General features: G+C 37.1%; 9 protein-coding genes across 12 annotated transcripts; 4 read left to right on the top strand and 5 right to left on the bottom strand.

Annotated features, from left to right (window-relative positions):
- Positions 1-47,580: 47,580 nt before the first annotated feature.
- On the top strand, positions 47,581-49,988 carry LOC134801219 (uncharacterized). Its single transcript, XM_063773755.1, has 2 exons — positions 47,581-48,493; positions 49,960-49,988. The coding sequence occupies exons 1-2, from the start codon at positions 47,581-47,583 to the stop codon at positions 49,986-49,988; spliced, it is 942 nt and encodes a 313-aa protein (XP_063629825.1).
- Positions 49,989-61,181: 11,193 nt separating this feature from the next.
- Positions 61,182-66,962, bottom strand: LOC134804765 (WD repeat-containing protein 36). Its single transcript, XM_063777988.1, has 8 exons — positions 65,910-66,962; positions 65,492-65,661; positions 64,591-64,827; positions 64,051-64,239; positions 63,477-63,672; positions 62,774-62,852; positions 62,452-62,614; positions 61,182-61,885 (listed from the first exon to the last, which is right to left on the bottom strand). Exons 1-8 carry the CDS (start codon positions 66,848-66,850, stop codon positions 61,185-61,187), a joined length of 2,676 nt encoding a protein of 891 aa, XP_063634058.1. The 5' UTR covers positions 66,851-66,962; the 3' UTR covers positions 61,182-61,184.
- A 323-nt stretch (positions 66,963-67,285) lies between these two features.
- LOC134805029 (probable ATP-dependent RNA helicase pitchoune) lies at positions 67,286-74,956 on the top strand. Its single transcript, XM_063778323.1, has 11 exons — positions 67,286-67,469; positions 68,394-68,474; positions 68,558-68,710; positions 70,071-70,331; positions 71,014-71,163; positions 71,304-71,468; positions 71,893-72,034; positions 72,720-72,879; positions 73,471-73,623; positions 73,747-73,917; positions 74,589-74,956. The coding sequence occupies exons 1-11, from the start codon at positions 67,379-67,381 to the stop codon at positions 74,916-74,918; spliced, it is 1,857 nt and encodes a 618-aa protein (XP_063634393.1). The 5' UTR covers positions 67,286-67,378; the 3' UTR covers positions 74,919-74,956.
- LOC134805118 (ATP-dependent RNA helicase DDX18-like) lies at positions 74,952-86,481 on the bottom strand. Of its 2 annotated transcripts, XM_063778421.1 has the most exons (9): positions 86,150-86,479; positions 85,678-85,827; positions 85,184-85,348; positions 84,828-84,966; positions 80,786-80,948; positions 79,070-79,222; positions 77,585-77,752; positions 76,235-76,412; positions 74,952-75,766 (listed from the first exon to the last, which is right to left on the bottom strand). In XM_063778421.1, exons 1-9 carry the CDS (start codon positions 86,397-86,399, stop codon positions 75,723-75,725), a joined length of 1,410 nt encoding a protein of 469 aa, XP_063634491.1. In that variant the 5' UTR covers positions 86,400-86,479; the 3' UTR covers positions 74,952-75,722. The 2 variants fall into 2 exon arrangements, with proteins under 2 accessions (XP_063634491.1, XP_063634496.1); XM_063778426.1 differs by lacking the exon at positions 77,585-77,752 and having other exon boundaries at positions 86,150-86,481.
- A 1,298-nt stretch (positions 86,482-87,779) lies between these two features.
- On the bottom strand, positions 87,780-89,857 carry LOC134805075 (glucosidase 2 subunit beta). Its single transcript, XM_063778363.1, has one exon. The coding sequence runs from the start codon at positions 89,761-89,763 to the stop codon at positions 88,189-88,191; it is 1,575 nt and encodes a 524-aa protein (XP_063634433.1). The 5' UTR covers positions 89,764-89,857; the 3' UTR covers positions 87,780-88,188.
- A 295-nt stretch (positions 89,858-90,152) lies between these two features.
- Positions 90,153-104,362, top strand: LOC134805093 (splicing factor 3A subunit 3). Its single transcript, XM_063778387.1, has 11 exons — positions 90,153-90,346; positions 91,122-91,169; positions 91,949-92,107; positions 93,265-93,337; positions 94,776-94,867; positions 95,074-95,295; positions 95,686-95,846; positions 96,515-96,643; positions 102,763-102,955; positions 103,476-103,677; positions 104,181-104,362. The coding sequence occupies exons 1-11, from the start codon at positions 90,251-90,253 to the stop codon at positions 104,312-104,314; spliced, it is 1,509 nt and encodes a 502-aa protein (XP_063634457.1). The 5' UTR covers positions 90,153-90,250; the 3' UTR covers positions 104,315-104,362.
- A 4,801-nt stretch (positions 104,363-109,163) lies between these two features.
- Positions 109,164-126,122, bottom strand: LOC134804933 (gamma-tubulin complex component 3 homolog). The gene is made up of 18 exons (XM_063778246.1): positions 125,934-126,122; positions 125,427-125,593; positions 124,716-124,829; positions 124,346-124,487; positions 122,118-122,303; positions 121,556-121,638; positions 117,861-117,978; positions 117,650-117,781; positions 116,308-116,398; positions 114,226-114,383; positions 113,275-113,470; positions 112,800-112,939; positions 112,454-112,660; positions 112,137-112,354; positions 111,703-111,844; positions 111,252-111,366; positions 110,854-111,028; positions 109,164-110,369 (listed from the first exon to the last, which is right to left on the bottom strand). The coding sequence occupies exons 1-18, from the start codon at positions 125,998-126,000 to the stop codon at positions 110,334-110,336; spliced, it is 2,487 nt and encodes an 828-aa protein (XP_063634316.1). The 5' UTR covers positions 126,001-126,122; the 3' UTR covers positions 109,164-110,333.
- Positions 126,123-126,459: 337 nt separating this feature from the next.
- LOC134804739 (probable ATP-dependent RNA helicase pitchoune) lies at positions 126,460-136,049 on the top strand. Of its 2 annotated transcripts, XM_063777944.1 has the most exons (9): positions 126,462-126,853; positions 127,033-127,185; positions 127,428-127,589; positions 128,195-128,336; positions 128,444-128,606; positions 129,103-129,255; positions 129,661-129,828; positions 130,044-130,218; positions 135,900-136,049. In XM_063777944.1, the coding sequence occupies exons 1-9, from the start codon at positions 126,607-126,609 to the stop codon at positions 135,995-135,997; spliced, it is 1,461 nt and encodes a 486-aa protein (XP_063634014.1). In that variant the 5' UTR covers positions 126,462-126,606; the 3' UTR covers positions 135,998-136,049. The 2 variants fall into 2 exon arrangements, with proteins under 2 accessions (XP_063634023.1, XP_063634014.1); XM_063777953.1 differs by lacking the exon at positions 127,033-127,185 and having other exon boundaries at positions 126,460-126,853.
- A 283-nt stretch (positions 136,050-136,332) lies between these two features.
- LOC134804752 (transcription activator GAGA-like) lies at positions 136,333-140,340 on the bottom strand. Of its 2 annotated transcripts, none has more exons than XM_063777975.1 (5): positions 140,259-140,340; positions 139,956-140,183; positions 139,691-139,836; positions 138,507-139,074; positions 136,333-136,743 (listed from the first exon to the last, which is right to left on the bottom strand). In XM_063777975.1, exons 2-5 carry the CDS (start codon positions 140,158-140,160, stop codon positions 136,436-136,438), a joined length of 1,227 nt encoding a protein of 408 aa, XP_063634045.1. In that variant the 5' UTR covers positions 140,161-140,183; positions 140,259-140,340; the 3' UTR covers positions 136,333-136,435. The 2 variants fall into 2 exon arrangements, with proteins under 2 accessions (XP_063634045.1, XP_063634037.1); XM_063777967.1 differs by lacking the exon at positions 136,333-136,743 and adding an exon at positions 136,866-138,106.
- Positions 140,341-144,179: the final 3,839 nt, after the last annotated feature.

Here is a 144,179-nt window from a genome sequence, read left to right as displayed (position 1 = left end):
CTCTCTCTCCAGAAAGTCGGCCAGCCTCTGACCCCTAGGGTTCCGTTGCCCATACCCAAATTGCCCCACTCTCAACTCATCCCCGCTTCTCTTGCCCAACTTTGCGTTGAAGTCCCCCATAACAACAGTAAAGTAGGTTTTAGAAGTATGTATGGCCCTACTTACGTCCTCATACATAGCTTCTACTTCATCATCGGAGTGTGACGAGGTCGGTGCGTATACCTGAATGACCTTCAGCGAATATCTTTTGGATATTCTGAGTATTAGGTATACCACCCTGCTCGACACACTGTCGATGGTTATTATGTTGTTTACGAGGGACTTGTGAACGAGAAACCCGACACCACCTTGGGACTGTTGGTCGCCCTCCCGGTGGTAGAGCAAGTTACCAGACTTCAGGGTTGTCGTGTCCTCCCCCTCTCTACGGACTTCGCATAACCCTACAATGTCCCAGTGTAACCTGCTCAGTTCCTCTTCCAGCTCGCAGATCTTTTCGTCAGTCCTCATAGTGCGTATGTTGTGTGTTACCAGGGCCAGTCGTCGTCGGGGCGGGTAGCCGGATCTTTGCCGGAGATTCTTAGCACCCCTGACCCCGCTAATGCCCTGACCGCTACCATAGCCAGAGCACCGGGGGTCGCCGGAACCTCGGGGCCGTGGTTCTATTGTGCTCATCATGATGGGGGGTGAATGCCATAATCGCCACGCTTGGCAGGCGGGTTGGCGATCGCAGTCGAGTACACCGAATTTGAGGGACGCTGCTGCCCGTCCACCGGTGGTCTTGGACGTAGTTTAAGGACATACCCGGGTCCCGGGTTTTACATGATACTTTATATTAATTGTTTGTTAACTGTTTGTGAAAGAGGGTCTTGTCAGCACTAAGTCATGCCAAACTCAAAATCTAAATGTGAAAATCTCGTTAATTCATAGCATTTAAAAATTTTTTTATTGTTTGATTGCATTCTGTTTAAATGATTATTGACTAATTTCGTAATCATATTTTAATTTGGTATTAATTAAATAGCCTTGATCTGGCTAAAATTCACGGCATTGAGTGAACCAAACTTTATTGATGGACCTACATGTAGGTACACGTACAGGTCGGTTTAGTAATATTACCCGCCAGTTCCGCCACTAGTACATCGTAAACCTCCTCACTGCTCAGTTAACCCACCTATTTACAGGCTAAATTATATAAACGCGAACCCGTAAAAATACCTCAGCATGTTTGTTGTTGCTCTTTAGTAACTTTTTGGTTTGTTTATCGTGAACAGACTATAATTATCTACTTAATCAATAAACATATTAAAAATATATATTGAATAACATGTGTCTGCAAACAATGAGATCAAGTGATATGATGATGTGAAGCGGACAAAAATTAGAACACGGGCGAAATATAAATAAAATTCAATTATCATAGAGATTTGTATTAATCTTAAACCAATACTAAACTTAAAGTATATTTGCACATTAAACCCTAGCGCAATTCCCGTATGGATATATTTTAATTGAAACGACATCAAAATAAGTCCTATGGCTGTATTGTAATTGTATTTTACTTTTACACATCAACTTTTTTTAAATGTTTTTGTAGTTGTTGTATTTTTTGCCCACCTGATACAGATACCATAACCAGATAGACAACACTTCATGTTTATCCAAATCGGTCCGGTAGGTACTTCTTAAGTTTAGTCTTGAAAATTTGATGCCAAAAATCGTCATTTTAGTGACGTCATAACTAGCCCCTTCAAACTTAGAAAACAATAAGCAGTTATTCCGTACTTTATTTACTTCTCTTTTCTAAACACGACGAAACCACTTGTTGGTAGCAAGTATACCGTTCAGTCATATTAAACTTCGTTATTTGAAGACCATTATAACTTCAACTATCTTCAATTAAAAATTCAACAAACAAATAGCAGATCAATCGCATCTCTATTGACTAAATATGCTAATGGAATATTAAATGCAGTCTCTGCCTTCTCCAATGCATTGCGCGATCACTGCGCCGCGACGGGCAAAGCTGTTTTAAACCGGGTGTCAATGTACAAGTGCATTGCGAACTTCGCCGGGAATATCCGGCGCGGAAATTCGAGTAGCTCGTCAAACTGCCGTACACAACAAAGCCATTACGCGCTGATGCGAGACCCAATCTTATTTCCCAAGTTTAGGACTCAACTCAAAGTTTTTCGGACAAACTGGAGGTAACACTTTAGGGATACTGTGTTTGTTTCTTGTAAATAAATCGTTGTGTTGTGAAACAAAACTATTTAGGGAATCACTAGTTTAGTTTATCAAGCTTCATGTTTAGTTATATTTAGTTTGTTCGTGTAGGTAGCGCCGTTTCAGAAGTCTGCTCATGCGTGAATCACAAACAGTTTCTACATTATTCTACACTTTGCAACTTAGGTACGAGTATAACTAATTCGTGTAATTAGGTAACAAATTTTGATATCTATGTAGATATAACCACATACAACTAATAAATCTCAACCAATCTCCAGGGTTGTGCCGCACGGATGGCAAGAGGGCCGATGGTCTGAGATTGGTTCCATGGCAGAAGGGTCGGTGCCTCTTGTGGGATGAAAAGTGCGTGAGTACATTTGCACCGTTCAAAATTAAGCATGCCAAGTACTCTACCCTGGAGCCAATGTACGACTTTGTGCCAGTTGCAGGAGAGACAGCAGGACCTTGGGCGTTGGAGTATAAGAAATTTGTGAGGGATTTAGGTCGCTGGCTGAGGGGGTGCGACCCTCGGTCCGGATCGTACCTAGTCTAAGTAACAGATCTCATTGGACATTAAATTTAGCGCGTTAACACTGCCAGTGTGATGGGGACATTTGAGCCAGGACCAAAATGACGAAGCCTGTTGCGATTTGTTGTACTCGCTGACAAGTTAAATACATACAATTTTAATTAATTAATTATTACTATTGTATATTACACGGGTATTTTTTTAATTACTAAGTCTAGAACCACATGACCAATATTGCATTCATTTTCGTGTCTACCCATGAACAATCGGAATTACTGCGATCACAAACACTGTAACTGCCGAATGGTGGACAAAATTTGATTTAGCGTAGATTTGCGGTGACTGCCTGTACGGGGCACACACCCCTAACTTCTATCAACTCGTATTCGAGATTTTAAGTAGCACAATACTTAACACTGATTTAAACTTTCACGATTATTAAACATTATCAAACTGCACAACGGGACTTAATCGCGTATTTAAGTTTTAAGATTTACCTCCGACGTTTCGAGGACGGCGTTGTCCCCGTGGTCTCGAAACGTCGGAGGTAAATCTTAAAACTTAAATACGCGATTAAGTCCCGTTGTGCAGTTTGATAATAGCACAATACTTAGTTTTGAAATACTAACAACATTTAAATTATTTATTTTATTCAGTTGGAGATCCAACAGCTATGACATTAACATAATAAAAAATTATAAATTATGTATGAATAAATTAATTATGATAAAATCTCTCGCTCTCGCTGGGCGTTTAAATGGGCGAAATATATGTTTTAGTTCATAACACACAGCAAAAAATTTTTTTTATCTATAACTTTAAAAATATTCAGGAGGAGGTATGGAAACAAAAGCTTTATAAATACCTACTGCTTTATAAACATAAACTTTAGGTATCTCGCTTATAATTTGGTGCTTAGGTATTTCATGCACAATCTCGCATATTTTTTCCTGATAGTAGGTAGGTATGTAACGCAAGTAACGCAACCATAAATATTTACTGAGTTCATCACCTTAGCACTCGCGGTAAATTTTTAGCAAACTGTCTCGCCCTATGGTGTCTGGAGAAGAAATTACTTTGAACAAAGGCCGAGGCAAAGTTTATCACGCTCACTTAGTGTTTGCTCTTACTGACCTGCTTTCAATTTCAACTAGCTACGCCTTATATGTACTTGTTAAATATGCAAATGAACCTGCAACTATATTTTTTTAAGTTGCTTTGGTAATACTGCACTAGAGGTAGATACTACTAAGCTTAAAATTAAACTACCTACACGCATATTCAAATTAACTATTGCAAATTTGGATTCGTTTTCACTGGTTAAATAATTATTTAATTATTCGTTTTGTAAATATTATGGTGCCCGTATATAATATATAATATGTACATAATAATAATAAAAAACGGACAAGGGCATCCGTTCGGTGTAGACTGCAGGTACCCCAAACATCTCATTAAAGTGTCAAAAGGGTCTCTAAACAGTGTTCCGGCTGTACACCTCCGAAATGTCCGGAACACAAGGATGGGAAAAAACATAAAAAAAAACGGAAAACGTACCTAAATATCGGAAGTATATCCGCATTAGGTATTAACATAAGAATTAGTTTTCACACTATTCTGTCAGAGTAAAAAAAATAGGTGCGACGACGAGCAAAGCGAGGAGGTATGTGTTAAGTTAAGCAGTAATCGTACAATCTTACACAGTAGTCCTGCAAGAACGAGACACACAACACTGGCTAAACAGTGGTAACATTTAGTGCATATTAGCTTGCCAATCTAGTCCGCGGAATTATGGAGTCATCTTTACGCTAATTATTCTCGGCGTAATATTAAATTTGATGTTTTTGAATTAAGATATAGGTAAGTAGTAACTAAGTGTTTTAATGTCACTTAGCGTTTAAATTAAATTACGAAGCAGTATAACAAAGAAATATATAGGTACCTACAATTACTTTTCTCCCACTATTAAATAAAATGGCCTTTGTAATGTACATTGAGCGAGTACGCTATCTCTATCGTACAATCATAAGTTGATCATACAAGTCCAAAATTGGTGCCGGAATCAATGTACTGTTATCAATTCAACACGTAACGAGTAATACAAAAATCGCAGCAGCAACGTGAAAAGCGGCGGAAACATTTTCGCTCGTAAATCCAGAGGAGTGCTCTTCCGCTACCGGCCCTGATTAAATTCACCAGCATTAGCGTTCATGGTAACAGATATATTCAATCGACTTCAGTCTTTATTCAATTCGCTGATTTATTGCTGTTATGGGCTGTTCTGTACCGGTTTTAATGATTGACGAGAGTAACGTGCCTAAGCGCTAACATGATTGGTGACGACGACGCACAATTTGATGCCAGTTTTGTGAGTTTTGTCGTGGTCCTAAGTGTAAATATTTGTACCAACTTAAATAATCTTGTAGGTGTATGTGTATATATCATTTGAGTATGGTTTATGAACAAATTAATAGAATGTAAGTGGCGATAATAGTTAGATAGATAGGTGGGTTAGGTGGATAGTTTTTGGGCGATAATTAAATATAATTCCCGTTTATATATTTTACGTATTTTCGTTATAAAGCAAGTGATATATCATTAAATTAGGACAATTAATATTTAATTGATAATTTTGTGCTAATAAATATATCTTATTTTTATTCTTAGATAATAATGTCAATTATCTGCTTATACTTAACAGCATAAAATCTTGAAGGTTAAAATTAAAGTAGCTCAATTGGACACTGAGTAGTAGGTACGAATATTCAATTGAACTGATATTTGAGCTCAGATTTAGACACGAGCAAAGTGAGCAAACGCCCGTGACCCACATGATCACCCCATGACCAACCCTATGACCAACCCCATGAGCATCACCATGACCACACACCAACCCCATATCCACACCCGTGACGACCCCATGACCAACCCACGACCCTGACCATTTGACCAACTCCATGACTACCCCTAATTTTTCAATTTCTATCACTCGTATTCCAAAAATACTTTTCTTCGGCTTTTATAGATTTATATCGAGTGAAAGAGTCGAGTGGTCGGAAGACAAAATCGCCCTCCAGTTCCAGTCCCGGTCCAAACTTTTATATTTATAGTTACCTTTTTATTATACAATTTTGACAACTGCCCGGGGTTAAACGTACCCTGTAACTTAATAAGGCCCACTTGCACCATTCCGCTAACCCGGGATTAAGCGGTTAAACCATTAACCTAGTGTCAAAATGTATTGGTAACCATGGTAACGCCAGGTTTAACCGGTTAACCCCGGGTTAGTGGAAAGGTGCAAGTGGGTCTAAAGGTATTTAAGTTTTGTGTCTAAGAGGATGAAAAAATTAAAGCTCCGAAATCTTGATATTTTTCTAATAAAAGTTCCAAGTACAACATTTACATTGCTTTCGTAGTTAGACATTTTCAAGAAGGAAATGATTTTTTCTTGTTCTTTTCTTTGATTTTCGAGTAAATTCTATCTTTAAGTTCGAATTCCTATAAAAAATACGTCTGAAGTGGACAGGTTAAATTTTGGAATATAGACCTCCGATAGCAACGATCGCACTTTCCCTACGAAAAAAATGTCAAACGCTGACTCTGAGTGCTTATAAAGTAATAACGGCATCTTGTATGATGCAATAAAAATATACACGTGATAATAATATAATTAAGTTGGCTCATTAATTCATAAGTAATTTTTATACTTATTAATAATATAATAATACTTTTCGAAAAATCCTCACAAGACAGAAGTAAATAAAATTAAATAATGGCTTCCTAACTTGTCGATAAATAGACCGCATCACCGCACTTATCCCAACATACCTTAGATCAGGTTTTATTACTAATTTAGTTAGCACTTTTTTGATCTAATTACGTCAGATAATTTAGATTTTAGCTTAGCGTCCAATCCTGTAAAATGACTAAGGCCCACTTGCACCATTCCACTAACCTGGGGTTAACCGGTTAAACCTGGAGTTACCATGATTACCAGTACAATTTGACACTGGGTTAACGGTTTAACCACTTAACCCCGGGTTATTGAGATGGTGCAAGTGGGCCTAAGCAATTTACCTCCGCTCAGCAAACATTTTAGAACTTTTTGTTAGTGTCATGAAAGCTCAGCTCAGAACGCATGTTGCCCTCACTGCGCGGCTAAATGTAAGCGGATGACGTCGCACAGTTTAGTTTGCTCCTGCTGAATAAGTTAGCAAACAATTTGTACAAACTACTCGCGTGGACGAACGGTAATTAGCCTTCATTAGTCATTGCTGGCGATATTTAACTCAACTAGAACTCCTCGTACCACCCTCATGTTTGTCTATTAGGGTTAGGGGATACCCCTTCAATTTATTTTTAGGTAGACAAATAAGTAGTATATTAGGTTAGACTTGAAGCACTTGTATTGTATCGATCAGATTAAAGATAAGGATTAACACCATTTCTCGATACATTTCGCTAAAATTTCATTCAGACAAGAAAGTGCGCTATGAGGTCGGGCCGGCAAACGAACCGTGGAAAGTAACGATGGCATGAAATCCCAGATCAAGAATTAAGAACACTTTTGTTTTAGTAAACCGACCGGAATAATAGCTGAAGTTTCGCGTCGCTATGCCGACAAATGTTTTGATGGGCTTCATCAGAACCCTCCGGGTAGGATAATGTTTTATGTTGCGCTTAGCATAAAAAGTTGAATGTACATAATTGCGAATAGACATCATCGGGTGACTATAAGAATTGATATTGAGATCCGGTCTGTAAATGTGCCTACGGCCTGCTTGAACAGCTTTGCAATCCTCTAGTAGCCATTATGAGCTACATTTGTCGGGTGCGGCCCTGAATAGGCGGCCAGTCGCTTTGATGGTATTGAAAGAGGAAATGCTTATCGCACCATCGCCCGTAAATAGCAGAGCGGGTGTCGAATTTCTCTACACATGCTACGAAAACACACTTATCCTTTCTACTTAAACTGTTTTCACATCCCTTCCCAATACGTTGGAGCTATTGAGCCTTGCCCTTTTGAGCACCTTCCTATGTGTGTACGTTTCACGACAAACACTTGCCAGAGAAGTTAAGCTTAGCTAATACATACCCCGTATTAATAATCATTAAGGGTGCCGTTTAAAACCAATATTACTCGAGTAAGTGCAAGGGCAGTCGAGTTTCAAAAGATCAAAATGAATATTCTGAAGGCAATCACACTCTGGTGATATCATTACCACTTTATACCCTCCTCGGATTGAGAAAGCTAATGGTTTGGAACAATCCAGGGTGGTTTAAATAAATCGACGACATTCCATTTCCTGCTGAAAACGCGCCCTCATGAATCCGTTTTAAAAATTGAATTCGCTTTATCTAGTTTATCAAAGTCTTCATTAGGACAAGACTGAATGAGTGGGTTTGTTATTGGAAAGGTATAACGGGGCAGGAACGGCCGAGGTACTTGTTTCGGAAAGTATGAATAATAAATACAAATAATTTAAGTTGACCTACCAAGCGGACCCCAGGCTCCCATGAGCCGTGGTAAAATGCCGGGATAACGTGAGGAAGATGATGAATTTAAGTTAATGTGCCTCATTTATAGAGTTATGAGAAAAATTTAATGAATAGTGGTACCTGAGTAATTCAGCAGGTAAATGAATCAAAAATCATAGTTAAAGAAGGCGTGATTCTATCCCGTCGACAGAATTGCATTGACCCGTGATGTCTCACATTCGCCCTTTCATTAGATTTAGTTGTTACTATAAATGACTTTTAATTTAAAGCTTTATAGACTTAATAAAACGATACATAATATTTGGGTGGATAGACTATGTTTTGTAGTTATTCTGTACTTTCAGCCAGGCGGCAATAGTAGCATACTTAGATTGTTAGAAGATATGTTGTGTATTGTGTATTACGTTCTACTAAATGTACTAAGTAGACCCATTGTGGGAAGGGCTTACCTATAATTATACATAAAATTGTAACTGCCATAAAAACTTATGTGTGTTTTACGCTATTTAAATTATTAAATAGCGTAAAACAAGGGTTTTAAGAGTGACCTTTTTTTATTGAGTTTTCATGTTTATAAATTCTGCCCCGAAAGAGGAGCTCTTCAACCTCACCAAATATTATCAAAAACTAACGAAAGAAAAATAAAAATCGGCCCAGAAATATTTTTTTTTACTCCGTATTGAAAATTACCTTTGAAATGGACACAAGATCGTATTCTGACTCTTTCAAAGGTAAGTTCCAGTCCGCCTGAATTCCGAATATTAAAGAAAAGTACGAAGAGTGTAGACCGGTGTAGGTACATTTTCTTGAATTCATTAATACATAAGTAAATAACATAATTCTGGTTATTTGTAGGCCAGTAACTCAGTAAAATAGATACTTAAATCGGTATGATAAGTTATTCCAATTTTTGTCAATGTACTTAAATAATGTTCCTTTAGTGCTTTTATTTTGTTAACAATATACCTATCAATTTTTTCGTAGTTTTTGATTTAGCAATATTTATATTGCTTACTTTCCAGTAGTAGGTGCCTCATACATTTGAAACGCTAACATATTATAAATTAAAATTTCAATCCTAATCAGTTGTATTATACGTGAGACAGTCATCAATATTCTCGTCCCGAGTAAATGGATTGTAAATTCCGTTTGATAACAATTAACATTTAACAAGCAAAGTTGGGTGGCAAGTTAAAATCTCGTGTTTCGACGTTATTTGGCAAATTAATTCGGGAACTTTATCTTCCAGCACGCGAGAGAAATATGTTTGCACAGAGTTTGGTACTTTGATAATTTGTTAACTGTGGCTTCAATTCGTCACATTGTAAACCTCTTAAAAGTTTTTAAGCGTTTACTTTAAGACCATTATTATCAATACGTAAAGGTCCTTCCAATATAGCTTTCACTTTATATTGTAAATCTAACAGGGGCTTTAGGGGCTTTTGTAGGGGGTTTGTGGTGCGCGTGCCGCGGCCGCTGCTGGAAGCCATCGCGAACACGGACTTCTGGCCGAAGGGTGTGATATTTCCGCGGTTCCGTGGCAATCTGCCGAATCCTACACCAGAGCAAGTGACGCCGCAACAGAAAACTACGTCACGAAAATGATTTTTTCTACTCGTGTACTTTTATCTGTCATTTACATAGTCACGAACGAACGTATAAGGGCATAGAGTCTGGCTACTGAAATATTACCCAAAGTTTTGGCGGGAAATTAAAAAAATCTTGGGCTGGTCACACTGTGTGTAGTAGGAATTATAGTTTTGATACTGGAAAATATTTTTGATTTTCTGTGCACACGTTAGGTACCAAAGGAAATAAGTTAAATATACCTTGACTGCACTCAAAGTCAGCTCACATTAATTTCTACCACTATGTAAAGTAGAGTCAACGACAAACACATATGATTACGTTGCAATGTTTTATTTTATTGATATTTTCCAGAACTTCTAGTTTATCCGTTTTGTTACACACTTGTTCTGTTTATGAGATTCGGGTATTAATAAATTCACATACTTAATCAAAGTTATAGGGAAATGTTAGAAGTTTAGAACTAGTACTTAAAGTATCAAAATATTAATAGAGCACCAACCTACTAAATTGTTTCCGACTTGTAAACATTGCAGTTTTTCGTTATAAAACGCTTCACGTCGACTTCGCACATTGTCGTAATTATTTACGAGCTTAAATAATAGGTTGCGGACCTCACTCGGTATAGTCATTATTAATATTATTTAAGTATTCTTTAAAATAAACGCCTTATAAACCGCGAACAATTTGAATGAATGACATAAATTGACAACAGAGTTTTAACTTTTTTTAAAAGCATAGACAATTGGTGATGCAACAAGGAAATATCTGTCAACAAAATTTGGCTAGCCAGACTCTACATTATTAATACTCCTTAAGTCTATAGTCTATTGCCCAAAAAAGCACTTGTGTCGTTTTAGAGACATTACGACTCGGTAAGCTAGTGCGGAGTAGCAGGTGCCACATACCGATACATTGCTACCAACGTGACAAACGATTGAAAGCATACGGTTTTTATTTAAAAAAAAAAACAAATTTGTACTAAGTTCATTGCTACCAACATAATAAAAAATACTTTCTTTGGTATCATCACTATTGCAAGGTGGATTACTAAGGCCCGTAACACACTTATACCCTACAGCACCACGACGTCCACGACCCTGGTGCGGTGGGTAGTGTGTAACGGCTTTAAAAAAAACATAACCATAACATAGACATTACTCGTTTGTTTTAACGTTTCCCGCCTTTCCCGGTAATTTCTTGTTTTTTGAGTATTCTGCGTTACTATTTGCTTTACGTTCATAAAAAATGTTGAAAATGGACGAAGAGGACAACATTGTTTCTACACCTGAAGAAATATCCGCTGCAGCACAAGCAGCGACCGAAAATTTGTTGCCTAAGTACATACAAGTAAATCGCAGCACCTATACGACAAATCTTATGAGAAGTTCATGGCGTGGAGATTGAAGCACAAAACTTCGTCATTCTCTGAAAACGTCTTATTGGCGTATTTTCAAAGACTAATTGGAAGCACCGGATCAGATCTATCTTTTAAGCAAGGTTGGTATATGTTATTAAAATGTTTGATTTTAGAGTACACAGTACAACGAGCTATATTTATATAAGTACCTACATTTTATATTTTTGCATTGAAACTGAATATTATTTAATTCTCCTTTTTCTTGTTACAGGTTGCAGTAATATTTGGTATTATCTGAGGGTACCTATTATGGGTGTTTGTCGCAGACAAGAGCTACATACATTATAGTAATTAATACTACTATCCAAAATTTACATTGACATTTTCATAAATAAAATTTTGTTTATAAATTTTTGTATTTTATTTAATATTGCCTACTCATAGAAAAAGCATTGTACGAGTATGCAACGTTGTATAAGTACCTAGTCAAAAAATGCTCATGGCGTATTTATTAACAATGTTCGCCTTCGGCTCACATTGTTATCCACGCGACTCACATTTTTTGACCCCTCATATAAAACTGTTGCATAAAATACTATTTTAGTATTTAAGTTTTTTATAATTGTATATATAATTATGTTAGTTTGTAAGGTATGTATCTATGGGCCTTAGTAGCCTGAAAATAAATGCTTTGATTTGATTTGATTTGATTTGATTGTGTTGTTTTAATGGCAGTTCCTGATAGCCAAATGATATAAATCAATAATAACAATAGTGATAATGATGAAGTCAATCGACGCGTTAGCTCGTTTTGGGACTTGCCACATTTTACACGAGCTCTTACCGGCGTTTTAGCTGAAACCGATAAACGGCGATAATCGCGACTAGCGCTAATACGAGCTTATAAGAGTATCAAGGCTCGTTAACTCCGCTCTGTTTTCATATCCCTGTTATGCGACTGCTACATAATGATTCTTTTATCAAACTCACTTCGTTCGTTTCATAAACCAACACTCGTATTTTGATGCCTAATTCTGTACAGTTGTGTACACTATTTTTATCTACACACATACCTATTATAAGCTCTCTATGATGTGTTCAGGAACCGCATGTTACGGCCGGCATTGCAGGAAACTCGCGGATATGGGGTCTCCGAAATATCTTGATTGGTAATTTTACAAGAAAGTTTTGCTATACATATATAGTTAGTATAAACAACAAAACAAATTTATTTATTTAAATAGAAGATTAACTGAATGTTAATTAGCAGTAAATAGGTAAATGAAATAATATTATTTCATTTACCAATTTATTTTTATTCTGACCGTAATTTGCGGTTTTTGAACGCGTCATAGAGAGTAATTTATGATCCGTGTGTAGATAAAATATTGTAATATGTTTCAGATATAATTCATGATTGGACCGAAACCCTTACCGGTTGGGCAAAACATATAAAAAAGTTGAAATATAGAACCTACTTCAATTATTTTTTTACCAATTTCTAGAATCCTTGTCTGTATAAGGGCCACTTGGCCCAGCCAGGATCAGCCACTAACTCGGGGTTAACCGGTTAAACAAGTACCCCGGTTAAACAAGTACCTACCTACAATTTAACCCTGTGTTAACGGTTAACTCCCGAGTTAGTGGCTAACCCTGGATGGTGCAAGTGGCCCTGAGTGTACTTCAAAGCTGTTTTTAATTTTCAATTTTTGCGATAAACCTAGTACCTAGTTAGATACGGCTTATTACTGTCGCTAGGGTAAGACAGGACTAATTTAAAATACTCAATTACTCAGGTCAATTCGAACCTGCACCTGATATTTATTATCAGTGTCATTCGCGCGGGCGTCTTGCTTGCACTAATACATGTACGAACAAGTCAGAGCGAAGTGAACGCTCGAATGACAGCTTACTGAATGATTCCAATATCATTCAAATATCGGTTTGATGTCACTGTCAGATACACCTTCGAATTGGCCTGACTATTTCGTTTAATATCTATGGTTTTTTTGTTTAAGTTATCAACGGGCAAATTAGTAAAAGGCATGCCACCGCGGTCACACCGGAACCAGTAAAGCGCAGAGATTGATCGCAGAGTTCCGTGCTGCCGACGCCGCTTAGACTTAAAACATTTAACCGTCTCTGCGGCATAATTCTGGTAGGTAATTAATTATACCAATAACTATTGGTGCGGTCTGTAACTCATCCGTTGCTTTTAGTTATGAGAAACACCTAACTTAAGTGCTGATACAAGGAACATTAATGTTCTTATTGATACTGTTGGCCCACCATAACATAAGTAGGTACCTGATAAGTATTACTCATACAAAGACCGGTTGACGACACATGACGTCACACACATACGTCACGGCTCCCCGTTCCGCGTAAATACCTACATTAGATTGCACCTTACAGCCGAAGCGGCTACACATATTTTATATAGATTTTCCAAAAACCTAAACGTTACTTGTATCTAGTTATTAAGTTAATAAAATGAAGATAGTACTATCCTGGAGTTTCTTCATTATTCACCACAAGAGCTTTAAATTGAGGAGTAGGTACATCGAACAGATATTGATATTTCATTATAATCAAAACCAACAGGATTAAAATTTATTTCATCAACACGTACGTACGATATTACGTACTGAATGTTGTACGTAATACCGAGCAAGCAATATTGTGATTTAAGTAGGTATAATTAAATATTTTCCTCCGATCTTTAAATACGAAATACGTACCCTGTTGCTTTAAATTCCGTCGTTAGCTTCCGATCATAATCGAAATTATTGGTAGGTGCGTAGGCACCGTAAGAAAAAAACCCTTGATTAAAAAAACAGCTTAAAAGGCAAAGGTTTTTTTGCCTAAAGATTCGTGCTCGGTAATAAAATTAAGAAAGCTCTCAATAATTACTGGAGATTTTATAAGATGCTCGTTTTCCATCGCTGGAAGCTACGCATTGATTTTGTTTGATGAACTTTATTGATTTAATTGTCGTTAACGAAGGTAATAAAGGAATGTAATTACTTTGCAATGTGTTGCATTGCATTACTATTTACGTTAATATAAAATAAGCTTAATAATAACTTAAATATTTTGTTACTGTTTGGTTACGTAAATATAATTTAATGTTGCACTAAAATGTACCTATAACTTATGTACCTATGTAAAATGTTTTGAACAGTGGTCCCTCATAGATTCAAAGAACCGATTGTTCGATTTTGTATTTATTCCCTAAATACTTTATGAATGATCTTAATTAATTATACATTAATTTCACTTAAGAACTAAGAAATAAATTATCAGTAACGTAAAACTATAAATACAACTAAACCTAAACTAACCCATAAAAACTAATCAAGTAACCCACCCCGCATCGCCCCCGACGCAAAGGTGCCCATCACGCTTGCTGCGTTACCGCGTTGAACCGCGATGGACAATCTCTGCGCTAGGAACGACCCGGAGCGGAGGTCAAGACCCCTCTGCTGCAGGCGACGCCCCAGCTCCCCGAGAAAAGTTTTTTATTTGTATCAATAACGCAAATTTTGGGACTGAAACCAAGAAACTGTTCTACATTTGAATACCAGACAAACAAGCGGATTGGACAGGATTTGTCTGTTTGTCGAGTTTGACCTAATGTCGTAGATGCGGTGACGAAAGGCGCGGAAATCGCCGGTCCCCCGGGATTCCTCCCAGATAAGGGCGGGTCGTCGGAGAGCGAGGCTTTTCGCAACGCAGAACCCTCGCCCGTTAAAGACATTTCATAGATATTACTAGTAAACTAGTAAGTAGCTGAATGGTTGTTTTTAGCGGCTGAAAGGGCGGGTTGTTATGTTTATATGATACTTGGTACTGTAAGTTTTTTTTTTGCAGAGATTACTCAAACGCCATAATGAATGATGAGCTATTTAAGATGAATTCAGTTAGATATTTATCATGTACCCATTATTGCATACCTATTTGTTTAATGTGTGACATCAAATGTGTGAAATTGACGCCAAGCAAAACCTAGATCGAATCAAATTGTCGCAAAACCTTGTTACCAATGAATGAAACATAATATACTGACTACAAGTTCCAGACGATATACCTAGGCATGCCTAGTAGAACTATGTAGTAGTTGGGTCCTTAATATAATTCTCATCTTAGCGCTGTTCCGGTTACTTCCCAAGGGAACCCGCTTTTGGCAACCTAATCCCAAGATGGTTTAAGTACGAAAGCAACTACCATCCTGACCTTTCAACCCAGAGGGGAAACTTATTTTAGATCGCATTGGGATTAAGTCTCAATTCGTCACGATGAGTTTTTCGCTGAAGGTCGAGCAATTAATAAATACCTATAGGTACATATACGTTTCAAAAAGCTTTTTGGTAGGAGCCCGTGTTCAAAAAAGGGTGATAAGTATACAAATAATATACCGGCCAAGTACGAGTCGAACTCTATTATTTTTTGCTTTGAGTGACTAGAGGGTCTTTATTAAATATCACATAAAGTTTATTTAGAATAAAAACGTTTTAATCGTTAATTTTATTTCACAATCCACAGTATGTATAAGAAAATAAGGCTGTGAGATACAGCCTGCTCACTGACGAGATAGATAGGGTTACGTTTGTCACCCTTCTCGTACAGTCGAGACTACAAAACTAGAATAAGTTGACAATTATGAAGAATACAAGAAATCAATACATCCCGAATCCTCATGATAATCGGTTCCCGAGATACAGGCTGCGCGCTGCGCCTAGTTTGGGGCCGATGGATATTAGTTTCATTGTAAAATCTAATTTTCTGCTAAGTTCAATCTGTGATGTGAATTGTAAAAATATTTGGTCAATAAACGATTTGTATTTGTAATAAAATATACCTAAACCATACTCAACCTAATAGAATTCCAAATCTTTCCTATAAAGTCAAATTAATTATATCGTATTGACCCGAGATTGTAGTTAATTAGGCACCACGGATCATTCGCATTACATCACTGAGTTTGTCAATAATATGTGGCCTGCCACCAGACATAAGCACTCTATTTCATGTGGTTACCTCTCTAATTACTTAGATTACAATTAGCAAACATTAACACAATACTACATTGCAATTACGTGTATGTTCTAAGATTCATAAATTTTGTGATATTAACTTTTGCAACTAAAATTACGAAAGTGTTGTTGTCTGCGCGCACAGGTGTTTTTAGGCACCTAAATAAGCAGATGAGATTGGTTAATTTTGTCGCGATTACAACATAGTAGGTACCTACGCAATAACATTTAAAGTTTTAAACCGAGTATGTACTTATTGGCATGTACTTTTGTTTAAATACTAAAATGGCGGTGGGAAAGGTAGCCGAACATTTTGTATGAAAATCATTTTTTTTGCAACTCCATTAAATAATGCAGGTTCTCTTATCTCCAAAATCAGCCTCGTGGTTTATAAATCAAATGAAATCATTTCTTCACCTAAATCAGCGGTCGGCAACCTTTTTTTGCGTAGTTTTAGTAGCGTAGTTAACGATGAGTAAGTTGACGCGGGCCGCACTTTGTTAATATTTATGACTTTATCAGACATTGTCGTTTCTCAATATTACATAGCCAGAGAGGCTCGCAGGCCGCAAGTGACAGTTTCACGAGCCGCATGCGGCCCGCGGGCCGCAGGTTGCCGACCGCCGACCTAAATAATAATATGATTCCGCGTAAACTAAGTTTACACTAATTACACGGAATCATTTACCAACATGCTAAACTGGCATAAACAAATAATATATCATCATTAAATTATGAAACAAAAACATACTTATTCTAAAACGAAATATAAAATATGGATTAAGGTAGTCTACGACTATTTTGTGAACGTTGGAAATTTTGTACAAATTGTTTGCGCGGATTGCAGCAAGCTCCACTCGCACCCACCACAGCCTTGTCCGCTCGTGGTACCTGCAGCCCCGTTCGCTCCATTAGGTACTGAATAGACGCGTTGTCCACTTTGTTATATTTAGCATAATGCATGCAGTGGTTCTTGCCGAGTTTTCAGTGTGCATTGTGCAAGGCTCGATCTTCCCCCTAAGAACATTCTAATTTAGTCTCATTTTAATATTTGTGTTTTTAATATTTAAACAATAAATAATTCCATCAGACTTTTAAAAGTCAGTCAGCAAAGAAATTTCGTAAGCACACCAGGCGAGGCGGTCTAGCATGAGTTGCGTTCTCGCGCACGAGTCCATACCTACTTGAAGTTGCGCTAGATGTATAGAGTCGCGCGCGAGAACGCAACTCATGCTAGCAGGTCAGGAGGCCGATATTGACTAAACAAATTGTTAAGGTTTTAATTTTGTTTTGATACGCCGTTGACGATCGCTCACGCTGATTAGTGTGCGCGTATGCAATCACTGCAGTCATCTCATTGTCATTAGGCATCTCATCTCGTACGCACTTAAGTTATTAGTGCTAAATGAGACATACTGCCCCTGCATGCTAAACTACTAGGTACCTACCTATTTTATTATCAAATTTGCATTAGAGACTCAACTACAATATAAAAAGTTTTTTATTATGAAGCATAAAAACCAGCTCCTTTTTACAGCAACGTTTTAATAATTTTGCGACACCACCTCGTCTTCCATGTTCGCGACATCGCTGGAACTCAAAATGTGAATATTTTAGAGTTTTTATATTTTACGGTTTCTAATTTAGTTTACTGAATACCTGGTTAAGTTAAACTACTTGGTATTAAAGTTTATAAGCATTATAAGAAAACCTTTTTCATTTTAAAGAACAGTTTTATAATGTTTATAAAGTTTTAAAGGGGCAGGGATACATTAGTGACGAAATAATCAGCTATAACTGCTGTTACGCTGAAAACGTTTGGACTACTGAATTATTGGTAGGTAGAGGTACTATGAGAGTGGTAGCCTAGCGGTAAGTCCTGCTACTTTCCTGGCTAGTACCAACGAAAGTGCTTATACGAAATATCATATCATCTGATATGTACCTACCACACGCTTTTCGTTGAAGAAAATAGATAGAAATACAAAATACTTACATAGATATAGTGATTCTAGTGTGATAAGGGACGCTTCGAAAATATGCCAAATCAGCTATTTCTAAATGCAGTAAAGGTTTCGCCTCTATTGGAAGTCGAGCGCTGCCCAAATGGTTCTCGAGCATCCCGACTAACTACAAAACATAATCTGAACAGCGTAACAAACTACGTAGCTGAACCGTTATCATCAATTTGTCGCGTCTCTGGGAGACAAGTGACAGATAAAATGCAGTCCCTGTTTGAGGCCCCGATGTGATTTATTGCGGGAGCGGAGCGACGTCGAGCAAACTTCCCCGGGCTCATTCCCCCGAATAGTTATCACTTAACTTTATATTTCAATCCGTTGTGCATGATTTAAGCCGCTTATCTTACTTGAGCGAGATTTAATTTAAACGTACGAAGTTAGTGGGGAGCTGAATTTAACGTCAGTTGAAACAACTTAAATTCAGCTGAATTATTACTTTTTTATGGTGTTTTTATTTTAGTCTGCGCTCGCTGGTAATATTAATGCCAGTGCTTTCGTAATTCTTCTTTGGAAGAATATTTAATAGTTATCTTAATATGTATACCAATACCTTGACTATAAATATTTTAGTTGATTATATAGTAGCTTTTGCCAGCGACTTTGTCTGCGTGGAATTTGTAATTTGTTCCAATCTGCTTTTTATTGATTTCTCATACTAACTTCTACCCCCTTTTCACCCTCTAAAAGGATAGGCAATTGATCAAAAATGCATAAACATTATTTATTTCTAACGAAAATTTTATGGTAAACGACGTATACTAGACCTTTTTAAACAAATTATTTATTCCCACTTTAATGATATTGACGATGTACAACTTACTCAGCTATTTCACCGACCCAAAATCGTTAAATCAAACCATTGTAGTACATAACACTGTACTTAATGTCATCATTAAGTGCCGTTTAATGCGTGCACACTCGCTGTACAAATTAATTCGATGACAAGTGTGAATGCCGACGACAGTAGTTGCTACTCAACACCCAGCAGACTATGTAAGTAGATGTATGTAATTATAACAAGCGGAGTACAATTATTTATATAACAATCATAATAACATGCTTAAGAACATAAATTAATTGACATACATCTGCCTCCGCCTGCACCTTCGTCCCCGGTAGAAGTCGTTAACTTTCAGCCCCATATTGACCTCATAGGGCCACTTACACCATCCAGGGTTAGCCTCTAACTCGGAGTTAACCGTTTCAACCCATAACCGGGTTAAATTCTATTGGTAACTCCGGGTTTAACCGGTTAACTCCGAGTTAGTGGCTAACCCTGGAAGGCGCTAGTGGCACTTAGTGGTTAAAATTTAAAAATCCTTTCTTGGTGGAGGTCTACAACATTTGAAGAGCATGTGTTTCAGATTTCAAGATCCTACCTACCTTTAGTGACTTAAATTGTAGTCTCAATAATAGATCGATTAAAAATAGACTTAAGGGGCTACCCGAGGTTTTCATCGATTTTTGACAAGTTTTGAATCGTATCTCCTTTTTTTGCACTACAGATAGAATTATAAGACAAACGGTTATCGGTTTTTCAATCTTTTATCTCCGGTTTTGTCCACCGGATTTTGAAAGAAATGAATACTTATTTTTTTATGAATTTTTAAACATTGTCTAAACAAACACTTTTTTCGTATCTAGTTTGCAGTGAAGGATCTTACATGTACGAAATCTACTTATTTGGGTTCGTCTTTGACGTCTCGAAAAACCTGTCCAGGGTTTTAATTTTAAACTAATTAACACAAAAGTTATGGCCAGAAAACCAGTTTTTTAGCCTAAAATTGTTCAACTTTGATGCCAAATATCTCGAAGACAATGAACTTTGAAGTAAATATGGGATACTATATTGCTTAAAGCCGTTGCTGTTAATATAATAAGCTACAAAAAACATTCGAAAACTAAGGGATTCAGATCGAAGGTCATTGGCGTGGGGTAGGCCCTTAAAAAAAAACTCCGGTTTACAATAATGGACAAAATGGACATACCCTCATAGACGCTTGTATGTTGTTTAAGTAAATGTTTGACGTCATTCAATGATTGTAAAATCCTATTATGAAAATTAATGATATGATATGAAGATGTAATAGTACCTACTTACTGGCAACTACAGACCAATAGTATTACTGTGTAACCCTTATGTTTTTTGAAATATGGTGTGAGAATTGTCAGTTAACTTTGTGGACGTAAACTGTTAAAATAATTAAACCTTTCCCGTAGTCCCGTAAAAATCTACAAGGCACCTAAGAGTTCCGGGACCTTCTAATTTCACTGTTTTGTTGGTAACCATCATTATTTAGTACAAAACACATTTACTAAATTTCGACGTAAAAGAAAAACAACCATATCAATTTTAATAAACTATACATAAACTATACAAAAACTATTTATTATAACATTAAGTAACAGTAAGTATTTATTATAACATTAAGTAAGAGTTGTTGAAACTCGAAACCTGGGTCTTGTGATGGATGAATGTCTAAGGTTCGAAAAACATATTTCTGAAACGATGCGTAACTGTTTCTACAGGCTTAAAGTGCTGTACAGTATTCGCGAGTGTTTATCTGTTGATGTGCGCATTAAGTTATGTGATACCCTTATTTTGTCAAAACTAAATTATGCTGATGTAGTGTTCGGCGAGTGTTTACTAGCTAAGACAAAGAAAGTACTGCAGCGAGTACAAAATGCATGCGCACGGTTTTGTTTCCCTGTCCAACGACGAGCACATGTTTCGCCGTTTCTAAACCAGCACGATCTCCTAAACATGAATTCACGTAGACGTCTGCATTTTGCCACATTGCTGTTTGGAGTCATAAAAAATAAAGAACCCTCATACCTATATGAAAAACTTAACTTCTCTCGACGCGCCATAAGACACGCATCACGACTCACAATTCCTCCACATCGCACGACTGCCTTCCGTGGCAGCTTTCGCTTCGCTGCCACCAAGTGTTGGAATGATTTGCCACCACCAGTACGTAATTCTAAAACCGTGTCCACCTTTAAAATACACCTCCGTAAATTCATACTGGCTAAGCAAAAATGCAACACTTAGGCAACCGTGCACACTCACACACACCAATCACATAGACACTTTACATACATACACACAAACATCCAGAAGATTTAAGTATAGACTAATTTTATTTAAGAGTTCCTTCATTTTTGTACATTGTCCTTTACTGAGTGCCACCTAGTCCATCCACTGGGCCTTACTGAAAATCAGCGTTGCGGTATGTACCATATGGCTCATACCGTGACACCTAGCTGAGTGAGGACCATTTAGCGCAACATTTCATTTTGTGTAATTATTTTTAGTTTTAAGGTTGTATAACATTGTGCTAATAAATGCTTTCTTCTTCTTCTTCTTCTTCTACCCATTGCGTAAGTTGTTAATATTGATTGAAACTATTCGTAATATTAATCTGTCCATTTCCAGTAGTCGAATCATCAATCATGAGGTTTCATGCGTCATTCATTTAAACCCTGCGCAGGTCCGAAGCGTAATCAAAGTGAAACCAATTTTTCAGTGGGCCATAACAAGTTTAAATTCTCAATCACTGATAATTGTGTATTCGCTCGGTTTTCCGTGTTTACATGCAGACCGGCAAAGTATTGTACGTCCGCATTCAGGCAGAATTTAGGCCGGACGCTGCTCGTAGTTTGCAACCGGGCACATTTTATTGCCTCATTTACTTAAAATGGCAATGTTTTTCAAGCGTGTTTGTACAATTATTTCAAAATTCGTCATCTTAATAACAAAACTTCTGTGAGACACAGACTTATTAAATATATTGTCATTATATATAGTATAATTGTGTAAAAGTCTAAACTGCTAATTGACAATCGTTAAACTATTACAAAGACATACTCGTAACATTAGCTTCGTCAATGAGCTGTTAACAGTGAAATTACTGTTAGTAAGCTTACTTTCGGTCGTGGCAAACCACTCATAAACTGCGAGCCAGCAATGATAGACTTCCTCACAGCGGATAATTCGTAAAGTTTTATTTATTAGTATCACGAAGCCTTGTAAACGTCGGCTGCTACTCCGTTGGTTGCCCGGCTCGGGGGTCCTATCAATTTCAACGGTAAAAATAAGAAAAAGTAGGTATAGTTAGCGTTTGTAAATTGTTCAATCAATAGGTACCTATTTACTTCAAAATATTAAAGAAAACAAAATAAAACAATTTAGTTCTTAAATATTTCTCCCATATTTAGTTTTCTTTACAATTAATATAATACAGCCCACAATACGTGAGAGTACCTACCTATTTGAAAAGATATTATGGGCATGGGCAATTAATTTTAACAGCGATTACGTTGGCGGTTTCTTCAAAATTATGGAGTGTGTGAAATATGAGGGTTGAAATGGGCTTGAACATTGTTTAAAACGAAAAATCATTCAACTTGGATAAGGAATTAATCTCAGATTGGAAGTAGGTACATACCTACTGTAGCCGTACGTACGTAGCCGTTAGTAAGCCAATTTTTTTTTTTAGCTTTTCGTAATTAATTTTTGAAATTTTACCGAGCAGCAATGTACTACGCAAACATTACAAGACATACTTAGGTAGTTTGCGAGACATGTACGCTGTGTCAACTCATCTTGTTAAACTACCTCTCGGTAAAAAGAAACATTTATCTAACCTAAAGTATTGATTATAAATCAGCCTTTTTGAAGAGTAAACTCGAAATTTTACATGTAACGCTTTATGTAGAGGCAATCTTTTTATTACTATGATATGTTCCGCAAATTGCGCAGTGATTCCGGTATTATTATTTATATTATCGTGGCACGGCCGGTAGACATTTACATGTTGTGGCATGGCGTTATCGAGTGCGTAATCAGTTTATAACGTCTAAATAAGCAGCACAGCACCGACAGACCTGTTATTTACTACTATGCAAATTACCGCGTAGAATGTTCTCGTAAATTTACGGGAACCACAGCACGGAGACAACTATGCCATTATCACCCGATTTGGTATACGCAATGCTTTGATATGAGAATAAATGAGTTAATCAAATCTAATAATGTTATGGAAGCGCCAATTTGTATCTGCGGGGATTATTATACAAAAGTGACATTGTATAATATTATAAACCATGCCGAAAAAGTGCACAATTTTAAAAATGGCAAGGTAATAAATATTAAGAGTGACTCTCAAGTAGGTGCGTTGAGATAAGATGGAACGGTTTGATGAGATGATCAGTGTTGCATTGGAACCACCGTAAAACAAAATACACAAGTTTGTGTTGAAGAATTACAAATTAGGGGGCAAATGATACACTTTCCTATTCCATCGATAACACTTCGGTAATACGGTACCAATAAGTAAAAAACCGGCCAGTAGCATGTCGGGCCATTTAAAATGAAGGGAGGACTTTTTGCGATAACTTAAAACCGGCATAACTGGTCATATTTGCTATAGTTTTCATTGAATGTTCTATATAGAGCTCTATTTTCACGTTTTTAGGGTTCCGTACCCAAAAGGTAAAACGGGACCCTATTACTAAGACTTCGCTGTCCGTCCGTCCGTCCGTCCGTCCGTCCGTCTGTCTGTCACCAGGCTGTATCTCACGAACCGTGATAGCTAGACAGTTGAAATTTTCACAGATGATGTATTTCTGTTGCCGCTATAACAACAAATACTAAAAACAGAATAAAATAAAGATTTAAATGGGGCTCCCATACAACAAACGTGATTTTTGACCAAAGTTAAGCAACGTCGGGCGTGGTCAGTACTTGGATGGGTGACCGTTTTTTTTTTGCATTTTTTTCCGTTTTTTTTTTTCATTATGGTACGGAACCCTTCGTGCGCGAGTCCGACTTGCACTTGCCCAATTTTTTTTACATTTTTTGGACCCATGGTTCAAAAGTCTAGGGAGAGAGGACATTTTTTTTCTGTTGGAGCGATTATAAATCATCCCCTCTTTACGTGTAGGGGAGATACGGATTGAACATTTTTTTTAGGCTTTATTTTACCACTTTGTCGGATTGATTATATCCATATTCATATTCATATTAATTTATTTATAATATAATTCATATTACATGTCAATTTACATACTATTAGGTACAGTATCATATTATATTTATCCACGTACCTAGTACGTGATTTATTCAACATATTATGATATACTATGTATAGGTAGTATATTATATCTATATCTTTACATTTAAAAATTCATTAAAACTGTAAAATGTGTGCCCGAGAAGCCATGCTTTTAGTTTGGTTTTAAAACATTGCAAGGATGGGGCGACGATGTCCTCTGCAGGTAATTTATTGTATACGGTCGGACCCATCACGTGAGTGACCTTCCCGGACTTCGCCAGTCGTCGCTTCACAGGGAGAAGCATATTTGGGTGCCGCAAACAGCGCGCCGAGTCTGAGCGTTTTTTATATTCGCTTAAATTGACATATGTATAGATTGCTATCTGATAGATACTATCGACGGCAGAGTTAATATTCCCAGCTCTTTAAAATATGGTCTTACTGTTTCCTGTGCTACCTGGACCACAGATCTTACGGCTCTTTTTTGTAATCGGAATGCGCGCTCCCATTCTGCGGCGCGTCCCCACATTTCACACCGTATTGCAACAGGGAGTGGACGGTCGCGAAGTAGCCTGTCCGCACGGTATGCTGCGGCACGACTCGAGCCAGGCGGCGCAGAGCGAAGCAGGCACCACCTAGCTTACCATACAGCTGGTCAATATGGGTTGCCCAAGTCAGTTTCTGGTCTATTTTGAAACCTAAAAAGGTGGTGGCCTCCACTTGTTCCAAGCTAACTTCGTCGGCCTTAATTGTCAGCGGTCTGGGTTCGCGGCCACCGAGGTGGAAATTGCAAGCAATTTTGCAAGCAAGCAATGTACCAAATTGCAAGCAATTTTGATAGCAATGAAAAATTGCAAGCAATCTAGCATTATAGATACTCATTAACCAGAAGCGTCATTTTTGATACTAACAGATCATATCCATAACAAATCCAGATCAAATAAATTCATCACCTGTCTAGGACCTGTCACAATCACTCTAGGACAGCGGTCGGCAACCTTTTTTTGCGTAGTTTTAGTGGCGTAGTTAACGATGAGTAAGTTGACGCGGGCCGCACTTTGTTAATATTTATGACTTTATCAGACATTGTCGTTTCTCAATATTACATAGCCAGAGAGGCTCGCAGGCCGCAAGTGACAGTTTCACGAGCCGCATGCGGCCCGCGGGCCGCAGCACTCTAGGATAATCTTCGAAATACTCATTCCGTTTTTTTTATTATTGTGGTCGATTAAAAAGCTTTAGTCTGTAGCAAACTTCACTTATTTGTTTCGTCAAAATTTTTGAGTAAATACCGGCCCAATGAATATTAATTAAATCAATCGATTTTACCCTTCCTACAAAGGAGAGAGGCTGTCAAGTATCAATAAATAAGATGATTATCGTTTTTAGTGAACAAAGAAAATGTTAAGGATTATTCGTTACGAATTCTCTTGAGAGGGGCCTTCTCGTGCCGAGCGTAACCTTAATAATTATTATTATAATAACGTTTATTATCTTATTTCAGCTTGGCCTTTTCTTTGACATCAACCATATACTAGACATCTATAAATAAACCTAGTCTTCAATATAGTGTTCATAACTTGTAAAGGTATTAATTATGTAGGTACAGTCAATATCAGAGAGATAGTGAAGGCCAAAGTGGCCAAATATATCGTAGCACACCTTTGTTACGTAGAAACAAGAACCACTTTGGCCCTCACTCTCTATTTGATGCTGGATGCTGCCATATTTGGGCTTATTTTAGTTATACTTAGTAAATATCTGTTGTACAGGACGCTTGGAAAGAAACTGAAAGATTTTACAGCCTTAGGAATATGTGGTTTCTCCCAAGCATCTTGTATGTGGGTACTTGTGTAGTTGCAGGAGTATTTCTAGACCCACACCAATATAGGATAATATTGTAATTGTACACAACGATCAAATAGTTAGCCTTTTTCATTTTCTTGCAGAAATAGTACTCTGGAGAATGACTCCGCATGATTAATTAATGTAAATTTAGGGATATATTTTACTGCGCAGACTACTGTTATGCTTATTCATTATTTGCTGTTACGTATTATGTAGAAAGCCCATATTTCCTGGATGCTGGCTGCAGCCTGTGCCCAAATGAAAGAGAGCTTTGATACATGTATTTCTGTAACTGCACTGCGGCATCGGCGCGATGTTAAAGCAAAAAATCCAAGCGAGAGCCACTGTTTTCCATTACCGTAATGGAGTTACTATTCGGTAACATTTTAGAGACTAAATTTTAGGTAGCGTTCCTGTGTGACCTTTTGGTAACGCAAAAAGCATAGCGCTTTTTGGAATCACATTCCGGTTTAGCTACACTTGTGTAGACAAACATAAAACATACAAAGAGCGTCTAAGTTACAAATGTGGCTTAAATTTTTTGTTAAGTACCTAGTAGCAAGTATCTATAGTTATCGTAGAACACATTACATTCCACGCGATTTACGGGATGCACGCGCGGCGTCAAAAGCGAGTACGTCACATTCAATATTTTTAAAGGTATTAAGTACGAGTATTGATTTAAAAAACATTTTAAACGATTCAAAAAGTTTATTCCCGTTAGAAATTTATCTTAAAATTTAATTTTAATGAGTTAGGCAATTGTTAACTACCTGTATATACTACTGTATACTACCTGTATAAATTTATTCAAACCATCTGTATAATTATATTATGTTACCGTAATAACCCCTTTTTAGTGAAAAAGCGTTCGCCCTATCTAAAACTATTTAGTTTTCCGTATCGCCTCAATGAAAACGAGTTTTCACTAGTTCAATCTAGTAGGTATTCCATAAGGGATTGGTGAAAACTAGTTATAACTAGGATTTTTAGTAAAAACTAGTTTTCTCACTTCTTCTTTAGTGAAAACGAATTTTGACTAATTGTTCAAATATCTATTTCAGTGAAAACTAGTTTTGACTAGACAGTATACATTGCACAAAAGAAAGCTATTTTTCTAAGTTAAGTAACATTATAAAATATTTAAAAATCCTAGTTAGTTTTCACCCCGGTACTATCTAATTCTCGAAACTAGTTTTAACTAGTGAAACACGTTTTCACCAAGCACCAAGCCGATACGGAAAACCAATTTTAACTAGGGAAAACGCGTTTTCACTTAAGACGGTTATTACGGTAACATATAGGTAGGTACAGATGGTTTGAGTTTCCTCTGCACGAGCCCCAGGATGCCATGAGTAGGTACCTACAATAATAAAATAAAAATATTACATTATTAAGTAACGTAATGATTCAGCTAACCAGCTTAATAAAGCAAGCGTGATTTAACCGAAGTGACGATGAAAACAGGTAAAGGGCGATAAATTTAAAGTTAATTACCTCCAGGTGTCAGAGCAACCGCTCCAACAACTTTACTTCATAAGTCAGCGGCACGTCGACGAGCCGTTCCGAACATCCTCACATAACTTTATCCGGTTTTGATTCTATTTACCAGATATTCTGTTCCTTTACAGAGTCAAAACCTTTAGAAATTAGTCAAGTTTAGTAGTATCATTTTTGAAGCAAAGAGTATTCAAATGCCACCCAATATGGCGACAGATAACCTCAATTATCTTAACTACATTAAACGTTTCGCTTGCTTGCTTCAATTAAATGGGTACTTTACATCATAACGAAAGCGATTTTAAAATTTTATGGGGGCAGATTCAATACAATTACCAATAATAATTTTCTTAGTTCACAATAAGGTTATCGTGAACGAGTGTTCGTTTTTTTTTGTTGTGGGTAAGTTGAAAAATTCACGCCCCGCACTTCCATGCTCAATTATTTTTGTTTTACTGAGATTAACATCAAATTGTAAATATTTGATCAATAAATCGCTTATTAAAGCTAAAAATGCAAAGGCAGTATTGGTAAAAGACAAATATACAACCGTTGTTGGGCATCTATGTAATGAAATAAGTTCTTGACAGATTTTAACAGTGAAATAAAACTAATAAAACTGAAATATTATTACGTAACTATGAGTAAGTATCGCGGTAACCGAAGACAATATTAGATTTTAACAATGTCACATCGGAGAAACACCAACTGGCAACCCTTTATGTAGTGACACTTAATTCACTGGGTATTTTGCTGGTATTTTGCCAGCATACTACCTACACAGCAAATACAAAATCACTCCTGAACTAACAGACCTGCCATAAAATAAAATAATAATAATAAGCTGCAGAGTATTTAAGCTGCTATTTGTAGTAAATAAATATTATAAATAAAATATTATAATATATGTCACAATAAATTGCATTTGCGTTTTAGCAACATACTAATAGAGTTGGAAATCAAACTCGCTCATTGATAGTTGCTCCAAAGCAAAAGGTAACGTTAATCTTGCTGTCAGACTTGATTAAATCTAAAATACGAGCCGTCGCGGCAGCTATTGAGACAAGTAAATAAATAGCCGGCTTCAAAGTTGTCGCAATGTGCTAACGGGCCAAATATATCTTTAAGCGAGACCAAAAGCCTCCCCACCTTTAAAACAAAAGAAATACAAATGACCGCCCTGGCGTGAAATTAATTCAAAGCAATGGGTCGACGAAATTGTATACAAAGCTAAGCGCGGAATAAAGCGAGCGCTTGAAAAAACCCAAGGTTCTTGTTAGATAAAGACCGTGGCGAGCCTTAATTGTCAATTCATGTAGCGAACCCAACTGCGATCTATTTGTGGGGTCACTTCGTGTTTCCTTCGGCTTTCGAGCAAGTGTTCAGACATTAAGTAGAGAATTTATTCAGTACCACAACGACTCTATATATAGGTTATAGGTTATCGCGGGCTTGATTTCCGCAACTCGACGTCTATTATTGCGCCTATTTTGCGTGATGGGATGGCGGCACTATTCCTGCCAACCCAACTCCACCAAGAAGCCTAGCAGACCCTTTATGTTGCCGACGACTTCTGGGAGAGACCCCGGTGAGCCGAGGTGTTGTGCCCGGTATTTTGCCACCCCTGGGCATTCGAGAATGACGTGGGCGGCTGTCTCCTCTGCCTCCATGCATGCTCTGCAGAGGGGGCTATCTGTAACACGTAGGGTTAATAGGTGTTTGTTAAATGAGAGAGAGAATGAGACAACGACTCTAATAATTAAATTCACTCAAACGTTCGTCTTATATACCTACCTACCTAATACCTAAGCATTTCAGGTACCTATATTTAGCTTATTAATCAGCTTCCGAAACTGTAGGGTTTCAAATGAGAAAACATATTTCTTTCCACGACTAGCAGGTAACATGTAATTTTATATAAGTAAATGTTGATAAACTAGATATGAAGGCCCGAAATACGAGCAGTTAAAAGGTCTCCGCTCATTAGATTATTCTCCGCCGGAGCGCGCGGACAGCATCTTGTTTTTCCCACAATTTTACTTTTACTCCCCTTCTAAAGAGGGACGACATGAATGAAGAATATTCTGTAGACACCTTTTAAGTCAGAACCGAAATTTGTGTTAATTTGTGTCCAGACCGGATGATCGTCTGTTGTATCGTTGATGTTAAAGGCCGAAATAGTGTCTGCAACTTAGGTATTATTCCGATATTCGAGTTCTTAAGTTATTTTTACGTTACCGCGCTAATTATTCATGAAATAACTATGAAAACGGATTATTCTCGATTGTTATCTTGGTTAGGCCCCCTGTTATTATAAAAACTTATTTATCATCTCTCATATTCTTAAAGTTGGGTCATATTATTATATGAAAAGCGTGTTGAATGTGATACGTCATACCCTAGGGATGAAAAGTTATATAAGTATCACCAACGACCTATCAGCACCAATATTAAATGGAAAAATATGTGCTCTGCACAGACCGGGGCAGTTGAAAATAGTTTCATTTTTACCTGTTTGTGTTATTTCTGCCACCGTTACGATTCTGTGTATCGACTTTTTCTCATCACTCGTTGCCGTGTGCAGCAAAAGTAAATAAACAACTAAATATATAGATAGAGCATAAAAAACGAATACCTACACAAATAGCAAAACCTACCTATAAACTACATACACTACGATACATTACTAAATATCATATCAACACTTTCACGAACATATCTAATTCACGAAAATGCGGCCAACAGTAATAAAATAAACGAACAAAAATACTTTACTGAAATGCAAAATAAATTATTTTACTTGCATTTTAATAATATGAAGTGATTTGGCACGCTTTAAGTAAGGATAATACGTTCTACAACTACTGGAAAGTAAAGAATTTATAAGAAGATGACGGGAAGAAGAAATTTTTGAGAAGATCTAATAGACTGAGGAAAACTAAATCGTTCTTTGATAGCGAGGAGTTCCAGGATTAGAAAGTATGCTATAAAGATCTTGTAGAGAATTTCATCTAATTACTTTCGTATACGTGGGCCATACTGAAAGTTTCTGGATTCTGATATATGAGACGACTTATTTTTTTCTAAGTGGCCAGTCCAGGAATTTGCAGTATGCCCTAAGTAAATATTGATAATAAGTATCGGTCCCCACGCTTACCCAAAGCGTTTGAATAAACTTATTACTACAACCCAACTAACCCGATCCCGAACTATAGCCCAATCCCCAATCCTCGCGTATGGGTGGTTGTCTGTGAGGAACCAAAGTTTTAAAAACTTATTCATTAATATTAAATTTGTTCAACCATCATTAATAAACCCCGCCTATATATCTAAATCTTATTTTTGTCATAAGACTGCATGATTCTGCCGATAATTATGTGGGTTATTCGGTACCGCCAGTAGCTTAATGATGTGGAAATAATAAAGACGGCTACAGGCATTTGTTTAAAATGAACATTAAAAACGTTAAAGCTTAGCAATCTTCTTCCAAATATTGCCAAGTGCTTAATCAATTAACCAACATGGGGTGGTTTGCTGGGATACTTGGGATAAGTGCGGACTATTTTTCGACTACGTAGTTCATTCCTTTACGGAACCTTGACGGTTTGTTTTTTACTTCACTCCTGTAAGAATTGCGGGCAGAAGGGGAAGGGGGTACCTTGCCGTAATACAGTGTAAACTAGTACGGAGGGTAGCTTGCTTTCGCTATACCTTGCACATCCATAAAAGTAAAAATATATCTATATGTATAGCAATGTACCACACCGCATTTTGTACCTAAGTTAAGTTCTTATGTAAAAGTAAGCAATAAATATATATATATATATATATATATATATATATATAATTAAAAAAAAATCGGGTAAGAGCTTGTCGGGCCATTCTCAGTGTAGGGTTCCGTAGTTTATGTTTAGTTCCGTAGGGTTATTAACTTATTAGTACCTAAGGGCCACTTGCACCATCCTACTAACCCGAGGTTAAGCGGTTAAACCGTTAACTTAGTGTCAAATTGTATTGGTAACCATGGTAACTCCAGGTTTAACGGTTAACTCGGGGTTAATGGAATGGTGCAAGTGGCGCTAAGTATCATCTACATTACAAGCATAAGGGAGTACCTTCGCAGCCTTTTGTGCGTCTTTTTATTAAGAAATGAAGATTTTATGCCATATCTCAAAAAAGGCCTGACCGATCGATCATGTTCGCTATAGTTTTCATTTAAAGTGTTTGTTAATCTTTTGTATTACAAATTTTCCACTAACCTGGGGTTAACCGGTTAAACCTGGAGTTATCATGGTTACCAGTACAATTTGACACTGGGTTATCAGTTTAACCGCTTAACCACGGGTTAGCGGGATAGCAAGTGGCCCTGTGTGATATGAAAACCAAGAAAATGGTTTTGAAAGGCTGTCAAAGATAATGCTTAATTTTAAGATACATAAGTAACTAAATTATTACCACTTATCCCAACAAGCCAAGATTAAAACTTTATTTTATTAACGATGCCAAACACGTACTTTACTCGTAATCCAAAAAAATATACTTCGCATTTAAGTAGGTACTACATTCCTTGGCTGGTAAAATGGACGGTGTAATCGGACCACTGAACGCGGATTGTATGAACGTGTCTCTCTTATTAAATTTTTCAACGCTATACAATATTGCGATAGTCACGTTGTATTGTGAGTTCTGACATCGCTCGCTCTTTGTTCAGTGACACCAATAAATGTAACAAATGTCTTGTAATACATTTAACTCCTCCTCGACTGCTATCAGCCGAGCGGCATGCCTTAATAATTCAAATCTCTTGCGCAATTAGTATTATTGTCACACAACGTGACTCGGCGATGTCGTTGTATCATAATATTGTGGGGATTCTCGTTTGGTGAGTGCCTAATTTCGTACTCTCCTAAATCACGGTTTTGTTTGTGTGTGGCAGGCCTTTTGTTCGCAATGGCCGGGAGCGGCTATGTGTCTCGTTCCACCTTCATGTACTTCTGAATAATCAGAGCCAAGGTGAACGAGCCAATGTCAAATACTATAATATTTAATTTAAATCCAGTAACTTTAATGCCATACGATAAATTAAATAAATGCGTCAAATTCATACAAGGTCATTATTATTATTATTTTTGTATTTTATATTTCTACCTGTGATTAGTAGAGTCTGATTAGTGTATTTTACATTCATCTCTGTTTTATTTTTATTTGTTTTATTTTTTGTGTATTATACAAATATACATATATACCTACCATGACCTCACCAAATGGCCTCAATAGAACATCAGCGCTAGACCATAAGCCGTCACCATACTGAATTGGAGACCGTGTTGTGGAATTTATTGTATGTTGTCAGAAATGAAGCAATTGAAATAGAAAAAATATATATCTGTTTTAAATATGGAAATGTATTTAAGAATAGCCTCTGCCCGCTATTGAGTCCGCGTAGAAGTCAGCTTTATCAGTACTCCCGTCTTTCTTTTAAACACTGTTAGTAGGTACGAGTACTAAGATACCTATACAAAATATTGTAGAAACTAAAGTAAGTGGGTACAATATTTTATTGTCTTTAAATTTTTCCATTTATTTTCTTTCATAGACTGCCGAAGTTAAAACGAAGCGAGAAAAATCACAAGCCACAATACAACTCCCCGCAAAAGTTTGTTTAGCGGCACATGGGTTATTAATCAAGTTGATACCGGAATTGAAATTTAATCCGCAAATTCCAGTTTATCTGGCACAGCTGTCGCATCATAATCCTGAATTACGCAAGTCTCCAAGTAAATTTATTTTTAATGCAAATAAATACAGATTCGTCACACCTGCCTGTCTTGATGTAGCGTATAATTAAAGCAGAACATGGAGAGAAATAATATAAATTACTTTGCAACTCAACTCGACTTTGTTTGACGCTATAATTTTGGGTAAATCGCTTGACATATCGTTTGTAGGTACCTAATGTTGTCGAATATTTCACTGGTTGGTAAGGGATTACCGTCATGTAATATATATTAATGTGAAACGACCAAACCATTAAATGTTACGAATTTGTTTAAAATTGTACTAGTATCTGGTATCGTTTCAAAATTAATAGCAAGCAGTCAAATCAGCTGCTAGGATTTCGTTACCAATTAACATTGTAATTTAATATGTTGTAAGTTGTAACTATTACCTACCTTATTACCTACTACTATTAAATTAATTTTAGATTTTTAATTAACGATTACAATTTTAAAATGTTAGTGCTAAGTTGAGCTAAATATTAATGTACGTGTATAATAAATCTTAACAGCACTATTACTTAGTCCTTTTTTCACGAAATATTTCATAAAAAAGTGTATAGTGCCGTTAACTCGAATGAATTAAGCTGACCACACATCTAAGAACGTATTGACCCTCGACAAACAGTCCGTTGTAGACAAAAACTGGCCACAATAATGTTGTGACGGAATAATGTCCTAAATCCGGCCATTGGCATGGAACTGTTGTTTTCTCGGAAATATCTCTTCGTGATTGCAGACGAGACGAGCCCGTAATTGCTTCTTCCGCCTCTTGACATCATTATCTTTGCCATTATGCACCAAGCTAAGCCGCGACTCTCTCAACAGACACTTCCATAAAGTTATTGTATAAATAGAAGCCGTGTCGTTTTATCAATGCCGAGCTTCCGTTCAATCTTCTCAAAGAAATATTGTTCTGCAATAGAAATTAGCAAAATCTGAATAATCGGTAATAGGTAGTCGGTAAACTGGAGAAACAAGTTACTTAATTATAATATACTCATTTTCCGTTTTAAATTATTGCCTTTAAAAGGGGGATAACCCAAAATTGTAGTTTAATATATTGAATTAATGAATCCAAGTTGTAATCAAGGACAAATGCCATAAAAAATCACATGGAAAACTAGATTATATTTGCGAGCCAGCAGAGGCATATAAAATCACGAAGACATGACTAATTTTCATTTAGTTTCAGTTTTATATGTAGGTATGTACTTTATTTTACTTTTATATCAATTCATGACGCACTTGCTAAATGCTACGAGTAGCGGCACTTTTGTATACCTACTACGCTCTACGGCGCGCGGCGCGCGGCGCGCGGCGTAGCAAATCTTACCGGTAATGATGTTTACAATCGCCCCTGGAGGCTACACAAAGTTTAAAAATATGAACTATGAGCTTTTTAAACCTGTTATGGTTTTGATATTGGCAATAAAATAAATATATAAAATAGCTTTTATTTCTATCTTCGCATTGCATTACAATAAAAATCAATATTAATTATAATTTAAAGTATTTTCATCACACTTGCTCGAAAAAGACCTTATTTCATGCAGATGTACGGAGGGACAAAGACCTATATTGTTCCCGCGGGAGTTATAGATTCTGAAAAAAAAAGCTATAACTCACGAGTGAGTTCCTTCTGTGCCCTCGAATCCTAACCTGCCTAAACAAGACAATATGGCGGACTAATGTTTGAAATGTCACCGTATAGAATTATTTCGCTTAAAATTTGTTTTTTTTTCTTCGCAGGTGTGATGAAAAACATTGTATGTAACTCCGGGGTAAGCATATTGTAAACTCGGGTCTTTAACTCCCTCCAGCCTGCGGCTGTCGGGAGTTATATACCTCGTTTACAAAATCTCGCTTACCCCTCTCGTTGCACAGTAAGCAAGTTTGTCAAGGTCGCGATACAAATTTTTACCAAATGTAAAACCTGACTATCACTCGTGTCATGTTCGTATCGTTTCAAATAAAAAAAGTTGAAAATCTCAATCTTTGAGTGAAAACTCTTAGAGAAGTATTTAGGCTTAGTTTGATCATAAATTATAATAAAAGCAGTCAAATAGTGTTAAAAAGTAACGAATGCAATGAATTCCGCGATTTAAAGTCCGGCGATCGATGACCGGGAAGCATACGGGTATGTAGGATAATTTTAAACCTTGGACTAATAATTTCAAACCACGTTTGGCTTGACAAACACTTAAAAGAAGCTTGAAGAAAATGACTTTGAGTTTCTAATAGAGTTAATTTTAATGAATTAATTCTTCAACAGTCCTTTTAGAGAGAATCTAAAGTTGTTGAAGAAGTTCCGATAGTAAATTTTGAGTGTCGATTATGCAACAGAGTGTAGGTAAGTATTCATTGATGATCCGCCGTCTGTATGCCACAGGATTTTGCTAGAGAAAATATGCTGCATTCATTCTCCGTACATTATCGATTGCATTGATGCATTTGACATATCAATACGATATTTTTAAATAATATATTTAATTACTTAATAATAATTTCTGGAACCGTTTGAGTTTTGTATTTTTAACCTTATGGCGATACAAAATCATTACCTACTGTGTAAACTAAGTACCTGTTGAACGTCCCAGTGAGATTTCCAATTTGTACAATATATGGTCCTTGCTAATATTAAAACTAAATAATAATTTGGTCCTTGCCAATATTAAAACTTGTCAAATTATCTCAAACAGACGGAAATATTGTCATTATGTTTCTAATAATAAGCCCATTGATTTTTCCGAAACCATAGGTATATTTTCACTGGACATATATGGGGGTCAAATCGAAAGCTTTTAAGCTCTATCATTTGCCTTCGTTTTGGCTTCGTACTTGGCCGGCAATCCCTTGACCTATATTATTTAACTTTATGTCTTTCCCATCACGGAACAATGGTGTTCCGGACCTTTGGGAGGCATGCGCGGAGCCGAAGCCAACACGTAGAGGCCCTTTTGACACTTTAATGAAATGTAAGGGGTACACCAAGCGGATGCTGCCCTTGCCCGTGTCATGGGACGCACGCAGAGGCAGCACCCGCCAGGGTGTAAGGGCTATTGAGAGTTGATGGAATCTAAAATGAACTAGGTTATTGGGTGAAAGCGATGGACTAAGTACTGAGCTATGGGGTAAAAAAACCGGACGCCTGCCTAATTAAACGGTATGCAATTTTATTTCCGGCAGACGGTGACTCGCCCTCACAAGATGGGCCCCCACAAAAAGCGACATCTAGGATGGCTCAAGGGCAACACCGGTGTGAGCGGCTCAGGGGTGTCGAGAGGTGTGCGCCGCTTTCTACCCAGTGGCTGTTAACAGCCACTGTGCCAACTCGCGTCTTATGCATATTTCACTTCCACCCCTGGAGCTTATATCTCTAACGACTCCACTCTGGCCGGCCGGCTAAGGCAAGCCAGAGGCAGAGAATCCTGTCCCACCCACCCTCCTTGCGGGTAACAGAACTCCCCAGGAGCACTCGGGTACGTGAGGTCGCTAATCCCCAACAGCTCGCCACAAGCTGCCCTGCGTTGACTGATTGCACTGGTAAAACCAGCGGGCGATGGGGTCGTCACATCCCTACGCCATCACTTTATATTATTAACAAAATTACTATTACATACTATTAACACAATTACTATTACCCACTATTAACACAGTTATTAGATATTAGACGGCCTCCTAGCCTAGTCGGTAGCGAACCCGGGACCTCTTGCTTCGTAGGCAGGGGCCTACGAAGCAAGAGGTCCCGGGTTCAAATCCTGGTAAGGGCATTTATTTGTGTGTTTATCACAAATATTTGTTCCTGAGTTATGGATGTTTTCTATATATATAAGTATTTATATATAATTATATATTATGTATATCGTCGTCTAGTACCCACAACACAAGCCTTATTGAGCTTACCGTGGGACTAGATTGGTCTGTGTAAAATTGTCCTATAATATTTATATAATTACTATTACATTTAATTATTTTTTATAGTAATCTAAGCCTCGGCTAGATATTAATAAATTTCTACGTCATAAAGTCGTGGATTAATTTGGACTTTGAAGCTAATGTGACAACGATAATAAAGTCAGCTTCGACGCATCACGGACAAAGTTTCTTATTGTATAACGGTCCACAAACGAAACGACATCGTATTTACTCGAAGGAGCACTTTTGTTTCAAAGGCGCTTTTGACTTCAATTTTCAACGAAGGTGTTTTCTACTTTTAGAGTATTTTTCACATAGCTTGAATATATACGTAATATTATCATCTCAATACAATTTTGCGTTTTAAGGATATAAATTGTATGGAGATGACAGCTGTCACCTTTCGCAGTATTCGCAGGCTATGTGACAAATATTATAGCAATAACAGATACAATTACCATCTTTATGGATGTAGGTACATACAATATTATAATGAAATTTACTTGTAATATGAACATAAGTCTAAAATGCCCATATTTTTTTATGTAATTAGGTTCATCTCTCTCTCTATAAATGATCGGCTCATTCTTGTCCTTAGCTAAATTAAACGAGGAAGTTAATAGAAGCGTTACATATAGATTTAGAAATCTTACATTAGCACGTCCTACTAATGAAGGCATTAACAATTAAAGGGTTTTCAGCGCCAGCATTAACGTAGCTGGAGTCAGACTGAGTGACGTGCTGTACAGCTAAAACCACGTTTTATATTCAGACAAACTCCACAAAGCGGAACTCGCGAGACAAGGCAAACTTGTGCCAGTAATTAAGACATTTGGAACTTGATTCACTAGAATCCTCATGTTCCTTCCCTAATTATGAATGATGTTTACCTATTCATTTTTGCCAAGGCTAATTATGTTTCCACATTTGTGAGAAAATTTGTTAACAAAAGTATTCATCAACTTTAATTACACTAGGTACAATTTCCTCATTAATACACGTGTGTTAAAATGTTAAACTTGTACCTGACCTGTAATAAGTGCATTTTCTGGAACAGCATAAGGTAAGGTAGGTATATAAGGTTAGGAAGGTAGTTAGAAGGTTGTCCATAAATTAATATAATTCTAAACAATGACCCAATTTCAGTATAAATTGAGAATAAATAATAAAAATCCGAATTTGAATTCAGCTAAGCAAATTAATACCATTTCCTTAACTCGGAGGCCAGCCACTGCATATATCCAAAAGAGTAAGTACCTATATTGTAATTTGTACAAATATTTTCACGAGTAAAATTATAAACACTCATATTATAAATCTAACCAAATCCATTACTAGGGTCTCTATTGTTTCCCAAATAGTTTTAAGTTATAATGTATTGTTTGTCCGAATTTTCGTTAGTCATAATTGGTTTTTCTCAGAAACGTGTAACTTTTCAGGATTGCCATAAAACAAACCTAACCTAACCTAACCTATCTATAGAATAACGTTACGAAAATCCTGAAAAGTTAACGGTTTCAGTTTTATGACTAACGATAATATGACAAACAATACATTATGACTTAAAAACTTTATGGGAAACAAAGCGACCCCCCATTACTAATATGTACCTACAATTTATATTCAATACCATTGACCGGGGTGACTTTCAAATGCAGGGGCGACTTTAAAATTCTAGGTTAAGCCATAATATATATTTATGCGATATTTTTTACAGTAGGTGAATATGAATATATAGTAATCTAACTAGTCACAGGAACATTTTCAGTAAATAATGAATAATGGTAATTCTATGGCCGTTTTAAATCTATCAAAGTAACCCCAAATTTTCTAAAGTCTACGGTACTTACGTATTTTTTATGCTAATGCTTTTTTTTGCAAACTGTTCACAACTACTCGCAAGCAGGGCTTTAGTAAAGATTTTTTCTCAAAAATGGACGGCAAAGTCGACTTTGCCGTTTAAAAAATAGGTTGCGAAGCGCGTAGTTTATGGTCAGTCAAAAATTAAAAAGTTAAAAACATTGCAGTCTCGATTTTGGGACTGCAATGTTGCATACAAATTCCATTATTTGTCGAGTTCCAAACTTTTTAAAAGTTGAAATGGCCATATCAAATGAAGGCACAGGCCCATTAAACAGCCAAACAGATGATTAGTACCGCGACTATTTAGCTGTCTCAAATAGGTTGGCGTATTTTCGGCAGAAAAATACACTTCTATTTTTTTATTAAAAAAATAAAAAGGCGTCAAAGCTAATTTTTTCAATTGTTTCTACTTTTTTCTGTGAAAATATATACGTAAGAAAGTTGCTTTTGTAAAATATTTCTATGATATTTATATTTCTTGCACCATTTTTGAGAAAAGCACTATATATGACTCGGCTGGAAGGCTACTTGCTGGCTTCGGATTCAATTAAACGGACTCCCAAGGTCGTCCGTTTAAAACGAATCCTCAGCCTGCAAGTAGCTACTTCCGAGCCTCGACAATAATGTACTATTACCTACATATAACTATGCTAGGTCGAGAACTATGGTGGCGAAGAAATCAATTTTCCAAGTAAAAAATATGTATTCCTAGATGCTAACTTTTAAAAGCTTTTAGCGATAGGTGCCTTATAATATTTGTTGCGTTAAATCGGAGTTTCTCCGTCGAGCCTTAGTAGTGTCATAATTGCAACCATTTAAAATCGTTTTAAATCGCATCAGGATCTGGGCATTTTCTATCCTTCAACACCTTTATTGTATAGAAAATAAAGTCTCGTATCGTACAAATAAGCCCGCAAAATAGAAACCTAACTACAGGAAGCTTTCGAAACACGGTTATTGCTTTCGCTGTATTATGAGATCTCAACGTGTTTGCACTCAGTGTAAAGGCCTCTTCCTAGAGCATATTTTAAATGTTATAGTTATATAATTCGAGGATAATAACATTAATATAAACTTATAATATAATTCTTGAATTGTAAAGAACACTGTTTTCAGTATAAGTGTCACATAGACATGCGTATCGAAGTTACTGCAGTAACTCCGAATGTCTATGTGACACTTATTAACATTATTTTGTTTAAATACGAACATTATTATACCAAAAATAATTGGACGTACTAATTAATTTCCCATGTCATTCATAAAATAAACAATATCGGTTTATACCGTAAGAGCAATATTTGTCTAAAGTTCTACATAATAATCTGCTAAAAGACGTTTTCAAATAACAATAAACAACCACACAAAACATCTTAAACCCATGCATATTCATCAAGCGGCCTATTTAAAATTATCGGAGAAAGCCTTACATCAACACACACAGCAAACTTTTTAAATATGTACAAGCAACATTATGCCATGGTTACATAAATTTACATTTTTGATAGGTAAGTGTACTTCCTAAGAAAAACGACGAAATCACGAGTTCCGAGGTTCCGACAGATATTATGTTGATATTTTTTCCGCAGAAACATTGTGAACTTTCAACAAGGTAATTTCCCTTTAAATATTTATGTAAAGCATTGATTTACAGCGTTATGGTTCAACGAAGCCGACCCCTGTCATTACACCGCGGCCTTCTTAAAGTTCAACTATTGACATTTGCTACGACACCATTACATCAGCGTTTCTAAGCTCTATCATTTTAACGATCGTGATCGTAACGCACTACTAACAACCACTTGGATATTGATAATACACAGGCCTATTCGGATTTCGAGATAATCACAAAATCTTGAGACGATTTAGAGATCAACTAGATCTACATTAGATATCGACTAGATGTGACTTGGATATCTAAGTCATAACTTGTCGAAATCATTCAAGAGGACCTCCAGAATCGCGGAAACGTCAAATTTGACATATCTATCTTACAAATATCTTTAAGTTATCTGTATCGTAACTTGTTGAAGTCTAGTAGAAATCTAATTCATTTTCCGAATCGAATAAAATTCAGACTGCTAGTCACGTCAAAGAATTTTTGTGGTAAATAAGGGCATGCTGCAAACATGCTTATTTACAGGAAATGGATTTAAAAGGAAGTGCTCATAGGCATTTTGCACGTATCCATATTTTCCTTCGTGCGATGTATTCTCATGGTTACATACTGGCATTGTTTTTCGTAGGCTGAATACAACGAAAGTGCCCGCGGCCGGCGCGGCGGGCGGAAAGGGTAGCGGGCGCGAAGGCGGCGTTCGTGATTGCTGACATTTATCTTGTGGCTGGCTAATTAGCCAGCGTACGGCAGTGACTGCGGCCGCACAGAGGTCTAACCGAACTCGATGGGTGGGAAAAACATAGAATATTTATATTAGTACATATTTGCACAATTACTTCGTTGTTTAACCCATCCAAGCTGCATTTCAAATGCGACTACTATGTATTTTATTTGATTATGTAAGTGAATCGAGAACCATTCATAAAAATATAAACTCAGTGCCATGGCCGTTTAATAAAACTAGTCATTGGGTTATTATTGAGGTCATAGAACAGTGAACAAATTTATATTATTAATTATATTTGCTTCTAAATGTTGTCAAAAATAACGCCGTAGGTGCCTCATCTTCTTGATATTTACAATTATTGTGTAATAAATAATAATTAAATAATTATTGTATAGGCATCTACTCGCATAGGACAAAATAAAGATAAAGTTTTCACACTTAAATATTTAGCACATTAGGTAAATATGTAATTCTACATTATTAATTATAGGTAATTTTTCTTTCATGCATTTTTAAAGAAATGGCGTAGCGTAATTATACGTTCTAACATGAATAAAAAACTAGTTACCTACTTATAGAAATAACATTACAAAACGAATATCTAGCAAGTGCACTTTTTGTATTTAAAGAACAGCCAATCTATACCCTGTATCTTTAGGTATTTAAATAAAAATGAGGGTAGATGAAACATTACATGATCATCAAATAATGTAGGTTACAGTCAAGTCGTTCAGTGACTGATCCAGGCGGTTTTGTTGGTTAACCAATAAATATTATAACTACCCGAAAATTTACAAATTGTTTGTTTACTTTTATTTAAATACGTACAGACTATAAGTAGGTAACGCTGCATTGTATAAATGTTGAAAGCCTGCAAATTATGAAAGGTTGAATTTGTTCAAGCCATGGGCATGGGTAGAAGAGCCCAGTAGGCGGATGTACAGCTCGTAAATACTAGTCCGTTTCGTTTTTCCGCTTCCGCTCCAGTGTTGCCATTATTCTACACTACATGTCTTACTTAAACTGTATAAGTATTCACTTAATTTGAAGTCGGTAAGGTGTTTAAATCACTGTTTGGACTAATCATGGACACAAATGGAAGCACACGTTGCTATCGGCTGCTTTATCTATTTTTATTACCAACGGCTTATAAAAATACAGCTTATGTGCCAATATTTTATAAAACAGACTATATAAAGGTGGTAGAGGATTAAAAGAGTTAAACGGAGAATTTCTAATTTTACTTTTTGATTAATTGCAGTATGTTTTTTACTTTAAACGAGAATGCGTTCCGTTCCAAGAATATGTAGTGATTCATTTTATTTATTTTTTATTTCTTTCTTTGTAGGTTGCTTAATTAATGATATTGCTTTATTTCAAGTATGTCATTTATTTATAATTTATAATAAAACTTACATTATATCTATTCTTGGGGCCCGATTCGGATATTGAAATAGACATCTATTAGACATCTTTTAGACATCACAAAGATACGATACGATATATTTAAGATCTAACCTGTCAAATTTGACATTTGCACGATTCTGGAGATACTATTAAACGATTTCCACGGGATATGACTTAGAGATCCAATTCACATCTAATAGATATCTTACTCTATCTAACGTAAAAGTGACATTGGTTGCCCGAATTGCGCTGCAAAAGAGAACTAGTTGATGTTTAAACTATAACGTATCTAGAATGAATCTAGTACGTGTCGTCTCTTGTGAATATCTTGAAGTTCGAATACGGCAGTTGGTCTATCGTCTAGATACACCTATCTGCACCTATTTAAAAAAAATGGCTTTTTAAGAGTATTTAACTTAATTTCTTACAAAAAAATTTGATAACCTAAAAAATACTTCTATTAAAAATTATTTCGAACACTAAGCCGTTTTCAAGGCTCCAATTTCAACTAGTAACCCGTATAATTTCGCTACGTGCATCTTTGCCTCCGCGACTTAGCTCAGTGATAGTTATAGTTTGGCAAGCCACGTCCGTCAATAGAAAAAGGCGACACATTTAAAAAATGTAGGCCCGGAGGGTTGTCCCGTCCTGCCATAGAAAATTTGAATTTCGCGCCTTTTTCTACTGACAAAATGGGTTTGCTGAGATTCTATATCAACTATGCCGAAGTGTGCCGAAGTGGTACACAATTATATACTGTCTTCTACTTATGCCTTTATGTACCTACTTATGCTGTGTATTAAATTTAATGAAATGTGAAAAGTAATTTATAACCTATTCGAACGACACTTTGACATTGAAATAATATCTAAATGATGTGATGTCATTTTGGTTGCATTCGCCCCCGCGTCTCGCTCGGACCAATAGAACTCAGCGATTACTTTTTTATTATGAACAAAAAATTAGAATTCAAAAACATCATATTCGCGATCCCGAGCTCGCACATTCATGTCGCGCACGCTTACGCTCAGTGAGAGTGAGAGAAGAACACGAACGTACGGGGTCTTAATAGACTAGCCGTAGGACCCGGTCTTTTTATAGCCGTCGTTGCCACGTCGGGTTCTGAAAGTCGCTTGCCTTGTTCTTGGTTTAGTTAGACTTCACGTGTCTGCAAAGGGTAATACCTCACGTTAAGACACCTCGCGTATAGCTCCGTTACCTCGGGTAGACGCTGATAATACCTAACCTCCACATATAAATCACATATAGGTACACTTGAACATAGGTACCTATTGTCATAAATTTGGCGTTTATTTGCCTCTGAAAATGTTATACTCGTACCGTAAAGGTCGACTCACGTTAGACCGGGCCGTGGCCGGGCCGGCTTCCTGAGCTTCGTTTTCTATGGAAAGCACCATGTGATTCTGATTACCGATCAGCCATCATAGAAAATGACATGTCGGACGCCTCAGCCCGGGCACGGCCCGGTCTAGCGTTAGTCATCCAAAGTTTAATATTATAAACGTTTATTGGAAACCATGGTTCAAATAGGTCATAGAATATGTAATTGTAATAATTAACCTTCGAGCAACACGGAAGGGAGGCGGCATTCGCACTATTTCCCCTCTGCCGAGGTACAAGATTAGCGCGTCAATCTAATCTAGCGCGGGTAATAAAACTAGTTGCACTTGGATTTTTCACTAGACCGATTCCAGACGCGCGCGTGAACACTGCTGCACAAAAATGCCTGCTTGCTCGGTTTTTTGTTATAAAGAGAGGTCGGGGACATCAAATTTACAAAAAGAAAGTGTTACATTTCACATGTAATATTTTTTTTTACATATCATACGTTTAATTACATTCAAACACAATTATTATACTTTAGTCTCATGTAATTGTTGGATTTATCGATTTTGCTCGCTCAGTACAAATTGCGGATCGGTCGAGCGACAAATCCGACTTCTCATCTCTCAGAATACAATAACATACTTCAACGAAAATGTGTTAGTGTGCGTGTTGTGACACTTGTCACTCGTCCGTACACAAAAAGAGATCGAGGTTTGCAAGATTTTGTCTTTGACGTGTGTCATTTTCTATGTATTTGTGTTGTCATTACAGATTGGATTTTGTATGTAACTGTGTGAGAAGTGCGACTGTGTGCACCTTTCCCCCCGCGAAAAATGGCAGAAAGATTTGTACGGTAAGATATCGCTTGGGCCCCTCCCTTCCGATGTGTCGGAAGCCGGTGTTGCTCGAAGTAATTAACAATAATATATTTTGTTCATTTCTAATTTCCTAGCTTTGCGCCCCCTCTTAAGTAGGATTTTCTCGAGGAAATGCAGCAAACCAGGAACTTATACAGCGAAATAAAAAGACGCTTCAGTGCAGTCGTCGCATGTAACTAATGATACCACGTCTGACTGCGGCAGGTACTAGTGGTACTAGGCTAGGAGAAAACCTATGCCTCTGGTTTTATATGTACACTAGCGACCCGCCCCGGCTTCGCCCGGGTAGGCCAATTTGCACAAAACCTTAACAAATAATAGCTACACCTAAACCTTCCTCAAGAATCACTCTATTGATAAGTAGGTGAAAACCGCATGAAAATCTGTTCCGAAGTTTTTGAGTTTATCGCGAACATACAGTCATACATATAAACATAAGCGGCGATGGCGCCCGGTTGATATGTGTGCTGTGCGATACCTTTAAAATATACCAACAAAGGTGCTTAATCACAATTGACAGAATACAGTTTATGATTAAAATCCGATTTATTGATGCGCGCGGAATTTGTTAATATTACGAACGCATGCATCGAGGACATCATCCGCTTAAGGTAATTAATTTTACTTCCGTATCTGCTTTGAAATTGTTTTAAAGAAATAATTATTTTGAGGAGTTTTAATGAAAACGATGTACTTAGTTAGGTAAATATTTTCATTTTCACCTACTAAACTAAGGCTTGCATTTTTTTTTTATTTATTAACGTGTGGCACTTTGTGTCTCTCAGATATAATCATTCAAAAGTCATAAAAAATGTAAAATTAAGAACATGAAAATAATGGTTAAATAAAGTACTTAATTCACTCGTACCTACAGTAAATTTTCACACGAATGAACGAAAGAAAAACTTTAAAGTAAAAGAAAAGTACCTAAAAGCTGAAAAAATACACTCAATATATTTTACGGTTTACAAACGAATGGGCCAAAAACGTTTCCCAAAGTATCACATCCCAAACTATGTTTCCCAAATTATCATTTCCCAAAAAAATGTGTGGCAAAACAACTTATCGCAATTTTTCAGTTAGCAATAGTCTTTTTTGGCAAGTTATTGTTTAGCAAATAATTACTTGGACAAGTTTCATTTTGCCAAGTATTATTTAGTCAAATGTATCATTAAGCATAACATATTGCATGGCATAATTGGCATACAATTTACATACCAATGGATATTTATTTTTGCTTTTATTTGATATACTTAATCCCGACCTTGGTTTTTTTATCATTTTGGTTATGTTTTACGCATACGGATGTGATTAGTTGAACATTATAATTTGTAAGAAAAAAACCGATTTCTATGGGGGCCGGTGAAAGATTATTGTAGAATGTAGATGGTGCACTACCCACTTTTCAAGTAGCATTTCGTTTCTGTGAGGGTCGTAATAGTTCTAGCCTAACCTAACCCACTTCTCTGATAGCAGTTCGGTTCTGTGAGGATCGCAGTTCTAACCTAATCAAACCCTCTTAACGGCTTTTTTGGATATTAGCCAATAAAAAACGTTTGCTAAATAATTTTTTGTCCTAACAACATTTGACAAGTTGCCAAGTGATAATTTGACCAAATAAATTATATGCGAAGTGTAACTTTGCTAAAGGTTCCTTTGGGAAATGAAACTATTGCGATAAGTTTATTGGGAAGTGAAATTTGGCGAAAGGTATTTGGCCCAAACGAAAGTACACCATATTTTACACTTCTCTCTAAGTCTAAGACTAGTTGTTTCTGAACGCAACCATAATTGACCGAATGTTTTCTATTAGTTTATCCATTTACTAACTCAATCACTCTCTTCTTTCTCAACAACTCCCACTGTTCACATCGCTCTGTAAATTAATTTTGTTTTCATGGAAAATACATAATTTTCTTTAATATAAAGTGACTTTTAATCATCCACCAACATAAATGGTGCCGAAACAAGTGAAGTTCGAGTAAAAGTTACGATATTTCAAGAAAGTTGTCACCGCGTGTGAAGTGCCGGTCGGACTTAAAATCTCTCATCGAACGAAAATATCACCGAAATATTATCGCCAAGTCGCGCCTCAAAGCAAACGAGAAGGTTTTCAGTGATATTTCGAAGCAGCAGCATCAGTTTGAGCAAATTCAAGTTTCGACGCGACCAAGCCCATTTCTCAGAATTCAACTTCCATCGTTAGCCATTTTGATGAATTCAAGGACAAACCGAAAAGGAGCGGAATGACAATTTTGGAGCCAAGTTCGGACCGTTCATTCAAACTTCGTGAAACGTCATTCGGATCTGACATCCGCTGTCAATGTCATAATTGACATTAGACTTCATTCTTCAACTTCGTTTGCAATTGAACATCAAAATGAGAAGCAAGGAAATAAATAAACTAAATGCGCAAATCGCGTGGTGTAAAGGATTTACAACTAAAATAGAGAAACTTTTAAACGAACCGGACAATCCTTTGGATCAAGAATCAGCAATAATCAGATTAGAACAAACTGAAGCAAACTTTAAAAAATACAATGACTTGACTCTGGAGCTAGCCATATTAACAGAAAAGGATTCATCTGAAGACTTTGAAGACCACGATGAACACGAGGAGAGAACCATAAAAATCATCTCACGATTACGGAGGATAACCTCAAAAGCGCCCACAACCAATACGTCGTCGGCATCGTCGAAAACAAAAGTAGAAGATACGGACGTAACCAGTCATCATGGTGGAGTGCGGTTGCTGGAGATCGACATCCCCACGTACGACGGGAAGGATTACACAAAATACGTCGCGTTCATCGAGCTCTTCGACGCGATAATAGACTCCAGTGAAAAGTTAAAACAAGTGCAAAAACTATACTACTTGAAAAAATACCTGAAAGGTGAAGCATTAGCGTTAATTGAAGGTCTTCCATTAACCTGCGAATCATATGTTAAAGCCAGAGAGCTAATTAAATTGCGGTATGACAATAAATTTCTGGTAATAAACAATCATATCCAAGCTATAATAGATAGCACACCCATTGTAAAAGGTTCTGCAAGCAACCTGCGGGACGTGGTAGCCAATACTCGTCAGCATCTAGGCGCCCTTAAGGCCCTAGGTCAGCCAACAGAGCAATGGGACTTAATTGTACTAACTATTATCTTAAAAAAGGTGGATCAGTTTTCATGCAGAGCCTATCATCAAGAAAGGGACAGTGACAAGATGCCAAATCTCGAAGACTTCTTGTCATTTCTGGAGAGGAGAGCCAGCAGCTTTGAAGAAAGCCAACAAAGCGAAGGTAAGTCGCATACATATCAAACTAAAAGTGCTAAAGTGTGTAATGTGGCCAATATATCAGTACCTTCATGCTTATGTTGCAAAGCAACATCACACAAACTGTTTTGTTGCCCAATATTTGCAGCACAATCACCCAATGAAAGACGGGAGCTTGCTGCCAAACACAAATTATGTACCATATGTTTAGGTATGCACAAAAATAAATGTAAATTTCATTTCAAATGCTCCACATGTCAAATTAAAGCTCACAACACATTGTTGCATAATGAACCTGAGCCAAAAGTTACCAGTTGCCATGTTAACTCAACAAATGCTGTCGTTACTGATCTATTGCCCACCGTTAAGGTCAAAGTATTAGGGCCAGACGGTAAATCCTATATTACAGCTAGAGGTTTGATTGATTGTGGCAGCCAAGTTTCTTTCATGACAAATAGTCTTGCCAAAGCCTTGAATTTGCAGCCAATAAGTAAAAACCTCAACATTTCAGCTCTACAGTGTCAATCTAATCAAACATCAAAAGCTGTAAATGCCAAATTTGAGTCGCTGCATTCAAATTACAGCTTGCAAGTAACATGTTCACTGGTGGACAAAATCACAACACAATTGCCAGAAAACAAAATAGATACAAGTAAATTCACTATACCAAATTCTGTTGTACTAGCAGACAATGAATGGTCAATTGGTGATATTTCATTCTTGTTTTCTGCCAGCATATTTTGCAAAATATTATTGCCCAGCAAAACCAAAATCTCAAATACTGAACTTTACCTCGTCGGTACAGAATTTGGTACAGTCATATCTGGCGATACTCCATGTTATAATGGAGCAACAACCTGCCATCATGTTTCATTGCATGTGGCCACCCATGAGGCCAATAATAATATTGAGCACCTCCTAACAAAATTTTGGGAAACAGAAATTGTTCCTGAAATGAAATCGGAGGTTACAGCAAAGCAGGACTCCTGTGAGGCCGAGTTTCAACGCTCGGTACAATTAATTGATAACAAGTTTCAGGTGTCTCTCCCCCTTGCTCAGCCCATGGTTCAACTTAATCTAGGCAATACCTTTCCAATTGCATTCAAAACCCTTAATTGTATAGAAAAACGATTCAAAAAGAACCAAATTTTGCACGAAAGGTACAAAGAATTTATAAATAAATATATAGAGCTTGGTCATGCTAAGGTGCTGCCCCTAACACTAGTAAAGCCAAACACAGTAGATAAAGTACAAAAAATATCTAAAAAAAAGTATTTTCAAACATAATTAATACGTTAATATACCTACTTACTTTTTATTCCATGTGTGCGATATAGGCACGCTTACAATCAGGTAACCATGCCAAGGCGGAACATTAGCTCGGTTAACTTTGCATGTTACCGCGCAAGTTTAACTCAGGAATGAGCTCCGGCAGGAATCACTGCACTCCGATCTGAAACAATTTGAATAATTCTTTAACCAATTCCACAGCACTTGAAAACTCCGACAAAGTCGCTTAGTTACATACCTACCTCCACCTACTTACTTGTTTCTCTGTTCTTGTTTAAGTAGATGAAAGTTATCTCCAAACATTATTGTCTACTTATTTTGGCATTGTTGGTCTCCGTTTAACGCCATAGGAGACCAAGGCCTACACCTACATTATTCATTGTAGTACGTTACGTACACTGAGGTCAAGTGGGCCCTTAATAAATTAATAATAGATCATGGTAGAAGGGCCTCTAACACTCCTTTACTGCTGTTGTTATGCAGGTACCCCTTCAGGCAATGTTGCCCCAACTGACCTTAATTAAATAATTTACCTATGGGTGAATTGCAAAAAAAAATAGTTCAAGAGCTGTTAGTAGTCTTAAGTTAATTGATTCCATTGTGTTACGTCAATTAAGCAGTTTCTATTTAAATTACATACGTGAAAATGTGTTGGCGGATGCTACAAACTCAGGTGTGCATGAATTAAGTAAGTAGGTACCATGAATACAATACAAATTACATGGTTAATTTTTGTAATATGTACAATGGAATCAATGCAGCTCCTTAACTATGCTTAGGTAACTACGTCGTGTAGGTACATTTTTTTGCAATTTACGCGTATTACAATCACAGAAAATCCAAATTATAATTTCAAGCTTTCTATGATTTCGTAATTTTATTTTATTTTATAAAGATAATTATAATATCAAACAGATACCTCAGCGCGACGACCTCCCGTTTGTTATAATACACCGGCAATGCCGGTTTAATACCGGGACACGTGGAGGAAAATGAGAGAGGTCCCCTTACCTAGATAGCAATAATGACTTACGTCAGTACTAGTAAGTACTTACCTTAAATAAAATGCCCATAAACTGGGCTATAACCGCGAAAATCGAAGTTCGCAAATTGCGGGGATTTTTCTCTGTCACTCTAATTACGCCTTCACTGGAGTAAAGGAGAAAGATCCCCGCAATTTGCGTATTTCGATTTTCGCGGTAGCCGCTCTGGCTCTGACTATTACTTCGTTAATATTATGTACTTAGCAAGCAAAAGCAAGTATCATCATATCACTTGTATTGTACCTATGTATTTATACTAAGATCATGTTCGCTTAGTTTTTGGTTTACCTACATATATATTTTTTGGACCCATGGTTAAAAAATTAAAGGGAACCTTTCGGAGAGATTATTTCTAAAAACATTCACTTTATCAATAAACAGTTTTCAACCCTTTTTTTTTAATTAGGTACTTATCCAACGACACCCCACAGGCGGGAAAAAATCACCCCCACTACTTACGTGTAGGGGAAGTACCTACCTACCTACCCAAACATTTTGTTTCTAATTTTTATTTTACGAATTTGTCGGTGTGATTGATTTATAGACCAATGCCAAATTGCAATTCTCTTATTTAAACTTTAACTACACTAACAGCGAATTCTATTCATCTTTAACTAGAAATTACCTACATACAGGTAAGTACATTATATAGTTGATATAATGCCCGAATCAACACCTGTATTTAATCCGCACAGGCGCACCTAATGCTACCATGATTGAATGGATTGGTTGAGTCAATAAAGAAGGATAAGTTGTAATTAGCGTGCACATAGTAGATGGAGTCGAGAGCCTGATGATTAACACCTTATACCTCAATAGATACCCACTTACAAGTGTACAATGCAACATGCCAGTTCTTTTCTCATTTAGCGGCTGAAAGAAAAATCTTTAATGGAGCATTTCCATCTTCCTTAAGTAATTTTTAGGGTTCCGTACCTCAAATGGAAAAAACGGAACCCTTATAGGATCACTCGTGCGTCTGTCTGTCTGTCTGTCTGTCTGTCTGTCCGTCTGTCACAGCCGATTTTCTCCGGAACTACTGGACCAATCAAGTTGAAATTTGGTACACATATGTAAGTTTGTGACCCAAATACGGACATGTAACGTAAACAAATGAATTTTAAACATGGGGGCCACTTTTGGGGGGTAAATGAAAAAATGAAAAAAAAAAAATTCAAATGTGTTACATATCAAATAAAAGAGCTTATTGTAAGGATCTCAAATATATTTTTTTTATAATTTTCGAATAAACAGTTTAGAAGTTATTCAAGAAAATAGGCAAAAAATGACCATTCCCCCCCCCTTATCTCCGAAACTACTAAGTCTTAATTTTTTTTTTAAATACATAAAATAGGTCTATACCTATAGATCACAGGAAAACCTATTAGAAATGTACAGTCAAGCGTGAGTCGGACTTAATTACAGTTTTTGATCCGACCCCTACGGATTTTTTAAAGAGATTTCACTCACGTTTCACATAAAAAATACATTGTTAACAGTGCCGGATTACTTAGAGTAGTAGTTTTCTTAGAGTAATTGGTGATAATTTTCTGATAAAATAATCATTTTAAATATTTAACGGTCTTACCTACTTACGAGTAATTGTAAGGTCAAATTAAAAATAATGTTTAAAAAAATATGTTAAATTGAGAGCTAGCTCAAAGTTTTTTGTACTCGTCGACTTTAATGGTTGAATTAATAAAGACTTTGTAACCAATAAGCAAAACCAGCACGTGCTTACGGCACCACGTTCAGGGAGGGCACCAAAATGCCAGGTTGAAAAAGGTGAAAAATTTTAAAATTAGGGACAGACACATCGTTTTTACCACACGATTTTTTTAGCTGTCCAAAAGCTAGTTTGCAAAAATAATGGCGCGTAATTCTTTGGGAAACAATCGGTAGCAGTAGAAGAGTCGTGATTACATGCATAGATTCGATTTCAACCCACTCTTTTGCGGTTCGGCGTTAGGTCTTATGCGAGGCCTTCTGCCTTACGGCAAAGTTGATCTTCTGCCTTAATTACACTTGGGCGTGGATCCAAATCCAAGCTTTCCTCTTTCGCAGCTGGGCCTACTGCCTTTCTCACGCTTCGCCAATTCAATGCCAAGCTCTCTGCTTTCTTGCATATTTTATGCATGAAAACAACCTCGCTGAGACCCTTAAATATCGAGCCCTATGCGAAGCTAGGCTGATAGAAAACTGTCCCATCCCTTCTCTGTATGAAATCCTGGATTCGCGCCTGGTTGGGACTAAAACTAAAATTGCGTTTTTATATCGAAAAATTTTCGCGCTCGCTTCGCTCGCGTTTTGAATTACTTTATAAGGTATGATAAAGGTGACATTCGGGTGGCGACTGCAGCAACATTACTCTGTTGCAACGTTACTGCTGCAGTACTGTCAACTTCCGTGATAAAATGATGTGACTGATTTCCATACTAAAAGTAAAAATGTACAACTGTCTATCATATTGCGTTTTTATATCGAAAAATTTCCGCGCTCGCTTCGCTCGCGTTTCTATTACTTTCTACGCTATGATAAAGGTGACATTCGGGTGGCGACTGCAACAGCATTAGGTACTCTTTTGCAACATTACTGCTGCGGCACTGTCAATTTTCGTGATGCGGCAATGAACTTCTCTCAATTTACCAAAAAATCAATGTAATCTTGATGACCCTAGGGAGAGGGGGCACCTAGAAATGCTTAGGGCATCAAAATATCTTAATCCGGCACTGATTGTTAAAAATTGTGTAATATACGGAACCCTTGGAACGCGAGTCCGACTCGCACTTGGCCGGTTTTTTATGTATATATTTTACTTTAGCTAAATCTGATTTCCTTAAAGCTTATACTTTTCTGTCGTTAATAATAATTGCACAGAAATTGTTCTGTTGTGCAAAACTGTTGTGGTAATACAAAAATCTATTAGGGTCGGACATAGCGATGTTTAGCCCTACTACGGGCCCGGGCGGTGTAGACCGAAGTTGCCACTAGCAAAACCATTCCTTAGTATGGATAGGATAAGTTATTGTCAGTTTGGGAATGGGTATATTACGTTTTTTTTAACTAATGTGGACCTTCTGTCTTTGGTCTTAGTTATCATAGTCTGATAGAATATCGCTCCTTGAAGATAGTGTCAAAGTGTGAGAAAAACGTGTTTGTTTGGGTAAGAAAGTACAGAGTTTTAAAGTTTTGAAATGTCTCAAACTTCATATTATGAATTAATAGAGTAAAATATACCAAATATATTACAATCCATGTTATTAGTAATTTTTCCCAGACCCACAGGGAATAAACCTGAAAAAATGTACCGACTTTTTACCAATTAAGTATTTTTTTAAATCCTTTTTGTTTAAACAATCTCCAAATTTACAAGTGAATTCCGATAGTCGGCAGGAATATTATAAAACTGTACCCAGAAGGTGGAAGTGTCTTAACGCCAGCGTATTCCCGATAATATTTTTGGAACTCCGACATTATCGACAAAACCTGTTTAATAAAAATGTTAATTAATTTGTGACATAATTAATTAAGTAGGTACTTATTGGAATAGAGATTTGATAAGCTAAATTTATATTACAAAAAATCGTTTATTACTTTTATTAGGTAGAACGCAACGCAGCCCCTTCATCTTAGTTAATTTATTTATTTATTTTTATTTATTTATTTAATAATCAACTATACAATACCACTTTACAGAGTAATCCAATACGTGATATGTATGTATTACATAAAGGAAAACAAATAATTAACAGTTAACAACACAATTAAAAATATTACAGTTAAACAGACTATAACTAAATATTTGGCCGATAGCATAATTGCCGGCTTGTTATCTTTGTGAATTCACTCAGAGTGCAGTTAAATATATCTATTTTGGCGGAGACTTCGTTCAATAGTACTATTGCCCTGACAATAGGCGCTGTGGCAAGTAAATTAGTGCGCGCAGTCGGGCGCGCAAACAGGCGCGGCGCGCGGCGCACGCCGTCGAGGCCCTCGAGGCACCAACAGTCCCAGTTAGGGTTGCCAGATGGTCGGGATTTGGCGGGATTCTCCCGATTTTTAGCAGGTGTTCCCGATTCCCGACAAAGTGTAAACTGTCCCGAAAAACAGCTTCTCGTTATAAAACAATAATTTCAAGTTCCGAACTGTCGTCGAGCGAGCGAGCTGACGTAGTGCCAATAATGTTCGTAATCGTTGTTTTTAATACAATTACTTTAATTTTAATGTATTTTTTTTAGAGATGCCCCGAATAGTGAATTTGGCCGAATACCGAATACCGAATATTCGGCCCCTCTCTCGGCCGAATACCGAATATTCGGCGACCGAATATTCGGCATGACATGCGAACAGTTTGAGTCACAATTATTATGCAAACTGTTAGCCATCAAATAAAGCACTACGTTTGCTAAGATATATTTTTATGTTGAACAGAATTAATGAATGTATATTAGAGTCAATCAAATCAGACCCATGATAAAAATAAAATATTTTGTAATCGATAAATGCTCAAAAACGTGCCTTCGTATTTAACTACTTTCCAAGAATACATTTTAAATATTAAATATACTTACCTAGTTTCTGGTATTTTTTTTTGTAATTTTTCTTTTTAGGTAGATGCAACAGATATTCGGTATTCGGCCGAATAGTAGGCAACATTCGGCCGAATACCGAATATTGGGCAAAGAGTCCGAATAGGCCGAATACCGAATAGTTGCCGAATCATGGCATCGTGGCAATCGTGGCATTTCTAATTTTTTTTTCCCGACTTAAGTCCCAAAATCCCGAAAAATTGATATTGTTTCCCGATAATAGCGCCTTTCGATCTGGCAACCCTAGTCCCAGTGAACCTAGTACTTCCTGGTTGTGAATTATCCCCCTTAATACCTTAAAAACATACGTGGCCAGTGCTAAATTTCTTCTCACCTCTAACTTGATGTACCCAACCATACCTAGGACAAAAAGTGTTGGGTATGTCACATCAACGGGTAAAATGGATATACCCCATAGTTCTTGAGATAAAGGTGTCTAAGAAATTTATTCTGTAGTTTATCAATTAGCGTAATATATTTATTTTCGTATGGATTCCATATAAGTGCGCCACTTTCCAATCTACTCCTAACTAGGGCGTTGTATAGTCTTTATTGCTGTGGTGTTACGGAAATTCTTAGTCTGACGCAATATGTGACGTTCCACGAAAAAAGGTACCTTATGAGGGTTTCTAGTTTCGGAGATATGAAATGTTTTGTAAAGAGGTGAAAAAATGCTCAATTTTTTTTTATTGTGTGATCTGAAACCTTAATGCGTAACGTTTGTTTACCTGTTTTTATTTTTGTTATAAGTTAGTTATAAGCCTAGTAATGTCGTCTCAGAGTTTAGTAGAAAAGGTACCTTATGGAAAAAAGATTGAAAATTCCCAAAAAACTAGTCAATACGGGAAAAGAAGTTTGGTAGAGAACTGTATTAGCATTCTGCAAAACTAATTTGATAATTTCAGTTCTGGTTGGGGCGCCTTGCAAATATTATAACCGTACATCGACCGACATTACAAATCCAAGTAGCCTGCTATTATACCAAAGTTACTCTCGTCAAGTCTTTCTTAACTAGAATAATCTTCATTTGGTTTGGTCGCATGCAGTAAATCAGCCATTGGTTTGCTGAAAAATGCCAATACCCGACGCATTACCTTATGGAATATCTGAGGTCATTGAACCTCAATGCCGCTTATCTTCAATAGCAACCGAAATATATTATTGATAAGAAATAGACGATTTATACCATCTTAACCCCAAAATATTATTAGTTTATCCAACTGTTCCATCATCATCATGCCTCATCATGTAACTTAATCACAAGGTACCTTTTCATTACATACAAATTATTGGTCTTTTTTAAGATTATTATGACGAAGAACTAATTAAATTTGGGGCAGTTTAATGTAAATTAATATTTTCTATTCATAAAAGATAAACTGTAATATGATTGATATTTTGTAGTGATGTATTATTAGATTTATTTCCATAAGGTACCTTTTCGTAAATGTATGGAGCAAATACTGTTATTGTTATGTAAGTTTAAAGTGGCATAAGGGGTTAAATATAGTATTTAGTTGGGGTTTTAGGATTTATTTCATTTGAATGACAGAATTTCTTTCATATGTGCTCAGAAAAATTGATTGTGTGTCACATTAAAAGTAAAAATATTCAATTTTGTGATTTTATATGAAAAAGTCAGAAAATACATTTTCACCTCTAAATCGGTATTGTTTTTTGCTTAAACTGTCTGTCAGTGTCGTTTTCTAATAGATAAAATTTAAATCTTGAGAGCTCATTGCAATCAATCGTGAAAATGAAATAAAACTTTATTTTCAAGAGATTGGCTAGTATACACATAAATCAGTCGATATCAAAAGTTTCTATTTGCATTACAGAACAAGTCGCAATATTTTTTTAATCTCACATATATAAGGTATTATTATTTGTAGTCAACTATGTTACTTACTTCAGGAACATAGTTTTTTAGGCGGCTAAACTTAAAACTTCTCTATCGTAAAGTTGCTAATTTCACAACATTATTTTCAAAAAATCATATCTCTGTAACTACGCAACCTAGAAGGTTGATCTTTTGTGTTATCGATAGCTTATTTATTGTAGATTACTGGGGTATGCATAACTCCATACCCGCCATAAGGTACCTTTGACCGTGGGACGTCACATATGAACCCTAAGTTTCTGTAGGCTTTCTTACAAATGCCTATAAGGTGAGTCCTGAAGGACAAGTCAGGTTCAACGAGTACTCCTAGGTCTCGGACCGATGATACTCGCGTAGCCAGTTGCCCCCCTACGTTATAATCATAATACAGGGGAGAGATCGTTCTACTGCATGTCATGACGCTGCATTTGGACAAATTGAAATACAATTTATTTTTATTGCTCCAGTTAACTACTCTCTGTATGTCATTTTGTAATTTGTTACAATCAGCCGAATTACTTATTTTTAGGAACAGTTTAATGTCATCAGCAAATAATAGACAATTAGCCTGTTGTACTACGTCTGGAAGATCGTTGATCATAATAGTAAACCCTAATGGCTCCAAGTTGCTGCCCTGACTAACTCCTGAAAGTGTGCGATAACGATAACTGTTTGAAATAAAGCCTTTATAATCAACATATTGATTTGGTAGGAAGACTAATTAATAACGGCCTCCTAGCCTAGTCGGTAGTGACCCTGCCTACGAAGCAGGAGGTCCCGGGTTCGAATCCTGGTAAGGGCATTTATTTGTGTGTTCATCACAAATATTTGTTCCTGAGTTATGGATGTTTTCAATGTATATAAGTATTTATACATATATATACATATGTGTATATCATATATATCGTCGTCTAGTACCCACAACACAAGCCTTATTGAGCTTACTGGGGGACTAGGTCGATCTGTGTAAAATTGTCCTATAAAAAATTAATAATTAGGTAGGTTGGTAGGAATGGTAGAAGGTAGAAAGAGTAGTCAACATGTAAAATGGGGTTGGTTGGGTGGGAAGTATTGTAATTGTAAATTATGTACGCCTGTGGTTCAATTCTGGAGATTTCCGCTTGTTCAGGTCTCAATATAAACACAAGAGGTAAAACAATATAAACACAAATGTTGGTGTCAAATTCGAACAAATGTAGGTATTTTGTTTTTGATGAATTGTAGTTATTTCCGATATGTAAGTACAGAGAGGAGAGAGTTAGTGTGTGAAGGTTCTGAAAATGTGGTTTGCAGCTGTCAGTTTGGGTAATATTAGTTAAAATACGGATGCATTTTTTTGTCATTTGTATGTTCACTGTATGTTTTGTATGTTCGTGATAAACTCACCTATCAATAGAGTGATTAGTGATTATAAGTTAAAGTTTACCCGTAGTAAGCCGGGGCTGGTCGCTAGTAACAACTACATGCCTATAACAAGTTAGGCAGCCAATTCTAGTAGGTTTTGTTATTTATGCCGTAATTTGCGGTTTTTGAATGCATCATACAGTGTTTATGATATGTGTATAAAATAAAAGATTTCTGAAGTTTTAGTGACGGCGCGAAGGCCACAGAAAACCGCCCGGGTTGGTCTGTGTAAACAACATTCTGAAGTAGGCTTCTGACATTTCTAATAGCCGTAACAGACTACTACCTACCGCACCGCACCGCGACCTTGGTGCAACGCACTCACAAGTGAGAGCGAGAAAGAGATATCATTTCGCGACAAAAAGTAACTTTAAAAAGTAACTACCGTGGAATGGGGTTACTTTGAATCCTGGGTTTACTTTGATAAAAACTTTACTTCGTGTTCAAACTCGAATATTACGCTTTCTGAACGCACCCTGTGGATTGTTTTTTTTACGGTTGGCAAGATTGAACGTCACTGTCAGTTAGTGATTTGTGTCCGTGGGATCAAGCATGTCGATCGATGGGAAAAAAAATAAAATATGCAAGTATCAGTTTTGTGTACTTTTAATAGCCTGTATAACTTCTAATGTACAATGTTCTATATAGCAAATACATAAATTTGGTGTAATCCATTGAATCAGTCATGTATCGGCCTATAACATAGATTCTTGTTGCAAATCATAATCATGGCGGCCATTTAGTATCTCGGTTTTTGTGGCATGGGGTGTCATTGATCGCCTATAAGGGTTTACTTTGATCACGGATCAATGACAACGGACGACATATAGTTTTTTTAGATTATTTAGATATTGAAGGTTTTTAAACTGATTTTTGTATTATTGTTTCAGAATAATGCCTGAGCATATAGGAACTACTCTGAAAAAGTTTTAAACCGGGCTGTGACAGAAGTGGTCGAAGGCAGGCCGTCGATACGCCAAGCATCCGTACATCATCGTATTGTTATTACATATTGTTAATAAATTTTGATAGGTTTTTATTGTTCAATTATGCTTCTTACCTTAAATAAGTAAAATATGAGACTGTTTTGCAATAAAGTTGATTTTTTCTAAGCCAACCTTTTTTCTCTTTGTCAAAGTAACCCCAAAGGCAATAAAATCCTTATAAATCCTATACCTGCGAACGGATTTTTTTGTAATGTTTTGAAGTTTTAGTCCCTATAGGGGTTACTATCGAATTCCGTCGAAAAAAGGGGGGTATCAAAGTAACCCCAAATTAAGTTTAAAGTTGATCACTACTTTAGAATTTTTTTTCAAAGGACACATTAGTATTTTAAAAAATGTTATTGGTGAAATCGATAGAGGAGCAAAAACCGATATTGTAATTTTTTAAAATTATTTTTAAATTCCATATTCGGGGAGATAAATAAATATTAATTTTGAAATTGATCAAAGTAACCCCATTCCACGGTACTTGTCAATCCTATACCCTATTAGGACAACGGGACAGCCCTAGCCGTCGGACGTGACGTCCGGTTTATTGAACGCCCTACTGGTTGCACGCCTTCGCGAACGGCTTGAAGCATGATTGAGCACAAAAGGAATATTTAGAAGCGTCCGGCGTGCCGTGCTGCCTGCTATGCTGCCAAAGGAAAGGCAGGACGTACAATGACACTCCTTTACACAAGAGTCAAAAGGCGCGCAGCAGGGAAACGAGTGGACGTAGGTCGATGTTCAATTGTTAATTACAACTAACGGTTTAGGGTGGTATTCCATCTGTCCAATTTCTTTTTCCACGGTGTATTTAGTCTCACATATTGCTTAATGAGAGAGTGAGACGCAATGACATTGGACCAAGATATTGGACAGATCAGATGGAATACCACCCTTAAATAACAAGCTACCTGCTTAAAAATGGGACCAATTAAAACTTATATTGTGGTATCAAAATGATATCTAAAGATAGTCGTGCGGGCCTTACACTCGTACTTGTCCGTACATGGATTAGCGCGAGTAAGATGCACGATTACATAATGACGTCATTTAGATATCATTCTGATATCAGTGTACGTACAAATTGGCCTGGTGTAAGCTACGCGCGTAGCGCTACGTCGTAGCTGATAGCATGTTTTTTGCGACATACCTACACTACACTATAGCGCAAATACAGCGCAGGTAAGGAGTGGTTCTGATTTTAAAATTTATTAAGAGATATCTTTTATGAGATTTCTCAACAGCTTGTAACTTGTAATACAAGCGAATGCCACTTTTTGACAGCTTTTGTTAGAAAGGGACCTCCACTTGTATTGCAAGTTGTAAGCTTTTGAGAAACGGGCCCCAGGTCAATACTAACAGAGGCATAGAGACCTATGTTAGTATTGACCCGCTGTAATCTCATAACTAATTGTTTTAGCAACTAATTACCTACTAGAACTACTAATGGGTACTTATTGGTAGAGATGTTGGATGACGAATAAAAAATGTGCACGAAGTTTTATCAATTTATTAATTACTACATATCTTTTAAGGCCTTTACTACACAAATATTGTAGAGCAAATTGTTTTGCAGCCGTGCCCACGCTTGAGTCGCCGCTTCCTCCACTTCGTGCAATGCAACACGTAGCTCCTCATTTTGCGCAATCATTTTCGTGTGCGATTTCAAGAACAAACTTAAATAAGACTGCGCTAGCTCGAAGTCTCTGTTACTTCTCAACATAACATTCAACATGGCCAGAAACTGTTTCAAAACCTCGACAGTACCTCCCGCGTCCGGCGACATACACGAAACTTCGGAATCGATAGCGGCCGGCGAAAGCGACTTCAACTTCTCTATGCACTTCTCGAAGTTCTCTTCACTTTTGCACTCCACTAACTTCTTAGCAAACACGCTCAGTGTCGAGAGAGACTCGGGTATTAATAGCTTGGTTTCTTTATTGTCTTTTTCACTTTCTAAGTCGAATTGTAAATCGAGACTAGCGACTGTGGGTAGGAAGAACGGCGCTGATTTAGGGACCGTCAAAGGCGTCTTAGGTTTGTTTCTTTTCTTGACAACGTCCAAATGTAGCAGATTGAGCCATTTGGAAGTGGGCTGGCTAGACAGCGTGATAAGCTCGCTGCTGATTTGCGAAGGTGACATGTATTCTGCCTCATCTCCGATATCGATTGTGCCTATATCCTCTATGCTAGGTTTCTCAGGTACTGTAGAGGGTAGCTCTGTAATACAAGTTTTACTTTAATAACTACGAACTTCTGGTTAACAAACAAGCATATATCGTCAAGTTATCCTAAGATCTAAGAAGTATCTTTTGATATCAATTCACGGTTTTAATGTGAAACCAGTTTCATGCTCTATTGACAAGGGTAAAGCGAGATACGACAATAGCGAGATAGCGAGTTATGTATAGGTAATACATTTTAATTTCGCTTGGTCTATACCATGGGTTGACAAACTACAGATTGCGAGCCTCATGTGGTTATTGTGAAGTACCTACAATTTCGGCTCTTCTAGCTCTTTAAACTTTTTCCTTAACATAAAACTGTTAGAGTTAGACCTAGAAAAGTCTACAGCGATTTTGACAGCCCACGCAGTGCAAGTGTTATTAAATTTATATGTCATAATTTCATAGAAGTTTCACGTTTAAAATAACACTAGCACTGCGTGGGCTATCAAAATCGCTGGAAACTTTTCTTGGTCTAACTCTATTGTAAATCAGAAGATCGCTTCAATTTCTACAACAAACATCATCTCACCAAGAACAACAGTAACAAAAAACACTCACTGATCTTAGGCACTTCCATGTTTGCCCGGTCGATGGGCTTGAGGAAGACCTTCTCGTACAGCAGCCTATTCGCCCACAGGAACACGCCCAGCTGACCTACGTGTGTAGTCGCCAAGTAGTCGCCGGTTGGCGACATGCTCAGGCATGTGACCGGCTGCTCCAACTACGAGGACAACATCGTCTATGTTAGTAACGTAATGTTACGACACGGAATAGGCTACAAACGTTGGACATCATAATGATGACTGAAAATTTATATATTATTGACTTATCGCCACATGTGGTGAAGTGATAACAATTAATAGAGATAGAATATACTTACTGAAAATATGTCCACTAAATGACCACTGGGTATGTCCCAAGTACACAGCGTGCAGTCCATTGACGCACTGAACAGCCATCTACGAAAAGAAGACAAATAGTACGTAAATCAAGTGAATCTTTGAGTTAAATACTAGTTCTGACTGACAGTACAGTTCTTTTAAGTTATGCATCCCAGAAATCGTTCTGTTAACACTTAAAAGCAATGAAAACGGATACCTTTTCACGGACCATACTTTATAAGGATAATTCCATACAATTTTTGTATTTAAAAAGGCATTTAAAAGGGCATATTTTATAGGGTATTTTAAAGGGCATTTATTTGTGTGATGAACACTAATATTTGTTCCTGAGTCATGGTTGTTTTCTATGTATATAAGTATGTATTTATCTATACAAGTATGTATATCGTCGCCTAGTACCCATAGTACAAGCTTTGCTTAGTTTGGGGCTAGGTTTGATCTGTGTAAGATGTCCCCTAATATTTATTTATTTTAATAATCCAATTATTATTGCCTTCATGCTCTTGAAAATGGCTGATTCTTCATACTTTCTAGTTGATACTAGAAAGTATGAAGAACAACCAAATCTATAAAAATAATAATATGCTTGTAAATCAAATTATTAATATACTTGTTTTTATAAGGTTACAAATTTCACACTATACTATCACTTGATATCAAGTTGATACTTGGTTTGCTTACCTGCTCTGAGAATCAAATCCGATGTCATTAATTTTACCCTTGTGTCCCTCAAATCGCCTCACAATATTCATAGTATCTATATCCACAAGGGTGATTGTGAAGTCCTCATTGGCCAGAGCCAGCAGAGCACTTTCTCTGTGGCACTTTGTGAAACTGACGGATTCTTCCAGCTGCATTACATGGTATGGTGTATTTGCTAAAAATGAAAGACTTTTTAGTATAGATTTGAGTATGTGTTTAAAATGAACACCTATTTAATTTGCTTAAATAAATAATAACATTACTCCCACAACACAAACTACAAACGATTTTAATCCACATCTAAATGTCTCAGGTTACCTGTTTTAGTTATTACTATATGAGGAATATTTTTTTGATTATGGTCTATTTATTACTTCCTTAAACAACAGTTTTGATCATGTAGATAATATGTGGTTTGTTTGTATTCTCAAAAATGGAGACCAAAATCTAAATTTAATATTCTATCCCAGTTGTTTTTCTTAGAATCCTCTTTTTTTTCGATTGTTCCTTTGCTATCCCGAGTTTACGCCTGTAAATAGTTAAGATGACTCACTTGATTTAAAATACCAGAACTTGAGTTTCTCATCCGCGCCTGCAGTGATTACCCTCTGGTTGCACAGGTCTGTCTCCACTCCCCTAAGGGCACCGTTGTGTGCTATTTTTTTGTCTAAAACCTCGCCATAATGTCCTCGGTGAATACCAGATTGCATGTTAAACTTGTGAACCTGACCATTGTCATATCCTGAAAATTAATAAATTTATTAGAAATGCATACATTTTAAAATAGAATAAAATCATTCGAATGTCTCTACATAGTTTAGAAACATTTGTGCTTGAGGTATCTCAATGAAAGTTTAAGGTTAAGTAATGAAAGGTTAAGTAGTTACAATAACTAAGAGAGAGAATTTCGGTATCTTGGTTGTTATGTGTATTTTTGCACTTAATTTAGCTAATCTGATCAATCATTATCCTTACCTAAATGCTATTCTATAATATCAAAGATATAATGTGAAAGCTATGAGATATTTTGATTTAGTTATACCAGTAACGGTCCCTGAACCAAGTACAGATTCAAAATAAAAAATATTCTTACCAATGATGACAAAATTACCACACTGTGTCACAGTGAGACAAGTTGCTACCACTCCTCTTTGTCTATCTGGAAGCCATAGTTTGTATTCACCCATTCTAATCTTATTGTATGACCAGGTGGTGACCACACTTTTGCCACGGTGGAGGGTTGCTATACTGTCCCATTGCTTGTCTCTTTGCATACATGAGCTGAGTTTTACTACGGGTGGCATGATCTTGGTATCTATCTGTAGTCTTTCTAAAATTAAAACAAACAAAAACTTAACTTTTTTAGGTTTAAAAGTATGGATTGTGCATTGTGCAATGAGTAGAGCTTTCCATTTAGAAGAAAAAAATGTGTGTATATTAACATTTTCTGTGAAATTCTGGTGTATTCTCATTTGTCTTAACCCTATAGTTCGTTTTTTTTAGCATTAGAAAGAAGGTAAGCGATCTTGACAAGTCTTTTAATTGAAAAACGCTTTTTAAAAATCAGTAACTATTACTTATGAAAGCAGAAGGATATAAATGATCGTATTAGATTCATAATTGTCACATATTTGCCATGACTTATTTTTAAAACGTGTTTTTCAATAAAAAGACACATCAAGATTGTTTACCTTATTTCTAATGCTAAAAAAACGAACTATACGTGACCACCATCATACATGAGGTGGGGACAGATGGGAATAATTCATATGAATGCACCTATTCCCATATGTGTACAAATGGAAACACACGAAATACTTTCCTATATAGAGTATGTGGTCTGTCAAGGTGTCTGCAAGATTTGTAAATTTTTGTGTTACCTATTAAATCTTATATTACTTTATTAGTAATTTTCCTTATGGAAGTGGTGCAGGAAATCATTTAAACAACAAAAACTATTCACACCAGAAAACTACTTTGTCTTATTTACTTACTCTTATTCTTGGTTGACTTTCTATTAAATGTGGCCTTGCCCATGTTCTTATTGAAGGTCTCTGTGACTGTGTTCATGATGTGGAGCGTGCTGTCATTGCCGGCCGCTAGCAAGTTCTCACCAGTGGGCTCACAGTGCCAAACCAGGTTAGGTGGGTGTGAATGGCCGGCTCTGTAAGATTCAATATAATGAAGATTGAAATTATATTTAAAGAAATATTTACCTTATGAAACCATAAGACAAACTGTCTATTTTGTTAGATAGTGATATTACACAGCATTAATGTTTCTTATTGCTTCTTAAATATAAATAACCTATTTTTTCTATACAATAATTATCAACTGACAGACTTTAAGCCATTAAAAACCAGGTTTATAAGCCATGTTGTGATTTGATGATATATTGAGTTAACAACATACCTTACTCTTAGGAGCCTAGCTCCACCATCAGGCATGTCAAAGATCCACAACTTCAGTGAATTATCAGCAGAGTTTGTTACCATCAATGGTTCAGACATTAAGCACTGCATGCCAGCCACCATCTTCGAATGGGCAGATGTTACTGTTGACATTACCCTCCTCTCCTCAAGATCCCATACAACAATATGACCTAGTGTACTTCCTGTCACCATGACAGGCACTCCATCCATTCTGAAGGATAGAGTTGCAATGTCTCCCCAGTCATGAACAAAATCCATAACTGTCTGGTCAAGACGTAAGTTATGCAGGATGATTTTCCTGTTTGTCAGTCCGATTGCCACAACATCAACGGCCGGCGCGGGCTCTAACACCAGCACGCGCGCCTTCCATCCTTTGAATGTGTAGACAAGCTTTGAAGTATGCAGGTTCCACAATTGCAAAGGCCCTTGCTTACTGCCAAGCAAGATCTTGTTCAAATATGTGGGTGGATGGCAAATGGTGGATACTGTAAAACCGTCTTGAAATTTCAATTCTAGATAAATAGATTCTTCTTTTATATCAAACACTTTCAGGTGATTCTGTTTGTCAATTGTTATTAGATGTATACCGAACGGGAGCATTAAATGAATCGGCGCATTGTGGCCCTTGTACACATGTTTGAGTTCACAGCCTCGTCTCCAAGCATAAACATTGTTGTTACTCGCAGAATAAACATGAAAATTGTCCCCGCTCATACAAGTGATTGGGCCCGGGTGTTGGCCGCTGATACTTAGTAAACGGAATTTATTACATCCATATGTATGGAACCACTTTCCAACACTTGTGCAAAGCAGCGTTTCACCGCGCTTCTTGATAAATCTAGCAACGAAGGGCACATGTGTACTAACATAACCTAGGACTTTCGAACCGGTAAATATTCGACTACTGGATAGTTCTGCCATATTTTAGGTTGTATCTATTGGTAATTAATAACACATCGTCTATTATCGTAGTCACTTGGCTCACTTAATATCACAAGTTTTAAAATAAACAACCTGGAAATACATGCTCAACATGCTGCTATTCCTAATGACACTAATGACATGACAGTCTCAGTCGAGTCAGTCGGTGACAGTCAGACTAGTGTTGCCACAATAGATCAAGCTGCAGCAAACGGGGTACCGGACCTTGGTCCGATTTGATCGTGTGGAAGATGGTCCGCCGTACGTCCGTTAAAGACACCGCTATAAGTGAGAGCGAGAAAGAGATATGCTGACCGGACCAAGGTCGTGGTTATGTAGAGCCCATGTCATAGACAAAAACATGAATGTCAGTAGACTCATCACTTGTCAGACATTTTGTCTGTCACTGTCAACAAGCCGAGAGTAGGTACGGGGAGCTACGGAGAGTATCGAAGAAACCACGTGTGGTTATTAATTCCCACGGTTTGAGTCGTTATAAAATTACTCTTATGGTTTAATTAGTTCAAAATGCCGACACCCGACAAAATTCTTTTAAGGAAAATTAAGAAACGTGAAAAAAATAAATTAAAGTTAGCCGAGAAAAAATCAAGCGTGCCAGGTATGTAACCTTAATTTTACGTTAGTACATTAGAAAAATATTACATACAGAATAATTCTATATTTGTAAACTACAAAGCATATTAGTAATCTTGTAAAAAGTAGAAAAATATATTTTACTTGCATTACATACTTACATCTTTCTGAGCCAGAAACCATAATGAATGTTATAGTTTTCTACCTGTGTTTAGTATTTAAAATGTATAAATAAGTAAGAGTAGGTATAAAATAGGAACAATACCTAAATAACTAAATAGGTGCAGCTGTTCATAACAGTTGCACAAATTGAGCCAATGGTTGTTATGCTCATCATAATAATGTTTGGAATCATGACATATATGATATGGTGGTAGAAGTATAATATCTAAACATACTTAGCACCTTGAAACTGATGCTTCCGCAAATTACCATTCATAATCCTAATGTACGGCTGTGAGGCCTGGTCCCTAACACTAAAATAAGAAAATCAGCTCCTGGTAGCAGAGAGAAAAGTTTTTCGCAAGATCCTGGGACCTATTCAGAGAGATGACGGCACCTGGAGGATCCGAAAAAATGCTGAGATGGAGGAGTTACTGGTCGAACCCAATATCGTAGGCGAAACGAAAGCTCACAGACTTTGCTGGTTCGGTCACCTACTCAGAGTGGGAGAGGATCGGGCTGTCAGGAGGGCGTTCTTGGGACGACCGACTGGTAGCCGTCGGACAGTATGGCGGCAGATCTACTTCAGCTTCGGGTCAGTAACTGGCAGGAAGTTGTGCAGGATCGGGACAGGTGGCACACTCTCATTTCGGAGGCCAAGATTCTCTTTGGATCGCTGAGCCAAAATAGTTAGTCAGTTAATTTTCTGGGTGTAGATGGTTAACAGTGCAATTAAACTTCTGCTGCTACATTATCACTTAATTTGTATTACCTTTCATTGTTTCAGAGACCACATCTGAGCCAGGGCCAATTAAAGATGTAAAGAAAAGGCCACATGAAAACAATGTGCCTGAAAACATACCGAAAAGTAAGTGCTTCATTGCCTTTTTTTTGTTTTTCTAGTTCATGTTTTTTATTGAAATGTGGCATATACTGATATATATTTTATAGAAAAAAAGAAGAAGAAGAAGGTCAAACAAGAACCTGTGGAAGTAAAAGAAGAAAGCACAGAGAATGATTCAGACAATGAGGATGGAAATGAGAGTGATAACAATGATGAGAAGGAACTGATTGAGGACAAGCCAAATCCAGATTCAAGCCAGTGTAAGAATAAGAATATCAATTGCATTGCCCTAGCCTATATTCATAATTTTGTTGCCATAGATCAGTGGTGGGCAAAGTACGGCCCGCGGGCCATCTGCGGCCCGCGAATGTCCTATGCAATAATTAGTATATGGCATTGGCCCATGATTATCACAAATCAAAATAAATTTTGGCTACAATTCTGGCCCTCCACTTACACTTCCTAAAGTTTCTGGCCCCCCATGAATAAAGTTTGCCCACCACTGCCATAGATAGAGAAATGTAACATTAAGTAGAGTATTATCTTAAAAGGAGTTGTAATTCGCAAGCATTCATTCTTTTAGCCATTTACAAAAGAAAAATATTCTTGGTAAAAAAAAAAAGAAATACCTACAAGAATAGTGACTGTCCATTTTTAGGGTTCCGTACCCAAAGGGTAAAACGGGACCCTATTACTAAGACTTCGCTGTCCGTCCGTCCGTCCGTCCGTCCGTCTGTCACCAGGCTGTATCTCACGAACCGTGATAGCTAGACAGTTGAAATTTTCACAGATGATGTATTTCTGTTGCCGCTATAACAAAAATACTAAAAACAGAATAAAATAAAGATTTAAATGGGGCTCCCATACAACAAACGTGATTTTTGACCAAAGTTAAGCAACGTCGGGAGTGGTCAGTACTTGGATGGGTGACCGTTTTTTTTTTGCTTTTTTTTAGTTTTTTTTTTTGCATTATGGTACGGAACCCTTCGTGCGCGAGTCCGACTCGCACTTGCCCGGTTTTTTTTGAAAACAAAAAAACACACACAGTGTCAACTCTATATAGTGACACTCAAGGGAATGGACGTTTTTTGACGCACAGACGTTTTTTGACGTTAGCACAGAATAAATAATAGTACTACCGTACAGAAAGGAAACTTCCTACAAAACCGAAGTTTGACAGCGGTTCAGGGTCGAATCATGCTATCCCTTTCTATTGTATGGCACTATCCCTTTCGGCTATTTAGGGTTGTCAAAATTCAAGTGATTATCTTATCTGCGGTCGTGCACGTAAAAGGAAGTCAAGTGGTGCCAACCCTAATAATTGCTCGGAGCAATGCTGAGTCGAGCGGAGCCGAGCTTGGCGGAGTTTCGCACCCCTGGCTATAGAGAGAGAAATTAATATGAAAGTAAGCAACTATAGCCAATAATTGTCGTTGTTATAGGGAGTGAATCATTATATCGAGTGATGTTATACGGAGTTTACACTGTAGTAAACTAATAAGTTGTAAGATTATTAACTCTAACTTATCAAATATTCACTTTGGCTCAAAATAAACTAGAATTTTCATTCCTAAGCGTTAAGGAACTTCGTTACATCTAGTTAATTGTTTTGGTTAACAGTACCAGGATCCAGCTTATGCCTTGGCATTCTATCAAGTCAAAAATTCTCTGCACTTGAGGACAAAGTCTGTGAGGCAACACTCATGGGAGTAAAAGATATGGGTTTCACAACCATGACAGAGATTCAAGCTAAGGCCATACCGCCTTTGCTTGAAGGCAGAGACCTTGTAGGAGCAGCCAGGACAGGCTCTGGAAAGACTTTGGCGTTTCTAATACCGGCTATTGACCTTATTTACAAGTTGAAGTTCAAGCCAAGAAATGGTGAGTTTATTAAACTTTGACAACTTTGTAGTGTAATAAGTAATGGCAAAGAGAATTTGAAATAGAGGCGGAATGTCAAAGTAAATCATGTTGTCACAGTGAATTTACTGCGCCATCGCATGGATGGAACCTATACCTTCTTGAGTAGATGGTGATACTTTTTGATATTTAACACATATCTGTAAAAGACTAAATGGCGTTTTAAAAGTTTTAAACATGTCGAAAAATGGCAGTAAATTCACTGTGACTACATTACAATGATAATAACTCTCTATGCACTCTATTCTCTTTGGTGATGGTAAGGCAGAGAAACACACAATAATGCCAGCAATGCTACTTGTTAAGTCTCTACATGTTTCAAATCTTTATTCCACACTGGTAGTCAAATGCACAATTTGCAACATGTTTTGTTAAAGATGTAGAAGTTTTATCGTATGATGACAAAAAGGCGAATATGAAAACTGATTCCATACCTCCAAAACCAATGTTTGTTTTAAAGCTAGACCAAAGAGTCTCCAGTGAAAACTGTTGAGGCACAGAGGACTAGTTTTAATGCAAACACTGGAGGAGTATGTTTAGAGTGGTTATATGAACACAGAATGGATATCTGATTTTGTTTAACAACAATAAAATCTATGGTTAATGTAACAATGTTATTGAACCTGAACATAATATGTTACAGGTACAGGAGTCATAATTCTATCACCAACAAGAGAGTTATCTATGCAAACTTTTGGGGTATTGATGGAGTTAATGAAATATCATCACCACACCTATGGGCTGGTCATGGGTGGTGCTAACAGAAGTACAGAAGCCCAGAAATTATCTAAAGGTATGACATTAGGTACATTATGTATTTATTTTGCTATAGCCCTTCATGCCCATTTTAAGGATACTTTGTATTTAGAATAAATTCACTAGTATTGTGCATAATCAAAAAAAAAATACTTGACAAGATGCTTTTGTTTTCAGGTATCAACATTTTGGTAGCCACTCCAGGTAGACTGCTAGACCATTTGCAGAACACTCCAGACTTCTTGTACAAAAACCTACAGTGTCTAGTTATTGATGAAGCAGACAGGATACTTGAGATTGGATTTGAGGAAGAAGTGAAACAAATCATAAGGTTGTTGCCCAGTAAGTTAAAACTTCCTTATGTTAAATATGATAATACTCATCAGCAAAGAAAACAGAACACTGTGGCCACTATGAGGAAAATTCCATGTGAGCCATTTCCATGGCTCTTGAGCTTCAGTGTACTTATTTAACTGAGCTATTATCTAAATCGCGGCCAAAATAGAAATTTGCTTGTTTTGTATTTCTGAAGGTCTCGTTTCGTTCGCGCGTTAATTATGCACCATTCTATTAAAATTATACTTACATGTATGTAAGGAGGTATACTCGGTAGAGCACATAATAATGAAGGTAGGTACTTGTATAGTTTGATTGGTATAATTTGATGAACTTTCCTGTAATTTGCCGTATTTGACGCGCTAAAAATTATCAACTGTTGTAACCTGTAAGTCTTGTACGCGACACAAATGCCTGACTTTCCCCACAGAACGCCGACAGACCATGTTGTTCAGCGCCACACAGACCAAGAAGACGGAGTCGTTGACAGCTCTGGCTGTAAAACACGAGCCAGTGTATGTTGGCGTTGATGACCACAGGGAGCAAGCTACTGTGGATAGTTTGGAGCAAGGGTAAGAACATCAATATTATTTATTTATTAGAGCTTTCAATATTCTACAGAGAATTATATGGATTTGATACATATATTTTAAGTTTTATCTTTATTTTTCTACTGTAGACCCCTTCTGGGTAAAAGCCTCCTCCAGCTGTTTCCATTTGGAATTATCTAATGCTACACTTTGCCATTATTTACCTGCAGTGGCAACAATCTCGTCCTGCCACCTGACTAGTAGATGACATCAATGTACAAACTGTTTATATATTAACTAATACCTATACTATAGCTGGTCAAGCAGATCTTGTCACTAGAAAAAGGCGGCAAATTTGAAAAATGTAGGCGCAAAGGGATATCGTCCCATAGAAAATTTGAATTTAGCGCCTTTTTTTACTGTCAAGATTTGCTTGACCAGCTATAACTAAAGTATTATTAAAACTATTTTTTTATTCAAGTTACATTTATTCGTCTCAAGCTTGGCCATAGAGCTGCATTATTAGTTCAGTATAAGTAAATATTTGAAAGGATTTTTTTTTTTTTTCAAAACAAAGCATTTGGTGTGTGGGCACTACTTTTAACTTGACGTTACGTAATAAATGAGTACCTAATGCACAGCTAAAGCGTTGCACTAATAGACTACATTTCATAGCTTAAGGTAAAAAGTAGGTACCTTTTCTAAATAAATGTTTATATCATTACAGTTACATAGTTTGCCCGTCAGATAAGCGCATGATGGTGTTATTCACGTTCCTCAAAAAGAACAGAAAGAAAAAGGTGATGGTGTTCCTGTCCACCTGCATGTCGGTGAAGTACCATCACGAACTGTTCAACTACATCGACCTGCCGGTCATGTCTATACATGTTAGTATAAATACTACAACATTTTTTACACACTAATCTGTTGAGTAATCTAAATGTCTATTAATTTATAATATATCTGGAGTGGATATTCTGTAGCTGAATTGGAGTTTACCTAGTGTTCAATGCAACAAATAAAAAGTACTGCATCCCAATAGTGTTAATATACTAGAAGAAAACCGTATATGTTGAATATACAATACAGATTTTATTTAGTAAACAAACACAAAAACCGAAAAAAGCTACAATGAGCTTAGATATGACCATTCCAAGTAGCTCCGAATTAAGGTTTTTATTTTTAAAAATACCTACCAATATGAAGAAGAAAATTACAAGCAAAAGCACAGATTAAAATAAATAATAGTACTAGGTACAGAAGACTCACTCTCTAACAAAACGCGTCTGTTACGATCAGGACAGATATATGGCCGCTAGGTGGCGACAGCGCCACGCGCGGCTTATGGCTAGCCACCAAAATTGGTGTGGAACGGATGTACTTGTAGCAAAGCGACGAAATCGCGGAGTGAGCCACGCCTGGCAAAAGTGAAATGAACATGTAGTTATATCGCTAAAACGACCTGTCTCATATTTCAGGGTAAACAACAACAGACAAAGCGAACTACAACGTTCTTCCAGTTCTGTAACGCCGAAAGTGGTATCCTGCTTTGCACAGACGTGGCGGCCAGAGGACTGGACATACCGGCCGTCGATTGGATTGTCCAGTATGATCCGCCTGATGATCCTAAGGTATGTTTGTTATGCGTTACCGCCTTTAGAAACTGCAGAAACTTTAGAAAATGATGGAATCCAGTCTCATGGAACTAGGCCTTAGTATTCTCAGATAATTTATTTCCAATCATCACTTGACAGGAATACATCCACCGCGTGGGCAGGACGGCGCGCGGACTCGGGACCAGCGGGCACGCGCTGCTGTTCCTGCGGCCCGAGGAGCTCGGCTTCCTGCGCTTCTTGAAGCAGTCCAAGGTCACGCTCAACGAGTTCGAGTTCTCGTGGAACAAAGTGGCCGATATACAGCTGCAGGTTGGTTACCTTATTTTGAATGCCATAGCCAATTCATGTACAGTCGACCAATTTGATTCCTAGGGAACTATAGAACCATGACATAATGAATCAATTTGCTTATATTCTACAACAGCTCTTTTTGAGTGATGTATGTCATGTACATGTATCTAGTAGTTAAAGTGACTAGGTTCTATAGTGGCCTAGGATTCAAATTGGTTGACTTGACTGTACTTACATACTAGGACTCAGAATTTTGAATTTGTGGAAGTAATAGTAAATAGGCGGGTCCACACAGAATTAGCCGCCTTCCGAGGATATTGCCGCGCGAAGCAGCTCGGTCTGTGTGGAGATGTGGACGCGCCTAATTCCTATAGAGATCAGTAAGTTAGCCACTAACCGTCCTGGCCGAGAGTGCAAGTAGCCTGCCGAGTCAAAAAGCAAACGGTTCAAAAGTTACAGGAGAGGGGGACACCATTATTTTCTTTGGACTTTCGGTACAAAAAATCCGAATATAGATACTCACCTATTTTATATTATTATTCCCATCCAACGGACGCGGAAGTGTACGAGTACAAGTTTTTAAAGGTTAGGAAACGCATATGTGATATCTCTGGAGTTACAAGCGTCTACAGGTGTTTGTATAAAAAACTTGAATACCATAAATAACCTGATATTGCTTTTATTTACAGCTGGAAAAACTGATATCGAGAAATTACTTCCTGAATCAGTCTGCCAAGGAAGCATTCAAGAGCTATTTGAGGGCGTACGACTCGCATCACCTGAAAACCATATTCGACATTGATACTATTGACATGGCTAAAGTCTCAAAATCATTTGGATTCACTGTACCGCCCGCAGTTGAGCTCAAAGTCGAGAAGAAAGGGCCTCCGACGAAGCGCAAGGGAGGAGGCGGGTATGGATACTTCAAGTCACTGAATGCTCCGATGAGTCAAAAGAATAAGGCAGAGAAAACGAAGATTTACCGACAGAAAGGCGGTAACAACAGATCAGTGAGCTGAAATGTATTTTAAGTTATAATAAAACATTATAACTTATACCATCATATTTTATTTATACATGAAGTAACTAATCGCTACACAAAACAACTTTATTTTTCACCATTCATCACATTCCACTAAAGAAAAGAGGCTTAGCACGAGGAATTTCGTACATTGACGCGCCTGTTCCTATCTCTATCGCACGCGCGTTGTCCCGACCATGATGCCGGCTGTCAATGTCACTGTGCGAGCAGGACAGCAATATATGTAACTAAACGCGTGCGATAGAAATAGGCGGGTCAATGTACGAAATTACTCGTGCTAACCGTATCTTTATATTGGCATACACTGCTATGCGCTCAATGTGGGTTAGGGTCGTATTCCAGCTGTCCAATGTGTATTGCGTCTCATTTTGCTTAATGAGAGAGTGAGACGCAATGACATTGGACAGGTGCAAAAACCACCCTTAGGGACTTCCCAGATACCGTCGTGTTTAATGTTTTTAGGTTTCCTCACGTGTTTTAACTTTACCGAAAAGTAAATGGTGTCAAATGTTAGGAATACTTTTTATTTTGTGTCTTATAATATGTGCAATAGAGCACAAATTACGTTCTACAAAAGATCACAGTAATACTAAATAATCGATATGACGAAGTCTATAAATCATTTTCCTCTTTTCTGTGACATAGGTCATGTGACCTGATATCCCTTATCACAGTCAACACTGTTGCAGTTAATGCTCGGATAAAGTTCAGTGTTTACAACAATATCATGTATGATAACAGTCAATTGGCTATAAATATAGGAATCTGTAGTCTTCATATCCTATGAAGTTGTGTTCTTCTTAGATTTCTTCTTTGGTTTGTTTACTGTAGAATCTGTAGTAAGGTAATCGTCGTTTGGTTAGTAAATAAAACAGCACCATCTATAGAGAGTTGCAACCTATCTATAAACCATCTCCGGACTATAGGTACATTAGTTTTAAAAAAAACGCACTCGAATCGGTTCATCCGTTCGGGACAGCTACAGAAGCCGAAGCCGCAGACAATACACACTTATAAGTTACTATACCTAATGCCCCTTATTTCCGTCGGGGGTAAATTCGGTCAATAAATGGGAAATATTGGGATGGGATGATAGGACAAATGTTTGGATAGCGCAACAAAGGAATTTTATGGCGAAAAACCAGAAAAAGAAAACATGTGGGTACAACTGTCGAAGCCACTGCATAGTCGCCAGAAACGGTAATTATAATACGAATAGGAAAAATTTTACTAATCATACTAAATTAAGTACACATAGAAAATGATATGATGGTAAATTGTTTAAAAGGATACAGAAATCGTTGTGTGGTGTTTCCAAAAATCCAAAGGCTTTGGCTGCTAAATTGATATCCAACGTATTAATGTTGAATATCTTCTTCAATGGATGGGCTTTGTAGCACCTCAGAAAAGAGAGATATGCCTTCCTTGCTAAAAGTTTCATTACACCATTTTTTAGTATTAAATCTTCAAGCTGAAAAAGAATGTATATTTTATTGAACAAAGCTTAATTTACATGGTATGAGTGTTTAGTTCGATTTGAGTGAGAAATCGTATTGTAAGTAAATGATCATTAATTTCTTTCTAGAGTTTCTATAAATAAAAAATGCCTAAGATTATATTATGTCATCGATACTCGTTGTAGTTGTAGATAAGGCCAGTAGCCAGTAGGTATTAAGTAAAATGGTACAGGTAACGGTAAAAATATGGGTGTAGACAACTTACTCAAAAATATGTCCCATAGTTCTTAACTCACTGACATAAGAGTTATGGGACATATTTTTGAGTAAGTTGTCTACACCCATATTTTTACCGTTGACTGTACCTACTAACAGATACTAACACGAATAATAGTGCAAACTGGGATTGGACCACCAGGTTTTTTGGCAGGATCACTAACACCCAGGCTGACCCCCTTCTTATTATAACACTTCACGTTATCTAAATATCTATGTAACGCATATTGACCTGATTTCTTAAACATTGCATATAAGATAAAATTCCAATTGCAGTCTGCATTGGCGTGGGAAATCACAATTCGACAATGTAATTTCCCGCGGCAATGCAGCCGGCTGCAGTGCGGCACAGCCATGTAATCGCAATGGACATCTAAGCTTTACTCTCACAGTAGGACCGGACAACATATTTAATCATTTTGGAAAACGCAAATGACACTTTTACGTCTATTACCAACACGACCTCCAGCTTGAATAAATTATATGTGAACGTTCGTATTGCATTACCTAGCTACTTTAACACATTCAACACCAAGAACCCGACTGTCGGGTACACTGTTCGTAGCGACTACGCGCTACATACGACGAAACCGTGGCTACGCGCTACGAGCGTAACCCGTAGCACTTAGTGGTATTGAATGTGTTAAAAAATATATCATAAAACATTAATAACAATAGGGATTACGCAAAACTCTGCGTAGAGGGCGACCCTAGCACAATCACAGGGCCTTTCGATTTTCGTGTTTCGCGGTAGGCCACCTGTAAACAAACCGCCTTGATGCATCAATGTCATAGTGAAAACTTCTCTAAAAACTGTTTAAGGCCTAGTATAAGTTACTCTATAGTTTACTATGTGCACTAGTGCTGCACTCTGGCGGCAGAACATTGCAGTAATACTCCCTATACCTACCATTTTCTGAATATCATCAGATGGGTCCTCAAAACTGTATTTATCTAAATACACCTTTTCAGTTTTCAAAAAACTTATGAACTCTTCTTCCTCTGGCCTTAATAATATAACAGCATTTCCCGTGTTATTGAGGCCTCTTGCTGTCCGCCCAACCCTGTGAATATATTCCTAAAACAACGAAAATAAGGTACTTATAATAGGAGCATTTGTTAATGTGAAACGTCTTCGTAGTACTGGATGTTGAGTTGGCGCAACGACTCGTCGCCACGCCAGCCGCCCATCAACGTGAATATTTTATATGCATACTTACCACGCTAGGTTTGTACAGTCGAGCGATATCATAAATATGTATACATCTTTCCACCTTATTGCAATGGATTAAGGTGAAGAAATGTAAACATATTTATAAACTCGACTGTACCGACTGAGTAGTGAGAATGCATATACATATCCCATAGGAGCGCCCTACTTGGCATGAGAAGATAAATGAACCTATAGATTAGCCTATTCCAGGAATAAATGCAGTTAAGTATCACATGGGAACACTTGCCCCAGCTGACCTAAAAGTTTCGCATTTATTTATTGTTAGGAGAACTAACAGCTCTAAACTAAGTGCCTAGTTCTAGTGTCAGACCATTACTTGTAAATCTTGTAATATTCGGCCACTTATTGTATTTTGAGTAAATGCTACGATGGCCCTGACTACACGACTTTGTAATCTTTGTATAACAGCATCGGTTTTTGACTTGGCATTTTTTTTTTATTAATATTAATCACATCAGAGTATGCAAAGCAATATCAATCTACACGCATTAGTATAAGGTTCAACTTGGAATCTACTTTGTTATCGTGTGCCATTGTTTGGTGGCGTGGCGCGTGAGCGACGATATTCATTCATTCATTATTATTAGATATTATTTGTATGTATTGTTTAGGTATTAACGAACAGTTCAATAGGCTAGGCTATAGGGTAATACTAGTATTAGTACTGGGTCACTGGAAAGGTTGCACATGGACAATAGTTATAGTCGCATTAGTCACTAATTAGGCTAAATAGGGTTATTTGAAGTTTATATACTTAACATGTTACACTGAATGGTAATTATTACTAACTAACAATAATCATGCACTCAATTCTGATATTATTAAACAGTGATAACATAAACCTTCATAAGAATAAGTATTTCTAATGTTTTTGGTGAATATTTATTGAGTAGGTATTTATATTGTAATATAAATTTTCATTAATTAATAAAAATATAATAAAAGCATAATGCAACATGTACATAAAAGTAGAGCGCCATCTATGAATTGAGCTGATATGATTTGATGTTGGGGACTGAAGTTGGCCTTAATGGCCTTATGAACTAGGAGGTGAAACAACGCAACTTCTTTGAGTTTGGGTTTACTAGAATCGTCTCGATGAGTGGTAGATGACTGAAGAAAAGTAGGTACAGTCTCTGGTAAAATAATTATTGTACCTACCTTTGGATCTGTAGGAGGGTCATACTGCACGATCCAGTCGACGCTCGGTATATCCAATCCTCTGGCCGCCACATCAGTGCAAAATAGGGCTCCACTTGAAGCTTCAACAAAGTTTTGATAAGCTTCCTTTCTTCTAGCTTGGCTTTGCCGGCCCTAAAAAATGGAAATGTTTGATAAATATAGGTACATCTTATTTCATTTCTACGGAAGAATTTAGATCCTACGGGAGACTTGTTTCTCTACTTCGTAAACTTTATATAATTACAATGTCTTGTCCACAACTACATACAAGAGGAGTTTTACCTAAGTTTTTTTTCCCTAAGTATATTAATTTAATCATCAGTTGTATACGACATTTTAATGATCGCCTTTGCCGGTGTATATGTCGTAGTCAGATCGTATAATCCGCTGTATTACATTACGGCTAGCCGTTATCAAAAACAGGGGCGTTTTGAAATGCGGCGGTTCGACGATTAGCCGGATTGTCATTGCGATACGTTCTTCAATAAGGCGGCCAACGTTTAGCCGCATCGTACTACTATTTTAGATTGTAGAGTGACCAGTTCTTTCGGTCGCCTACGTAACCGGAGTTTGACAATGTTTGCAATTTAATTTATTTTTACCATGGTCCCACCGCACTACATGTGTTTCTTTTCCAAAACATTTCCTTCACAACTTAAATAGACGGAGCCCCGCAAGCGGGGCTCCTATTTCTGGGCGGTTTGCCCTTCGGGCATCTGAAGCTACCTAACGAACCTAACCTACTTACCTACCTACGCTTTTTTCCCCAAAGTGTAATGTTTTCACGGACGTCTCACTAAATCAATAGGTAGGTAGGTTAGGTTCGTTAGGTAGCTTCAGATGCCCGAAGGGCAAACCGCTCAGAAATAGGAGCCCCGCGAAGCGGGGCTCCGTCTAGTTAAGTTGCGAAAGAAATGTTTTTTGAAAAGAAACAGTCCGACGAACTCCAGATGTGTGGACACCCCAGCGTTTGTCAGGCAGCGCCACGGGTGTTAAAAATGGGAACTAAAAACTGTCAAAGCGGCGGCTAATGACTCGCTGTATTACATTACGGCTAGCCGTATTGAAGAACGTATGGCGCCGAATACATTCCGGCGGATTCTCATTCAGCCGCATTCAATCCGGCTAATCGTTAAACCGCCGCATTTCAAAACGCCCCTGTTTTTGAAAACGGCTAGCCGTAATGTAATACGGCGGATTATACGATCCGACTGCGACATATACATCACATCATGGAGTAAATAAGTAAATAACGATAATGACTACCCCGCGATTCAGAGTTGAACTTGTCGAACGTAAATACAATATTGTATGTTGTATACTTACATATCCAATACTATAACTATTTATTTGCGCATATCAATTACCGAGCTCAGCTCTATCAACACGGAGTTTGTTATTGTCAAATTGCAACTAGTTATATATGCGCGCATGTCTGTGATGACATGGTTTATTTATTCAGCTTTTATAAGCTATAGGTGAATATACCACCATCATTTTGGATCTTATTTCAAAGTGATATATAAGGCTCAAATTAATGTCATTTCTGATATCATACACCTGTTAAATGGGTATGTTAGTTCGCAATCGGTAAAACCTATAAAATATGATAGGTCACCTAAGATTCCTCAGACTTCGTGCGCAAATTGTAAATGTCACATTGCATTGAGGATATCTTAGAAGCAGTTTACTTACATGTATACTTAAAACTGAAGCTTTACAGTGATTCCTAAAGAATTCATAATGGAAGTCTACTGATTTGCATGATGAAAAGAACACCATGACCTTTAGCTTCTTGCTTTTTCGAAGCATTTTATACAGCCATGACAGCTTCTGTTCTACAGGAGTTATGTAATACCTAAAGCAAAGAAAAAAAGTTTTTAAACAATTTTATTAAAGGGCAATTGTTGTAATGTTTCAAGCTATTAGTTTTGAAAATCGGTTTAATAGTTTAGAGATAAGATAATCATAAAGGGATTTAAAGCAATTTTCATTTTTAATTATTAATATAATATAAACCGAAATGTAAAAACCGAAATATAAAAACGAAATGTAAAAACAAAACTTAATAAAAACCAGATAAAACAATAAATATTTAAATATAGCAACTCTAGAACGCAAAACAAGAATCTAACCTGAATCAAGCCAGGGACAGAAGACTGGCAAATTCTAGGGGAGGCCTTTGCCAGAAGCCAAACTGACAAGGAAACATCCAGTCAACAACATAATTTAAAATATGTAAGTATATAGATTAAGTTTAAATGTCAGAAATAAAGGCTATATTATTACTAGTAGTTCGCCCCGAACTGAGAACTCGCGATTTGGCAAAAATTATATAGAGCGATTTTGTTGCACCTACTTACTCGTATAGTGCGACATAAAATAGTAGAAAATAATTTTTAAGAAAAATAAAGCGACTTCTAAGGAGGTAAAACCACCCACTTTTCTAGTAGGTAGGTAGCATTTCGTTTCTGTAAGGGTCGCAGTTTTAGCCTAACTATCCCACTTCTGTGATAGCAGTTCGGTTCTGTGAGGATTGCAGTTTGAACCTAACCAAACCCACTTTTCTAGTAGCATTTCGTTTCTGTAAGGCTCGCAGTTCTAAGTAACCTAACCTAACCCACTTTTGTTCGGTTCTGTGAGGATCGCAGTTCAAACCTAACCTAACCCACTTAACGGCGTGTGCGGTGCAGTGTACGGGGGTTTGAGCGGGAGGGGCTAGTAAGTTTGGCATCATTTTACTTTATAAGTACCTACATTTTATGGTAGGTAATCATAGTGGTTTATTTAGTTTAGGTATCAGTGGTTTTCCGGGTCAAAGTCCGAGTCCGGGTCCGGGTCCAGTTCCGGGTCCAAGACCAGGTCCAGGTCGAGGTCCAGATCTTGGTCCAGGTCCAAGTCCAGGTCTAGGTCCAGGTATGGGTCCAGGGCCAGCTCCGTCAAAATCGAAATTCGAAATCACCAAACGTGTACTATACGTCGTTGAAGAGTTCCGTTCTGATCATCATCAGCAGTTCCACTTCATCAAATGCGACAGTTTTTAATGAAAATGCTTGATGTTCTGATGAAAATACAAAAATCTCTATACGCATGCCTTTAAGATTTGAGGAGTTCCCTCGATTCCTCATGGATCCCATCATCAGAACTCGAGCTTGACAAAAATGTGGCTTAAAAACTTCCGTTCCGTACATTACCCAATTTTTAACAATGTATTTTTTTTTATATGTGAAACGCGAGTGAATTGCCTTTAACAAACCCGTAGGGGTCAGATCAAAAACTAACTAATTAGTCCGACTCACGCTTGACTGCACATTTCTAATAGGTTTTCCTGTCATCTATAGGTAAAGAACTTTTCAAAGGGGGGGGGGGGGGGAGGGGATGGTAATTTTTTTGGCTATTTTCTTAAATAACTTCTAAACTATTTATTTTAAAATTACAAAAAATATATATTTGACATTCTTAAAATGTGTTCTTTCATGTAACACGATATCGAAAAAAACATTATTTAATTTACTAATTTACCCCACAAAAGTGGCCTCCATGATTAAAATTTTAACTTAATTGGTTCAGTACTTTTGGAGAAAATGGGCTGTGACAGACGGACAGACAGCCAGACAGACTAACGCACGAGTGATCCTATAAGGGTTCCGCTTTTTCCTTTTGAGGTACGGAACCCTAAAAACACACAATCGAATTGATAACCGCCTCCTTTTGAGATTTGGAAGTCGGTTAATAAATTAGGGCGCCACTTTCTACGTAACTGTCACATTTTTGACGTAAAATGCTTACACAAGGCAACAATTTTGTATGGACATTTTTGAATTCCATTTTGTTTAATTTCTACTATTTTATGTCGCACTATAGGCGGCATTGGATCAAAAATCGCGTGGATTTATTGCAAGGTCTGTGGAGTCCTTAACTGATAGATTTAAGTCACCATATAGATTAAAATAAACTGCTTCTGTGGTAAGCCGAAATATTTCCTGTCAAATGTCAAATACCTATATTATGCTTATTTTTATCTTGCAAATTATTTCAAAATGGTAAATTTAAAAACGATATTATAAAAGTGTAAGCCGAGCACTTTCATTTGATATCAAACTCGACCATACTTTCTTGCAAACAAAATGACCAGAATAGCAAGCTCCCTCACAAACAGCTTTTTGGCCTTCTAAGCTCTTCTAGCTCAATAACCTCTTGATCAAGCCTGCTCATAATTTAATGACTAAAAAATATAATGCCCTCGACTACATGTTTACCCAATTTCATTTAAATTAGAACAAATTTACTTTAGTATCAAACTATCTTCTAACAGTTCAGCTTAAAAACATCGAAATGCCGGGACGTGCCGCTAGCCAGCAGCGTGTTCGAAGTTGAATTTAAGAACTTCGTTAGCTTCGCTCACTCGGTCGATTATTATAAGGTCACTGTGGGCAAGTCCGTCTACAAGGCAAGTCCGTCAACACGTTATAACTTTTGAATTTGAAGGCGTATGCGACTTTAGAGTCCAGTCGAGTAACCAGTTTTTCACGCTAGTTCCGTCACTGTAAAACAGATGGCGCTGTGACAACCAACTTCAGAGCAATCCGCCTCAACAAGTCATTTCGTGTTTTGAACTCGAAGTCATAGTGCGACAACCGTTCGAATTTTTTTTTTTAAATAGTTTTCGAAAAGATTGTGCATCAGAAAGTAACTACGTAGGTAGCATAAGAACCAGTTGTCTTTATTCTATTTTTAAAATATCAGAAATTAGCTTAGTTTTGTAATTATACGTTCCACAATTTATCATATTAAAATTTGACTAAGTTGGAAAGTCCGTCTATTATGTTCAAGGCAAGTCCGTCATATGCCGGACTTTCGTTAAATCAGAGATTACCAACTGTTTTTGCGACTTTAATATTATAACCATTTGATAAGGTATCAAAAAATCCTCCTGACTTTGCACATGATGTTACTTTGTTAAATTTTGATCTCAGTAAATTAAAAGAAACGATTAAAATTCATTTTAAAATTACGATTGATCTTTTATTTCGGAAATCAAAAAAATAATTATGTTTAAATATTTGCCAAAAAAGGTTTACCTTTGTTTTAGAAAAATGGTGTTTATTTCGAATCTGAACCGTATATTGACAATTTTAAAATACACTTTTCATTGTCTTGATCCATTCTTTTTAGGAATTTGACTATGAACATATACACACCCATAGATTGGCTGATATCATAACTAGACGGACTTCCCTTAAACTGCACGGGAAGTCCGTCTACTCGCCGAATTTTAAAAAATGTCATTGTTTTTGCTTAATTTGTGCTTGAAATGATCTGTCACTAACTCGGAGTAATTAACAATGGAGCCGCCATTAACAGGCGTTCCCCTCTGTCGAAAATAGGCGGCCAATGGTCAACCATATGTATGGACTGACGTTTATCTGACATGACGTACCTATACATTTGATGTGCCCCTCCCCCGCAAAAAACGGCAGACTATTTTGTACCGAAAATTTTAGACATGGCGTCTCCGTTGGTTATATCCTCTAAGGTCACTAAGGCTAAACTATTAATTATTAAATTCTTCATCGTATGCGATTACAAGCAGTAACATAGGTGAATAATTAACGGAACTAGATCACTCCAAAGTAAAAAAAAAATAAAGTATGCCGGACTTCGCCACAGTGACCTTAATTGAATATAGCAGAGGTACCTTTCCTGATTAGGTACAACTTTAAAAATGATTACTTACCCTTGCTTTAGACCAGTGACAGTGGACTGTGATTGGTCACTAGTTGATATTACCACGGGGTCTTCCCTTAAAGCCAACCTTGCCAGATTCTTCACATTCCTGTCCAGGGTAGCACTAAATAGTAAAGTTTGCCTATTTCCTAAAAAAAGTTAGTTATGAAAAAATATGTAAGTAGGCAAAACTCTTACTATGAGGACAATTGAAATAACCCGACATTAATTTTATGTCAAATAGAAAAATTCATAATTGGGCTAAATGTAGTAAGAGTAGGTGCAAAAATATGGTTAGTGATTTTATTGCATAACAATAACAAAATGTATATAATCAATCTTTGGGCTTTCTCAGCTAATACATACTTGGAAGCAGCTTAACTATCCCTGTGATGTGTTTCTCAAAGCCAGCTTCAAGCAGCTTGTCCGCTTCATCCACCACTAGGCATTTTAAATTATTCACATTAAAACATTCAGTATTCTGTAGATGGTCGAATAGACGCCCCGGAGTGCTCACAACAATATTAACCCCTAAAATGTATATAGAGATTATTCAAAATCACAAAATAATACATCTTATTATCTGTAGGCACAGTTAAGGTCAAAAATATGTATACACTGTTGCACCTTATTCTTTTAAAAATGTAATCATATCTTTAGCATTGACATGCAGACATAGCATGAGACAATCACACACAAAGGCAGTTAATGTTCTGCACAATAAATTATCCAAATTAGCTTTTATATTGTTAGGCTACAGGCTATGGAGATACAAACAAGATGTCTAAGATCTATGTCACTAAACAATTTGTAAATTTTCATAAATCCATTCATATTATATTTTCTAATTCTTCATTTACCTTTTTTCAATACTAACAAATCTTTGGCTTTTTTCTCTCCTCCAACAATTAAAGAGTATGTTAGGTCAATATTGACAAGTAATTTCTTCAATACTTGATATATTTGCAGTGCTAACTCCCTGGTTGGTGTTAAAATAATGCAGCCTGTGCCTAAAATAGAGAATATGATTAGTAACAGAATGTTTTGCTTCTTTTCAGCTTGATAAAAATTAAAAGCTTCCCGTGTAAGTTGCAACATTTCTCCCAGAGGTGCCTGTATCTGGCAGAAATTTAACAATGTTATTATAGAAAATTCTAACCTCAAACAGATAATTTGGTATCAACTAATATTAAAACATCAAACAATATAAGACAATATTATCATTAATTTATCGAATGAATGAAGTGAAGTGATGAAGTTTTTTAGAGTTTTTTAGACTTCCACCGAAATTGTACGTCGTTTTGCGAAGTTTAAAACGTGTTCGACACTTACCATGTTTGCTGGAAAATCTAAGTTGAATCAATTTTTCAATCACAGGGATTAAGAATGCTAAAGTTTTACCACTCCCAGTTTTTGCCGTGCCAATAATATCCTTTGCTAATAAAATATAAGGAAGTGATTCAGCTTGAATTCGAGTTGGTTTTGAAAGCCCCATAAATTGCAAATTTTCTAGTAATTGATCACTAACTTTGCCTTTTAACATTGAAAAACTTGAACTCTTGATAATATCTTCAACTTCCATCCTTAATACAATACACTATCAGGCATAAAATAATTAATAAAGAATAAATAAATTCTGTAAACACCAGTAAACACTAAACAATTTCGCACCATTCAGTGACACTGACATTGACATTTATGCCTTTTAAAGAGTATCGTTCAAAAACAAGTAACATAGACGTTTTAGTAGCTGACGACCAAACTGACGACAAAGACTTGACAAAGACGCAGCAATAAGGAGAAGTAAGAAGCAATAAAAGTTAGGTAATTTTACTTATGAAAAAATCTTAATTTTTTACAGCCCCTGTAGTCTAGGGTTATATTTAATTGCCCGAGATTTGCCTAAATATTCACATTCGATTTGACTTTGTTCAACACGATAACAAAACCGCAAGATCACCGCAAGTGTTTTTAACATTAAAGTGGATGTGGGTTTTTAGGGTTCCATACCCAAAGGGTAACAACGGAACCCTATTACTAAGACTCCGCTGTCCGTCCGTCTGTCTGCCTGTCTGTCACCAGGCTGTAACTCATGGACCGTGATAGCTACTAGCTAGACAGTTGAAATTTTCACAAATAATTGAGATGATGTATTTCTGTTGCCGCCGTAACAACAAATACTAATAACAAAATAAAAAATTTAGTGGGGCTCCCATACAACAATCGTGATTTTTTTACCATTTTTTCCGTAATGATACGGAAGTGCGCGAGTTTTACTCGCACTTGACCGGTTTTTTTATAACATCTCTATTTAGCCCTATAGTTTACTGGTAGAGAATGCCTTTAGTCATTAAGTCCGCCATTTGTACATTTTTAGGGTTCCGTACCTCAAAAGGAACAAACGGAACCCTATAGGATCACTCTGTCTAAAATACGCAAAATAATTCTTTACCTATCGATGACAGGAAAACCTATTAGAAATGTGCAGTCAAGCGTGAGTTATTGATTCGACCCCTAAAGGTTTTTTAAAGACAATTCATTCACGTTCCACCATAGAAGGTAGGATCGTATAGAAGTGGTATACGCGTGCCTCCGTGAGGGACAAAACATACGCAAATGCGACACTGTGATTGGTCGAATTTATTTGTTGCCCACCATTATCCATACTAAAAAAAAGGTGGGGAACAAAAAATATGTGAGACTGTGATAAGGACAAACAATAATAGCGCTTTCTCTGCTACTCCTACTGAAAGATACGTAAGACTATCCCGTTCTGTCAGTTATCCCCACCACTCATGCCCAATCCAGTTTAATACTAGATTCATGCGTTCCACATAAAAAATACATTTTTAAAAATTGGGTAATATACGGAACCCTTGGAACGCGAGTCCGACTCGCACTTGACCGGTTTTTTTATTTTATTTTGTGCAATAAAGTATTGTGCAATAAATAAAACAAAATATTTTAAAACAATTTATTTAATCACAATTACTTTTTGTTCACTCATTATTCACTTTTAACATAAAACAGCCTTAAATGATGAGGAATGTGTGAAAAAACTTATTAATGCAATGTTTAATCTGTTCACAAGAAAAAACTCAGTAATCGGTTTTAGAAAAATAATACATTAAATGAACTTAATCATGATTTCAAGAAAAATAATTTATTTTATACTAAAGAAACATTTTTTACTACTTAAATCTACTTCTATAAGACGATAGGTACTTTCATTATGAACTTTATTATGAAGAAAATGATGCATCAATTGTGTTCTGACATTTTCTCCTTAGTGAAAATCTATTGACTGAAAAATGTATACAACTAACTTACAACAAACACAGTGTAAAGTGAGTATGAAGCTCACCAGGAGCTCACAGCTCGTCATGAGCAGAATGTATTTGTGATACATTATTGTCACAAGCTCCAGGGGTGCTGAGCTCCACTTTGTATTCACAACGGAATGGCTCAGAGACTGACAACATCTTAGTTTCTAGTCCACAGTGTATATTCACGGTGGTTATTCTGTTTGGCCCATTCCAGCAGGCCAGTCCATTAGTGTACTTCATCACAGAATAATTTTTATTCTCTTCACCTCCCCATTCTCCCCAATTACCTAACCCAACTTCAGAGCCTCCATTCTTGGATTTCTGTGTCATTTTCTGGAACATACACAGTTTGTAAATGTACTCTTTATCTTCATATTCAAAGCATTGGCCATCTAATGTTGCAAATTCCTGTTGCAACCCATAGTCTTTCTCAAGATTTTGCTGAATGTTTCGAATGCTAGATTCAATCTCACGTACGGCTCTTTCAGCATCAGTAAACTGGCGTCTTGCTTCAGTGGCTTCATTTACCAATCTTTGAGTTTCCTCATCATAGCCTTTAGCATGGTCTTGTTCCAAATCAAGGTCATCGTCTTCATGGGGCAGATCATCATCCATGTTCTCATCCTCAGCTCCTTCTAAGTCTTCATTCTCTAGCTCCCTGGAGAGGTCATCTGCATCTGTTTCTCGAACAGATTCATGTTCTTCTTCTGCAGGTTTGAACATGCCCTGCTCCATCATAAGCAGTGGCTTCAACATGGGCCAGGTGGTAGATATGAATGCCTCCAGATTAACATTATCACTCTCCCCAAAGAAATGCTGATATTCCTCTTGGTCCACTTCACCATCCTTATTTTTATCAAAAACATTAACTACTTTTATTTCCTCTACAGATAATTGGCCATCTTGGTTTGAATCAAACCTGTTGAACTGTTCTGTGGCATCCTTAATGGTTTGTTGATTCTCCTCTTCAACTTTTTTTTGTTTTTCTTTCTCCTCTGCCTCCCTGTACACTTTAAGGGCTTCATTCTCTTTCAGCTCTAATTCATTTTTAATGGCTTCTTTTTCTGCTTTGATCGTTTCAGCCTCTGATTTGTCTTTTTCTAATTGGGCTAACTGTTCTGCCATCTCGTTTCTCTTTTTGTTACCTTTTTCGATAAGCTCTAATCTGATCTGGCTTCCTTCTTTGTGTAGCTCGGCTAGCCTGAGAGCTTCGGCCCTGGCCTCTCGGCCGAGCTCCTCGCAGGTGTTCGGGCAGGCATCGGGCCCCGCATACTCGTCGGTTCCGTCACAACAGTCGCACACTCCATCGTTGACCCGCGAACTGGGAATGTTTTGTGGGCGATGACCTGCGTTTGTGCAATGGAACACGGCGTTCAGGCACGCAGAAGTTCCTGGCTCGTCGCTGCCGTCGAAGCAGTCACAATAATCATCGTTTACATAGCTAAACGGAATTGTAACAGTTCCGTCGAAACAGGTGAAGTCTTTCGTCGGCGAATACAGCGACGCTTTCGATAGAGAAACTCCGCGAGGTCTCGGCACATCGGAATGAGCACATATTAGAAAGGAACAAATAATAAACGCGAGCAAATGCATAAATCTATTATACGAAGAAAGTATCATTATTATAATTTATAAAATATTATTTCTAAACACCGGTCAAAGCAAAATCGAGTTATCGTGAAGGGTAACGTGTATTAGATGACAGAGTGACATTTCCTTTAGTGTTACCAGTTATAGTCTGCCAACTTGGCTATAAGGCCCTCTCCACACATTGCAACAAATTCCGATGCGATTTTGGACACATTGCCAGCTATGTAGGTGCAACAAACTCAATTGATCCATCAAAAGCCGCAATGTATAGAATCGCATGAGATTTGTTGCAACAACTTTGCACGATGGAACTGTATGAGTAGTTGATAATCGAGCGTTTGTATACATAACACAAACAGAAACTATGACACATTAATAAAAAAATTAAAATTATCTTAAACGCAAAGGCATAGCATAGCGTAGCTTGTTTGTAGAGGTTAAAATTCCGTATTAATATAAATGGAATATAACAGCGTGTGATTATATGATTTGGTTTAGTTAATAAAAGATATACATAATGGAAACTTTACTAGAGCAACAAAGGAGTTATCATGAGGAAAGAGAACGTTCTATGGATGCTATGGTCAAAGAAATCTTGCACAAGAAAGTTGGGGTATGTTGATGATGCATTATTTTCCTTGTAGTTTCGTTTTATACAAATAATAAGTTCAGTTCAAAACATGATGGTGCCCTGCTACTGGCAAACTGCTCTCCGGTCTCTTGTAAATCAATGATAGTGCGTACCTATCATCATAATATATCATAGATAGGTACGTGCATGGTACGTGTGTTATCTCGGCCACGAATACCAAAGAGAATATACCACTACGTTAAAAATATACCACTGCGGGCGCAGCACGGTTCCATTTTTATCGCCTATCACTATGCGCGTCCCTTTCGCACTTACATACTTGTTAGAACGTGACAGGCATGGTGACAAGGGATAAAAACGCGACCGTGCTACGCCGCCTGCATTCGACATTTTTTATTGGCAAACGATATATCTATATTGTATATCTAATATCTTGAGTCAATTTAATACTCATATCATACTCATCTTCCTCGCGTTATCCCGGCATTTTGCCACGGCTCATGGGAGCCTGGGGTCTGCTTGGCAACTAATCCCGAGAATTGGCGTAGGCTCTAGTCTTTACGAAAGCGACTGCCATCTGACCTTCCAACCCAGAAGGTAAACTAGACCTTATTGGGATTAGTCCGGTTTCCTTACGATGTTTTACTTCACTGAAAAGCGACTGGTAAATATCAAATGATATTTCGTACATAAGTTCCGAAAAACTCATTGGTACGAGCCGGGGTTTGAACCTGCAACCTCCAGATTGGGGCTCCAGATTTAAAATATTTATATCATGATTAAATTTCTTTTACAGCACCGAGAAACAATTAATGGTGATCATCGCTTGAAGAACTTACACGATGTAAGTAGAACACTTTGATTGACAAAATCCACCAAATTACAGTGATTACTTATTTATTAAGTATGCAAAAAATGGAGCAAAATTGTAACACTATGGCATCCTAGAGGACATAAAAGAAACAGGGGCAGGCAATTTAACCTTTTCAACACCGTGTCAAATACAAAAGCTGTCACTCGGACGCCACGTCACCGAAGTGTCAAAACTGAAATTGAACTTTATGCATATGCACGTAGGTCTATGTTGTTCTGTGGTCTGTGACTGATTAATCAGTCTTTGGCATTGAACCTGCGGTGCGAATTTATCAGTCATTGGCATCCAAAAGGTTAAATATGGTCCGATGAAATCGAAGACATGGCTGGAAGGACTAAAACATGGACCAGATTTGTGCAAAATAAGGAGGAGTGGAGAAGATTGGGGGAGGCCTTTGCCCAAAGGCACACAGAATCGTTTATCGTAGATTAAGGAAAACTATAGATCTAGTATAAAATGTATTCTGATATAAGGCTATAAATATAAATATAAAAGTATGCAATAAATAAAATAAACATCAAAATTATAGTAAACATAATAAGATGAAATAATGCTACACACAACCAAACAACAAGTAACTTTTTAGGAAGTTTTGATCATGATAACCAAAAAAATTATACCTAAAATTCCAATGCCAGCAATAATTCAGTTTTTTAACACATGGTTTTACCCTTACCAGCATTGCATGCATGGTTACAGCTATTAGTGATTAGTGTTGTATACTAATTTCATTTATATGGCAATTTCAGAGATACATTGAGGCAACCATAAGGCTCAAAGAGCTGTATGAGGATAAGGATGGCCTGCGAAAAGAGGAGATTGCAGCCCTGTCGGGACCCAATGAATTTCAAGAGTTTTATGCCAGACTCAAACAAATTAAAGAATTCCATAGGAAACATCCCAATGAGGTAAGATACGTAGGTTGCCCTGAAAGTTTCGGGAATAGAGAAAACTGTCGCATCTAGACAGTCAATCTTTATTGTAATGCATACTTAAACTCAAACTGACCACGCATATAAATTTTCTTTTGAAAGTAATCATTCTGTAATGCACACGGCTCATAATCCCAAAGTCCTTTTTGTATGGCGATTTTGGGGCCTTAGTGGTTTTGTATGAAATTCGTGGAGTAGCCAACGGAATTGAAGTTTTTTTACATATATATATATATATAAAAGATTTTTTTACTGTTGTCATATGAATATTTAGGAATGTCGAAATCTGCCGATATGCAACTTTTTTGGCAGTCTTTTTAATTAACAGCACAAATGCGATTTTAATTTTTGACGTCGCTTTGGAATGACATGCTTCTTTAAGATCACCCATGGGATAAAATGAAAGTGACTTTCATATTTAATTTTAACTGCAAACGAGCGTACGATGAACTCTAGTTCATAAAAAAATAACAGAAGCCCATTGTAACTTTTATTTGTTCGCTGAGGGCATATTGAAAACCGTTTAAAAATATGATCCGAAAAATCACTTGGCCAAAAATTCAAATAATGTTCGACATACAATTTTCAAATTGCCAGTAATTCTTAAATACAAATGACAACCAAATGGAATATACCTTAAAAGTTTTATAAAGAGTTACATTTTTATAAATTATATGCCTGTTTCTATTATGTTATTTCTAAGTGTCCCATTCCCGAAACTTTCAGGGCAACCTACGTATATTATTTTATATTATTTTTAAAATGAATGTTTGGTATACCAACAGTAAACTAGACTAGGGGGTAAAGAGGGATAGACTAGTCAAAGCTTTTTACAGATGCCACCAGGTTTCCCATTCAATACCTTCCTTTTAAGCCAAATCCCATAGAACAAAACTAAAAACAAGGGAAATCTAAGCTGGCGTCATCTATAAATAGAAATCAGTAGAGGAGTGCAAGGTTGAATTACTCCATGATACCATGATCCAAAACTCTTGGGTTTTAAAGAGGTTTAAACAACACATACTGAAGTCTTGTGTAAAAAAAATGCAATTTTTGAACTCTAATGAGGCACAGAAAGGGTGAGTCAGGAATATTAATTTTCTTTAAGGAATGATGCATTATTTTTGTTTCAGATTTGTGTGCCCATGTCTGTAGAATTTGAAGAAATTGCAAAGATGAGAGAAAATCCCGCAGAAGATTACACAAGTAAGTTATTATCTGAAAGTCATAAACTCATAATGGGTCATTCTTTGATTTGGTGTAAATACATGTCGCCCGCGTTTTTCGGTACTAAACGAAGTTGGATCTTTACCATGTCTTATACTTATAAGTAGTAAATAAAAAAATAAGAGTACAAGCCGTTTTCCATTTCACGATATCTTAAGAAGATCTATGTTTTTTAAGGCTCCAAAGGGTCAAAATGTCACTACCAACGCGTGTCGCCCGACCAGATTTCATCAAAACATGAGCTAAAAGTCAATTTAAATGTAACTTTATGTAGTATTTACTAAGTGCCTAAAACTATATTAGTTAGTACTTTCAATATTGATTGCACAAATTAAATTGTGTCGTACCGTCATTTCCGTGGATGCTACTTGCACATCATATAGCTGTCCAATAGAAGGCTGTGCTGAGACCCTGCCACTGCCACCGCGCCCCTTTCGTCACCTATTAATCGACAGTGGGAACACACTTCAACATTTGCGCCCGTATATAATTTATTTTTAAATAATAACTCGATTACCGTGGTTTCGTCAAAAAAAAATTTTCAGTTCCGTGTGTCTTATTTCTCGGTAAGTGGAAATCATTTTAATACGAATCTTATTTGATATGATAACTTATTCGAACTGTTATGATGTAATTGGAAGAATGTTTTGGAACATTAACTATGTTTTGGGTTATGAGAAAAATGATATTTTATATCATTACCGTGGTAGTCATTACCACGGAACCACGGTATTTTTCAACCACGGTAAGGGGCTGTCCATAAATTACGTCATCGATTTTTGTCGATTTTTGACCCCCCCCCCCCCTATAATCATCCAAAAATCATGCTTCAAATGACCCCATTTCCTCCTACTTCATGCTACCGTCATCCTATGTCCAGACCCCCCCCCCTAATTTGAAATGATGTAATTTGTGAATAGCCCCTAATGACTATTCTTCCACGGTAAGAACATGAAACGCTTTTTTTTATTGTTTATGTTCTCTTTTAACAAAATTTGCCGAAGGAGAGTTATTTTTTTTTGTTGTATTTTATTTCACATACTATAATATTTCACTTAAAGTGAAATATATAAATATATAATTATTTATATGCTGAAAATGATAATTTGTCATTACCATGTATTAACGCCATACAAAGTCATCACCATGACACTTTAAAATTGCGAGGTCCATATCTTCGCAGATAAGTTTTACAGAAAGGGACCAAATCGTTTTTCAACATCCTTGCATCCTAAACATTTGATTATGGTCAAACAAATACCCAAAATAAAGATTTTTTAATTTTTTACCGTGGACCAGCCGATTTACATCAAATCAAAGAATTACCCTAATACATAAATAGGCAGATTTAGAAATTATGGACGATGAAACATTTTCTAATGTTAGTAAAATTACTGTATTTTCTCTCTTATTACAGCTCCAGTAGAATTTACTGATGAAGAAGGATATGGAAAATATTTGGATTTACATGAGTGCTATGAAAAATATATTAACTTGAAGGGCATTGAGGTGAGATTTTGTAATATTACTATCTATTAATTATATATTTTCAGAACTGTTACCAGTACATCTATCACAAGTTATCACAAACCATGTGGTGCCATACAGCACCGTCTACTTAAGCAATTCTTCTTAGACTTTACATCTCTGCTACAATCTGCATAACCCTTTGCTGTAGGTACAGTTTGAATGACGAAACTATAATTTGTATACAGAAAGTGGACTACATAACATACCTGAGCATTTTCGACCACCTGTTCGACATCCCGCGCGAGCGCAAGAACAGCGAGTACCGCAGCTACGTGCGCGCGCTGCTCACCTACCTCAAGGACTTCGTGAGCCGCGTGAAGCCGCTGCAGGACCAGGCGCAGGAGATGGCGCGGGCGCACCAGGAGTTCTTGAAGCAGTGGGAGGCCGGGACGTTCCCCGGGTGGCCTGTAAGTTTAACTAAACTGTACATTTGGCATGCCTGTTTATTTTCTTGCATACAGTACGCACTTCACTATACTTACCTGAGCAATCCTGAGATCATTTTAAATGTTTTATAAATAATACTTTTTGTTGCACACCTCACACAGTTTATATCATCTGCATAAGCATTTTTTTTTGTCGGTGTGGGAATGCTGTTACTACATTATTGGGGGCATATGTGGGACTCTCAACTCCCAGCTCTTTCCATTGAGAAAGAGGGGGAGGAGCCTACCCACTATACTCTAATGGCGTTACTCCTGGGGTCGAGAACATTCTACCACGACGCCCCCCCCCCCCCTGACCAAGTTCAGATACATCCATTAAACATCAATGAACCCATTTGTATATTTTCGTAGAAAGAAACCGGCGGAGCGCTGACCAACGTGGGCGCTCACCTGGATCTATCGGCGTTCTCGTCGTGGGAGGAGCTGGCGTCGCTGGGGCTGGATCGGCTCAAGTCGGCGCTCATGGCGCTCGGACTCAAGTGCGGAGGCACGCTCGAGGAGAGGGCTCAGAGGTTACTTGCAATATTTTATATTATTCTTTTAAGACCAGGATTAGCCATTATCAGTGGATTTTCTTTTCGCGTTTATGTTAGTTCAGCTTTTTAAAGAAATAACCGATAGCGTATTTTTTCAGAAAATGAGCTGTAGCAATAACTATACCAACTGAAATCCATAGTAAATTGGAGGAAAAGGAGGCCTGTGCTCAGTGCTCACGGCCTCTTGGTAAAATTGGGGACCGTGGCATTCTGCCCGCTTTGCGACCCTTTGTCACTGAAGATGTTGTCATCAATTGAGAATGCCGATAAGCGGGTTTACACAGAACGAGTCGCCTGGAAGCCTCGGGCGAGCCACGTCTCCACTCTCCACCGACCGAAATGCTTCGCGCGGCAATTTGTCACGAGGCGACACGTTCTGTGTGATCCTGCCTGTACGGTTACCATCAGTTTGTCACTGACATAAACGCCGTCGAGAACGTAATTTACTTTCTATACATCTCGCTCGCACTCGCATATTAGTGCAAACGGGATGTATAGAAAGTAAATTACGTTCTCGACGGCGTTTATGTCAGTGACAAACTGATGGTAACCGTACTGATGACTTCGATTCCAGCTTGGAGTGTTTAGTATCTGACTTTTATTTCATCATATATATTTTTATTTGATGATTGATTATATTTCAGACTGTTCAGCACCAAAGGTCAGACCGCTTTGGATAAGTCTCTGGTCGCGAAGAAGGGAGGCAACAAGGCGAAGGCTTCCACTCAGCAGAGACATAAGGACATCGCAGCTATTGAAGCGCAGGTTTACAAGTGAGTATAGAGCTACGATATTGAATAATGATTATTCACAGATTATTGAATAATCATTACAAAGTCCCTCAATTTGATGATTGATATGGTATGAAATTTTATGAAAGATGTTTTTGGTATTACGATATTAGAGATCAGTTCTAGGTCAAAACCTTACTGAAAGTGGCGTTTTCGTCGTCTAGATAAGAGTATAATTATCTGTCTGTTATAGTCCGGGAAATCCGTTTTATCAGTAAAAAGGGCGGCAATGCCGGCAATTTGAAAAATGTAGGGGCTAAGGAAATTGATTTCCCATACAAAATTTAGATTTCGAGCTATTTCGAGTGACATACTTCGACAAACACCTGCGATCATATATAACCATGGATACCGCCTTTAGGAACATTACCGTTCAAATTCTCGGGCCAAATTAGCACACATACACAATTACGCCTACATTCAAATAAGACGACGCGTTTACAGAGCCTGTAATCAAAGCTGGTAAACAAAATAAGAGTCATCTTTATTACACTAATGGTACATAGCTAAGTTTAGATGAAATGCATATAATGTCAATAACTACCAATCAGCGACATTAATCCGCTAATAACCTTCTTGCTGTACGTACTGGCCGCTGAGATTTCGCGGTTCATATTTGATTAGAATATGACTTGGACAGGGATAGGTTTATGCCATACAGTGAAGAACCAGTCAAATAATTCACGTATAATAATTTAATGCAGATTAAAAGATAACTAGTTAAAATGTTGTTATGACATGACAGACTAACTCAACATAATTAAATATATCATTGTTGTATAAATGTATTCCGCTATAATAAGTATTTTGTATATTTTATTATCAATCTGCTCGTCTGTTCGTTTTTCTAAGATCAAGTACGCCATAGTAAATGTATGGCGAACTTGATCTTAGAAATCGGACTGGCTATACAGTCTGCAAAATTTACATGGGTACACGAATCGGGTCAAAAATATTTGAACAGGCGGAGTCACAATAAATCCCCGCTTTCAGTTCAGAATATTTTATATGTATATAGCCGGTCAAGCAAGTTTGTCAGTAGAAAAAAGTGCAAAATTAAAATTTTGTATAGGACCACAGCCGTTCACGCGCTTACATTTTCTAAATTTGCCGCTCTTATAATATTTTAAACTTTCGCGTTTTGAACACATATTAACTCACATTATACGAAACGAAACTGATTTACGTCGGTAAATCAAGGTAATTGAATATAATTCGCGTTAGACCCGTCTATAATGTGAGTTAATATGTTTGCCGCTCTTTTCTACTGACGGAAAAATGGCTTGAGAGAGAACCTACATATATGTGACAGTAGAGGGTGGATTCAAATGATCAACATTTTCAGATAATGTGTGTATTTGTTAAATTAATTCAGTGAAAGCATTATAGGAAAAATGTATCTACATATAGGAGACCGGGTATGATTATCTCACGGGTTATATCTCATGAATAGAACATATTCTAGATATCTTGCCAGGCATCCACTCAATTTCATGTCTCTCTAATTGGACAGCTTTTTTCCATAGTTCTCTGCTAATAGCATCTTGTGGGAATCTGAATGGAAAGTAATGTAAAATGACAATACCAAATTTGATTATTAATTTGAAATAACTAGGTAGTTTTTTTATAGCTCCATCTCATGAAATAAAAAAGGAAAATACAAATCTGTAAGAAGGAATTTATTACTACATTTATAATTATATAGAAGATACCTACACCAAACACAAGTTAATAAAATAGTCTACTTCATTTAGCATAACACCATCCCTATTATCCTCGCAATTTAAAAAGTCGTATGTTGTTATGAAAGTCGTATGCAGTTGTTACGTTTTAGCTTAGCACGGTAGTATTGAAAACAAATCGTCATGTTTTTTCCAAATTCTACTGAAGTTATCTGTTTACTACAAGTGAAAAGTGATTCCACTGTCCTTGGTATGAACTAAAATAACTTCTGCACCACTTCACGACACATTAATATATTTTTAATTACAAAAAAACGTTGTTTTTATAAATCAGTTTAGCCATTTGTCACTGACTGTCATCTCGGTGGTACTGAGATTGCCAATCGAGCAGTTTGTAAGTACCGCCTATCGCGGGGTAGTTTGCGTTGGGTCATAATTGAGCGGACAGAATACTTCCATGTATAGCATTTCGCTGACAAACACACTTTGTTAGTAGAAATAGGCGCGATATTAAATTTTTCCATGGGAGGACAATCCAATCCAATATTTTTTAAATTTGCCTCCTTTTACTACCGACGTAAATGACTTGGCAAACTATATAGTAGTAGGGCTTACGGCGATATTTACATCGAAAGCTGCATTTTTGGCAGAAAGCAAGCCGCTTTGCCCAGTGATACTAGGGACCAATCTGAATGATTTCATCCGAGGAAACACAAATTTCATTCACTAGAATTCAAGATGGCGGACCTTTTTCAAAATGGCGGCTGCAATATTTAATAAAATTATAGACACAAAACGGCTGCACCGATTTTAGTGATTGATATATCGATCAATTCGTATTGACACTTGTAATCGAATAAAAAATATGGCATTTAAGAAATTAAAGATGGCGGCCGAATATTAAGAAAATTTTGTTTTTTTTTCTTTAATTTTTTTCCTTCTAATGAAAATAACAACTAAATATTCTATAATATTGTCACATATTCTTTCATTTAAATGAAACCTGATAATATTATCTGCAAAATAAAAAAAATATCTTAACAATCCGGTGAGTAGTTTTTGAACTATACGCATTTCAAAAAGCGCGTAACTGCCGTTCCAAACGGCCCGCTCGCGCGGCTCGCGTCAATACTGAGAACTTTGATGATTTAAAGGTAAAAAAAGAACTGAAAACATATTTACTTTATTTACTGAGCTATAAATAAATGAATAAATTGTATTTCTGCTTATTATTTGTGACCATCACGGGAAAAGGTATAGCGCCTGGCGCTTACGTCGCTTAGCACCGCAATAGTATTGGAGCGGCGTTAATAATAGCGTAAGCGCCATCCGCCCTAAGGTACCTCTATACCAGTGGGTTCAAATTTATTCCTCTCTATCATCTTTGCTCGATGTGGTTGAACTAAAAGAAAAGAAAATTCATATGAAATCAGAACAAAATATACCTAAGGGGTCATCCATTAATTACGTCACACGAATTTCTAGGTTTTTTTACCCCTCCCCCCCTCCTTGTCACACTTGGTCACATTTGGCAAACCCCTCCCCCCTGGTGTGACGTCACATTTCTTCAACGAAATCGGCACATATTTATTTAATATTTTGTCAAAATATTTTTGACAAAAGAAATATTAGTAATTTTATAACCCAAAACTGATTAAGAAATAAAATTAACGAATAAAAACGATTATCGTTTCAAAAACTTGTTATTTAACTGTGTAGCGAATAAAATAATTTAAATACATTTTCGGTTACTGATGAAGTTAAAAGTGACGTCACAAAGTTTGTGACTCCCCCCTCCCCCTTGTCACAACATGTCACATTTTCTTGACCCCCTCCCTCCCCCTAAACGTGTGATGTAATTAATGGATGACCCCTAATATAATAATAATTAAATTAAATATATAGAGATGAACTACGCCAAACTGTCCCGCCCCTCCAATAGGTACTATTTCAATGTGTTTAGTATTGAAATAGTAATGGAGGGTGGGACAGTTTGGCTTGGTTTATCTATAAGTACCTTTTGTTTTTGCAAGTGCTGCATTGCACTGTGCAGGGTAGACCCACCCTCCGACACGTGCAGCGCATTGTTTCGCAGCCTATTTTACAGCCGCAATGGTACAGGTATGATAATTCACGCCACATCGCCCTAGCATCAGACCATTGCGATTTCCAACTGCCATTAGATGACTTCCAACCCCAAGAGGATGGCAATGGCACAGAGGCATCATCAAGAATAAGGGCATATCACCCCATAAGTGGCCTGCTTGATATGTGAGACGGAGCGCGTGTTTATGTAATGCTGCCGATGTTGGTGGGATGCTGGTTACCAATTTATTTTTAGTAGCAAATAGCTCCTTGCGTACCAAGTTGTCCGACGAATGTGATATTTGTGGGTCATATAAGTAGCAGGTGAAATTTTCCCGCACAGCCATGATTTCTTCAGGAAGGCTTTGTAATGGCTGCGATATTTCTTTCAAAGTTGGTGTAACTTCAGGGTGTAACAACCACGTTTTGAAGCAAGACTTCTTTCCTTTTGTATGGAAGTAAGAAGTAGTGTCACACCCTGTAGAGCCGTTCACGCCACGAAGAGCGGTTGATCTGTCAGGACCCAAAGTATTTGCTATTTATGAACATCGATATAACGGCGTTTATTTGCAGTCCCAGTTAGTAGCCATAACTCTTGCAGGCCACTATCAATTGAAGATTGATGATATGATATGATATCAATAACACCAAAACATCTGTATCGGAAGATCTAATCAAAATACGCCTAATTCCCTGTTCTGCCTGATCTTTTGCGTGAAGTACGATGCGGCCATCAGCTTCTTCCGCATGTGTTCCTATTCATAAGATCTCTACAGGGTGTGACACTACTTCTTACTTCCATACAAAAGGAAATAAGTCTTGCTTCAAAACGTGGTTGTCACACCCTGAAGTTACACCAGCTTTGAAACAAATATCGCAGCCATTACAAAGCCTTCCTGAAGAAATCATGGCTATGCCGGAAAAGTTCACCTGCTACCTATATGACCCACAAACAGCACATTCGTCGGACAACTTGGTACGCAAGGAGCTATTTGCTACTAAAAAGAAATTGGTAACCAGCATCCCACCAACATCGGGGAGCATTACATAAACACGCGCTCCGTCTCACATATCAAGCAGGCCAGTTATGGGGTGATATGCCCTTATTCTTGATGATGCCTCTGTGCCATTGCCATCCTCTTGGGGTTGGAAGTCATCTAATGGCAGTTGGGAACCGCAATGGTCTGATGCCAGGGAGATGGCGTGAATTATCATACCTGGACCATTGCGGCTGTAAAAAAGGCTTCGAAACAATGCGCTGCACGTGTCGGAGAGTGGGTCTACCCTGTACAGTGCAATGCAGCACTTGCAAAGGAAACTGCAAAAACGAAAGGTACTTATAGATAAACCACGCCAAACTGTCCCGCCCCTCCATTACTATTTCAATACTACACACATTGAAATAGTAATGGAAGTTAGGTTGGCGTAGTTCATCTCTATATATTTAATTTAATTATATTAGGTATATTTTGTTCTGATATCATATGAATTTTCTTTTCTTTCAGTTCATCCACATCGGACGAAGATGATAAAGAGGAATAAATTTGAACCCACGGGTATAGGTACCTTAGGGCGGATGGCGCTTACGCTATTATTAACGCCGCTCCAATACTATTGCGGTGCTAAGCGACGTAAGCGCCAGCCGCCATAACTTTTCCCGTGATGGTCACAAATAATAAGCAGAAATACAATTTATTTATAGCTCAATAAATAAAGTAAATATGTTTTCAGTTCTTTTTTTACCTTTAAATCATCAAAATTCTCAGTTTTGACGCGAGCCGCGCGAGCGGGCCGTTTCGGACGGCAGTTACGCGCTTTTTGAAATGCGTATAGTTCAAAAACTACTCAACGGATTGTTAAGATTATTTTTTTTATTTTGCAGATAATATTACCAGGTTTCATTTAAATGAAAGAATATGTGATAATATTATAGAATATTTAGTTGTTATTTTCATTAGAAGGAAAAAAATTAAAGAAAAAAAACACAATTTTCTTAATATTCGGCCGCCATCTTTAATTTCTTTTACGCCATATTTTTTATTCGATTACAAGTGTCTATACGAATTGATCGACATATCAATCATTAAAATCGGTGCAGCCGTTTTGTGTCTATAATTTTTTTAAATATTGCAGCCGCCATTTTGGAAAAGGTCCGCCATCTTGAATTCTAGTGAATGAAATTTGTGTTTCCTCGGATGAAATCATTCAGATTGCTCCCTAGTATCACTGGGCAAAGCGGCTTGCTTTCTGCCAAAAATGCAGTTTCTTTTCGCTAAGCTCTATCACTAATAGTTGGGCAGCACCTACATGAGTAATCCCGGTTTCCCGGTGCAGGTTCGCTAGCATCGTGTCGGGCACTTGCCTGGCCACGGTGGAGAACGTGACGCGGCGCGCGGCGCGCGCGGCGGGCGAGCGGCGCGACGACTCGGGCGACGACAGCGACGCCTCCGCCGCGCCCGACCCCGACTCCGACGACGACGAGGTGCCCTACAACCCGAAGAACCTGCCGCTCGGCTGGGACGGAAAGGTAACATTTACTATCATTTGCCTATGGTTTTTCGTCTGTTACAATCTCTATTATTAGCTTTCAACGCCATGAAAAACACTGCTACCGTACTTGACACTGTTTGTGTAGTCTGTAATAGACTAGACGGCCGTTACGTTCATTGATTGATTGATTGAATACGAGAGTATTAGAATTGGTAAATAGGGTGATATACATATACCTAATTAACATAGGGCGCTATAGCTGTTATTGGCCACTCTTAACAATAAGACACCTTTTGGCTCGTTTCTTTCTGCTTTACTATGGAGTGGCCAATTACTATGTTGTGGCCAGTAACCTATAGCAGTCACCCTACGTTATTATAGAGGGTTTACCATGTAGCCTAAAACGAATTTAAACTTCATACATGCTCCTTTGCGCGTTGAAAAGACGGCCATCTTGTGATCTAAATAAAAACTTACTGCAATCGTGCTTTTTTTAAAGATTTACTCCTAATGTAATTTAATTTTCCTAATTTCAATTTTGCCCCTTCGTATAACAGCCAATCCCATACTGGCTGTACAAGCTTCACGGGCTGAACATCAGCTACACCTGCGAGATATGCGGCAACTTCACGTACAAGGGCCCGAAGGCGTTCCAGCGGCACTTCGCCGAGTGGCGCCACGCGCACGGCATGCGCTGTCTCGGCATCCCCAACACCGCGCACTTCGCCAACGTCACGCAGATCGAGGATGCCCTTGCATGTAAGTAATACTAATGTATGTACAGTCAGCATTAAATAGGTTACGGCCAAATATATCGTGGCACATCTTGTCACAGAAATAAGGATGAGTTCCAACATTTTGGCCGTCACTGTCTATTTCATGGCGACTGTACTAGCAGCACTGCACACTATCCGCGCTTAAGATCTGATTCTCCCGAAATTGATGTAAACTAATGTGATATTTAAACTTTCTTCACTTTCCATATTTATGAGATTTGTTTTATTTTCCTGGAAAAAATACAATAATCTGTGATTACCTGTTTTGAGACTTTGACAAGGATGTACATTTTTATACTAGTACCAATAATCCCGGAATCAAAAATAATATGATAGAGTCTGTTCGGAAAGAGAAGAGTCGTGGAATGTATTGAGCCCCATACATTCCACGACTCTTCTCTTTTCGCACAGACTCTACTGCGGGGCTCATACTACGAGATCGAGATCCCGATGTGCCACTTTCATAGTGACGTTTATTTGTTTTAGTATGGGAGAAAATCAAGCACCAGAAAGAGAACGAAAGGTTTGTAGCGGAAAATGACGAAGAATTTGAAGATTCCCTTGGAAATGTTGTCAACCGTAAAACCTACGAAGACTTGAAGAGGCAAGGACTACTTTGAAAATCATGTGTAGCACATTGACTATACCTATCTATACGTTTAAGTAAATAAAAACTATGTAGTGAATAAAATTGTTGTTTATTTTACAACGTAAATAAAAAATACCGTATACACTATACAGCTGAGCTGATAAATGAATCAATGAGGTTCTTTTTATTTTTCAAAGCAATATATTTTATAACTGATTTTGTAACCCTTCAAGAAATTGTAAAAACGAAAGGGTCCAATTTGAATAAGCAACGAGGGCCACGGGAAATTGAACTCTATGCAAATGTGCATAGGTCGATCCCTCATAGTCATACGTATTATGAAAACAAAGCTGCACTTTAAGATGGAAGCAATCCGCTTTGCATGGTGATAGTAGACACCAAAGTAAGCGATTTTTTCCAAAGCACCCAATAATTCACCCCTTAGGAGCCGAGATTTAGCGAAGTCTCTTAGGAAAAAGAAAAAAAATCCACAAGTTTCAGGGAACAACAAATATTGAAAATAATTATATCATTTGAAAGAAAATCACTTTTTTTAACGTAATAAAAATAAATACAAAATCTTTTCAAACAATATTAGTGTGAAATTATTAAAAACCATTTTTTTCTCTTTTGCGCTTTATTCATGCAAATAATGTCCTCGACTTTGAAGAATGTCTGAAAATCAAATCAATCAAAAAGTCAAATATATTTCTTACTAAATGACGAAAACCGCATCAAAATCGGTTCGGCAGTTTTTGAGATACAAGTTTCAGAAGTTGGCTTACTTTTATTTATATGGGATTTTTCGTCTTATATAGTCCAAAAGGCGTGTAAGTCATAGTAAATTATACGTAAATTAGAAGGTACTTAATTTATCTACATTAAGGATATGTATATTATATATTTAAATGTGGAAAACTGCCATAGTCACCATCTTACATAAAAAAGGAGATATATCGAAGCAGAGTAATTTTCGCCCCATAAGCCTCCTTTCCCATACGTACAAATTAACTCTTTGCAAAAGTTTTATGCAACCGCCTAACTTGTATCCTCGATGAATGCCAACCTCCCGAGCAGGCTGGTTTGCGGAGCGGATTCTCTACAATCGACCATATACATGCGGTAAAGCAGTTAATGGAGAAAAGTCACGAGTACAACCGGACCCTGTGCATGGCCTTCGTAGATTACGAAAAATTCTTCGACAGTGTCGAGCATTGGGCGGTGTTTGACTCTCTCCAACGCTGCTCAATCGACAATCGCTACGTGGATCTCCTCTAGGAGCTATATACCTCGGCAACAAAACGCTTGCATGGGACAGAACTGGTATCAATATCCATGGTGTCTTCTTGTCGCACCTGCCGCCTTTTTTGTTTGCCGAGTCCATGGAAGATCTTCAAGGCATGGTTGAAAGTCATGCTTCTTTGAATAGATCTTAAGCTGAATACGTCCAAGACTAAAGTTATGACGAATATCTCTAGTAAATCGATTCCAACAATTACGGTTGGGAACGATTGACTGGAGGTGGTCGAGCAATACGTGTATCTTGGATATATTCTATCATTTGACAAAACACATCAGCAGAAAGAGAATCCAGCTGGGTTCGGCGGCATTCAATAAACTAGCGGACATCCTCAAACCCGTTAACATTCCACAATGCCTGAAAACTCGCCTCTTTAATCAATGTGTCCTACCTACCATGGCCTACGGTGCCGAGACATGAACACCCACTAAAGAGGCTGTGTATATAATCCGAGTGGCACAGAGAGCCATATTATGGAGCGCGCCATGTTCGGCATCAAACGTCAAGACCGAGTGAGGAATGTCGAGATCCAACGCCGCACCAAGATGCAAGACGTCGGATAGCGTCATCACCAAATTAAATAGAGCTGGGCGGGACATGTTGCCAGGCAGAGTGATGGCAGGTGGTCCAGAATGGTGGTAGTGGTGGCCGCTTTCAAACGAAAGAAGTGCCTGGCGTCCGTTGGCTCGTTGGGTGGACGACATTCCGAAGATTGCGGGTCACTTCTGGATGAAATTGGCTCAGGACTGGGATAAGTGGCGTACTCGAAGAGAGGCCTATGCTCAGCAGTGGGCGATTAAAGGCTGATATGATGATATTATATATTTACAAGAAAAAGATTATTCATCTTCAGCTTCATTCATACTGGCTAAACTGGTTAAACTAGAGGATGAAATAAATAATTTTTAAGAAAAAAAAATCGACTTCTATGGGGGCCGGTGAAAGATTATTGTAGATGGTGCCCTATGTGGAAAAGGAGGTAAAACCACCCACTTTTCTACTAGCATTTCGCTTCTGTAAGGGTCGTAGTTCTAGCCTAACCCAATCCACTCCTCTGATAGCAGTTCGGTTCTCTGAGGATCGCAGTTCGAACCTAATCAAACCCATTTTTAAAGTAGCATTTCGTTTCTGTAAGGCTCGCAGTTCTAACCTAACCTAACCCTTGTTCGGTTCTGTGAGGATTGCAGTTCAAACCTAACCTAACCCACTTAACGGCGCATGCGGTGCGGCGTACGGGGGTTTGAGCGGGAGGGGCTAGTAAGATTGGCATCATCATACTTTATAGGTACCTACATTTTATTGTAGAATCATAGTGGTTTATTCGGTTAAGGTATCATAGTGGTTTTCCGGGTCAAGGTCCGGGTCCGAGTCCGAGTCCGGGTTCGAGTCCGTGTCCGAGTCCGGGTCCGAGTTCGGTTCCAAGTCCGGGTCTGAGTCCGGGTCCGAGTTCGGGTCCGAGTTCGGGTCCAAGTCCGTGTCCGAGACCGGGTCCGAGTTCGGTTCCGAGTCCAGGTCCGGGTCCGAGTCTGAACCGGATCCGGATATGAGTCTGGTTCTGGGTCCGAGTCCGGGTCGCAGTCCAAGTCCAAATCGAAATCACCAAACGTGTACTATGCGTCGTAAGAGTTCTGTTCTGGTCATGATCAGCAGTTCCACTTCATCAAATGCGACAGTTTTTAATGTAAATGCTTGATTTTATGATGAAAATACAAAAAAAATCTATACGTACTTATGCCTTTAATATTTGAGGAGTTCCCTCGATTATAAATTATAAAAACTTAACTTGCTTAACAAAGATAACGAAGACGACAAATCGCCAAACGTGAACTATGCGTCGTTGAAGAGTTCCGTTCTGATCATCATCAGCAGTTCCACTTCATCAAATGTCACTTTTTTGGATGTATATGCTTAATTTCTTGATAAAAACCCAAAAATCACTATATGTATGCCTTTAAGATTTGAGGAGTTCCCTCGATTCCTCATGGATCCCATCATCAGAACTGGGTTTTGACAAAAACGGGACCAATCTGTATGCATATACATACAATAAAAAAAAAAGAATTTTCAAAATCGGTCCAGTAATGACGGAGATATGGAGTAACAAACATATAAAAAAATTAAACAAAAAACATACAACCGAATTGATAACCTCCTTCATTGAGATTTGGAAGTCGGTTAAAAAGAGAATAAAATGTAGATCTTTTTTACAGTTAAATATACTTTATATTGAAAATGTAATATTTTTATAAAATTAATATAAGTTATTATACGTACTTTAACGTACCTACTAACTTTACAACTTTGATTTGCCCAATATTCGGTAGGGATTAAAGTACTAGCCCTACTTTTAAACACAATGCCTCATAATTTGTTGAATGAATTTGTAAGATATATGTATAAATGTTTATATAATACATAGATAAAGGTGTGTTTTATATTAATAAGAAAAGCACAACATAGTTAGAACTTAATACAGTACTTAAAAGTAGTCACTAATTATAAATCGTCATGTCAATAAAACTAGGCCAATTTCTGGAACATGAATCTTATAAACTACTTAATCGATTTTGATGCGGTTTTCAGTTTCTGATAAGAAATATGTTTGACTTTATTATTAAGTACATATTTGCAGACATTTTTCAACGTGGAAGACACTATTTGAAAAATAAAAAGTCAAAGGTTTTTTTTTATAATTTTACACTAACACTATATATTTCTCCCTTGGGACGCCTAGTGCCATATCCGTACCAGTCCTGTCAACTGCCGGAGGGTCTTCAATTTTTGTACCCGTCAACTGCCTAGTCCCAGATCTGTCTGTACAAACTGTCTCAACTGCCTTGTGCCTTATCAGTCACCAAATTTATTGTATTATATTTTTACAATTTTGAGATCTAAACACTTACAAATAGAGTTTTATATCATATGCACTATAGCATTTTTTTTTATCGCGGCAGTTGACGGGTGCACGTACGCGAGCCTATCCGGCATTTGAGGGGGATGGGACGGATCCGGCACTAGGCATCTGACGGGTACAAGTACGTTTGTCGGTTCGGCGTTCCAGGGGTTAATATAATATTGTGTATTTTTTTTACATCAAGCAAAGTTATTTTCTTTCGATTGACACCAAATTTATCTTAGTCGGATGATCCGTGAAACTTGTAGATTTTTTTTCCTAGATCTCGCTTTTTCTCGGCTCCTTCGAAATTACGGGTGCTTCGAAAAAATCGTTTAATTTGGTCTCCACTATCATCGTGCAAAGCGGCTTGCTTCCATCTCAAAATGCAGCGTTTCGGCAAAAAAGCTCCATAATTAGTAAGACTATCATCGATCACGCTGTCGAATAGTTTACGCTAAGTTTGCAAAATTAAAAATATTACGTTACTACGTAATATTATATGTCGTGGATAAATTCTAGCGGTCTAAGTACTACCGCTAGAATTTATCCACGATAAATTTGCACTGACTTGGCAGTGATAACGCATACATATCCCATAGGAGAGCTGAACTTGACATAGCTCTTGGCACGAAAACTTACCGTTGGTCGGATTCTATTCTAGAGAGTACTCAATAAAACAAGTAATACTGTTCAACGATTTGTCATGTTTATTAAGGGCGTGATATTTCAATTAAATGCAATAATAATGGCACATATAGAGATTCATATGCATTCAAAGCTGTTTGAGATTATTTTAGTCTATGGCAAGCTTAAGGTGGGTTAACGCAACATATTCTAAATACATAAGGAATTAGAAAATAATTTTGGGTTTGACAAGTTTTTGTGGCCGTGGCAATCAGACCACAAACTTGGAGCCACAACACGGCTCCTAAACGTAAAAAAAAACTTATATGCAACATATTGGAAGAACATATTTGTGGTCAGATCGTTACACATATACAGCCCTGTTCCTTCTGAATACAATTCATTATCAAACAAGTTCTCACAAGAAAATAGAACCTTAAGGACACAATATCAACATATGAACAATTATTATCCTTTATACACCCATTTTAGGAAGACTAAAGGAATGATTCAACATTAAAAAAAGGTTGCCTATTACATAGTCATGACATGAAACATTTCATTATTGTGGTTTTTCTTACTAATATCTTTTTGTGACGTAAGTTGAGACTAGTTGACAACAACCTAAATAAAGTCTTGGCATGGCAAGTTACACTACATGTACGGGTATCGAAATTAAAACAATTAATGACAAATACTAATAAGTTAAAGAGTGTTATTGCCTCCCTGTCGGAGGCTAAGACTCAATTTCAGTCGGTGCGTCATTAACTTAGTTTTTTTAGTGTACCTACTTATAATTTTATAGTGGGGCTGGCTACTGGCTACTATGCCGGGATTGCCGGGCAATTCACCAAATCACCATGTCTATCGTAATCAATCGCATTGACATGCACCACATATTTAGTTATTTAATAAAAATGGAATTCCAAATTAGATCTAGTAAACTTAGGTACGTTTATTTTTACTGAGAATTGATATTAAGGAACAAAATAAAAATAAAAACTTTGGAAAGTAACCAGCTAAGTGTGGGCCACTCGCACGATACATAATTAATTACAAAGTCTCGATTTTTTCCCTAAGACCAACTCACGCTTGACAGGTGATGCACACTAACAGTCCGTTATATAGGTTTTAATTATAAGGTCCTGGTCAGCTGACTCGAAGACAACCGAGCTCCATGCACGGTAAGCACCCCAGAGGCGCCGTCTTTAGTTTCGTGATTACGAAACGTCACTTCTTCTTGGAGCGATCTATTATCACTTTACTCTGAAAACAAAACATTTTGTTGTTTACTTTTGAAGTCATTGACCGATGGTATGTTAGACGTAATATTGGAAATATTGGACGGAGAAAAGACACTAGTAGTACTTGTCTCACCATGGCTGTAGCTTATCCAAGCTGAGCTCGATGTACAGCCAGCTACCAAATTTGCTTGGACGCATTATTAATTCATCATAAACTGGCGGAAGGCGAGCTTTTGTAGTGACACCTCGTCGTGGAGGGCCAGCTTAAGTGGCCGTTTGTGACGGTCAAGGGGTTGAAGGGTCCAAAGGTCTTGCTAAGCCAGTTACTGATAGGTGAAAATTACTTGAGAAAATTGGATAGAGAGATGAGACTGCTCCTATCATCTACTTAAGTCCACATTAGTTAGGCTATTTCCGATCTCACTGAGCCGCTTGTCATAGGTGAGCATGTTTTGGGGATCTTGGACATAAAAGACTACTGGATACATATTTCAATGTGACAGTACCTTAGCCAAGCTGATCCCGATCTCGCTGAGCCGCTTGTGCTGGTAGGTGAGCGGGTGGTGCAGCTTGGCGTCGCCGCGCTTGTAGAAGTCGCTGTAATCAAGCCGGAACGCGAGTGTTTGTAGCGACACCTCGCCGTGGAGGGCAAGCTTCAGAATCAGCGATGTCACGTGTACCCTGAAACAGATGCAATTACAATCTATTTATTTACTATGAAGAAAATTGCACATTCTTGCTTATAAATGTTGCTCATCTGCCCCCCAAAATGGTGTTACAAGTTTGACTCCTGATGATGATGATTCAGAAGTTTGATGGCTTTATATGTAAATTTCAACAGATTTTTTTTGGTGAATTTGGTAGTGGTGTTGGAAGATCATTTAATTTTGTAAGTCATCTTTACCTATATGTGCGAGCCCAGACATTCAGATCGGCTTTTCGACTTGTCAAAAACTGGTGGAACACCTTCCTTTCTTCTTTATCCTTGGCTTCTTCTGCAGCCGTGATAGCGAATTCACCTAAAACAATAATTTAACATCACATTTCTACTATTATCATTCTTACTGTACAATTACATATGGTTCACAGCTAGCGGTTTTCTATCTTCTGTCAAACGACGTGTGAAGAATCTATTTTAAAGAATATAGAAACAACAAGGCCTAATGTGTACTCCGATGTGAATGTACCCTCATTATGTAGACTATGTAGTGTATTTAAAAAAGTAAAGGATGACGGACAACGTTAGCACCGTGATAAGACTGACAAGTATAATTCATAGTTAATTGAAGACCTAATAGGACACACGAGCATGTTAGTTAGGTATTTTATCCTATGGCAGGGCAGTACGATCTAACCTCTGGCTACCCTTTCGGCTTTCACTTGCTGTATTCGGTCCCTCCGGTCCAGTTCCGCGTTGATTCCAGCATTTAGCTTAGCTTCGAACCTCCGTAACGCTAGAGTTTCTGTTAGCACGTTTCCTAGGTAGGACTGCAGCTCCTGTAAACAACATAACAATTTTAAAATTCCAATCAACGACGATGAATTAAAAAGTTTAAAATGATGATTGATTTTGTAATCTAGGGATTATTGCATAATAAAAGACAAGCTATTTAATACTATTAGTGATTTTACATATATTAAAATCACTAATAGTATTTGCGGTATGTTCATTTTATTGACGGTGCAGGCCGTCAGGGCTTCGGCGAGTACAGCGAACTGTAAAATGCATGGACAAATTATGAATGAATTAATTAATGAATAAAGTGTCCAATTTAGCGGGCGTTTGTACCTGCGTGGTGTGGTGTATCATGGCGTGCACGGCGTGGCGCTCTAGCGCGGCGCGGTGCAGCGCGAGCAGCGCGTCGAGCGGCTGGCGGTCGGCGGCGGCGCTGAGCAGCGCCTCCCACGCCGGCTCCACCGCCACGCCGCTGGCCTCCTGCAGCGCGCCGCACAGCCGCAGCGCCTCGGCGCGCAGGCACGACACGCGCCGCATCAGACCCCACACCTCTGCGAGGAGAGTTCGGTTTTATAGCACAGCTCTAACAATACCTGGTTGAAGTCGAAGGCCATAGTAGTTGAAGGTGTATATTAGTAGGAAATACTCACCAGGCATATGCTTCAATTTCTTCTGCAGTATGGCGTGATCGAGCCACGCGTCGTAGAGGCTCTGCTCTATGCGCTTGACGCGCCACAGCTGGCTGAAGAGCGCGCGGTACCGCGCCGCGCACGACGGCGGGAACAGCGTGCCGAGCGGGCCCGACACGTGGTACTGCAGCGCGAACACGTCCCAGCCGCATTCGTCGCGACCGTCTCCTGGTGATATTATGTATTTTCGTTGTAACTAGTTAGAGTAAGCGTTCGTCATAATAAAGGAAAAGCAAGCGTATTCATTCTTAAGAAAAAAAAAATGCCACTATTAGCATAAATTTAATGCTAATGAGTATATAATTACCATTGTGATACAAGTTGACCTGTAAACTCTCTAACACGTGCGGGGGTTCGTACTGCGCAGAAGTGGCGCGCACGGCGGCTTCCAGCGTGCAAGTGAGGTTGTGCACGAACAGAGACGTCGCAGGCTTGTTCAGTTCGTCCCTGAATCACAACGAATTCACGTTTATTCTTTACCAAAAATAGTTTACGCAAAATAGCAGCCAGATTGGTAGTCATTATCTCGTTGTAATAAGGTTTACGAATGATGTTAATTGTACTGACAATGGTTTTAATAATGACGGTAATACCAACGTATTACTTGTTTAAACTGTGTCCGGGCACATACGAGTATGACTGATTTTAGTTCAGTATGCAAAATTAAGAGCGCGACGTTCGACGGGTTAACAAAACCTATATATCGAGTTGTTTAGGGATAACCACTAATCAGGTTTATAATTAAGGACAGTGCTTGTGGTCTCGAACAAGTCAATACTCACTTCAACAGCGTCATGAGATGGTGCACGAAGTCGCCCTGCGAGAACAGCAGGTAGCGGCGGTGCGCCACCAGGTGGTCGACGATGTGGTGGTGCGTGGTGAGCGCGTCCAACAGCCGCAGAGACACGACCGAGTGCGCGTCCGCCACCGACGACCGGAACCCTTCCGCTTCCCACCAGGGTACCGTGGAATCGGATTCTGGGAACAGATGAAAGTTCACATGCATGTAAGAAACGTACCTAATAGACAAGCGAATCTGGTTTGAACATGATAACTCTGATGAAGAATTTGGGGGGTTACAAATTTAGTAAGATCTGAACCATATCGGCCATATGGCCGGGAAAACTCAGCTGTCCATCATATTAGTTGAACTTGATAAATTTGTAATAGTGATTGGGCTGTTCATCTCTAAACAATAAATGCCTTATATGGCTGAATAAGCCAATATATCGTCACTACTTTAAAAATATCTCGTATCTCACAATGCAACTCAAAGTTGATACGCAGTAACTCTGTATGCATCCCATACATAGTTACCACATTTTTCTTTTGATCGACAGAACAAGATACAAGTTTTTTTCAAAGTAGTGCCGATATTCATACCTGTTCTAGCTTTTTAATCTCTTTTAGGCTGACAAAATGCACTTCTGCTAATGCCATTCTCGAGTATGATTAGTTAAGAGTTCTAGAAATGCAATAATCCTCCAGTTTCATAGGGGAAAGAGTCTGTGCTTAGCAGCAGTAACTACAAAACCTGTCAAAAATCTACTAACCAGTGGTATGTTTCAACAAGGCCTCCAAGCACTCCGCATGGTCGCTGGGGTCCGTGGAGCCCTTGGGGCACGCCTCGCGCAGGAACACCACGCTCTTGCCTGTGGCGAGGATCTGCGCCGCCTGCTCCTTCGATATGAACGACGGCATCATCCATTCCCTGTAACAGGCTTGTTACTAACCAGTGGTATGTTTCAACAAGGCTTCCAAGCACTCCGCATGGTCGCTGGGGTCCGTGGAGCCCTTGGGGCACGCCTCGCGCATGAACACCACGCTCTTGCCCGTGGCGAGGATCTGCGCCGCCTGCTCCTTCGATATGAACGACGGCATCATCCATTCCCTGTAACAGGCTTTTGTTTCTACCTACGAAACAGGTCCTGGGTTCGAATCCTGGTTGAGTTATAGATATTTTCTATGTACATATATATGATATTTATATGTGACGTTCCACGGGAAAAGGTACCTTATGAGGGTTTCTAGTTTCGGAGATATGAAATGTTTTGTAAAGAGGTGAAAAAATGCTCAATTTTTTTTTATTGTGTGATTTGAAACCTTAATGCGTAACGTTTGTTTACCTGTTTTTATTTTTGTTATAAGTTAGTTATAAGCCTAGTAATGTCGTCTCAGAGTTTAGTAGAAAAGGTACCTTATGGAAAAAAGATTGAAAATTCCCAAAAAAACTAGTCAATACGGGAAAAGAAGTTTGATAGAGAACTGTATTAGCATTCTGCAAAACTAATTTGATAATTTCAGTTCTGGTTGGGGCGCCTCGCAAATATTATAACCGTACATAGACCGACATCACAAATCCAAGTAGCCTGCTATTATACCAAAGTTACTCTCGTCAAGTCTTTCTTAACTAGAATAATCTTCATTTGGTTTGGTCGCATGCAGTAAATCAGCCATTGGTTTGCTGAAAAATGCCAATACCCGACGCATTACCTTATGGAATATCTGAGGTCATTGAACCTCAATGCCGCTTATCTTCAATAGCAACCGAAATATATTATTGATAAGAAATAGACGATTTATACCATCTTAACCCCAAAATATTATTAGTTTATCCTAACTGTTCCATCATCATCATGCCTCATCATGTAACTTAATCACAAGGTACCTTTTCATTACATACAAATTATTGGTCTTTTTTAAGATTATTATGACGAAGAACTAATTAAATTTGGGGCAGTTTAATGTAAATTAATATTTTCTATTCATAAAAGATAAACTGTAATATGATTGATATTTTGTAGTGATGTATTATTAGATTTATTTCCATAAGGTACCTTTTCGTAAATGTATGGAGCAAATACTGTTATTGTTATGTAAGTTTAAAGTGGCATAAGGGGTTGAATATAGTATTTAGTTGGGGTTTTAGGATTTATTTCATTTGAATGACAGAATTTCTTTCATATGTGCTCAGAAAAATTGATTGTGTGTCACATTAAAAGTAAAAATATTCAATTTTGTGATTTTATATGAAAAAGTCAGAAAATACATTTTCACCTCTAAATCGGTATTGTTTTTTGCTTAAACTGTCTGTCAGTGTCGTTTTCTAATAGATAGAATTTAAATCTTGAGAGCTCATTGCAATCAATCGTGAAAATGAAATAAAACTTTATTTTCAAGAGATTGGCTAGTATACACATAAATCAGTCGATATCAAAAGTTTCTATTTGCATTACAGAACAAGTCGCAATATTTTTTTAATCTCACATATATAAGGTATTATTATTTGTAGTCAACTATGTAACTTACTTCAGGAACATAGTTTTTTAGGCGGCTAAACTTAAAACTTCTCTATCATAAAGTTGCTAATTTCACAACATTATTTAAAAAAAATCATATCTCTGTAACTACGCAACCTAGAAGGTTGATCTTTTGTGTTATCGATAGCTTATTTATTGTAGATTACTGGGGTATGCATAACTCCATACCCGCCATAAGGTACCTTTGACCGTGGGACGTCACATATATACATAGGTACATGGTCGCTGTAGCTGTATTTATTATAGTCTATACTGCAAAACGTAATTCAAGACCAAAAAAAGTAAGTTTTTTTATTCGGTAAGTCATATATATATATAATTATTTAGTTTTTAATGTGTCTTATTCTTCGAAAGTTTAGGACATTGTTGAAACTAGAATTTTAGTATAGACCAAAACTATCGGAGGGTCAATTCACAACCAGAAATTAGCTTCAGTAGGTATCCCAACTTTCGGGAAGCAATAACTAAGAACCAGTTTTAATGAAGAAGACTCACCTGACTCTATATTTGTCATGCCACATTCTTTCTATCTCTACGCTGCTTCTGCTCTCAATGAAGAATTCATTGAAAGGATCATCAATTTCGCCTGAAACAAACATATTTAAAACTATAATCATTCACTTTAGAATAATATATCTCCTAGACACATGCAACACCAGAGTGGTTGCAAGTTAACGCACGGCCTTTAAGATGGGAGTACTCTTTTCTTGAAGGTCGTAGTTTAGCTGTGCGAAGGAGGAAGGTTCTGGAAAGAGCAGAGGAAGGAGAGGAAACACACAGTTGAGGACTTCTAACCATCTAAGTGGTGAAGATGGAAATATTGTCTCAGTGGTGGCGGAAAGAACCGGCAGTGATTAATCAGAACAATTCCTCGGATTAGAAAAAATAATATCACTATCTGAATCGAACAAATAGCATTCAACCTACTTACGTAAACAAGACTGGCAAGTCTTATAGTTCGTTTTTTTAGCATTAGAAAAAAGGTAAACAATCTTGACGTGTCTTTTTATTGAAAAGGATTGAAAAACGCTTTGAAAAAATATTTTATATTACTTATGAAAGCAAAAGAATGGAAATTATCGTATATGATTCATAATTGTTACATATTTGCTGTGACTTATTTTTAAAAAGTGTTTTTTAATAAAAAGACACGTCAAGTTCACTTACCTTCTTTCTAATGCTAAAAAACGGACTAAAAGACAAAATAGTGTACAAATGTACAGAACACAAATAGCCCAACTGTTTCTGAAGCGACTGGTTTAATGCTTTATTGCCGCACAATCAATGCTGATTCATCTGACGTTACGACTGTTTACGCGAAAAAATCGCCCAATATTATAATAGTTATTTGTACAACAAGAGATCAAAGTTTGATATTTCTTCGAGTGCTTATTTTGAGTCCCGTGCAAGCGAAAGATTCTATAATAGATTCACGAGCGTAGCGAGTGAATCTAATTTAGAATCTTGAGCGTAGTAAGGGATTCAAAAGCGCACGAGATGTAAATAACTTTGATCTCGTGTAGTACACAAAATTTTTCACCCTAAGCAGTGAGAACATACCTAGAGGGACAGAGATAATAGAACCCAAGTATCGAACTTGTATTAGACCCCGCATGTTGAAATGACATTTGACTATAAAGGTCACTTGAATGTCATTTTGTCTCACTCAGTGAGCAAAATCGCATTTTGCTCACTGAATGAGACAACTCAGTGAGCAAAATCGCATTTTGCTCACTGAGTGAGACAAAATGACTCAGTGAGCAAAATCGCATTTTGCTCACTGTTTTTGAGAAGCAAAGTACCCTTGTTCGAGCTGCTGAGGTGAAAAGAACATTACCATGTAAGAGCCATCTAGTGAGCATCAGCAGCAGAGGATAAGTAAGCGCCGTCAGCAGTCGCCGCGCCAGGACCACTACTCTTTCGTCTCCGTGCCTCACGAAGCGGTGTACGCAGGAGGCCAGTTCACCACCTGCAGATAATAATTAGGTTACACTAGTATTATTCATAGTTTTTATTTGGTATGATGTTGGTAAATTTGGTTGATATACCTTTTTTGTGGTAAGCAGTATGGGCAATGTTGGCCAGCCACGTCAGTCGATGTAGAGGCTCTTGGGCCCACACTGCAATCCTGCGCAGAGTCGCTCCCCCGCCGTCTCCTTGACATGCCTAAAATGTAAAGAAAATTATTATAAAGTTTGATTCTGTACAGGGGGTCTAGCCAAGATGACAATAGTACGTCAACCAACACCAAACGAATAGAAAAAATGTATCGGCATGACATAATGCTACGAGAAGTCGCGTGATTATTTCCATATTATTATGTAACCTTTTGAATGCCAAACGGCGCATCCATTTGCTGTGCCACTGACGCCACGGGGGTAAAATTTAGTTTTGTGAATAAATAATGCCAACCTAAAAGTGGGGTGTTTTTCAGTAGATTTTCATCAAAAAACGATCGACGTCAAATACCGTCTTTGGCGTCGTTGTCACGATTTTGCGTTTACGTCAATTGCCGTTTGTGGCGTTCAAAAGGTTAAGGTTCGATTGGCGTTTCCTACCAACAACTGTCATCTTGGATAGCCCCCCAGGCTATGTTGAGCACCTTGACCACAAGGTGGTTGGTGGTTGTAACAAGTACGATTCTAGTCGTCAAGTAGTCACGTCGCACACTGGAACCCGCCCATACATTGCTGTGCTCAAAACTACAATAAGTAAAATTAAGCAAAAAAAAAATACTATTCTACATTCGTAATGTCAAGTAGTGCTTATAATAATAATTATTTACATTATATTTATATTAAAAAATAAAATATTCCTATGATGACGTTACATATTCACCGATAAACATGTTGACAGCTTCCGGGTGAAATATTTTTGAATTAATAATTGGCAGAGGTCGTGTGCAGGTGATGATGGGATCAGAAGAAACCAAGAGCCTATTAAAAACATCTGTCATGTTGTCGAATCTACAAGTTTTACGACTAAATCTCTCTCGATAGTTTTTAAAATCCTTATTCCTCGCTTCCTGGGCCTCTTCACTTAAATTCCCCATTGGGATCAGGTGCTCAGATATTATTGCGACTCCTTGAATAAGGATTTTATGAACAGTAGGTGTCATGCGACACCACCGGTACAGTTTTACATATAACTTTGCTGTCTCTAGACAGTATTTTTTGAATTTACACGTATCGATCTTGTAGCCACTGGAAATTGTTTGTAAAATTATGTAAAAGCGACGTATGAGTTCTTCATCTATTTTAGTAATTTCGGCTGATATTTCGTAGTTTTGGAAAATTTTTCGAGCCACATTACCATTATTAATATTGCCAAAACCTGGTTTTGGTTGATCTATTATTAAGGAAAGTTATTATTAAGTAAAATTGTATCACTTTTTTCATCTGAAACAGTCGAAATGCATAGAAATAACCTTAAGGTAAAATATTACGCACTAAAACATTGTTTTAGTGAGAAAAAGTTATATTTTCGCTAAAGTAAAAACGCCTGATCAAATAGTCGGAGCAAAAAATTTGGCCCATTTCGAAAACTGGACAACATCTTTTACTTTCGAATAAAGAATCTTAATAACGACAACTTTTTTAGCTATCATGCCTAAAAATTATCAAAAGATGTTGTCCATTATCGGAAATATGACCATTTTTATTAAATTACAATATATGTGACGTTCCACGGGAAAAGGTACCTTATGAGGGTTTCTAGTTTCGGAGATATGAAATGTTTTGTAAAGAGGTGAAAAAATGCTCAATTTTTTTTTATTGTGTGATTTGAAACCTTAATGCGTAACGTTTGTTTACCTGTTTTTATTTTTGTTATAAGTTAGTTATAAGCCTAGTAATGTCGTCTCAGAGTTTAGTAGAAAAGGTACCTTATGGAAAAAAGATTGAAAATTCCCAAAAAAACTAGTCAATACGGGAAAAGAAGTTTGATAGAGAACTGTATTAGCATTCTGCAAAACTAATTTGATAATTTCAGTTCTGGTTGGGGCGCCTCGCAAATATTATAACCGTACATAGACCGACATCACAAATCCAAGTAGCCTGCTATTATACCAAAGTTACTCTCGTCAAGTCTTTCTTAACTAGAATAATCTTCATTTGGTTTGGTCGCATGCAGTAAATCAGCCATTGGTTTGCTGAAAAATGCCAATACCCGACGCATTACCTTATGGAATATCTGAGGTCATTGAACCTCAATGCCGCTTATCTTCAATAGCAACCGAAATATATTATTGATAAGAAATAGACGATTTATACCATCTTAACCCCAAAATATTATTAGTTTATCCTAACTGTTCCATCATCATCATGCCTCATCATGTAACTTAATCACAAGGTACCTTTTCATTACATACAAATTATTGGTCTTTTTTAAGATTATTATGACGAAGAACTAATTAAATTTGGGGCAGTTTAATGTAAATTAATATTTTCTATTCATAAAAGATAAACTGTAATATGATTGATATTTTGTAGTGATGTATTATTAGATTTATTTCCATAAGGTACCTTTTCGTAAATGTATGGAGCAAATACTGTTATTGTTATGTAAGTTTAAAGTGGCATAAGGGGTTGAATATAGTATTTAGTTGGGGTTTTAGGATTTATTTCATTTGAATGACAGAATTTCTTTCATATGTGCTCAGAAAAATTGATTGTGTGTCACATTAAAAGTAAAAATATTCAATTTTGTGATTTTATATGAAAAAGTCAGAAAATACATTTTCACCTCTAAATCGGTATTGTTTTTTGCTTAAACTGTCTGTCAGTGTCGTTTTCTAATAGATAGAATTTAAATCTTGAGAGCTCATTGCAATCAATCGTGAAAATGAAATAAAACTTTATTTTCAAGAGATTGGCTAGTATACACATAAATCAGTCGATATCAAAAGTTTCTATTTGCATTACAGAACAAGTCGCAATATTTTTTTAATCTCACATATATAAGGTATTATTATTTGTAGTCAACTATGTAACTTACTTCAGGAACATAGTTTTTTAGGCGGCTAAACTTAAAACTTCTCTATCATAAAGTTGCTAATTTCACAACATTATTTAAAAAAAATCATATCTCTGTAACTACGCAACCTAGAAGGTTGATCTTTTGTGTTATCGATAGCTTATTTATTGTAGATTACTGGGGTATGCATAACTCCATACCCGCCATAAGGTACCTTTGACCGTGGGACGTCACATATGTTACTATTTGTCGGAATATCACAAACCCAAAATTGTTTTAGAACATAAAATACGTAAAACATAATCTACATACCTTGCTCAAGATAAGACATTGCGGATTTTGAGTTATTCATACCAACTACAATTACTTGAAATAACTATTTTGTTAATCAATACAAATTACCACTGAGATGTGACATATAAAATCCTAGACCTTTGACATAATGCAACTATGTAATGACAACTGATAATGAAGGTATTTTTCTGCAGTGAGGTGCAATATCTCCCTGTTTATGCATATATTTCAATTTGAGTACAAAATACCCACAATCGCAAAGTTGAGTTTTGAGCACTGCAATGTATGGGCGGGTTCCAGTGTGCGCCGCCAAGAGTATACAAGACGGAGCCACGGCTTCCGTCCGGAGGTTTCCAACCGAAAGCGATGGTTGCGTTATTGGTTACCCCACTTCGAATAGTATATTCTATTTATCTCCATTTCCGCACATTTCAAGTTAGTAATAGGATAATTGAATATACATACTAATACTAACCTGTGACTGAAGGAGAGCAACACTGCGATAATACTCTGTAAGTTCATCCCTTATTGATGACACTAAACCTTCACCCATAAGACCTGAAAATCCCCCAATGTGTCATTAATACACGTTATAAGTTTCTAAGCTAAGCTTAAGTGGGACTGGGCTGGACATGTCTGCCGCATGCACCCAGAAAGGTGGGCCAAAATGGTTACTGAGTGGGACCCACGGAACACAATAGACAGTGCAGGTCGGGGTTTAGGCAGACCGAAAAGGAGATGGCGGGACGACTTGGACGCATTCTACCCCAAATGGTGGGAAAATGCCGATGACAGGGTCGAGTGGATAAAACGAGGGGAGGCCTTTGCCCAGCAGTGGGACACCAAAGCAGACTAAAAAAAAAAAAAGTTTCTAAACGAACAGTAAACAAGATGGAGATACTATAATTATTTAATGTAGCTTTTGTAATTATAATTGTTATGGCTTTATCAGAGCCATAATAAGTGATGAGTGGCGATTGAATATGACAAGAGCCAAAACAGATACCTTGTTTTCTAAATTACTACAACTAAATTACCTTGAGGCATTAACCCAGAGTTGGGGTCAATGAACTCTTTGAGCCTGTCATGGAGGAAGCCTAGATGCGCTATGCGCGCATACAGCATCTGCATAGGTCGGGGCCCATTGCAGGCACCGCGGGATTTGATCCCTGTGGCTGCTAGAACCACATCTCGGATGCAACTACGATCACTGGATCCACTATCTGAAAGTAAAATAAGTTATAGACATGGCAGAAAATTATTGAGGCTAATTTTAATATATTTTTCTCCAATACGCGTGGATATATGTGAAATTATCTATGAAAAGGGACCTTATTGTCGGTGATGCTCTAATATAAATACAATGCCGCGCGACGTAAGCGCGATCGACAATAAGGTCCCTTTTCTTAGATACTGCCCCATATGGTTATTATGTTCGTGACAATAGCTTGCGCGCGCTTAACCCTTTAACCATTTGACATTCCCTTCTAGTCATTCGGTTTCTAACAGTAATTCTTATAAGTATGTTGCCGCTACGGTCTAAAGGGTTAAGCTAGAGATTTAGTCGACAACGACATTCTATTGCAAAAGCTTGCCCAACTAGGATTTGTGCCCCAGCTTCTGCGTTTTTTTGCGAATTACCTTGGCAGTCGATCACAGTATGTAGGACTTGCAGGTCACGAATCCCAACCATTCTATACGCGTTCTGGAGTGAGCCAAGGGAGTACTCTTGGCCCAACGTTGTTCCTCATAATGATCAACGACTTACCAAGAGTCACTGAGTATGCGAGGTGTCTCATGTTTGCCGATGACCTTAAAATATTTTTGCAGGTCGAAAATGTTAGCGACTGTGACAAATTACAGCTAGACATAAACGCTGTTGCTGAGTGGAGTAAGGCTAATCGTCTGCTTTTCAACGAAAGCAAATGTAAAGTCATTACATTCACAAGAGCCAAATCGCCGATTCACTCTTCCTACCATCTAAGTGGCGTCGAGATAGCAAGAGAGCAGGAAATACGTGACCTAGGCATAAATATGGACAGGGAACTTAATTTCCGTTCGCATATAACTGCCATCTGTAAGCGTGCAACTAAAACTTTGGGTTTCATAATGAGAATCAGCTCCCAGTTTAAAAGTAGACTCATACCCAAAGTTTTGTACAATGCTTACGTACGTAGCCTATTGGAATTCGGGTCCACGGTATGGGATCCAAGTGAGAAAAAGTACACTCTGATGTTAGAGAGGATCCAAAGGAAATTTGCGAGATTTCTCTACAAGAGGCAGTACGGGTACTATCCCTTTCTGTTTCCCTCTCTTTTCGTGACAGGGATGGTGGGTTTAGATACACTCGAGTTACGGCGCAAACTCCTACTTGCGGTGCACTACTACCAACTGCTCAATAATAAGGTCGACAATCCAACTGTCTTAGAGCGCATCGGTTTGTTTGTACCGCAGGCGCGACTGATCGCGGAAGACACTGGTGAGGGTGGGGTGCGTAGACGAAGGCCTCTGTTCGCGCGCGGTGCGATTCGTACTCGTCGGGCCCAGAACGCTCCCACTGCTAGAGCTCTGGCACTTTTTAATGACTTTTTTAACATCAAACATGATGCTGACGTATACTACGATAGTGTCGGTGTCTTCACTAGAAAATTCTTAAATTATATTAATGTGTATTTGAAGAATGAATAATGGAATTTTCGTATATATTATGTATATATGTGTGTAAGTTTAAGTTTGACATCCTACCCTCTGTTGCATTTAATTTAATTTATGTGTACCTAATGTAATGTTTGTGATTTAACCTGACCGTATTTGATTGTTTATGTTTTGTTTTAATGTTTTAATCTCTAGACTGTGTTTGAATCTGATTGTATGTATTGTCCCTACTGTATAAGCGTTTTGGCATCATTAGCTGTAAGTTTATGCATGTGATTTAAAATAAAGAAATAAAGAAATAAAGAAATAGAAGCCCTGGACCTTAGGTCGGCAAAGTGCCCTTAAGCGCGCATCGAGCGTGAAAAGCACTATACATCCTTCAGCAAGAATAAGAATTACCGGCCTTGTGTTCATAAAGTGACCTTACTTTTCTTGGCACTTTATATCACACTCTAACCGCAATTCCCTATCTCCTAGCCTTTGTAAGTAATGTAGTTAGAGTTGTACCATTCTTGAGAATGTTCTCTGTTTTGCATGGAGAATGTTCTTGTTCGAGAATATTTCCGATAGTAAATGGAGAACATTCTCGAGAACTCTAAAAATACTATACCTGTTGGCAGAGCTAATACCATGTTGCTTTGGTTTGATGGAAGACTATGATTGGAGCCCAGTTTTGCTAGATTGTTTTCCCAACTTGATGCAACAGTTACTTTGCTGCTAGTACTGGAAATTGGTAGACCATTACCAGATTGCTAAGGACAGAAAAAAAATCATTCAGGTTTTGTATTATTTTCAGACGTAGCTATGACATCAATTTCTATTCAAAATTGATTTGGCCAATAAATATTTTTATAATATCTTAATTAAATAACACAATTCTGTTTACAAAACATAACAATAAATAAATGCAAATTAAAATAAATGTTTTTTAAAAATTATCTTGTAACATAATAAGTAGGCAAGAAAGCCAATACACTTACTAATGAAGGCAAATTTGGAATCGGAAAAAGTTGATGGGTGGATTGCTTGTCTTGCTTTGACTCTGATAATGTCAGAAGTAAAGTTAGTACTGCAGCCCGTTGCTTGAAAACCATCTGAAAAATTACCAATGAATATGAAATATTACTTTTTTACACAAATTGCATTAACCTAGCAGCAACTTATATACGTCAGAACCATCACAAAAAGAATTTGTGTATTGTAGTCTAGTTCACTTTCTTACTTGTTTGAATGATCTATACTGTATATGGTGGATTTGCATGCCTAATGTTCGAGCTCTTTTGTCAAAAAGATTGATCAGTCACTTGCAAGCACGCCAGAGATAACATTGCAGTTGTAGCAGGCGTGGCTCACTCTGAGATTTTGTCGCTTTGCTACAGGTAGCTAAAAGTACATCTGTTCCACACCAATTTTGGTGGCTAGCCATAAGCCACGCGTGGCGCTGTCGCCAACTAGCGGCCATATCTGTCCTGATCGTAACAGACGCGTTTTGTTAGAGAGTGAGTCTTCTGTACCTAGTACTATTATTTATTCTGTGGTTGTAGGCACATGCCGTGATGATCCCTGGCCGTATTTGGTCTTGGAACTTGTATTATCATTTGAACAATGATATTGTGACAAAAATGAGTTATATGAATTAATTATTATAGTAAAAGTCTAAAAACTAAAATAATTTTGAAATAATAACTTACACATTGCTTCAATTTAGAATAACATTCATCAAATTTTTCTGCATCTTTAGCTGATGCTGAGAAAAGATGAGAGTGTATCTTGGAACACAGCTGCCTCTCATCTCGAATCGACCGAATCTTCTTACCAGTAGGTGTGAGGTATGACACTGCTAATTCATGAGCCGCATCTTAAAAAAGGAACTCATTTTTTAATAAACATTTTCCACAGAATTTACAATCAGTATATTCTGTGCGTTACAAAATTATAATTGGATATAAAATAATTGCATTTTTAATGCTCTTGTTTCTACTGTAGTAGGCGATGAAATGCAGAGATTATGCACATAAGTAGTACCTCTTTTGAATAAGGTAATTAGATTTCTAAAGTAATCCTGGATACTATTCATAGGATACTGCTTTATTTATACATTTATATTATAAAATGTATAAAATGATAAATTATGATATCAAGTTTGTACAATTAATAAATTGACAGTTATAATTATTATTTTGAAAATGGAATCATACCTGGATCTGACGATAATACCACGCATAATTTGCGTAGTTGTTCACTTATACTACTTGACAAATCCATATTTCTATTAGTTACAATCTTAAATAATAGTTAAACTGGTAAAAACAACTAAATTCATCGCAATTCACTTGTTATTTTAATTTAAATAATGTTGAATTGTTGATTGAAACGAAATTTTATAATGCCAAATACGACCATTTAAACCATAGACAATTTAAGGGTACTATGCACGAGCTGTCAGAGTCCTGGAAAGGTCCGAATTGTTGTTTTATATTTTAAAAGCATTGTATTTTCGTAGCAAAATTGATGGAATAGTGCCTCGTAACTACGATGCCGCAATACTATAATTCAAAATAAAAATTATTTTTAGGTTTCCGAAAAGGACTCCGTTCGTTATATTTTCTTCCTACATTTTTTTACATAAAATAATTTTTTCGAACATATGATTTGGACCATCTATTAACTGTAAAAAAATTACTGTCAGTAGTGTCAACACACACACAGTGTCACTGTCACGCACATGGTGGTGCTTATTTGTTTGCGATGATTGTGTTGCATTTATCTTCATCAGTTTTCCAAAAAATAAGTTATATCAAATGAATTGTTGTTCTTTAAGTATTTCATAGCCTTGTCAGCTTTTAAGTATCCATGTCAAAATAAGTTATCATGTCCGAAGAAAAAACATATCCAAAATTTAAAAGCTTAAAGGATAAATTCTCCAAAACTACTTTGAAAGCCATTAAAAATATGGGCTTTAAGTACATGACTGCGGTACAAGCAGAAGTAATACCCACAGCACTAGATGGTCGCGATGTAGTGGCTACAGCAAAGACTGGTTCAGGAAAAACTTTGGCTTTCTTGGTTCCAGTTGTGGAATCTATAAGAAAACACTTAATGGATAGTCCAATCACAGGTGACACAAATTTAAAATTACAAATGATCTATGAAAAATAATTTAAGTATATATAAAGAAAAAATATTATTCAAGTAAGTTTTCTTTTTAAAGGATATTTTTATATATTTTTTCAATATATCTTTCCTGCATCTCATATATTTTGTCCAACAAACATACAGTTGTTTAAATGTTTTTAGGTACATTATGTATTGTTGTATCACCCACAAGAGAGTTAGCTACACAGACATATTCAGTTCTGCAAGACTTACTCTCATATCACAGCACAATCACATCAAGCTTGGTCATAGGAGGCGAGAACAGAAAGAAACAAAGTGCTGAGTTATCAACAGGTAGTTTACTGTCATTATCCTTTGTGGACAATCATAAAAATATAATGGCATAGGTAATGTAGAAGGTCAGATCACTCTCTAGTGTGACTGTATCATTTCTGTTAACTTATGTAATACCATAATAATATAAAAAAGAATACATTAGAATTAAAACAAGCATGTATACTATATACCTAAAAGTTAATAGTGTATGCAATAACATTTTAATTCATAATAATATTTGCTCATTATCAAAATTACAGGTGTTCATATAGTAGTGGCTACTCCAGGCAGATTATTTGACCATATGCGCACAAAAGAGTTTGATTATACACATGTTAACTGCTTGGTCTTGGATGAAGCTGATAAAATATTCCAGTATGGGTTTGAAGAGGATTTGAAACAAATTATTGGCAGGTTGCCGAGTAAGTATTAAGTGATATTAAGGTTGGAAGGATGCTCAACAATGCATAATATTATTATGGTGTATTCCCATCCGTCCCTGCCAGGCACAGATGGGAATAGGCGCTACATACAAATCATTCCCATTCATGCCTGCCTCTTGTATGGCGGTGGTCACATGGGGCGGGCACAAATGGGAATACACCCATATTATTTGAACAACTTTATGTCAATATGTTGTGATTGATTTATGATAGAACTTCCTCTTAGCTGTTGTGTCTTTTTATCCATTGTATTTATTTTCATCTTCATCATGGGAATCTAAATCATATCATTATTATAAACAATATAAACCAGTTTTTTATCCCTTTGACCACCAAAGACGTCAGCTGACGCGCGGCTAAAAAGACCATTATTAATCTTCATGCATTCCGACAAGGTTCACGACAATAGGCTTTGCTTGATTTACCTGCTTTGAAATATTATATAAGGCCCTATTCAATCACGTAGAACTCTTTGGTCTCTTTGCCAGTTCTTGACCCCCTTCCTCCTATGTAAGAAAATGGTATAGCCAGCTAAAACTCCCTCCCCCTACAGATTGAATGAAATTTCATGCTTTGGTTTTCAGGACAAAGACAAACAATGTTATTTAGTGCTACAGAGGCAGAAACCACACAAGCTTTGATAAAGTCGGCCATGAAAGATGATGTCCAATCTATTAACATGAGTGAAGATAATACAAGAGCAACAGTTGAAGGATTAAAACAGGGGTCAGTACCCAGTACCGTCTTTACCATAAGGGCACACGGGGCCCGTGCCTAGGGCCCCCATCCAGACAGTAACAGTATATTTGATTACCCATAAATTCTTGTTACAGATATGCAATATGTGAGACAGAATATAGATTACACTGGTTACATAAATTATTGAAGAAAACAGCATCTTTTAAAGTAATGGTGTTTTTCTCCAGCTGTAAGTCTGTTATTTTCCACCATGAATTCTTTAGTAAATATTGTCAAGTTGCAGTATTGTGTATTCATGTAAGTAACCATAATTAATACTATGTTTGAACCGAATTTGTAATTTTATTAAATTGGTTAGCAATGTTAGCAGATAGGCGAATTCAATCAAGAGTTTCATTGAGTATACTCAAGGACTCCTCGTTGACTTCAGAGATTCTGTTAGCTCAAATCTAAATATATTGGAGTGAAGCTATCGTTGTCTGTGTTTAGTTTAATAATACTTTTTTGGAATATGTATGCTAGTTTTAACCTATGGGTCACTAGTTGCCTGAAAATAAAGATTTTCATTTCATTTATTGAAATAATGAATAGGAGAGAAATAATTCATGAATTGTAAATACGATATTATATTTGTTAAAAAATATTTACTAACTGTAGTAACTATACATTCTGCCCTTCCTGGGACCTTTCTAATGGGCCCAAACTTGATGTGGTTGCGTTTAAATACTACACAAAATGTAAAGAGTATAACTCAGTAAAAGTTGTTTTCAAATAGGGACTACATATGTTTTAGGGAAAAATGAATCAAGCTGATAGGACAGCAACTATAACAAATTTCTATAATGCCAAGAATGTGGCATTATTTTGCACCGACCTAGCAGCCCGTGGTTTGGATATACCTGAAGTTGATTGGATTGTCCAGTTTGATCCTCCAGCCGACACAAATGTAAGTAAAATCGATTATAGCTGATGTGTATGTAAACATTCGTCCCAAGCACACCGCAAATGTAAATGCTGTATTTACTTGACTATGAGAAAGCTTATAATATGATTTTAGCAGTCTGTGCTGGTGCGGCTGCGCAGAGCAGGCGCATCATGCGCGCGGGTGCCATTGTAGGTAAAATCTGTCGCACGCGTCCGCGTTAGTTAGCGTTGCTCGTATTGTTTTTCATTAACCCGTGCACCTGCGCTAGCTATCGGACGCCCTAAGGAATGACTAGTGCATCGATTCGTTATCTTCCCAGGTGACATACTACATTTTTAACTAGATTTTAAAAAGATGAGGTTCTGTGCGAAGAAAAGCGTAGTCAGGGCACAGATTGTTAAACGTTGTACCTATTTAATTTTTCAGGAATACATACATAGAGTTGGAAGAACTGCAAGAGGTGTAGGAGCTGCCGGGAACGCAGTCTTGTTATTGCGGCCAGAAGAAAGAGAATTTGTTGATTATTTACAAGACGCTAAAATTTTCATGGACAGGTTCGAATCGTGGAACCGCTATTATAACTTACAGCCAAAGGTACATCCTAGAATTTAACTTGTGTAAAACTTCGTCCGCGTAGGCAATTAAGAGGGCCTACTGCGAACACCGAAGTGCGCAAACGGCATCTTTCTCTATCACTCTAAATTACGCCTTAATTAAAGTAAAATAGAAAGATGCTCGCATTTGCGAACTTCGGTGTTCGCATTCGCAGTAGGCCCTCTGCCTCTAACCAAACAGTTGTTTATTTGCAGTTAGATGCAGCGTTCAGCGATCCCAATTTCCACAAGTTAGCTGTTGATGCGATGGAAGGCTACATTCGATCTTTTGAAGTCAGAAAACTAAAACATGTGTTCAACTTGTTAACCTTAGACCTTGACGCTGCTGCACGGTCCTTCGGATTGAAAGAGAAGCCTGATGTCGATATTCGTAAGTATTTGGATTTAATTTACCTCTAAAATTATAACTTTGGTAAAATGTAGTAGAGGTGTATAGCTAAAGAAGCGTTTTAGCTGTCTTAATAAAATTACTGCTTTATTATTCCTTTGTTTCTGCTTCAATACAGTTAAACAAAAAAGCTAGTAAATATTGTTCGACTCCTGTACACTAAACGGCGGCAAAAAGTTTATTCGTTGATATTTAACTTTTGGGGAGAGTAATTGACCCGCCTGTTTATATCTCTATCCCATACGTGTAATTATACGATAGTACTATTTTTTATTCTTTGGTGCCGGTAGTCAATGCCTCAGGGGGCCGATTATTGAATTTCGACTGCTCGATTTCGTGTATTTCATTAAATAATATCTCCACTACTAGGCATTTGTGACGTTCCACGGGAAAAGGTACCTTATGAGGGTTTCTAGTTTCGGAGATATGAAATGTTTTGTAAAGAGGTGAAAAAAATGCTCAATTTTTTTTTATTGTGTGATTTGAAACCTTAATGCGTAACGTTTGTTTACCTGTTTTTATTTTTGTTATAAGTTAGTTATAAGCCTAGTAATGTCGTCTCAGAGTTTAGTAGAAAAGGTACCTTATGGAAAAAAGATTGAAAATTCCCAAAAAAACTAGTCAATACGGGAAAAGAAGTTTGATAGAGAACTGTATTAGCATTCTGCAAAACTAATTTGATAATTTCAGTTCTGGTTGGGGCGCCTCGCAAATATTATAACCGTACATAGACCGACATCACAAATCCAAGTAGCCTGCTATTATACCAAAGTTACTCTCGTCAAGTCTTTCTTAACTAGAATAATCTTCATTTGGTTTGGTCGCATGCAGTAAATCAGCCATTGGTTTGCTGAAAAATGCCAATACCCGACGCATTACCTTATGGAATATCTGAGGTCATTGAACCTCAATGCCGCTTATCTTCAATAGCAACCGAAATATATTATTGATAAGAAATAGACGATTTATACCATCTTAACCCCAAAATATTATTAGTTTATCCTAACTGTTCCATCATCATCATGCCTCATCATGTAACTTAATCACAAGGTACCTTTTCATTACATACAAATTATTGGTCTTTTTTAAGATTATTATGACGAAGAACTAATTAAATTTGGGGCAGTTTAATGTAAATTAATATTTTCTATTCATAAAAGATAAACTGTAATATGATTGATATTTTGTAGTGATGTATTATTAGATTTATTTCCATAAGGTACCTTTTCGTAAATGTATGGAGCAAATACTGTTATTGTTATGTAAGTTTAAAGTGGCATAAGGGGTTGAATATAGTATTTAGTTGGGGTTTTAGGATTTATTTCATTTGAATGACAGAATTTCTTTCATATGTGCTCAGAAAAATTGATTGTGTGTCACATTAAAAGTAAAAATATTCAATTTTGTGATTTTATATGAAAAAGTCAGAAAATACATTTTCACCTCTAAATCGGTATTGTTTTTTGCTTAAACTGTCTGTCAGTGTCGTTTTCTAATAGATAGAATTTAAATCTTGAGAGCTCATTGCAATCAATCGTGAAAATGAAATAAAACTTTATTTTCAAGAGATTGGCTAGTATACACATAAATCAGTCGATATCAAAAGTTTCTATTTGCATTACAGAACAAGTCGCAATATTTTTTTAATCTCACATATATAAGGTATTATTATTTGTAGTCAACTATGTAACTTACTTCAGGAACATAGTTTTTTAGGCGGCTAAACTTAAAACTTCTCTATCATAAAGTTGCTAATTTCACAACATTATTTAAAAAAAATCATATCTCTGTAACTACGCAACCTAGAAGGTTGATCTTTTGTGTTATCGATAGCTTATTTATTGTAGATTACTGGGGTATGCATAACTCCATACCCGCCATAAGGTACCTTTGACCGTGGGACGTCACATTTAAATTCTACTAATAGAATCATAGAGAAAAAAATACATAGATTGCTCACTCCATACATCAGTTTTGGTAACAAAAAGACTAATATTTTCATAGTCGACATCTAGCATCGAGTAGCGGAATTATCAGCACTGCTAAGTAGCAGTAGTAGTATATAATCTTATTAAGCATTTATATGAGAGAGGCTCTAGAAAGCGACAAAATTTTACGATAGTTATTTATACATTTTTTTTTCGTTTTCAATAAAGAAGGAAGTTTGAGAAAATTTTGCTAATTAACAATTGCCTAACTTGTTGAAAAAAGAATTTTAAGATAAATTTCTACAAGAAGTACATTTGTTGACATGTTTTAAATACACCATATCTTTTTAAAAATGTTCAATGAATATTAAATACCTTTTTCTACTCCCGTACTTTTATTTGTCATTTAAAGGGTCGTGCTCACACCTTTAAAACCCTACCTTATAGTTGTCAAGACAAGTCTTTAGTCTATTCCCCAAAAAAGAATTTGTGCATACACGCAGTATCTTTTTGCTTCGAGCAACACGGAAGGGAGGCGGCATTCGCACTATTTCCCCTCTGCCGAGGTACAAGATTAGCGCGTCAATCTAATCTAGCGCGGGTAATAAAACTAGTTGCACTTGGATTTTTCACTAGACCGAGTCCAGACGCGCGCGTGAACACTGCTGCACAAAAATGCCTGTTTGCTCGGTTTTTTGTTATAAAAAGAGGTCGGGGACATCAAATTTACAAAAAGAAAGTGTTACATTTCACATGTAATATTTTTTTTACATATCATACGTTTAATTACATTCAAACACAATTATTATATTTTAGTCTCATGTAATTGTTGGATTTATCGATTTTGCTCGCTCAGTACAAATTGCGGATCGGTCGAGCGACAAATCCGACATCTCATCTCTCAGAATACAATAACATACTTCAACGAAAATGTGTTAGTGTGCGTGTTGTGACACTTGTCACTCGTCCGTACACAAAAAGAGATCGAGGTTTGCAAGATTTGTCTTTGACGTGTGTCATTTTCTATGTATTTGTGTCGTCATTACAGATTGGATTTTGTATGTAAGTGTGTGAGAAGTGTGACTGTGTGCACCTTTCCCCCCGCGAAAAATGGCAGAAAGATTTGTACGGTGAGATATCGCTTGGGCCCCTCCCTTCCGATGTGTCGGAAGCCGGTGTTGCTCGAAGTCTTTTTGACGATTTTACGATACTTCGTGTAATGACCACTTAAAAAATATTGAATGAAATACAGTGTTGCCAACCTTATCTTAAATGTCATCTCTGACAAATAAGTGAACCATAGACATTTTTTTTTTATTTTATTCATTCATTTATTCTTTTCCCGCCCGTACTACCTTACTTTTGCTACTTCTTGATTTAAAAATATTTGTTAAATTTATAATTTTATTTCAAAGTAAGTGCTTGGTCGTAGAAAAAGTATTGTACTTATGCAACGTTGTTTAACTGAGTTAAAAAATACTCGTGGCGTCTTTATTAACAATTTTCGGCTTCGCCTCAAATTGTTACTCACGCCACTCACCTTTTTTGACCTCTCTTAAACAACGGTTGCATAAAATACTACACTCGGCGTCACGGAAATCGCACACCCACGGATTTTTGTTTCAAGCCGTTATAAACCTTATGTTGTTGAAGGTAAAGTATGAGTGTGTGGGATCATTTTAAAGAGAATTTAACCCTTCATTTAAAAACAATGCAATAGTTACTAAAGAGTAAAAAAAAGGCACCTTTTTTAATAAGAAATAAAAATCGTATATTCATGCAAAAAAATCAACAAATTAAAACACAATAAAATCAACAAATATCGGAATACAAATGCCTAAAACTAAACTTAAAACCTAGTGTTGCCTCCTCTGGCCTTAATGACTGCCTCCATGCGAGCCTTCATGGACCTCACGAGAGACACGACGTATTCTTGAGGAATAGCATCCCACTCTTCAATGACGGCATCTCGAAGCTGTTCCAGGGTCGCAGGTGCAGGATTACGTGACCGCACCTTCCGTTTTAGCTGATCCCAAAGGTGCTCTATGGGATTCAGGTCCGGACTCCTTGCTGGCCACTGCATGACGGTGATCCCAACCTGATCAAGGTAGTCCCGAACAATCAACGCTGTGTGGGAGCGGGCGTTATCCTGCATGAATGTGAATCCAGGACCGACAAATTCGGCGTATGGAACCACATGGTCCTCCAGGATCTCTGTGATGTACCGATGAGCAGTCATGGATCCCTGGCCTCGACCACCACCAGTGCGGGAAACACAAACGAGCTCGGTTTTGCCGGCGAGGGAAATGCCACCCCAGAACATGCAGGATCCTCCTCCGTATCCGACGGTTTCTTCAAGACAGGCCTGTGAATAACGTTCCCCTTGCCTCCTGTACACTTTTCTGCGCCTATCGTTGCAGAACAGGCACACCCTGGTCTCATCGGAGAAGAGGACAGCCTTCCATTGGTCGACCGTCCAATCCTTGTGTTCGCGAGCAAACTCACGTCTGACTCGCCGATGCTCTGCCGTCAATTTGGGACCCGTAGCCGCTCTATGGGGCATGATCTTCTTCTCCCGCAACCTTCTTCTTACTGTAGAGACACTCACCACCGTTCTCCGAACTGCTTGCAGCTGTTGCTGCAGCTGGACAGCGTTGGAGAAACGGTTCCGCAAAGACGTCGACACAATAAAGCGGTCGTCTCTTTCGGAAGTGCAGCGTTGTCCTCCGGATCCAGGCTTCCTGGTGAAGCTTCTAGTCCTCTGGAATCGATGAACTGCTCGGAGAACTCGGAAACGGCTTATGTTGAGTTGCCGAGCAACCGCAGACTGCGTCATTCCTGATTCCACCAGGGCTACTGCTTGAGCTGCTTCTGCTTCCGTGGTATCCATTTTCTTGGGGTGTTTTCTTTCTCCAGCTGTTCCGGTGTGACCTCTGTGAACTCTGGATACCGAATGACCCATATTCCACTTTTACCCCCCCTTTTAAACCTATCCAAGGTAACGCAACTAGCGACCCTTACAACGCGTATTGTAGGTGTTCTTTCAGAACGCCGTAATTTCGTGATTATTATTATTTTTCCCAAAAATGCTTTACTCATGTTTTAATGCTTATTAATTGTGCTTTTAAATGATGTATATATTGTGAGGGTATAATACATATGATAAGAGCTATATTCGCTTAAAACAAAAATCGGTGGGTGTGCGATTTCCGTGACGCCGAGTGTATTAAAAGTATATTTAATGTTACATAACCGGTTTTTCACGCCGCGCGCGTTTCCCGTAAATGGAGCGCGGAGGGCCGTGTTCAGCTATGAATAAAAAGTATAAATAATGGAGATAGAGTTCTGCAAGTATGGAATGTTTTATTGGAAATATCCTCCTCTTTAATAATATTAATTTTCGTTTCTTAAATATGAATAGGTACTTTTTGAGATATTGGGGAAATAAAAAATATCTACTTTTTTCCCCCTTTTTTTGCTTATAACTTTTGATATTTCTTGTGTGCTAATACACGCTTCAAATACATTTTTCTAGGCATCATGACGAATCTAATGACGTATCTATCACACGTATTTTTAGGAGTATTATCTCTATTTTACACCGTTTTCAGGATTTCGAACAGACTAATAGATAGGAAATGGCGGGTCAATGTACGAAATTCTTCGTGTGTTTATGGTCCATATTTTATTAGTGGATACTTCGATAGAGATAAACCATTTTATTTTTGTTTCCAGACGTGGGATTTAATAAAAAGCACAGACCAAGAAAAAGAAAAGCAGCAATGCTAGCAGTTCCATCTGCACCAAGCACTAAACACGCTAAACAGCTGTAGTTTAAATGTCAAAGATGAAGAAATATTTATTAAACGATGTAAATAAACGAAAGGTTGCGTTTTAAATAATGTATATTATATACTGTTTTTTTCCTTATTCAATGATTCATGTGAATTTTACGGTAAGAATTAAATATCTATCTTTGACTAGACATTCTATGGGAGATACTCTTAATATATTTATAAGTACAAAATCTAAGTCAAAACTTGTAGTTACAATATAGTTAGTGTTATAGAAAATAAATTAATTTAGGAACTTCGTAATTTTGTCAAATATTTAGATTACGTATCAAATGCGTCAGATGTGTTCAGTAACTACATTACGAACGTCCACACATCCATCCTCGCCTAGAGCCTTTGATCTTAATAATGTGCCATGTAGATACTGTTTTACACAACTTCACACATGTTTGACACAGGAGACATTCAACAATTCACTTATTTCGGCAATACGTTCATTTCATAAATGCTGTTCTTCGATAATTTCTCATAGCAATCCTCATGGTTATGCTGATGGTTGACGGCATATATCATAGTGTCTATAGTTTCGACAGTAGCTGGACATCGATTTAGTGAGAAGTACTGGACGCACCTCCACGAAGTTTTACCATGTGTTGTTGAGTGTTTTGTATATACAAAGTTCATATGCACTAACTGTTTATGTCCTTTTCGGCTGTATATGTATTTATACCTCACTGGTAACTGTTGATTTTCGCACGTATCGTTCACAACCAGGGACAGGGCACCTGTAATAATAGATTGGAATAAATGTTCAACTAACAAACTAATAAGATAAAGCATTTCTATCAAGACAGCATTATAAGCATTATGGAATTTTTTGATCTCAATAAACATAGACGAGTTGTCGTTTTATAAGTTTTATTTGTAGAAAATGGATATAAAAATACATTTACTTATATTCAAACCACACAGAATACAAAACCACACATTGATAAAAATAATAATGTAGATATCATAACATCACAAGCCTGCTCTCCGACTTCGGCTGATAATGAAGGTTTACATACAGGTCACCTGACAATGCCAAACCAATCACTTCAAATATTAGGAATGTGAAGCTTATTTCAGTCACAAAACACGAGTCAATGTTCATATAACGTAACATAGAGATCATAGATTTTAGATAAGAATATACTAAGATTAAACCAAATCACCTTATAATCAAAATTATTCTTGACATAAGGCCAACGATTGGGGAGCTCTTATTTTCAATAAATAATCATTAGACTAGAATATGAGCAATTAAGTCTTTGACGTATTTTTGAGATGGCAGAAACAATGGCACAGTATGAATTTTCATACAAATAAATGCATATTGGAAGATTGTAACAATTTCCTTGCACATTACAATGCTTTTTAATTTTTCATTCTTAGTGTAATTGGCACTTGAGAGCTGAAAAAGCTCACTATCACAGTTAATTGTCAATAATATAAATTTCATTGTGCTTTATAGTTAGGTACTTCTGGAGAAAACATTGTTTTCTATTTTTGTATATGTCAATTATGTTGTAATTAAATATTTTAAAACCTAACATGATTAAGAATAAACATTGATCTTATCAAAAGACTTTTCCGAATGATCTCTTTACTGAATTTCTTGGTCCCAGAAATCAGAAGTGTTTAGAATCTATGATTCAATTATATTTCTCAATTAGAGTATCACTAAAACCATTACAAATATCTCTTAAACTACATAATTAAGACATCTCTTTAGAGGTCTAATAATGTAAAATATAATAGTAAAAATATGTGTTGATGCCTATGGTGCATAATAGTCTCCTTGAAACTGTGATACTTTAAGTATATCATTGAAATGTATTTCAAAACATGGTGATTTACAAAATGGTAGTTCACAGGCACTACACATAAATCTGGTATCACGCCTTTTTCCGATTTTCCAGCATAGTCTGCAAGATCTCTGGGGGTACTTCTTTTTGCCATCTTCTTTTTGTGGTATGGTTACCAGTCGATGTTCTGATCTGTGGCTCGGGTAATCTTCATGTGGGTTAGTTCTCAACGTGTTGTTAGCCACTTTACCATTTACTAAGTTTTTTAGATCGATGAATAGTGAGTTCAGACTGGGACAATCTGAAATCACGATGGGCATTTTCATTACAACATTTGCAAAACATAAAATGATTTCAGCAGTTAAGTATACAGTAATGTTGAAAATGCCATCGTGTTTTCACAGTATGTAGGCATTGCAAAATAAAATTGGCGTAATGTTGGTGAAAATAAAAATGATTGCATTTTCAACACAATCCTGAATGTCCCAATATTTGAGACACCCATAAATAAACAAACAAACAAGCTTTAGTACTTAAGTGTAACTTAAAAATAACCAAAACAAATGTCTATGATTATGTAGGTGGTTCTTAAACAGTAGCATAAAAATAAATGTGTTTAACGTACACCTAGTTTAGAAATATAGTAGTAGTAATAGTAAGTTTAAAAAGTTTAGAAATATATAACATGTTATATTACTTACTATCTTGCGGAGAGTGGTAATCTAGTCCCATTGATAAATCCTTTTGTCCTTCCAGAGATCCATCATAATTCTTTGGATCATTGCAAATAGCTGGGTCAGTGACTATGATGTCACTGTCATCACATTCAGTTTTTAGATCTAGTGCACTTTCAGATTCCTTATATTTGTCATTGACATCTTTTATTGTTCTGGTTATATGTGTGCTGAAGGGTGTTGTGGCATCTACTGGTACATCATACATATTTCTTATATTATCATAGTTATTAGAATGTAGATGAATGTTTTGTTTTTCCTTAGTTTTGGGTCTCTTCTCTACATTAAGCACATCTGTGTAGTAATTTTTTTGAAGAAACTCTTCAGATTTCCTTTTTAAACTGCTTAGCCTCTGAAGTTTATCTATAAATTGCTGTTGTTTAAAAATATCCTGCACATCATTTTGGGAAGTGTCCTCACTTCTAGTGTTTTCAAAAGATTCTGTAGGGCATGGTTCGGGCTCAGGAGTGGAGCTTGGTAATTCATTATCATGTTTAGATAAATTTTGTTCTCTCTCATTGTCTTCTTCATCAGTCTGAAAAGTAAAAATATATCAAATTACTAATCATTACTATTCCTAGTTTATGGTAGAAATAATTCTAGGTAGGTATAATTATTACTGATCGTAAGTATTGTTTAGATGAAATGGTTATTCAAAAATGTATTGGTTTATTAAGAAACCGTCTGAAACAAATAAACCTACAGTGTGTTGCATTGAATGGATTTAAAGAAGGCTTATTAATCTTATTGTATATAATAAATTAAAATTTGACAAGCTTTTAAAGAGATTTTTTTTTAAAGAAATTATAGTCCAAAAAAAACCTTATTTATGAAACTTCTGAGATAATTCTATTGAGCCCAAAACCAATGAAGTCACATTATTTTATCAGAGATCCTCAAGTTTCTCTGTCCATCTTCGTCTCTCATCATCGAATCAGCTGGATTGTACCATATTACAGTCACAGGTTTACATAAAATTTACAAATTTTAGCTCAATAGGACAGCACCAAGATAGTGAGGTACATTAAAACAAAGTTAAATACATACAACAAGGTCTAATACATAAATAGAAAAAATTGACGCATCCTATACCTATTGTAACATGTAGTATTGGTTTGGAGTGGACCTATTTAAAGAAGATAAAAACTAACCTCTTTATTGGTCAATCCTTTGATTTGCAAAACTTCTGCTGTGCCTAAAAAGCTAGTGAGATCTTCTCGCTTTACGCTGACTTCTCCATTGTACATAAATTGTAACAGATCCCTCATGGCTTTGTGTGTAACATCTCTCAAGACAACTGCAACACATCTCAATATAATGCAAGCTATCAGAATCGTAAAAGTAAATACAACACTCTACCGAGAAACATACTGCTTTGAATACACAAAGTTTATCTATAAATAAAATTTAACTTACTAATTGGATGTTGACACGGATTTACTTGGAACATCTTCTTGAAGTAAGGCGAACATATCGATAAAATTACTTTGTGAGCCTGTAGTAAATGGCCGTCTACCGCAATAGTTACATCGACAAATTCACCGTTTCCTAATAAGCCGGCGAATCCTTTTGTTAGGTTTCCATGAAAGTTGTTCCAAGACAATGAGAATTGTTGATCCATTTTTATCTCGTATCAAATTGCATCTGAAATAAGACTGGATAATTATTATACTCCATGGACTTAAATTATCACTTATCAAGTTGTAAAATGGTATTTACTCTTCCCCGGCAGTATTAGCAATCTAATTTAGCAATTTTAATTTGCGAGCAAACTGTCATCTTCGTAGCGCGTCGGTCTGTCCCAAAGAGAATATAATCACTACGTTTTAAGAGACGGGACTTCCATACTAGCGACTGGAATCAATTTTTGTGAGTTTGGTTCTCCGACCATTACCAACATGTACGACAAAGAACTGTCAAAGAACAATAGTACCAACATAACAGACTTAAATAGTGTGGTATGCTACACGCTTGCGTATTTTATCGATATCGATAAATTGGGGAGGGTTGAAACATAGGCCCCTGTCAACAAATTTCGTACTCGAAATCAGGTTAGAATCGAGTCCACATTTAAGTCGTATGTTATAATTATATAGTGTTCTTTGAGTAGACTAATGAGAACACGATTTTTATTTGTTAAAATATGTAAAAGGATTTTTTTAACTAATTTAATATCATTAATTTAAAATACATCCCGACGGTTCGACGGTCCACAGGTAACAGAGGAAAATGTGTGTTCACCTGTGTCAAAATTACAATGTGGAAATCTAACTTATACTGGGTCAAGCAGATCTTGTCAGTAGAAAAAGGCGGCAAATATGAAAAATGTAGGCGCGAAAGGATATCGTCCCATAGAAAATTTGAATTTCGCGCCTTTTTCTACCGACAAGATTTGCTTGACCCAGTATAAATGATTTTTTCTATACAGGGTGGTCCAAACCTTGACGTCCAAAATTTTTTTTAGATTCCTCACGTCGTGGCCTATCAGAATATACCCCATGTATGTTAGCCGATTGTTCGTAGTTTTCGAGTTATGATTTTTTAAACTTTTATCTTTTGTTATGAAATTCCGGGGTTCCCATACAGGATGGCTAAAAAATAACTGCATTCCCGTTGCCAGGGAGGTTTTGGGATTATACTGAGCAACTTTTACTATGGGACCAACCACGAAATCGCGAAAAAATAATTTTGCTGTTTCATACATTTTGGCTGGCTGGTCCATTTTCTATGGAAGGGTAAATTTTTTAGGGTTAGTCCCATAGTAAAAGTTGCTCAGTATAATCCCAAAATCTCCCTGGTAACGGGAATGCAGTTATTTTTTTGCCACCCTGTATGGGAACCCCGGAATTCCATAACAAAAGTTAAAAGTTTAAAAAATCATAACTCGAAAACTACGAAAAATCGGCTAACATACATGGAGTATATTCTGATAGCCCACGACGTGAGGAATCTTAAAAAAAGATTTTGGACGTCAAGGTTTGGACCACTCAGTATATTATATTCTTGAATAATAAAATTAAGTCTTCCGTTACCACTTATTTGACCCACTGCCTGCATCTGAAAACATTTAATCATTAAAACAGACACACATACATTTTCTTATATGTTAGGTTAAAATCTTAAATAATTACTAGATTCCAAAAATATATAATATAATGTACATTCCATTAATTCACAGATGATAGATAATTTTCCACTAAAAATATTCGGAGAAATAATTATAGTCATGTTGCATGCAAGTTATCAGGAAATTCACTCATTTTATTTTACTATTTACATTGATAAAAAATTAGGCTGCAGTTATCGATACTTGTAGTACATCCCTAGTTCACAATGACATTGGATATGAAATATCTAATTTTCGATGTGTTAATAGCCTGCTACACCAAAATAAGGCTAAAGGTATCTAAAGCAATACATACCGGTCTTCATCTAATGGAAATTTCGACATAAACTTCCTTTTTTGCGATTTCGCACTTAAACAACTTAATTTTCGATGGCATTTAAACAAAATCTATTGACTCACTGTACGGTCTTATCACGTTTGACTGTTTTGGAAAATAACGAAGGATTTTAAAAAAGAAATTGCAAGAAATACGTAAGTAAAACATGCGAACCGCCATGACAAGCAAGAAAGCAATGTGGCTGACAGTTGACTTGACAGATAAATAGCAGTGACGTTTTATTTTGTTTTTTTGGCTATGGCTAGGTCACCAAATTCCATACAAAAGCTTTTTTTGTTCCTAGTTGCGTCAGCCTGGTCTGTCTTGTCGTGAATCGTGAAGCTTTGATTATGCTTTTTGCTTTGTCTGTGGTAAATAATTTAAACCTAGTTTACACGATAAGGTAAGTCCAGACTGAACAATTTTTCGCTCAATCTGATTAAATTGTCAATTCTGACAACAATCAGCCTTAGAGCATTTAATAACCGGAGTTGCCTTTAAGAGCTTACCCCTCTGCCGAAAACCTTGCACAATAATTGTGCAAACTTTTGTATAGACTGACGATTATCTGACATGGCTATTTGTACGTTAAGGCTCCTGTACACAATGGGCTAGCGCCGGCCAGTCCAAGGGACGCAGTCATGCGGTAGAATGAGATAGCAATATCACTTGCTCCCTCTAATGCATAAGTGCGTCCCCCAGACTGAACCACGCTGGCCCATTGTGTACAGGGCCTTAACGTACAAATCATGTACAAATAGGCCAAATAGCCATACATTTGACGTGCCCCTCCCCCGCAAATATCGACAGACTGTTTTGTACAATGTCAAAGAATTTATTTTATTTTTATATAAAAACGTCTATGGGCAGAGCAGCTGACGTTGTGCCAATAATGTAAAATATTATTATGGTTGTTTTTAATACGATTACTTTAATTTGAATGTTTTTTTTCCGACTTAAATCCCAAAATCCCGAAAAAAATATATTTATATCGTACACTGATTCATTAACTAGAGAGCAATGAGCGTTACTACTATAACTTAAACTAGAGAAATTAAATAGTAAGCTGTTTATTTCTACAATTAGTGCGTAGCTTATAATGTACTGTATTGTTCTAAATATAATAGTAAACTCTGAAGTGCTTGTTGTTCATCAAAATAATTAAACTATGTAAGTACCTATATAAAACTGTAAAATCGAAAAACTCGAAAAAGCCGGTTTTATCAAAGCTAAAACCCGGTTTTTGCAATTGGCTGTAAACCCGGTTTTTCCGGTTATTTCGATTTCGGTGAAACCGGGTTTGTGACGCCTAATGGTGGGTTCCTTCTACATTGAGTGGTTTTGGAAATCCAAAGAAAAAATGATCTCCTACTATGGCTCTCAAAATGTAAGTGTTAATGTGACCTCTATGCTATGGCGCATTCGTTTAAAAAACCACGCTCTACTACTTTTGAATTAAGAAGACTGTCAATCTATAAAATACAAGAAAGATGTTTACTGACATGTAAATATAAATAATTTAATAATATAGTTCTCGATAATAGTTCTTTTGAGTGTTAATTGTGTTATCCATCCACTGCGTGAAAACGCGCTCTACTTTAAAAGTAAGTACGCACATCTCCTGCCTGGGATGGAGCACACTTGGATTACAAGCATTTAGGACTAAAATGAAAGTTTTAAAACGATTTCCAGCTTGCTGGGAATTAATTCCTCAAATCGCTATTTTTTAATCTATTTTCTTGGCCTATTCGCTATCAAACCTATATTAGAATCTGCCTCCGTATTTCGTTCGTATGTCGAACATGGGAAGTCAGGCCACTTGCACCATCCCACTAACCCGAGGTTTGGTGGTTAAACCGTTAACTCAGTGTCAAATTATACTGGTAACCATGGCAACTCCGGGTTTACCGGCTATTAACTTCGGGTGAGTGAATGGTGAAATGAAGGTCCCTAAGGTATACACGTATAAGGAACTCATCAAATCTTAAAGGCTGTAAGATTTGAGGAGTTCCTTCGATTCCTCATCTGATTGAAATTTTCAAACAAATAAATATTTTTTTCAAGTCGGCTGAGAAATGACGGAGTTCTGTAATTAACAGTAGGTACTTAATTGGCAACTATTGTTTTGTTTCAATGGCTGCTGTCTTCGAGATATTGATTAAATGTCATTATCAGTCTTATTGGTGTTGGTAGTTCC

This window comes from Cydia splendana, chromosome 2 (genome assembly GCF_910591565.1).
Source record: "Cydia splendana chromosome 2, ilCydSple1.2, whole genome shotgun sequence".
NCBI lineage: Eukaryota > Metazoa > Arthropoda > Insecta > Lepidoptera > Tortricidae > Cydia > Cydia splendana.
The sequence above is the reverse complement of the archived record's forward strand: the minus strand, read 5'-3'. Positions and strand labels throughout refer to the sequence as shown.

Excerpts from the sequence above, each read along its gene's own strand:
- LOC134801219 (XM_063773755.1), top strand. The coding sequence starts at position 47,581 with ATGAGAAGCAAGGAAATAAATAAACTAAATGCGCAAATCGCGTGGTGT. Across the intron at positions 48,494-49,959 it reads AGAAAGCCAACAAAGCGAAG|CACTTGAAAACTCCGACAAA; the intron begins GTAAGTCGCATA and ends CCAATTCCACAG.
- LOC134804765 (XM_063777988.1), bottom strand. The coding sequence starts at position 66,850 with ATGGCAGAACTATCCAGTAGTCGAATATTTACCGGTTCGAAAGTCCTA. Across the intron at positions 62,615-62,773 it reads ATTTAGTGGACATATTTTCA|TTGGAGCAGCCGGTCACATG; the intron begins GTAAGTATATTC and ends TTGTCCTCGTAG. Across the intron at positions 61,886-62,451 it reads CATGGAAGTGCCTAAGATCA|AGCTACCCTCTACAGTACCT; the intron begins GTGAGTGTTTTT and ends CTTGTATTACAG.
- LOC134805029 (XM_063778323.1), top strand. The coding sequence starts at position 67,379 with ATGCCGACACCCGACAAAATTCTTTTAAGGAAAATTAAGAAACGTGAA. Across the intron at positions 71,164-71,303 it reads AGCCCAGAAATTATCTAAAG|GTATCAACATTTTGGTAGCC; the intron begins GTATGACATTAG and ends TTTTGTTTTCAG. Across the intron at positions 73,624-73,746 it reads ATCCGCCTGATGATCCTAAG|GAATACATCCACCGCGTGGG; the intron begins GTATGTTTGTTA and ends ATCACTTGACAG.
- LOC134805118 (XM_063778421.1), bottom strand. The coding sequence starts at position 86,399 with ATGGAAGTTGAAGATATTATCAAGAGTTCAAGTTTTTCAATGTTAAAA. Across the intron at positions 85,349-85,677 it reads TTTGTTAGTATTGAAAAAAG|GGGTTAATATTGTTGTGAGC; the intron begins GTAAATGAAGAA and ends TATACATTTTAG. Across the intron at positions 75,767-76,234 it reads AACACCACACAACGATTTCT|TAAACAAACCAAAGAAGAAA; the intron begins GTATCCTTTTAA and ends CAGATTCTACAG.
- LOC134805075 (XM_063778363.1), bottom strand. The coding sequence starts at position 89,763 with ATGATACTTTCTTCGTATAATAGATTTATGCATTTGCTCGCGTTTATT.
- LOC134805093 (XM_063778387.1), top strand. The coding sequence starts at position 90,251 with ATGGAAACTTTACTAGAGCAACAAAGGAGTTATCATGAGGAAAGAGAA. Across the intron at positions 94,868-95,073 it reads TTAACTTGAAGGGCATTGAG|AAAGTGGACTACATAACATA; the intron begins GTGAGATTTTGT and ends ATTTGTATACAG. Across the intron at positions 96,644-102,762 it reads ATTGAAGCGCAGGTTTACAA|GTTCGCTAGCATCGTGTCGG; the intron begins GTGAGTATAGAG and ends TTCCCGGTGCAG.
- LOC134804933 (XM_063778246.1), bottom strand. The coding sequence starts at position 126,000 with ATGGATTTGTCAAGTAGTATAAGTGAACAACTACGCAAATTATGCGTG. Across the intron at positions 111,845-112,136 it reads TGATACACCACACCACGCAG|GAGCTGCAGTCCTACCTAGG; the intron begins GTACAAACGCCC and ends TGTTGTTTACAG. Across the intron at positions 111,029-111,251 it reads GTCTGGGCTCGCACATATAG|GGTACACGTGACATCGCTGA; the intron begins GTAAAGATGACT and ends CATCTGTTTCAG.
- LOC134804739 (XM_063777944.1), top strand. The coding sequence starts at position 126,607 with ATGTCCGAAGAAAAAACATATCCAAAATTTAAAAGCTTAAAGGATAAA. Across the intron at positions 127,186-127,427 it reads AAGTGCTGAGTTATCAACAG|GTGTTCATATAGTAGTGGCT; the intron begins GTAGTTTACTGT and ends TCAAAATTACAG. Across the intron at positions 128,337-128,443 it reads GTTGAAGGATTAAAACAGGG|ATATGCAATATGTGAGACAG; the intron begins GTCAGTACCCAG and ends TTCTTGTTACAG.
- LOC134804752 (XM_063777967.1), bottom strand. The coding sequence starts at position 140,160 with ATGGATCAACAATTCTCATTGTCTTGGAACAACTTTCATGGAAACCTA. Across the intron at positions 139,075-139,690 it reads AAGGATTGACCAATAAAGAG|ACTGATGAAGAAGACAATGA; the intron begins GTTAGTTTTTAT and ends TTTACTTTTCAG. Across the intron at positions 138,107-138,506 it reads TTACCACTCTCCGCAAGATA|ATTGTCCCAGTCTGAACTCA; the intron begins GTAAGTAATATA and ends TCGTGATTTCAG.